This window comes from Anolis sagrei, chromosome 1 (genome assembly GCF_037176765.1).
Source record: "Anolis sagrei isolate rAnoSag1 chromosome 1, rAnoSag1.mat, whole genome shotgun sequence".
Lineage (NCBI taxonomy): Eukaryota > Metazoa > Chordata > Lepidosauria > Squamata > Dactyloidae > Anolis > Anolis sagrei.
The window spans coordinates 284,510,479-284,619,371 of NC_090021.1; the positions used below are offsets into that span (position 1 = coordinate 284,510,479).

The 108,893-nt window shown below is 43.2% G+C and overlaps 1 protein-coding gene across 1 annotated transcript; it reads left to right on the forward strand.

The window, feature by feature from the left end:
• Window positions 1–2,513: 2,513 nt before the first annotated feature.
• TTC9 (tetratricopeptide repeat domain 9) lies at window positions 2,514–74,455 on the forward strand. Its single transcript, XM_060761717.2, has 3 exons — window positions 2,514–4,334; window positions 49,302–49,484; window positions 73,394–74,455. Exons 1-3 carry the CDS (start codon window positions 3,857–3,859, stop codon window positions 73,471–73,473), a joined length of 741 nt encoding a protein of 246 aa, XP_060617700.2. The 5' UTR covers window positions 2,514–3,856; the 3' UTR covers window positions 73,474–74,455.
• The last annotated feature ends 34,438 nt before the right edge of the window (window positions 74,456–108,893 follow it).

The following is a 108,893-nucleotide window of genomic DNA, read 5'->3' on the forward strand; positions in this document are numbered from 1 at the left end:
GAGGGCGACTTTACCAAGCCACAGGAGATGTGGTACAGACAGACAGACAAACAAACAAATATACATACTTGGACTAGAGAGACAGACAGACAGACAGACAGACAGAGAGATAGAGATAGAGATAGAGATAGAGATGATACTCTTAGCCAACTGGAGTGCTCTGGGGGGTAAGGTGTTATTTATCAGAGGAGCATAGCACATGTACACAGACTTCATCATTTCTTGTTTTTCTTTCCCACAACTCCAATAATGCACATGTTCAAATTGCTTTCAAGATTTTTTAATGATCTTTTATCACCTCTTCTTTTTATTTTGTCTCCTCGATTGTATCTGTCCAGCTTTCTCCATGCTAGTAAATCCTGCCATGTTTGACAAGTGTATTATGTGCTGCCTTCTCCCCCTCAAGCTGTGGATGAATTACCTGCCTTGTGTGTTGTAGGGACACTGTCTGATGGGCATGATCACTTATCACAAGGAAGGGCCTCCTTTGTGCTGACTCCACAAGGTATATCTACCATGCACCCTTGCGGCCACCCTCTTGCCCCTGCCTTTGTATTACAACCTGGTCCTGAATGTTTTCATCACAACCATACCAAGAGTGCATCTATACCAGGTATGGGCAAACTTCGGCCCTCTGGGTGTTTTGGATTTCAACTCCCATCATTCCTGGGAGTGTGATCGAGTGTAAGAATACTGGAGAATGATTGAAGGAGAAATCAGTAGAATATTAAATTTACAAATAGTAATAGTAAATAGAAATGTACGACATGCACAGATAACAGGAGTTAAGAATATACAAAAAGAAAAATTAGTTGAAAAATTAATAGTGTGTGCACAAATTGTTTTAATGAGGGGTTGGAAAGATAAAACAAAATGGACATTGACTAATTGGCATAAGTATATATTTAATGTGTTAAATGTAGAAATAACAAATTGCAAATGGAATAAAATAGATAAAATTGAAAATGTTACAATAACTAAGAGGATGTGGGAATCAGTTAGGAATTATTTAGAGAATGTGCTAAGATGTGGAGTAGAAGACTGAGATTGATATTTCAAATGTAACTTCTGTAGTTTGTTGTATAAAATGCATGTACAAGGAGGAGAGGGTGGGAGTGGGATAAAACAATTAAAAATCAATTATTATTATTATTTTTAAAAACTCCCACCAATCCTAACAGCCTCAGGCCCCTCAGGAAAGGACCTGAGCCGTTAGGAATGGTGGAAGTTGAAGTCCAAAATACCTAGAGAGAGGGCTGAAGTTTGCCCATGCCTGATCTATACTGTAGTATGAATGCAGTTTGACACCTCTTTAACTGACAAGGTTCAACACTCTGGTGTCATTGGATTGTGAAGCCCCAGCCCTCTTTGGCAGAGAAAGGCAAAGACTTTGCAAAACTTTGTTGTTGTCCATTCATTCAGTTGCTTCCGGCTTTTCGTGACCTCATGGACCAGCCCATGCGAGAGCTCCCTGTTGGCCGTCACCACTCCCAGCTCCTTCAAGGTCAATCCAGTGACTTCAAGGATGCCATCCATCCATCTTGTCCTTGGTCGGCCCCTCTTCCTTTTTCCTTCCATTTTCCCCAGCATCATTGTCTTCTCTAAGCTTTCTTGTCTTCTCATCTTTGCCTCTACTATCCTTCCCTCCAATGAGCACTCAGGCTTTATTTCCTGAACTATAGACCAGTTGGATCTTCTTGTGGTCCAAGGCACTCTCAGAACTTTCCTCCAGCACCACAGTTCAAAAGCATCTATCTTCCTTCACTCAGCCTTCCCTATGGTCCAGCTCTCACATCCGTAGGTGACTATGGGGAATACCATTGCTTTAACTATGCAGATCTTGGTTGCCAGTGTGATGTCTCTACTCTTCACTATTTTATCGAGATTGGTCATTGCTCTCCTCCCAAGAAGTAAACTCTTCTGATTTCCTGGCTGCAGTCTGCATCTGCAGTAATTTTTGCACCTAGAAATACAATGTCTGTCACTGCCTCCACGTTTTCTCCCTCGATTTGCCAGTTATCAATCAGTCCAGTTGCCAGAATCTTGGGGGTTTTTTATGTTTAACTGCAACCCAGCTTTTGCGCTTTCTTCTTTCACCTTGATTAGAAGGTTCCTCAGCTCCTCCTCGCTTTTGGCTATCAAAGTGTTATCATCTGCATATCTAAGGTTGTTAATGTTTCTTCCAGCAATTTTTCCCCAGCCTTGCATTTGTCAAGCCCCGCACATCTCATGATGTGTTCTTCCTACAAGTTGTATAGGTTGGGTGAGAGTAGACAACCATGTCATACGCCTTTCCCAATCTTGAACCAGTCTGTTGTTCCATGGTCAGTTCTTAGCCATGGCAGTTAAAGAGGTGTCATACTGCATCTGTTCTGCTTTGTAGGTGCACCCCAAAAGAGCCCTCCCTGGTCTTTCTCCAAAAAGGCCGCCTGCGCCTTTAAGAGCCCTCACACCTTGCTGTAAACAAGGTGGGCTGGGATTTGGTGGGTCCTGGGTTGGGTCTGATTGGCTCCCGCCCGCTCTCGCTCTCTCGCTTGGCCTGCGTCACCTCAGATTTCCCCCGATCCACCACATCTCCCCCTGGGCAAAGGGAAGGCATCGAGACACCCCCTCCTTTCTTCCTCCCCAAAATATCCACTCGTGTGTCGGGACGAGAGAGGGGGGATCGGAGGGGTCTCCTCCTTGGCTGGAGGGTGGGAGCCAAACAAGGCTGGGGTGGAGACCCCGAGAGGAGGAGGAGGAGGAGGGGGAAGAGGAGGCTGTAGGGCCTTGGAGAGGAGGCTGTGCTGCTTTTGGACTCCCCTCTCCCTTCCTCAGGTGAAAGGAGGAGGGAGAGGAAAGCTGTGCCGCCTTTGGATCTCTCTCTGTCCCTTCGCAGGGCAAGAGGAGGAGGAGGAGGAGGAGGAGGAAGAGGCTGTGCTGTTTTTGGACCCTCTTCTCCCTTCTCAGGTGAAAGGAGGGCGAAGAGGAAGCAGTATTGCCTTTGGATCTCCCTCTGTCCCTTCGCAAGGCTGTGCCACCTTTGAGAGAAGGCTGTGCTGCTTGGATCTCCTTCTCCCTTCTGAGGGTGACAGGAGGAGGAAGAGGAGTCTGTGGTGCCTTGGAGAGGAGGAGAGGGGAGGCTGTGTTGCTTTTGAACCCCCCTTCTCCCTTCCTTAGGCGAAAGGAGGAGGAAGAGGAGGCTGTGCCACCTTGGAGAGGAGGCCCTGCTGCTTCTTGGATCTCCTTCACCCTTCTGAGGGTGTCAGGAGGAGGAGAGAGGAGGCTGTGTTGCTTTTGGACTCTCCTCTCCCTTCCTCAGGCGAAAGGAGGAGGAAGAGGACCCCCTTTTCCCTTCCTCAGGAAGAAGAGGAGGCTGTGCCGCCTTTGGATCTCTCTCTCTTTCTCTCTGTCCCTTCTTAAGGCTGTGCTGCTTCTTGGATCTTCTTCTTCCTTCTGAGTGTGACAGGAGGAGGAGAGAGAAGGCTGTGCTGCTTTTGAACCCACCCCCACCCCCCTTTCCCTTCCTCAGGAGAAGGGAGGAGGAGGTTGTATTGCCTTTGGATCTCTCTCTGTGTGTGTCCCTTCGCAAGGCTGTGCTGCTTCTTGGATCCCGCTCTCCCTTTTGAGGGTGACAGGAGGAGGAAGAGGAGGCTGTGCGGCTTGGATCTCTCTCTCTATCTCCCTCCCTCCCTCCCCTGGGCGGGAGGAGAAGGAGGGGAGGAGGCGGCGGCTTCTCCTCCTCCTCCTCCTCCTCCTCCTCCTCCTCCTCCTCCTCCTCCTCCTCCTCCTCCTCCTCCTCCTCTCCGTCTTCCAGTGGCTCCCAGCCTCGCGTCGCCTCCTCCTCCTCCTCCGCCGCACTGTCAGCCGAGGCGGGATGGAGCGGAGGAGCCCTTCGGGGAGGCTGAAGCCCGGCAGCGGGAGCTTGGGGAGCCGGGCGGCTCCGGAGGGGCGCAGCAGCAGCAGCAGCAGCAGTAGTAGCGGGGCCCCTTTGGTCTCTGCTTCGGGCTCCTTGCTCCAGCGGGTGGGCAGCTGCCCGGCTCCCTCGCCCTCGGCGTCCCCGGTGGAGCCCTCGGAGCTGATCCGCCGCGCCGTGGACTTCAAGAGCCAAGGGGCGCAGTGCTACAAGGACAAGAAATTCCGCGAAGCCATCGGCAAGTACCACCGGGCGCTGCTGGAGCTGAAGGGGCTCCCGCTCTCGGCCCGGGAAGAAGAGCAGGAGGAAGAGAAGGGAGGGAAGGGGGTCCCTCCGCGCCCCGCCACCGCCGCCGCCTCCTCCGCCGCTTGCACGCTCACGGAGGAGCAGAGGCAGCTCCTGGAGAGCATCGAAATTGACTGTTACAACAGCCTGGCAGGTCAGCGGGAGCCCTGGGGAGGGGAGGGGAGGGTTGGGCTTCTTGGGGGACCCCCACCGACCTTTCCCCTGCCTTTGGGGGGAGCGAGGAAAGCTTTGGACCCGGCCCGGGGCTCAGTCTTCCGCCCCAGAATAAACTTCGCCTCCAAAGAGAGCCCAGGCGATGCCGGATGGAGCCAATGGGCAGGCTTGATGGACAGGGGAAAGGGGGACCCCCGAGGGCAGCTAGTCCCGCCCGTTTTGCCAGGGTGGGAAATGCCCTTTGAGAGCATCCTCGACGCCAGGGGAGCTTTCCAACCTCTGGAAAACCGCTCAAGGATTCCCCCAGGCAGGAAGCAGCCGGGCTTTGACGCTGCAAGGCTATCACTTGGGGAGAAAGGTGCGAGATGTAAATAAAGTTTATTGTTCAATGTATTGTCGAAGGCTTTCATGGCCGGAATCACTGGGTTGTTGTAGGTTTTTCCGGGCTATATGGCCATGTTCTGGAGGCAATTTTTCTCCTGACGTTTCGCCTGCATCTATGGCAAGTATCCTCAGGATTTGCAAGTATACTCCGATTTGCTACCGGACCCAATTCAAGGTGCTGGTTTTGGCCTACAAAGCCCTAAACGGTTCCGGTCCAAAATACCTTTCGGACCGCATCTTGGCCTACGAGCCCACGAGGACCTTGAGATCGTCTGGGGAGGCCCTTCTCTCGATCCCGCCTGCCTCACAGGCACGTCTGGCGGGGACGAGGGAGAGGGCCTTCTCGGTGGTGGCCCCCCGGCTGTGGAACACTCTCCCTGCAGACATCAGACAGGCGCCCTCCCTCATGTCCTTTCGAAAAAGCCTTAAGACATGGCTGTTCGAGAGGGCATTTAATTAAGTGCTAAAACAATACGGTAAAGAGGACTGGAATGGAACAAGGAATATGAGACTGGTTATGATTCCACTATGAGACGAAGCGGATTTTTAGTGTAGTCTGTAATTGTTGTAGTTTATATGTTGCTGTAATTGGCTTCTTTGTAATTGTCTTTTATGTGTACTGTACACCGCCATGAGTCGCCCTTATGGGCTGAGAATGGCGGTTAATAAGTGCATCAAATAAATAATAAATAAATAAATAGATGCAGGCGAAACGTCAGGAGAAAAATTGCCTCCAGAACATGGCCATATAGCCCGGAAAAACCTACAACAACCCAAAGTTTATTGTTGTTATTATTATTTGATACATAACAAGATTAGTACACAGCAAACAAGATCACTATGCTGTTTGTATTTAATTGTCTCCTGTGCTGTGCTAATAGCATATTATATTATATTAATAGCCGGGCTTTGATTCTGCAAGGTTATCACTTGGGGAGACAGGTGTGGGATATAAATAAAGTTTATTATTATTATTATTATTATTATTGTTATTATTATTTGAAACACAACAAGATGAGTCCACAGCAGACACTCTGCTCACTGTTGTAGTGGATCACAAGTCGGACACTACCCAAGTGTCTAGGACTGTGTGATGTATCAGTGAATAATGCGTGCAGATCCCAGTAAGGGATCTTCTGCAGCTGGCAGATGGTAATCTTGTCAGCGCTGATTGTGTTTAAGTGCAGGCCAAGGTCTTTAGGCACTGCACCCAGTGTGCTGATCACCACTGGGAACACCTTTACTGGTTTGTGTCATAGTCTTTGCAGTTCGATCTTTAAATCCTTAAAAATTAATAATAATTTTAAAATTATTATGATTACTTTACTGACACAAAAGCACAGTATGTCACAGTAAATGGGATCTATATGCTGGATTTCGTATAAAAAAATCACAAGTCGAACACTTCCCAAACATCTAGGACTGTGTGATGTATTTTTGATGATGTGCACAGATCCAAGTAAGGTGGCCTTACTACTACTACTACTACTATTATTATTATTATTATTATTTTATACATGACAAGATTAGTACACAGCAAACAAGATCACTATGCTGTTTGTATTTATTTGTCTCCTGTGCTGTGCTAATAGTATAATATAATATACTGTATATACATATAATATTGATAATATTATAATGTTATACAATATACTACTACTATTAATAATATGATATTATAATTATATATTTTATATTACATGTAATATTAATAATAATATGACAGTATAATAGTATACTATAGTATAGTGATATTGTGCTATGCTAATAATATAATATATTGCCTTTGCATATTACTTGTAAGCTGCTCTGAGTCCCCTTCTGAGTGAGAAGGATGGCATATAAAGGTCATAAATAAAAAATAAATAAATATCCATTGCTAATCAAGCTGGTCAGTTGAAACATTCACACCTAGCTCCAACAGACAAGAGTTCTTTCTCCCATCCTGGACATTCCTACTTTCCTAATTTCCAATAGACCTCACAACCTCTGAGGATGCCTACCATAGATGCAGGTGAAATGTCAGGAGAGAATGCTTCTGGAACATGGCCATATAGCCCGGAAAACTCACAACAACCCAGTGATTCCAGCCATGAAAGCCTTCGACAATATATTAAACCTCTCAAGATTTCCTATATCAATCTTTCATATGGTTTGCCTTGAGTTTTCAGGGCTCCAGAAACATTCTCTCCTGATGTTTCGCCCACATCTATGGCAGGCATCCTCAGAGGTTGAGAGGTCTGCTGGAAACTTGGCAAGTGGGGTTTATATATCTGTGGAATGTCCAGGGTGGGAGAAAGAACTCTTGTCTGCTTGAGGCAAGTATGAATGTTGCAATTGGCCAGTTTGATTAGCACTGAATAGTCTGGTAATGTCAAAGCCTGGCTGCTTCCTGCCTGGGAGACTCCTTTATTGGGAGGTGTTGGATGGCCCTGATTGTTTCCTGTCTGGAATTCCCTTATTTTTTGAGTGTTGTTCTTTGTTTAATGTCCTGATTTTGGAGTGTTTTTCAATATTGGTAGCCAAATTTTGTTCATTTTCTTGATTTCCTCCTTTCTGTTGAAATTGTCCACATGCTGGTGTATTTGAATGGCTTTCTAATAAGAGACAATATTTTACTACACAGTTGAATATAATGGGACTTGACCATCTGTGGGTTTAGTTATCCATGGAGGTTCCTGCAGCCGAACCCCAACAAAGGCCAAAGTAGGGTGGTCTTTTGCTGCTGGCAGATGGTAATTTTGTTAGCCTGATTGTTTTTAAGTGCAGGCTAAGATCTTTAGGCACTGCACCCAGTGTGCCAGTCACCAGTGGGACCACCTTTACTGGTTTGTGCCAGAGTCTTTGCAGTTCTATCTTTAAATCCTCATACAGTGTAAGCTTTTCCAGTTTCATCTCATCAATTCTGCTGTCGCCTGGGATTGCAACACTGACAATTCATACTTGTTTTTTTTCCCACAATCGTAAGGTCAGGAGTATTATTATTACTATTATTATTATATAGTTTTATTTGTTACCCCCCTTTCACTACGTCTTGAGGTGCAATACAGTCAAAAGACATCTAAATAAAACACATGCAACAAAATACGAAATAAATAAATAAATAAATAAATAAATAAATAAATAAATCAAAATACATGTTGCAAAACACACCTCTATACAATGCATACACCTAAATAATCCATGGCTTAGAATTAGAAATATTACTCTCCCCCACCCAAAAAAAATCCTAAAAGCCAACCTGGATTTTGCCATGTTTTAAAAGTTACATCATCGCACAATTCTATGCCTAATGGGATTTGAGCACCCACCCACCCCAAAATTACTATAAGCAAATCTTGATTTTGCCCTTTCTAATGAGAGACACTGTTTTACTACACTGTTGTATATAATGGGGCTTGAGCATCTGCAGGTGTTGTTATCCATGGAGGTACCTGGAATCCAACCAACAAAGACCAAGGTCTCACTAATTCAGGCATGGGTGAACTTTGGCCCTCCAGGTGTTTTGGACTTCAACTCCCACAATTCCTTTTCCCCAGGAAGGGGCCAGAGGCCAGGAATTGTGGGAGTTGAAGTTCAAAATACCTGGAGGGCCAAAGTTTGCCCACGCCTGCACTAATTTGTCTCACTTTCCAACACAGTACTTGGTAAGTGTTTCCTAATGATTCTTACAATGGCTGTGATGCCATAATTTTCACCCAAACCTCTCCGAATGGGACTGGGATCCTCACTAGTTTTATGAACTGTGAGATTTGAGAGCTCCTTTAATGGGGCAAGTGGGCTGGTAGAAACATTACAAGATCTTTTCTGTAGGCTTCTCCCAGGCAGACAACTGGACTTTGTTTACTTACTGCCTCTGTGGCTGGAAGTTCCCAGAGATCTCCCCTGAATGTTGCCTCTTTGTCTTCTTGTAGTGTTATCAGAATCTTTTGCAATGGCACTATTTCATACCTCAGACATACTTTTGTTGAAATGACAGTAAATAGATTAACTAATGATGGACAAGGAACCCCTGGTGATGCAGCAGGTTAAACCACTGAGCTGCTAAACTTGCTGACTGAAAGGTTGGTAGTTCGAATTTGGGGAGCAGGGTGAGCTCCCGCAGTTAGGCCCAGCTTCTGCCAACCCAGAAGTTCGAAAACATGCAAATGTGAGTAGATCAATAGGTACCAGTCCGGTGGGAAGGTAACGGCACTCCATGCAATCATGCTGGCCACATGACCTTGGAGGTGTCTATGGACAACGCCGGCTCTTTGGCTTAGAAATGGAGATGAGCACCACCCCCTAGAGTCAGACATGGCTAGACTTAATGTCAGGGGAAAACCTTTACCTTTACCTAATGATGGACATGGGTGTCAAGTTTATCTCCCATACTTTACTTACTTAGGCGGTCCCTCGTTGTTCGAGTAGGATAATCCTCCAGGATGGGTCCATAGGTAACTATGGAGCCCTATTCTTGATCTACATCGTCTCCCGCAGTGAGGGGTTCCTTGTCCATCATTAGTTAATCTATTTACTGTCATTTCAACAAAAGTATGTCTGAGGTATGAAATAGTTTCCAGGTGGAAGGCGGTCCCAGTTGGGGTTGGCTTGATGCTCCTTCCTCTTGGCACGTTTTTCTCTTTTGCCCTTGTTGTGTATAAAATAATAATAATATCTCCCATAGAGCTTTCCTTCTAAATAAAATCCAGCAGAGGAAATTTCAGTGGGCCAGGAAGATATGTGAATATATACATAAACATATGTGGCACCACCGAGTCTGACAGATTTCCAAAACATCACCTGCTTGGATGAGAGCCCAACTTACCCAATTCATAAAGTTGTGTCTTTAGTCAGCAGGTGTATAGTCAGATATAAACTGACAATGTCACTTTATGCATTGGGTGAAATAGACTGCTGTCCACAAAAGTGTGATGTGTTGAAACTGCTGGGAGATTATATTGTTTTCACCACAGGAGATTTAGACTCGCCCCAGGGTTTGTCACTAGTGGAAAATATGCAGGCATGCAGTGCCGCAGCACCACAAACACCCAGTACTTTCCTACATGGGGCCTTGGAATTACTTTCCTTCAAGTAACCCAAGGGTTCAGCAATAAGGACACCAACAGAGGGTGCAATTTGTGGGGGCTCATTTGCTTCCTTATGGTGCAGTTCCACATGTATATGCCTTCATGTTAGCTGCCAACTTATGGTGACCCCATGATTTTGATAGGGTTTTCTTGGGCAAGGAATACTCAAAGGCGGTTTTGTCAGCTCCTTCATCTGAAATATACCCTACAGCACCTGGGATTCCTTGTTGCTCCTCTATCCAAAAACTAATGAGGTCTTTTCCTGCATAGATTTCATTTCTGTAGAGAGCATGGAGGACATATGGGTTATGAAAGGGGCTTCTTGGAGATGGACAGAAATGGGGAAGAAGCCCTGCTATGTAGATGTGGGGATAAATATCCCCATAATTATATTGAGGGAGAAAAGGAAAAGAAAGAAGGGATCCCGTGTTCCTCATATCTGCGTTGTTGCATATCTGCCTTGTTTCAAGAGTGCATCTATACCAGGTATGGGCAAACTTCGGCCCTCTGGGTGTCTTGGACTTCAACTTCCACCATTCCTAACAGCCTCAGCCCCCTGGTATAGATCCACAAGTCCAGTAATTCCATCTTACAGTTTTCATGTTTTCTTACTTACTTACTTACTTACTTACTTACTTGGTTGCTTGCTTAGGCAATCCCTCGTAGCTTGAGGATGATGGTCGTCCAGATGTAGTGTCTTGGCGGTGGATCTGTAGGTGGATGTGGAGCCCTATTCTTGATCCACATGTTCTCTTGCAGTGAGGACATCTGTTTCCAGATGGAAGGTGGTCCCAATCAGAGTTGGCTTGACATGCCTTTCTCTTAGCATGTTTCTCCCTTTCACCCTCCATTTGTGCCTCTTCAAATTCTGCAGCACTGCCGGTCACAGCTGACCTCCAGTTAGAGTGCTCAAGGGCCTGGGCTTCCCAGTTCTCGGTGTCTGTGCGACAGTTTTTGATGTTGGCTTAAACCCATATTTAAAACTCTTTTCCTGTCCACCAACATTACGTTTCCCTTACTTGAGTTCGGAGTAGAGTAACTGCTTTGGGAGATGGTGATTGGACATTCAGACAACATGGCCAGTCCAGCGGAGTTTATGGCGGAGGGGCATCACTTCAATGCTGGTGGTCTTTGCTTCTTCCAGCATGCTGACATTTGTCCGCCTGTCTTTCCAAGAGATTTGCAGGATTTTTCGGAGGCATGTGTAGGCCCCTTAGGCCAAATAAGAACAGGGAAAATAGTGCACTAGAATAGACAAAATATATGGGTTGTTGGTGTCTTTCAAGAGGAATGCAAATAGGAAGCTAATTTAATGATGGTAATGTTAAAGTGGTTGGTTGTTTTTCCAAAGACTACGGTTCACACACTGTTTTCCAAGATCATTCTGCTCTGCACTCACACCTGCCCACGCTCTGAATCCTCTAGGCTTGTGCGGCGGCCTGTTTCCTCTGCCTGCTTCCTGCAATTGTTTTACCACAAGTTCGATTCTGTGGCTTGTCATTAGAGGTGTTATAAGAACGAGTTGTCTGTCCTAGAATCAGTGGTTGCCAAAAGCTTCTCGTATCAATTGAATGTTATCTTCTTCTTTTTTTTTTGTATTGAACATATATATGTAAGATCAACAGTGGATATCAGTGGGAAGAGGCAGCCAAGTCCAGATGTGTGAGCAGAACAACCAAGTAAATGTTAATGTTCTGAGCAAGCACCAATGTAACAACTGGTGTATTGTGAAATTTAGAAACTTTCTATACTTTTCACAAGCAAAAAAGCATCTCCCAAGAGAAGCCATCGAAATCCACAAGCATGTGGACAATTTCAACAGAAAGAAACCATGAAAATGAACAAAATCTGGCTACCAGTACTAAAAGAACCGCTAAAATTATAACAGTAAATACAGAACAAAACTCAAACACAGGAGAACTCCAGAGAAGAAACAATTAGGAACAACTAATCACCCTCAACAAAGAATTCCCCCAGGCAGTAACAAAGCACACCTAAAAACTGTCAGGCCATCAAATGCTAATCAAGGTGGCCAATTGAAACATTCACACCTAGCTCCAACAGACAAGAGTTCTTTCTCCCACCCTGGACTTTCCACAGATATATAAACCCAATTTTCCTAGTTTCCAACATACCTCACAACCTCTTCGGATGCCTTCCATAGATGCAGGCAAAACATCAGGAGAGAATGCTTCTATAACATGGCCATACAGCCCAAAAAGCCTACAACAATCCAGTGATTCCGGCCATGAAAACCTTCGACAATACATTGAGCATCTCCCCATTTTCCTGGCCATGACAGTCAGTAAACTGCTACTAGGACAAAATAGTCATTAGTCATTATTAGTCATCAGGGAGCTCTGAGTGAGTCTCTTTCAGTCCCACTCCCTCTCTGTACTTCTCTGTGTGATTTGTGAAATACTACCTTGTTGTTGTGTGCCTTCAAGTCATTTCTGACTCATAGCAACTATAAGGCTAGCCTATCATGGGATTTTCTTGACAAGATTTCTTCAGAGGCGAATTTGCCTTTGCTTTCCCCTGAAGCTGAGAGTGTGTGACTTGACTAAATGTCACCCAGTGTGTTTCTGTATCTGAGGAAGGGTTCAAATCCTGGTCTTCAGAGCTGTGGTCCAACACTCAAACCATTGCTACCTTACAGAGTTACTGTTTGGACTACTGAGTGAATGCAGGCAAAATATTCTGAAGGCTAATAAAACTGCTATAGCAAAGAGATCAACCCTCCCTGGTTGATGCCTTTAAGATGCTTTGAATCATAACTCCCATCAACCCCAGCCACTGTAGCCAGTTGTCAGGGGTGGTGAGAATTACAGCCTAAAATACCTAGAGGCTAGAACAGATGCTCTTAGATCCTTTCTCCATTGTTTCTGCACATTTGACGTCATCTATTTCAGCGCATTTATCATGGGAAGACAAAATGGTAGAGAGGGGCATATACTGAGTGAGGGCACTTTACATTTCTGTTGCTTCAGTCTTTGCATGAAATGTACATCAGAGATAGTGCATCAGTTAACTTTGTTCTCTCTCTCTCTCTCTCTCTCTCTCTCTCTCTCTGGGAGATGCTACAGTGGGGAAAGAATTACTTAAGCAATAGCACATGCACGTTTCTCTTCCGTGTCCAGCCTCTTCCTCAAGCTTTTAATTACTTGTTTAATTAGGCATAATCTATGAATATACAAGAATCGTAAATGACTTGAGTATACAAAAGACAAAAAAACACAACAATCTTGCATAGTAATAACTATTGCCGTGAGCTTAGTCCATCCACAGAATAAGTCCATTGAAATCAACAGAACCAGGACTGGTTTAAATACCATTGATCATGTTGCTCTCATCATGCCCACATCTGGACCCAAGCTTATCTATTTCAACATTTTACTTTCTGTTCAAACCTCTCCTTTCATATGATCTTGCTTTCCTCATATGCTTCTTAACTAAATACTGAAAAACAGCAGAGTAATATGGAATATTTTCTATGTATGTGTACAGAAGTGTGTGTGTGTGTGTGTGTGTGTGAGAGAGAGAGAGAGAGAGAGAGAGGTTTTTTTTAAAAAGTTGCAAACACCACCACTCCTGACCTATGCACTACAGGTATATAACTCCTAACCACTTTCCCCTAAAGCAGTGGTTCTCAACCTATGGGTCCCCAGATGTTTTGGCCTTCAGCTCCCAGAAATCCTAACAGCTGGTAAACTGGCTGGGTTTTCTGGGAGCTGTAGGCCAAAATACTTGGGGACCCATAGGGAGTATGATCTTTGATGGGGAGAGAGAGGTTCCCCAATGCTAACATAAGGCATAAATGTATAGTGAACAATGGCATGGCATCTTATACTGCCTGATGTGAGGGACTAGCAGTTCCTTCCCCACACTGATGTGTCAACTATTGATAACATATTTATGTTCATTGGCTACAAATGGTTTCTTTCTTTCCTGGACACTTGCAATGGATTGACAGCCTGTAGCATTTCTATAGACCACCGCTTTAAGTAACACTGAAGTATGGGACCACAAAGTCCCATACTAACACATTTCACTTTTGAGTAGTGCTAATGCCAGCATTATGTTCCACTCCTTTGGGACGTGAGACCTAAGAAAGTCTATCAGGTAGAAAGAGTCCTATTGGAGAGAAAAAGGCAATCCAACACTTTTTGATCCACCTCCCCGTGCGGCAACATGGTTTGCATTGCTTGTACATATTCTTCATTTTCAAATTCTGTGTGACACAAAGGCCAAAGCACATTCCCTAACACAGGTGGTGGGGGAGCAGGACTTACCTTCCCCTGAGGGTCCCACCTTCATCCAGATGAACTTCAAAAGAAAGCAGAATTTCTCAGAAAAAGAGCTCTCCATTTCTCTAAAGCCACAGAATTGTGCTTTTCTGTAAAAGGGAGGAGATGTGAGAATGTTAAAAAGCTGGCATGTCTTTTTGCTGTTTGCAAGGGCATGCCATCAAATCTGGTCCATCTATGTATGTTTCACACACATATATACATTATTTGGTGCTCCATATCTCGTTGTTGATCCCATTAGCAATCTCTTTCTGGAACACGTTCTCTTCCAATGTTGTCGTTTGATGTGAGGACTCAGGCGATAGTATTTTTTTAAAAAATCAGCATTGGTTCTTTCATGTGCCAAAGTGATTCTCTGATCCTGCAGTCAATCAGTGATAAGCATGAAACTCTTCATACAAGAATCTAAACGTTTTGTGCTGTTTCAATCAAAGGTCATCCAAAACTAACATTTAGCTTCTTAAACACACAATTTTATTTCCCAAATATAGATCCCCTTTCAGCTGAACATTTGTAGAGAACATTTCAAACCACATGGGTTATTTTTCCGGCAGCTTCTCATTCTGTGTATATCTATGTGTTCCAGCACCAAGCTCCTTATAAAGGTGCAATTTTGTTTCTTTCAGGGGTAAAAAAAAGAGCCAAACTCTACTCTTGCAGATGTGTTTCCATTTCATATTGCACTTCATGCTTGCAAGGTACCTTATAGATCATCAGGACTATAGCATTAATAATTCAGTCAGGGCTGAAGTGCTGCCTAGTTTTGAAAAATAGATACTGCTAACTGGAAATATTTGCACTGTCTTCAATCTTGAGATGCCAGTTAAGTGAAGCCGGGAGGGAAATTAGGTTTGAAAGACTCGGTGAGCTGTCTGGTTGCCGCATGAAGCTTTCTGAATGGCAGCCATGGCCTCTGCCCAGTGTGTTTGGGACTGTTTTGCATCACAATACTAGCTCTTATTGGATATTGTGCTATTTTAGATTCCTTTTATAATTCTTTGTCATTCCATTTCTGGATTTTCCTACCGCAAGGGCAAAATGCACTTGTGTTTTTCCCTGATGTGCTTTGCACCTTGGGGTAGATGTGCTGATGCTCAATGTGCATTACAAGCTTTTGTGTTCAAGCCAAGCAGAACACATTTTGTGTGTTTTTTGGTAACACAAATCACATTATGGTCCTTACTGCTGTGGATCCAATATGTAGGTTTGTGCAGACGAACATGGTTTTCTGAAGGTCAGAGTCATTTTAGAATTGTGGAAAGCCCTGACCTGTCCTTTGCCCTAACTTGTTCTGGTCTTCCTCCCCTGCTCCCCCATTTGAATGCTTTTTACTGCTTTGTATACCTGCCAGTCATGGCTCTTCTGAGTGCAGTGGCACCAAGCTGCCCTTCTGCTTAGTTCAACGTCTCACGTCACCTTCCAATGTCAGTGCAACACAATGAATCATAACAACAAGCTGGCGCTGTACTGCCCTCTGTGTATACGACATACATGCTGGTAATCTGAATGTTAGAATGAGCCTGTTAGAGGACAGCATAATTAACCTTAGCTGGAAGGACAGCCTGGTCTACAAATCAGTGGGATGTTGATGACATATAGTAATGCTAATGGGACTACATTAGCATCCATCAAAGCAATCTGACACACACACACACACACACACATATGCAGGGCAAGCCAACAGTACAGTATGCTTTGCTATCCACAGGGGATGTGTTTCCAGACTTGGATACATGAAACCATTGATAATAGCAAATCCTATTATTTTCAGTGGGACAAACAAGGTTCTGGGAAGAGGGCCTGCAGGAGGCCAGAAACTGGTTATATTTGGATTATATTATATTTTTTGTGACTCTGGGCTCGCTAGGTTTGAAAGTGAACCGCCAGCTTCTTTTAATACTAGTGTGTCCATATCTATGCAGAATATACAGTTTTTATTGGCTTAGATGAGATTGTATGGACTGCATTTTTTGGACTGACTTGGAGCACGTTTTAAACTTGGTGAACTGTTTTTAAATGTATATTTATTATCATTTTATGTAATTGTGTATTTTATTGGTGTTTTTATATTGTTGGAAACCACCCTGAGTCACTTTTCAGAGGTCGAGAATAGGAAGGGATGCAAATGTTCTTAATAAATAAATATGGGTTACAAGGTTTATTATTACCAGCAACCTTGGAGTCTGTCACTAGGCAGAAGAGTTGGACAGAAACATCTGTGAAGTGAATAAAGCGAGTGCTGCAGTGTTCTGAATGTTGGATTGCAACTCTAGAGATCAGGGTTTGAATCTTCACTGGGCTATGGACACCAAGGGGACATATCACATTCTTTCCACCTCAGAGGAAGGCAAAAACAAATCTTGCTAAGAGGACCCCATGATAGGTTTGCCTTAAAGTCTCCATCAGAAATTACTCATAGGAACAGAATTACAACAATGTAAGATTTTACAGCTCTCTTGCGACCTCATCAGAAGGGGTGAAATCAGCATCCTAGGATGCTTTCACCCTATCTGGAGGAAAGAGGCCCACACCGGACATCACATGATGTTGTGTGACTTCTGGCATAGGCCCTGTCCACAACCGGGGTGAAAGCATTAGGGGATGCTTTCACCTCAACACGGGAGGCTTTCCTTGTTGTGCTGGCTCCAGTGGAGCCAGCAAGGGGGCTCCCTGTGAGGGTAAAGTTTTCCCCATATGATGGGGAAAGTGTCGCAAAGAGGGAGCTGCACATGTGCCAACACATGGGCCCCACTGCTCTATCCTTGTGGAAGCAAGACAAAGTAGGATGCTTCGCTTGGGCTTTCTGATAATGTCTTTTAAGAAAAGGCAGCATGTATTGGAAATTTGGGATGCTTCCACCCAGGTTGGGGACGGGGCCCTCACCGGAAGACATAGGACGTTGTGTTATGGCCAGTGTGGGGCTCCATCCCCAAAACAGGCTAGAAGCATCCTAGGACACTGAATTTGGTGAGTGTGATGAGGAAGGGAAAGAGCAAAAGTGGAAGGCACCGGGGTGTAATGCCAACTGGTATTCTTTCTTTGTCTTCCATACACTACAGTTCTGTTTATCCCCCTACAACTTCCAACAGAAACTTTAAATATATAAATGTGTGTGTGTGTGCACGCACAAAACAACAATGCACACTCCCTGCTGTTGTGTGCCTTCACAGCATTTCACCCTTAAAGGCAAACCTACCATGTTTGGAATACTGGAATGTGTCCAGAGGAGGGTGACTAAAATGATCAAGGGTCTAGAGAACAAGCCCTATGAGGAGCGGCTTAGGGAACTGGGCATGTTTAGCCTGAAGAAGAGAAGGCTGAGAGAAGATATGATAGCCATGTACAAATATGTGAGAGGAAGCCACAGGGAGGAGGGAGCAAGCTTGTTTTCTGCTTCCTTGGAGACTAGGACGCGGAACAATGGCTTCAAACTACAAGAGAGGAGATTCCATCCGAACATTAGGAAGAACTTCCTGACTGTGAGAGCCGTTCAGCAGTGGAACTCTCTGCCCCGGAGTGTGGTGGAGGCTCCTTCATTGGAAGCTTTTAAGCAGAGGCTGGATGGCCATTTGTCAGGGGCGATTTGAATGCAATATTCCTGCTTCTTGGCAGGGGGTTGGACTGGATGGCCCATGAGGTCTCTTCCAACTCTTTGATTCTATGATTCTATGATTCTATGTCATAATTTTTTGAGGGTGGGATGCTGTTGCCTTTCTCTGGGTCTGAAGGAGTGTGACTTGCCCAGGGTCACCCAATAGATTTCCTTCACCAAAAAAAGGTTTGAACCCTGGTCTCTAGGATTTTAAGCCTGGGCTCTAACTACTGTGCCATACTGTCTTTGCTCTTTGCTCTGGCTTTTCATTTTTAGTGTATCAATGCTGAGCAGTTCTTACAGATTTGGGCAGAGCTTGTAAGTACATATTATTACAGCTGTAACAACTCCACAGTGGACATTCTGGCTGGAGAATTAGAAGTAACAAAAAGTCATTCCCTTCCAGCTCTAAATTTTTGTGGTTGGTCAAGATTAAGGGAGGTCAGCATAATTTAGAACTCTGAGGGGTTTCCTCAGAATCCTGCTCATCTGTGGAAACCTACCTGGTCATCTTCTGCCTGCAAAGAAAACTGTGGCAAGCCCCCATGTGGACAAATTTTGCCAAAAAAAACCTCATACATCAGAAGAAAAAAATGAAGACAAGAAGCAACAACAGTTCTCTGAATTTATGGCATACAGCTTGGGCAAGATGACATCAGAACTTCTTCCATGAATAGTCGTGTCTTCTTGCCTCCACCTATCTACTATTGCCATAGAGAAAGATTTTCTAAGAATATGCCCTTTTAATTATATAGGTTTGAATCCTATTTATAGTCTCAATTACAGCAGAATGATTAGATCAATAGGTCTACAGAACTCACCATTTAGGTATGATGGGTCTGCTTTGGTTAGCTCTGATAATTTAGAATGATATATTCTAAACATGTTGACACAAAGGCATTTGACATATTGAGAGAGACTACAAAGAATTGAGAGTGATCTGGAATCAGATCCCAAGTAAGTTATGGATTTTAATTCTGGAACTGGGCATGTCAGTTTCTCTTAACCTCGTTTTCCTATGTTTAAAATGAGAAAATCTGTGGCACTACTCCTACCCCTAGCCACATGATTATTTGAGAGTGAATTTGATAAGGAAGCCATTTTACATATCATGAGCAATAAGGAGTAGGATGTGTACTGATCAAAAGATTGCTTTATTTCCATTTTGGCAATCCGAAAAACAATCTGGTACAGTGTAAGTCTGTTGTAGATACAATAGATACATATTAAAGATATATAATTGAATACCATAGTCAAGTTCATCCATTTTCACTTTTTATGTATGGAAGTAAAAGAGTGTTTAGACAGTGCAGAAAGCTGGCAAAAGAAAACATTTAATTATAGTGCTGGAGGAAAGATCTACAGATACCATAAATCACCAAAAACACAGAGAAATTGGTCTGGAAGCAAATGAACCTTGAACTGTCCCTAGAAGCCAACATAATGAAATTGAGGCTATCATAATTTGAATCTCTTAGCCAGCGTCCTGTTACTATGTCCACTATATGCCTGCAAATGTGTTTATTTTTCGTCATTGTGGAGATTGATAGCCTCCTCCACCTTCTACATTGATCAAACTCCATCACTCAAATATTTTTGCTTTGATTCCCCCCCCCCCCCCCCAGTGGATTTCAGCAAAAGGTGATATTGATACCCAGTTTTGATGAGATGCAGCACTCCAAATGTAATTTAATGAGTGGCATTTTTTTCATGCAAAAGAACAATTGTAAGTTTTCAGAGGTTATTTGTTTGCCCTGTTTTGAAAGTAAGAGGATTTGTATCAAAATGGCACAAATCACAGAGGAATCCTTAGGAAGGAAATGCTGACTTATTGTGACCATTCCATAGAGTTTCTTTGGCAATATTTCTGCAGAGGAGATTTATTATTGCATTTCTCTTAGGCTGGGAGAATGTGATTCCCTTAAGGTCATTCATTTGGTTTCTGTGCCTGCCAGAGATTCAAATTCTGTTCCCAGTGAGTCCTAATAAGAGACTGATAACACCAGACCATACTGTGATAGTTGCATTTAAAGTTGGTTTTGATGGGAAACAAAAAAAAAGAGGAGATTTGATGTCCACCCCTCGTATGTTTGTGTGCCGTTTCTATTATTTCATTGTGTGAATAGCACGGCTTCAAGCAGGCCCCCTGTTACTCTGAGTCTTGTGGTAACTGCCAGCCAATGTGCCTCTCTTATTGGGAAAGGAGGCTGCAAGATCAAGGAGATAAGAGAGAGCACAGGGGCACAGGTCGAAGGGGCAGGAGACATGTTATCCATCGTGTAAATGCTCTTCAATAAGTGGCTTGTAGAATTTCAGACTATAGGTGCAAGAGCTACACCATTTTGGTCCACTAAATTATTTCTGATCTTGGAAACTAGGCAGGGTCTGTTTACAGACCATCAATGAATAATAGGACCTGTAGGCTATATTTCAAAGGAAAGAGCTGTTAAAGCCACTTCTGACTATGCCTTGCCTATGAAAACCCTAAGGTACACACACACGAATACAGTCTGAACCACTTCATATTTATGTAATAATACGTCTTGTCCATACTATAAACAAAATAGTTTGTGTGTTTATGTGTGCATCTAGGTGTGCAAGATACCCACATAGATACCCAGAGAAAATGTGCAGTCCATATGTTCAACCATGTGCACGCAATCATACATAAGCAACAGAGCACAGAATCAGACACCATTTTTTCGTGACAAGAGCAGCTTGAGAAACTACAAGTTACTTCCGGCATGAGAGAACTGGCCATCTGCAAGGACGCTGCCCAGGGGACGGCCCGATGTTTTACCATCTTGTAGGAGGTTTCTCTTGTGTCTCCACATGAGAAGCTGGGAGATGGGAGCTCACCCCGCTTTTCTGCATTGGAACTGCCCTTACGGTCAGCAGTCCTGCCGCACAAGGGTTTAACCCATTGCACCACCAGGGACTCAATCAGACACCATGTAAAACTCAGATACATACTTCTCAACAGAAAACATTAAAATTAGTGATAGAAGTATGGGTGGAGGTGGGGGGAAATAGCCTTACTTTTATATAAAACTGCTGAAACACAGCAATTAGCACTCAATAGAGACTCAGCGAACAATAACAACCAAAAATTGAATATTATGAGACTTGAATTGTAGGAAAGGATAAAGATTTCACAGGATTGAAAAAGAAAGGATTAGTTGGAAGAAGGAAGGCAGCTGATGTAGAAATAGATTTGACACATATTTGTGAGAAACACAAGCTAAACAAACACTAGCCATGACCATAGTTCTTTCCTGGTGTCCTTTTACTTTACATAATTTTAGCACCACGATTTCACTTTAGCTTATGGGTTCTATCCTATGGAATCCTTGGATATGCAGCTCAGGGGGGAATATTTAGGATTTTCAGCCAGAAAGCTCTTGCGGCTCTCCAAACTACAAACCCCAGGATTCTGTAAGATGAAGCTAAGACAATTGAACTGGAATCGTAGAACTACATTTTGAAACACCCTGTATAATTGAGTAGTGTGAGAATAGTTGAGAACCAGCACAAAATGTGAAACAGGTTCGAAAGAAATCCAAAGATTTGATGGTCTTGATAAAAGAATTTTGTATGGGTGGATGCTAAGCCTGTATGCCATCAAATGTCTCCCTCTACCTCTTTTCATTTCTCCCCATTCTGGCATTCTTCTTAAGTGAAATGTGGGGTGAAATACTTCTATTTTTATAGACAGGTTGCTTGCCTGTTCATTTCCCTCTGACTCTTCGCCATTCAAACATGTTAGGAGGGACCCGAATTCACTTTGTGTGATCCAGGAGAGTCTGTCTTTGTCCTGCATGAATCCTGAAAGCTTCCAAGTGCATATGATTTAGTTTGGGATTTAAACGGGAAATGTCATCATTTAAACACAAGTCTCTTATTTTTAGCTGCTAATGGGCCCTTTCACACTACACAATTATAGAGCCACATTGTGTGTATGTTCCTTCAAGTCATATATTGACTTAAGGTGACTCCATTCATTTCATAGGGTTTTCTTAGCAAGGAATATTCAGAGGTGGGTTTGCCAGTTCTTTCCTCTGAAATATAGTCCATAGCACTTCCTATTCCTTGGTGGTCTCCCACCCAAACACTAACAAGGCTGATGATGCTTTGCTTCTAATATTAGATTTGATCTAGTACCTTTATGGCAGTGGTTCTCAATCTGTGGGTCCCCAGGTGTTTTGGCCTACATTTCCCAGAAATCCCAGCCAGTTTACCAGCTGTTGGGATTTCTGGAAGTTGAAGGCCAAAACATCTGGGGACCTACAGGTTGAGAACCACTGCCTTAAGGGCATTTAGGTCTGTTGCACTAAAGTGGCCGTGGCTGCATCCTCTGGAAATCCTGAGCATTGTAAACCAGAAGACCGCTCTGGCTGAGAATTCAAAATGCTCCACCCTAAACTGCAAAACCCAGGATTCGATGAGATTCAATCACAGTAATGAAAGTCTACTGTGGTAAAACTGTAGTGTGGGAAGACCCTGTATGGTTATTCAACTGCATTGAAGAATGTCATAGAAAAATGTAATCCCATCATTTCAGCATATGATTAGAAGGCTGGCAGAGCTTGAGTAATGATTTGGGGATGACTCATCACCCATCTGTGACTTTGAGCAAGCAAAGAACTGGACCTCCTTTTGCTTCATTCAGAGTGAAATTGTGAAATCAGGGAAAGGGGATGGGAACCACAATGGGATCCTGATGTTGCCATCAGACAGCACTTTCCCGAATCAGTAGGTTAGAATCTCAATGCCTCATCTGATCATGTTGTTTCAACAGAATCAAGTAATGGACCATTTTCCACAATTTTAACACACTGGATTTATTATTATTATTAATTTTTTCATAGTATATATTTTTCAATTTTTATTCAATAATTTTTTCTGGACTTCATATAAAGAGAGAATAGGGGAAACACGCAGATAATTATCCAAACCACCAGAAGATCAAAACCAACCACAGATAATTAAACAAATATGTAGGAAGAAAGATCAAGTATCATATGTCAGTACTCCATACACCTATATGAGTAGTTGGAGAATCAAATGTCCTGTTTGTATTGACATAAGAAATAAATGGAAGCTATGGTGGTGCAGCAGGTCAAAGCTGTTGAACTTGCTGAACAAAAGGTTGGTAGTTTGAATATGGGAAGCGGGCCCAGTTTCTGCCAACCTAGCAGTTTGTAAACATGCAAATGTGAGTAGATCAATAGGTACCGCTCCAGTGGGAAGGTAATGGCACTCCATGCAGTCATGCTGGCAACATGACCTTGGAGGCGTCTATGGAGAACACCGACTCTTCGGCTTAGAAATAGAGACGAGTCAGACACAACTAGACTTAATGTCAGGAGAAATCTTTACCTTTTTTATGTTTCTATTAAAAAAGCTTCATGGTCCTAACACTTGTTACTTGGTTAGTTTTTCCATTCATGCCAAAAATCCAATACTTTCTATTTCTGCTCCACCACTGAAAATCTCATTGCACTCTTATCTTTAGCAAAATTACCTCCTGAGGCGATAAACTCATGGGGAAAAAAAATCAAGACTTTACGAGATAAGGTTGAGTATTAGCATCCAACAGTGAAAGCATGCCAAGTTCTGGAGAAAAGTCAATATCTTGAGTTGTGCATTTCCCCATCTCTTTATACAGTTCTTTCCAGAAAGACATTACTACTGGGCACAACTGGAACAATCAGTTTCTGTTCTTGAACCATTTGTAATCTGATGTGCCTATGCAATGTATATGTAATTTATTGCATTTACTGTATTTACTTGAATCTAATGCTCACCCTTTTTGGGCTAAATTACCTTCCCAAAATTATGTACATTAGATTAGTGTAATATGGTAATCTTCAGAGGTGGCCCTAGGTAATTTTCAATGGTAAGCAAACAGTATTTTGCCCCCCCCCCCCAACCAATCATTGTTTGTCGTGGGAGTTCTGTGTGCCATATTTGGTTCAATTCCATCATTGGTGGAGTTCAGAATGCTCTTTGATTGTAGGTGAACTATACATCCCAGTAACTACACTTGCCGCATTTGCTCCCTTGCCTGGCCCGCTTTGGGTCCGGAGGCGTGCCTGAAGACCCCAGCATGTGCACCAAAAGTCACCTCTTCTCCTGACTTTCTCTTCAGCCATTGGGACCGAGAGAGAGAGAAAAGTGGAGATGCCCACCTTTCCTGAAGGTAAGCGCAAAAACAAAGGAGGGAGCGGAGGTGGGAGATACCTCCAGCCAGAGGGGCTCTCTCTCTCTCTCTCTCTCTCTCTCTCGGTCCCAATGGCTGAAGAGAAAGTCAGGAGAAGAGGCGACTTTTGGTGCGCACGCTGGGGTCTTCAGACGCGCCTCTGGACCCAAAGCGGGCCAGGCGTGGTGGCTCCACTCCTTGGCCCACCCACGGATTGGGGAGAGGAGAAGAGGTGAATGGAGCACAGGGGGATTGGGAAAGGGAGCCGGTCATGGGGAAGGGATCGAACGCGGAGAACGATTGCTCGCGCACCCGGTGGCTGGGTGGAGCAGGAACAAGAGGGGCTAGGTGGGGCTCAAGGGCCCGGCCCCTTTGGTAAGAGGATCGCCCGGCAGCGAGGCAAGAAAGCCGAGGCTCCCCCCAGACTGCTAGGGCTGTTGTGAGCTGAGGGGCACTCCTCAAGTGGCTGTCAAGGGGCATTTACAGAGGAGCCTCTGTGCCCCTGGCAAAAAAAAAGTGTTCTGCGACTGCTTACTTCGCGTAATGGACGAGCCGCCCCTGGTAATCTTAGTACTGAGCCAAAGCAATAGGGGAAGCTGCTTCAGGAGCTCCTCTTTGAGGGATGTTGTCTCTAATTTAATTGTGATGGCTTAATGCTATATTTTTAAAATGTTTTATGATGTTTTGGGGTATCAAATTGTTGCCTCTGTAAACTGCCCTGAGTCACCTGATGGCTGAGAAGGGCGGTATACAAATATAGTAAATAAATAAACAAATAATTTAATTGTGATGACTTAATGCTATGCAATGCTGGGATTTGTAGTTTGGTGAGGCATCAGCATTCTTTGGCAGCCCCCATGATCCCAAACTACAGCCCCCATGATTCCATAGCATTGAGCTGGGACAGTAAAAGGGATTCATTCTACATCATAGATGTACCCCAAGGTTTTCCTTTCCATTGCTGAAAGCTTTGATGTTCCAACACTTTTGTTTTTAAAGAAGGAATTCTAAGCAGACAGCCACTGTAATGCACACCTTTTTTGGTCAAAGGGTGCATTTTTTGCCACTGCACATTACATTCGGCAGCAAATTCTTTTTTTAGTTTCATGATTTTGAAAATTAAGGTGTGCATTAGATTCAATGCTGCATTGCATATTAGAAGGTGTGTTTGGACAAGCTCCTGAGCCTGTTGAAAGTATGCATCATGGGATTGTGAGACAAGTAGGGTAGCATTGCCCACCAGCCGCTTCTTCTGCCAGCCACATATGGAATATGACATGTGTTTCAGTCCATATCGGAGTGCTGTAGCCAACATAGTGCAACTGTTTTAAGTGTTGGATGGTGATTCTGAGAAACCCGAGTACTAATCCCCCAATAGCCATGAAAACCCATTGGCTGATCATGGGAAAGTCGCATTTTCACAGTTTTAAAGGAAGGTAATGGCAAGCCCACTCTAAACTAATCTTGGCAAGAAGCCCTGTGGGGTTGTTATAAGTCTGAAATGTTTGAAAACACACAACAAACAATTTTTCAATATTCCTACATACTGTAGAAGCTGATAGCAGATTTTTATGTAATTAATAAAATAATTATAATTATTATTTAGGATAAAATGCCTCTAGAACATGGCCATATAGCCCAAAAAACCTACAACAACCCAGTGATTCCGGCCATGAAAGCCTTCGACAATATAATAATAATAATAATAATAATAATAATAATAATAATAATAATCTTTATTTATATACCACTCTGTTTCCCCTAGGGGACTCAGAGCGGTTTCCACATAAACAAAATATACAGGCACATACAGAATAAGCAAAACACAGGCATAAAAATTTATAAACACACACATATATATTAAAACAAATCCCTCACAATTCCCAAATGTGTGTTGGTACTCTACAACCCAATTGTGCTTTTTAGGTTTGAAAAGAAAGAATATAAGGCTCTGATCCCATTGCTGAACTAGAGTAGGCCCAGTGAATCAATTGGATTTATTGTATGTTGACTCACCATTTAATAATTATTTCAGTGTTGAGACTAATCAACAGGATTCTGATCAGTTATTTTTCTTATCGTTTCTCTTATTATTATTTGTGATATAGCTCATTAAGAAATACATAGTATTTGGGAATATTTGGAGTCTCTATCTATCTATCCAATTTTTAGGGTTGCATCATAAGGCTTTCCCTTTGTTCTACAGAGCAACCTATCAGCCAGTTGTTTGTTGATGTTCCTAAGTGCAGAGAAATGGAAGAGGGAGAAAAGAACAAGAATGTTTATTGTGTGGATTAAGTACAGAGCAGTGAATTTGGGTCTTTCTGCCTAACCCTGCTACAAATAATGCTTTGTGATCTTGAGCTGGGACCATCAAAAGCTGATAATGAAGCTTTCCTTCTCACTGGGGGGTTGTGAAACTTAATGAATTAATTACATCAGTTTCGTTTTTTATCTTAATTAACAGAACAGATCTTTCTATCCTAAACTAAAAGGTTTTGAAGAGGGCCATTAGGTATCACAGCTGGAAGGTACTGCAGAGGTTTTACAGAGTGGAATGCAACAATAGGAACGTCAACATGTGCATCTTGATTCTTGAAATATATGCTACAGGTATTTTATGGTGGGTGAATAGGTCAGCTCATTGGGGCTTGTACAGTGGAGGGTGGAAGCAAATACTGAGTTTGTGTGTGTGCCTTCATGTCACCTGTCAACTTCTGTGTGTGCCTTCATGTCACCTGTCAACACTGTTACCCTCTCACCGGAGTGGTACCTATTGATGTAGTCACATTTGCATGTTTTCGAACTGCAAGGTTGGCAGAAGCTGGGGCTAACAGCGGGAGCTCACCCCGCTCTCCGAATTCAAACGGTCAACCTTTAAGTCAGCAAGTTTAGCAACTCAGCAGCATTTTCATCTATTGGTTTAATAGTGTGTGTGTGTGTGTGTGTGTTTGTCTGTACACACACACACACACATTATTAAAACTAGTATAGATGGTTGAACTCATGGATTCAGAATCTGTGGATGCAGAGGACCAACTGTATTGCAAAGAAGACAAAATGTTATGAAACATAGTTGGGTCTCAGGTCTCAGACTTCTGGAAGTCATTTGGACTGGCTCATTGCTGTCTTTTTGGCCCTGAATATTTGTTTACAGAAAACTTTTCATTTGCAAGCCCACTCTCTTTACTTGTACATAGCACTGAACTGGCATGACTCATGAGGTACATTTTCCAGGTCTCCTAGATAAGCCTAAGTAGTGGGTGAAATCCAGACACAGTGAAACAGCTTTAAATCAGACATATGTAGGTAGTCACTTGCTTGCTTGCTTATGGGAAATAAATACTGCATTTTAGGAAACAAAAGAGAATAGGCCGAGTGCTTGTTAATGGGTTTGCAAAGCACTGTCTTATGGTGGTGCATATACGTTCTGATGGGAAGCGAAATAATCTCATTCCTAGATTCCATATCTCAGATCATTATTTATATCAGATCTACTGGCCTTTTAGAAAGAAGAAAGAAAAGATTAGATAAATTAATAGAAGTTAGATTGGTCTGTCAACCAAAGCAGAAACCAGCCTTCCATGTTCATAGCAGGCATTATGCCACTGAATTCCAGTGGGGAATTTCAACTGGGGATATACAATTTGGGACAGCAATTTCTTGAATACTTACTGTAAGATTCCTAGAAGCATCTAGACCATTATTGATCAAATCTGGCAGAGTTTCCTTTATGTTTGTACGCAGAGCAACATAATGGAGACAGGGCATTAGGCTTAATGTTTGTGTGCCCCAATAGAATCAGATTCCTTTCAGCATTGCTGCCAATTAAGGTGGGATCTTGATTAATGTGCCATGCTGAGCACTGTGTTTTGGAAGGAGGTAGAGTGCTAACGGTGTTAAGGAAATGCACTACAAGAGTACTAATCCTAGCTTGCAGAAGCTCAAGGAACATAGGACAAGGAAAACATCAGGTGTGCAATGTAGTGCAGTATCAGTCGATCAGGGAGGAAATTATCTGAGTATGTTGTGTAAGGAACCATTCTATGAATTTGCCATATGCAAAGGTTTCTGAGAAGTTGTTGGGATGGAATTAATGCTATATGTAGCTTGACCTAATGCCTGAGAGCTTACATCACTTCAATGCAGACAAATATCTATTGGCGTCGTTACATTACTCGGCTCTTACCCTGAATACCAATGTAGTGCAAAATATGCTCAATGTACACGGCTGACAACCCACTAGAGTGCTCAGTTGGCAAAGGCAATGCATAGAGTACTTTAATATTCTACCACATGTGTAACATTCCCATGTGTACAATTCTGCTTTCCTTCTGTTAGCTGGATAAGACTGCTATGCCTTATCCTCAGAAAATCTCAATATGAGCAGCACAGTGTATCCCAACCTATGTATGTTCACTCATAAATGAAATTCCTCATTGTGGGTGGAAGCTGGTGACAGGGAACAACATTTTTCTTCCTTCCTAAAGTATTGGGAGTCCCTGTGCTGTTTCATCCCTATTTTGATTCAGATACTCAAAAGACACTAGATCCCATCAGATCTTGGAAACTAAGCAGGGTCATCTCTGATTAGTACTTAAAATGGAGGCTGCCAAGGAATATCAGATGTCATGGACTATGTTCCAGAGGAAGTAACTACCTCTGAGTATTTCTTGCCCAAGAAAACTCTATGGATTCATGGGGTTGTCATAACTCGACAAGTGACCTAGAGACAGACAGGCATGCAATGCCTTTTTACCATCCTTACTTCTAACCACAGTGAAAGATCCTGTATTTTTCCCAAGGCTTCTTTGTAAGTTTCTGGATGAAGTGGAGGTTTCCCAATGTTTGTCCCTGCAACAGTAGAATTAAGGCCTTATTGTTCTTTCAGATTCATCATCACAATGCACAAAAGGACCCATTCTTCTGAACATGTCCTTTGGCACACATCTTTCTCCTTCTGTATTCCAGATTTCTAGCAGCTATCATAATGTGCAGCTCCCCCCCCCCCCAATTTAATTTAGTGCATCTGTGTGCATATGTATGCATGTGTACACAAACAACACATCCCATTTGGGATGTCAGCAATCCTAGCTGTCCAGAACTTGGATAGCAGATCACCATCCTCAGATGCATCTCCTCTAACATTAAAGAGATTTCAACCTACTTGGTGCGAGTGAAACCATTCTGTTCCTAAGATTAGTCATCTTCAATTTAACAGATCTCATGAATATGTTATGCTGGCAGCTGCTATGCCATCCCTTACACTAGTGTATTTGTTGTATGTCAAGAGCAAAAGGAGGCCATTTGAAAGCAAATCTAATCTTGTGGCATCAACAACTTCCACAGTATTCTTAGAAATTCTGCCTGTCACAAAATGTGATGGTGTTTGTTCATGATGCCCTACATGACATGTAATATACAATAGCTGGAGTAATCATGGTGACCATTAGGCTTGTGCAATTTGGCCAAAAGACATGCCATTCCGGGGTCCATTTTCAGCTAACTCCTCATTCTGTTTACCAGGAAGTTACTCGACTCGGGAGGAGTGTTGCCATTTTCATTTGGCAAAAATTCAGCCCACTGGCTACAATGGAAAACTGTAAAGGCTCAATTCTCAGTCATTTTAAGGAATATCTGCATGAAACCTACCTCAGTTTTAGACCCCATTTACCAACTGCAAACTTGCAAAGATTCAAAATAATTCACCAATAACATTTTTAAACCATAACATTTTGTAAAATAATACAAACTGCAAGAGAGCGTTCTAGGAATTGTAGTCGCCAGTTGTGTCCATTTGCAGCCAATCCAAGCATGGACACAACCAGGTCTTTTATTGGCTAAGAAACAGAAAGAAAGAAAAGAATTTCAACTCCCATCATGCTCCAAGAGGAATTCAGAGACCTTTCAATGCCTGCCCCATGCAAGTGCTGCTGGGAAAGTGAGTTCCCAGCACGGCCCTCTCCGGAGGAGGAGCCTAGGGAACCTTTCTGCTGCTAGAGACAGAGTAAAAACACTTCAGGATCTTCTCTAGGGACCTCACGGACCCCTGCCTCAAGTATAATGCAGAGTGAACTCCATCCTCTCCAGTAGAAGATAAATCCGGCTCTCTTGATCCGTGTGGCCAAGCTTTTCAGTTCCCTCCTCCCTGTTCTGTTTTTTGGGGAATTACCCAAAATGGACCACCGAATATTACAAGTCACTTTTGGTCAAACCGATCTGGGCCCAAGCCTAGTGAACATAAGAAAATTCTAATGTCCATACTGTCATAATATTTTATTAGGTCAATTGGTTGTTATTATATTATTATTATTGTTGTTGTTGTTATTATTATTATTATTATTATTATTATTATTATTATTATTATTATTTATACCCCACTTTATCTCCCTCGAAGGACACTCAAAGAGGCTTATCATAAAAGCATCAGCATAGCCAAAGGTAATGTTATTGAGAGTCAGTGTGGAGTATTGCTTTGAGTATTGGACTAGGATTCTGGGAAAAGAGTTCAAATCCCCTTTCTGCTGTGAGAACTCACTGGATAAACCTTAGCAAATCACACTCTCCCAGCTTCAGAGAAAGGTATTGGTAAATCTCCTCTAAGAAAGCTATGAGTGTCAGATAGAAGTCGCATAACAACATCAACCAAATAAGGGCCTTGCCATAAGGCGGGCTTTGGAATTTATCTTATTGCCAGCATGGCTACTCCTGCATTTGCGTGACTTGAGGAATACCAGATATAGCCACTTAGCAGTGGGATCCTACATTAGAGAAAGAGGTAATCATGCCATCTTGAACTGGATCTTTATTTTTGAAGGTTTGGGCTCTTCATCCAAATTGACCTCTGCCAACTTGTTCTTCCTGGCCCAACACCTAAATTCATCTACAGCCCTGACAATAGGAACTCACTGTGCTCTTCCTACAAGGGGACTGTGAGTTTGGCGCAAAATAAAGTCAGATATGAAGCTTCAATAGAGTCCCCTGTATTCTGACATGAAGAACCAAATATTGCCCTTCTGTTATGTCCTTTGTTATTCTTAGCAGGCCCAGGGCCATTATTAGTGGTCCAAAATGACTACTCTCATTTAATCGTCTGCAAACATTTCCTCTCATACAATCTGAAGTCAACATGCAAACAAAATGAGGCATCCCTTCTCCTTCTGCATGCTTTTTAAAAGCATTTGTCTAAAGATGAAACATATTGTTTTGAAAGCTCGCTCAGGGGCAGTTTTGTGCACTTTTTGGACTGACCTCAAAGTTATTGCCACTATAATTAGTTATGGAAGGCATAATATGGCACGGCATGATGACGTCATGAAATTCAGTCCACTCCCTTCTCACATACTTACATAAGCAAAGAGTCCACAGCTGCTCCTTTAAGACTTGACTTTATAGCCCAAAGACAAGGAGGTTTGCAAGTAGAGCTCTCCAGTTAACTATTCCCTCTGAGTATGAGCTGAATGTCTTGGCTGTGGCCATGCAAATGAGAGAATATTCGAGTGTTCATCCAACAATACTAAGATGCTAATCACAGTGCATGGCGTTCTATGCAAGTCAGATGTTTGTAACTTGGGAACTGCCTGTACTTATCCTTGTTTTGTTTGGAGCTGGGGGAAGGGGAATCCTGTGAAACCTGTTATATGAGAAGGTTTTTTAAAAAGAGCTTGGTTTCCCTCTAATCTGAGTGGGAGTGTTGTGCATATTTTAGTACGGCACACATATTGTACACTGTGGTGCTTGTTGCAATGTGGTAGGCACAATGCTATACACGTCTATATAGCATTATGATATATATGCATTATTCTATGGGCAGGAGCAAGGTCTGTGTAGGCATATTCTTCCAAGGCCCAAAACATATTTCTACTTTGCACCACCCCATTGGAACAGGGATTACACCAACAGTAATGCAATTAGTGCAAATGCTACCATTACCCTTGCATGGATTCACTGCACAGGCACCTCATACTACTCTGGCGATTCAAGGATATTTAGTAGTAATTCTATACCACCTATACACATTTTGTGCATAGGCATAATTTGAGGAGAGGTTTACCCTGCCAAAGTATTAAAAGGGAATCAATTGACCAAAAGTGAGAGAAATACATTTAAAGTAATTTAACCTATAAAGATCTTTTAATGAGGACAGGTATTGTTAGATTAGAAATGCTTAACTAATATGTGGATATCCTCTTTTTATAAAAAGAAAGACAAAACCAATGCCTACTGAAATGAATGGAAGCTGTACAATAGATCAGCTGTGTTAACCAGACAGAGGTTCCATCTGTCAGAGCAGCAAAACAATCAGTTTACTGTCACCATGAACTGGAATCCCCATATAAAAGGGTGCAACCTTCCAGGTGTTGTTGGGTTGTAACTCTCAATGCTTCTCACCATTTGCTAGTGTAGCTAATGTTGCTGGAAGTTGTAACTCAGTAACATTTGCAGGGCACTAGGGCAACATGATTTGCACAGCTGCCTGAAAAGGTGAATGATGACCTGTGAATAATAAGTTTCATATTTGTCACACCTCCAGTCAACCAGCCCTTGGAAGCTGCTCCAAAATAAGGCAGTGAAGACATATTCATTAGGCTTGAACATAGATTGGGATTGGTCAGTTCCCTTCAGCCAGTCCAGCTAGTTTGGCTTGTTCAGATGTCCGTAATGGTAAAGGCTCAGCTGCCATTATTTTTTCACCCGAAATGGTCCATGTGGCTACCACGCGCGTCTTCTTCCCTTCTAGTTGGAAACATGTTGCACGTGCTTCCTTAATCCCATTCTTCAAACCCAGACTCCTTTGAAAGGAAAGGGTTCCAGGAAGGGTGCTTCCTTAATCCCGTTGCTCAAACCCAGACTCCATTGAAAGGAAGATAGGAAAGGATCCCAGGAGAGGTGCTTCCTATACCCTGTTGCTCAAACCCAGGCTCCCTTGAAAGGAACGAAGAAAATGAGCCCAGGAAGAATGCTTCCTTAACACCATTCCTCAAACCCAGGCCCACTTGAAGAAAGGAAAGGATCCCAGGAATGGAAAGGGGAGCCTCGTAAGTTCCCAATTCCTGTTAATGGGCCGGATCTTCCTGGATATTTTGGCTGCCTAACCAAAAACAGATTTTTCCATTAGCTGATCTTCGGGAGACTCCCGAAAACGGATTTGAGTACTCAGAGAAATTCGGATACCAAAAAACAGATCGCCATCCAGCCAAATTGCACAAGGCTAATATTCATGTTATATCTCTAATCCTACCACATGATGAGGATGGTGGCTCACCATCAGAATTTGTCTTGAACACATCTGATGACGATAATCTCATTTACAGTGTTGTCTCTGTCATTCAATCCTGTTTACAGCAGAGTAATACTAAATGGCCAGATTTCACAAAGTAACTTGATTGCCCAGATGCTCTTTTTGAAACATCCAATGGAATATACAAAAGAAGCCAGAGACATGTTTGAAAAGGCTTAAAAATGGTTGTTTATTGGTAGAAAGCTGGATGCATTTCCGCTTATGAAAACCATTGATCCAATAAATAATTTGAGGGTTCCGGGTTCGGAAATTTCTGCAGTTTGATCTTAAGTAGGTATGTACAGGCTATAGGCAAGCAGGAATGATTATACATCAAATGATATCACATTATGGCATTATGTATTCATATGGTATCTTTTCACAAATTTATATAAGGCCTGAAGACTATAAGAGACTATAAGAGTCCACATAGAATGAAATTAATTTGTCTTTGTAGTAAGCAATTATCTTTTTGAACCTTATGAGAAACACCTCTTGTTTCTTCTGTGGGAGCTGTTCTTGCCATCTTTCTGCTGTGTTGGATGGGGTTTTCTCCCATGGGCTGGCAGAATTTTTAGAAGACAATGCCTTGGAAGAAAAGAAAATATTGCCATCTTGTTTGAAAATCTGTTTAATTATTGACATGAATGGAAATTGACAGTATCACCACCACTTGAAACACTATTCCCAAGGCATACGTTGTGTTGTTCCCCAGTGTAACGATCAAAGAACACACCAAGCTGTTCTTGCCAAGTATCCACTCCCAGTATCCAAGACAAACTGTTTTGAAACTACAGGAATGTCCTATTAGAGGCATCTTTGCTAAATTTCCAGCAAACCCTTCTGCACCCTATACGGGTGGCTCACCAAAAAAGTTTGGATGTTAATTTATTCTGTGTGAAGTTCACATGTGCTAGTTTTGTACCAACATTATTCACACTGGAAAAATAATTTTCCATGCAGAAAATAATATTTCTATATGTATATATATATTTAGACAGAAAATAATGCATTTGGGGAATTCCATTTGGTGTTTGTATGTGGTTGTGCAGAAAACAGCATTGTCTGCACAGAGAATACTGTTTCCTGTTAATAAGTTGCAAAATGGCCATGTGTGAATTGTGCACAAAATAAGACCCAAATTGTGAATAAGCTTTGAAAAATGCAGTTTAGGGGAAGAATGGCAAGGAAAAAATTGAAATTGCTTCATTCTTTGAGAAGAAAATTAATGATGAATTACATCTGTACTTTAAACAGAGGTGTTATGGGCATCTTTAAAGGAAGCATCCGCACTGTAGAAATAATGTAGTTTCACACAATTTTACTGTCATGGAATCCTGGGAGTTGTAGTTTGGGGAGATAGCAGCGCTATTTGGCAGAGAAGTCCAAAGACCTTGTAAACTGCAATGATTCTAGAGCATTGAGCCATGACCGTTAAAGTGGTGTCAAACTGCATTAATTCTACAGCATAAATACGGTCGAGGAGTGCTTCAGCTATGTATTCCTGTATGACAGGGTTGGACAATTTGATCCTTGGAGTCTCTTCCAGCTCTATGGTTCTGCATAAAAAATAAAATTTCTCAGGAGGGGCAATTCTCCACTCTCTCCTCTCCATTCTCCTCTACTGTGTAAATTCAGTGCATCCTGCTTTTGCACTTTGAACTCAGTTTGCAGTGATAGAAGTGGACTTAGGACATAGGGAATGAGAAACATCAGTATTTTAAAAGCAGCTGAAAAGTAGGATGGAAGAGGATTAATTGAATCTGCCCACTTTGTCAGATGTATGATTTTATTATTTTCTTCATGTGCATCTTGCCTTTCTTGCAGTAATGTGATTCAATGACATGTTTAAAGCAATACCAGCTAAAAACAATGCATAGGCATTCATATGAATATACAATTTTAAAACAATTCAACCATTTATTGTTAAAATATTAAACAGTCACATTCATGAAAATGTATACAGTGTTCCCTCACTTATCACGGGGGTTCCATTTCAGGATCACCCGCGATAAGTTAAAATCTGCGAATTAGGGATGTCATATTAATTTTAATACTTATACATTATTTTATATATATTATATATATTTTCTTTCACACACTTCCTTACCCGCCTCCCGGCCCATCCCAAGGGTGCCTGCTTGCCTGCCTCCCTGGCCTCCACAGACATCGGCAGAGCTTTCGGAGCCGTGCAGGCAGCGGTAGGCCTTCCCCTCTGTGCCTCAGGCCGCTGCACTTCTGAAGTCCCTGGCCTCCACTGGACGTAAATATATATATATTTATTCATATTTTCAAAAACCCATAAAACAGCGAGTCCGCTAAAAGCGAACCACGAAGTAGCGAGGGAACAAGGATACAAATATTTACAACAGTACTGTTCAGCATTAAACTCCCAACTGTTGTCATTTTGAAAGAATGTTTTGACCTGCAGGATGGAAGAAGAGTTAAGAAAGAGCCATTGTAGCCTCTCTAGCAAGGGAATTCCAAAATCTGGGCACAGACACCAAAGAAAGCCTTGTTCCTACCAAACAATGCTGGAAAAGTGAGAAAGAGAAAGTCTTCTCCAGAAGATCTAGGTTCCTGAAGGGAAATATGGTCCTTCAAATAACATGTACTCAAATTGTACAAACAATTGGTAATAAAGTAGACAACTTGTAATAAAAGAGCAATTACTTTATTGTATATTGGTCATATCACAGGATTCCAATAACATTTTTCTCAGTCTTACAACACAGTTTGTAAGGATGGGATCTTTTCACATTTAGAAGCATTCTTTAATATGCCTGTTGTTTTGTATGACTCTTCTTTTTTAAAAGAAGGATGTGGTTTAAGTGTTGGGTTAAGATTAATTCTAACGTTGAGTTAGGAGACCAGGGTTTGAATCCCTGGTTATCCATGGAAACTAATAAGAAAATGGCAATCACAAACTTTCTCTGAATAAATCTCACCAAGAAAACCCTGCGATAAGGTTACCATAAGTTGAGGTTGACTTGAAGGCACTGACCATAACCCCACAGCCACTGTTGTTTAGTCATTTGTCTTTAAATGTGTTACACTGAAATGTATTAAAAACATGGAGTTTAAAAGTTAGGGTATGGCACTGGGAGGGCAAAAAAACAGGTTTCCAATATAAGATTTGCGAATGACTGGACATGCTTCCTGAAATCAGAGGTGTCTGACTCAGCCTTGTTCCTACCAAAAACAAACTTCACCTCATGTAATAGAAATTCTTCTTCTTGGCCTCCCATTGTGAAGCATCACCAAATGGTCTCCCAAACATCCTGGGCAGAGTTTGGGAACTTATCTACTGGGGGAACTTGTTTCCCCAGCAGCTTTAATTCTGATGGCAGATGGATACCTTTGGATATGAACCCAACCAAAGCTCAGAGGGAAGATCAGAAGGAAAGGAATGAATGCAAAGATCCTTGCAGAGAAAGAGAAACATGGTAGGAAAGGAAATGGGTGGTTTGCTAAGAAAAGAAAATTGTAAGGCTTGCAAGAGGGGAAAATGTAAATTGGCAAGGAAAAGGAAGAACTTCAGCAGGTTCAGCAAGATGAATATTGATTTTGAAAGATAAAAGCTGGGTCAGAGATTATTGGGGTAATTTAAAAAAGCAGACAGAGAGAAGCTGGAATTCTCCAGGGCATTTAACTTGCTTGATCAACAACAAGAACATTAAATGAAGAGAAACAGAATAAAATAACATTCATCACAACATGGAGGAGCTTGAATGGGTAGATGAGATGGGGCATATTTATCAAAGCAGCAGGAACTGATTAATACAGAAAATTGGGTCTCCCCAATGAACCGATCTCACTCTCTCATGTTTTAACCATGAGGCCAATACCCAAAGAAAGTAGGAGCAAAGATATAATTGCTGTACTGTACACTCTGGAGAAGTTTTGCATATGAAAATTTTCAGAGAAATGTTAGTATTTGTCTGTTTTAGTATAAAACAAGGAGGAGACTGGGCTGCATTCCATGAAGTCTTAAAATAATAGATTACTCTTAAAGGTGTTGCCAGACTGCTTTCCATTTTTTTAGCACTGAAGCTTTGTTTAGTCCCACATTTTTCATTATGTTCCAAAACATCTTCCCTTATCTGTAATCCTGAATTGACAGGACTGACCTTTTAAGGAGATCATAATACAAATCACCTTAATTTCTCAACGGTGCCTCTGTTTGTTGATGACCATTGAAACAGACCCATTCAATGGTGGCTTCCATGTCACAAAGTCTATAAACAAATGTGAATTTGTATACGGTCATGAGCTCTTTCATTACACTACTATCATTCCAGTTTAACTGCCCTGATCTTATGGGATCCTGGTATTTGCATTTTAGGGAGGGCTATTTTGAATCTTCATCCAAGGAGCTCCAGTTCCTCACCATAGTATGTTGCCAGAGCATGTCATGGTGTGAAAAGTCTCATGTTTTCTTTTTACTGGGAATCTAGGTGGTTGATACACTATCTCTACCAAACAATGTCTCTCCCATCATTTTTCACCACTGGCTACTCTGGCTAGAGCAGATGAATTGGCATTAGAAAGGCTGCAATTTCACCACTCTTTCTCTCATTGAATTCTTATTGTGTCTCCCAGGCCAAACCAGATCTAGACTTAGGATAAATACCCCTGGGTGAAAAGGTATCTTTCTTCCCCACTTATAACTTCTTCTAAAACCCAGAATAGTGTGCTTAAACTTTGCACAGTCTTTATTATTCTTATCATGCTTAAATATCACCTTAAAGTAAATCTCCATGCTGTTCGGTTTTAATATCTAGCATGAAATGAGTGACACTGAAATGGAAATTGGAAAACTGAATATACTTCACACTTCAATAGGAGTTTATTTTTGGCATAAGAACCGACCAATAAAACTTTGTGAAAGATGAAAGACACTGTTTTTGTTTTTGACCTATCTCAGTGCAGACACGCTCAGCCAATGCCAAGATATTAAACTCAACCTGGGACCCATGGTGAGGTCACCCACCCAAATGCTATCTTGGGATCCAGCACTAGGAACAGTCAGTACAAATTTCCCCAAACAATACCCGCTCATGGGGACAAAGTCCCTAGAGATCACTGCAACAACATTGACAATATCATTAACTCTCTACTTTCCTTGTGATGCTGTTACTGTGCTAGAGACATTTGGAACAAAGTTGGTTTCTTCTGCCTCGCATGGAGGGGAATTAGTAAAGATCACACATTTGTGGTTCTTTTCATACAGTGCCAGTTGGGGTGAGGAGGCTGACCTGGCTTTTGCATAGCAATAGTTTACTTTCAGAAGAAAACATTTTTTTCTGCCTAGAATTCCCCAGAAGTAGGAGGAATTCAGAATTAAGGATAGTTGCCGGGGTTCTAGCACTGTTCCTCTTCATTGCTTCCGAAAGCCAGATTTTCTTTTGGCCCTGTACTTACTCAGGTGTCGTTTCTTTCTCCTTCAGAATCAATTTTACCAGTTAAGATGAGAAAAACAGTTGAGATGCCTCTGCTAGTGGTGGTTGTGGTAGAGAAAGGAATGAGATGTTGACAATGAGGATGATGGCAGTGGTGGCAACTTCAAAATGCAGTTTACCAATATGTCCCAGAACTTTGGAGGATCAATATTTTACCAGTTAAGTGTTGGGATGCTGATACAGAACACCATAATAGGGCTATATTACTGCTGCTGCTGGTCGTGGTGGTGGTGATGGTGATGGTACTGGAGAGAGGAAGGAGAAGGGGAGGAAGAGGGATGGTGATGATGATGATGATGATGATGATGACTTCAAAATGGTTCGGTCTGATAGTATATCCCAGAACCTTGGAGGATCAATATTTCCTGGTTTAGCTTGGATTGATTTAGGCTTTAATGTAAAGGTAGGCATTCTCTTGCACTTAGTGGCACATTGCATCAACTGGCAAGCAAATCTAACATAATTTTAATGAGCAGATAGAAAACTCAATAAATCAGTTGCTAACTGGGAAGTGGCACTTATTTTTTAATTTCTCCATCCATCACAGGGAGACTGCCAAGCCGCCATAGAGTAAACTGATCTAATTAATGCTAAACACGATCAAGGAGGCTATAAGTAGCATGTCATCTGCCAGACAGTAGAAAAATCCTTGTTTGCAGGCATTTTGAAATGGGAAATGTCTTCAAGAGTTTCTGGAGTCCCTTCAGCTCTTTGTTAATGTTTGCATAAGAATACTTACAAAAAGAATATGTTTCGTTGTCATTGTTATAGCTGTTGTTATATTTATACTTATTTGTTACCCACTTTTTCTCATGATTAAGATTCAAAGCAGCTCATAATTTTAAAGACAGTGCAATTAAAAACATGCAAAATATAAATATTAAAATAGAATTAAACATGGGTTGTTGTAGGTTTTTTCGGGCTATATGGCCCTTTGTCCCACCCTGGTCATTCCACAGATATATAAACCCTTTTTCCTAGATCCAACAGACCTCACTACCTCTGAGGATGCTTGCCATAGATGCAGGTGAAATGTCAGGAGAGAATGCCTCTAGACCATGGCCATATAGCCCGAAAAAACCTACAACAACCCAGTGATTCTGGCCATGAAAGCCTTCGACAATACATAGAATTAAACATGTTATAAATAATAGCACAATTCAGTTAAAATAGCATTAAAATAAATACATAAAATGCTATTAAAAACAACCAACTAACACCATACAACAGATCTACACAATCTGTGGCCCTCCAGGTGTTTTGTTTTCCAACTCCCAGAAGCTCTAGCCGGCTGCTCCAGTGATTGGGAATTCTGGGAGCTGAAGTCCAAAACACCTGGAAGGCCACAGGTTGTACATGCCTGCCATAGATCACCCCCTAGCCTTTTCTCTTAAAACCATCCTGTCTTGAAAACCTGCCTGAATAAAAAGATTTTCCCCTGCAGCCAGAAGTACATCAGAAAGGGGGCATTTTGGCCTCCTTAGGAAGGGAGTTCCAGAGTCAAGGCACAGCCACTCTTGCTGAGGATCCATGTTTTTATTGTTTTTTTATTGATTGTGTAGTTTTTATATTTAAACTAAATGTTTTAATTGTGATTTATGTTGTTGGGGGCATTGAATTGTGCCGCTGTGTAAACCGTCTTGAGGGCTGAGAAAGGCGGTATATAAATATGGGAAATAAATAAATAAAAATTGTGTTCTCCCCAATGAACCAACTGTGCTTGCAATGGTGGGTGGTGTAATGCTGCGAATAATGGATAATTTTTGCAAAAAAAGAAAAAGGTACCCATAGATTAATAAATAAATTAAAACCTGCTTTCTTTCATATGACTACATCAATTTCTGATATTCTAAGGTCAGGATACAGAGACATACACCCAATACTGTCCAGTTTCATTGACTGCATTTCACCAAGTCCTTGGCCAGAATTCACAGATCTCCCTGCCCCTAGAAAACTGGCTTGTTTAAGAAATAAATGTTAAACCTCTTACAGTCAAAAGTGTACGTGACTTAGGGGCAGGTGGCTTTGGATCAAAAAGAGGGAACCATTTCTTCACCTGCAATCCAAGTTGGAAATTTGCATATTTTTCACAGGGGGTGTGGGGGAGGGTCTGTCACTGTCTACTGGCTCTTTCACTCTACAACAGTGTTTCCCAACCTGTGGTCCATGGACCACTAGTGGTCCGCAAGAACTAAAATATGATCCGTGGCCTCACTGTTATTACACTATTGCAACAAAAGCGACTGGTCTCACGAAATCCTCTTATAGTGCCGAGACTTATTAAATATGGTTTTCTATGGATGAGTAGATGGCGACTACTGGATGGCATATATTCTGTATCAGAAACTAGAGATGATGTGGTCTATCCAATGTAATCTTCTGAATCAGTATAACCAAACTGAATCTAAAGTTGACCAAAAACTGTTTTGTAACCTTTTTGGTACTAATATTGGAGAGTGGTCCTTGGTCAATAAAAGATTGGGAACCACTGCTCTACACAGCTATATCGCTATATTTCCATTTTAACTAACAAGACTGCATCCTATGGAATACTGGAATTTGTAATGTACTGGGACACTGCAGCTCTCTGACCATGGCATTAAAAGTGGAATCAGCATGATAACCATGCAATGTAAAAGGGCCCTTGAATGGTTGCTGGGATCAAACAGTGTGATCAGAATAATACAATGATCTAGACGAGAACAACTATAACTCAGTGGTAGAGCACATGGTTTGCATGCAGAAGATCCTAATATCAGTACTTTAGTATCTTGACATAAATGGAGTGGGGAGCCTTGTATTGAAAACCAGAGCTGATGCCAGAAAATATAGAGCCAATACTACTGGTGTAATTTGTATAAAACAGCTTCCTGTGAGCTGGAAAGTGTTTAGAGGAGGCTGACCAAAATGATAAAGGTCTCAAAGTCTATGAGAAGTTGCTTTAAGAGCTAGATATGTTTAGCCTAGAGAAGAGAAGGTTAAGAGAGGACATGATAGTCATGTATAAATATTTGAAAAGCTACTCCACAGATAATGTCACGGAGTGACAAATTTAAACTGCAGGATAAGGGGTCCACCTAACCTTAGTGACAACTTCCTTGTGGTAAGAGCTGAATTTTTGAATTTTGAATTCAGCAAATTCAAGTGAATTTTTGAACAGAGGCTGGACAGAATGCTTAGACTGTGTGTTCTTGCATGTCAAAGGGTCGGCCTGGAGGGCCTTTGGGGTCTCTTCTAGCTCTATAATTCTGTGAGCAAATTATTGCTCACTGGAACTTTTTCCTGACTTCTCTATTGATATTTTTTCTGACATTACCTTGATGTAGCACTCTGAACCCATTCCTGTGTAGAGGGACTGATTCCAAACTCAGTTGAGCAAATTTCATAGGCAAACGGCAGCTGCTGCTTCTGCTGTACCTGTTATTGGACACATAAATATAGGACACCGGTCTCAGGAAGCTGTCAAGGGCCCTAGCATGCAAATCACACATTCAGCAAAGATAATGTATAGAGATGCAGGAGAGAGATGGGAGGAAAAAGGAAAAGGAAAAACCTCAGTATATCAATTTTAATCCCCATTATACCAGGAAAGCAAGTGGCACAGTGGGTTAAACCCATGTGCCAGCAGGACTGAAGACCGACAGGTCACAGGTTCAAATCCGGGGAGACCACGGATGAACTCCCTCTGTCAGCTCCAGCTCCCCATGCAGGGACATGAGAGAAGCCTCCTACAAGGATGGTAAAACATCAAAACATCTGGGTGTCCCCTGGGCAACGTCCTTGAAGACAGCCAATTCTTTCACACCAGAAGCGACTTGCAAATTATTATTTATTTATTTCCATTATTTCTATCCCACCCTCCTCAACCCCCGAGGGGGAACTCAGGGCAGCTTACAAATTGGCTAGAATTCAAAGCCTCCATATAATACAAATATAAATATAAATAACAACAGTTTAACCTTCTTCCTAAAAGAAAGGAGGGAAGAACCTGACCTGATCTTGCTGGGGAGCGAGTTCCACAGGCATGGGGCCACCGCTAAGAAGGCCCTGTCCAGTGTCCCCGCCAAAGCACACTTGCGAGGCTGGTAGGACCGAGAGCAGGGCCTCCTGGACGATCTTAAGCTACAAGGCAGGATGTAGAGGGAGATATGTTCGGACAGGGAAGCTGGGTCGAAATCGTATAGGGCTTTATAGGCCAAGACCACACTTTGAATTGTGCTCGGAAGTGGACTGGCAGCCGTGGAGCTGGCACAATGGGAGTGGTTTGCTCCCTCAAGTTGCTCCTGACACAAAAATAAAAACAAAAACAGGAAAGCAGTATTTGATAAACAGGAAAAAATGTGGCAGAAATAAAAAAAATGCTTTTTATAAATCTTTTTAAACAGTGCCAGTGAAGTATCTACTGGTAAATTGAAACCCATTGTGCATGTTCTCCTCTGGTAGCATCAACTGTTATCATAGGTCTATATCCTTCCTCCCCCTCTCCTCTCCTCTCCCCATGATGCAGCTATTCATAAAGCTCATTTCTCTGAGATTTAACTAGTCCAGACAGCAGCTTCCCGCCTTACTAGCTCCATGACTGGCTGCTCTAAACTGGAAGTGAAGGACGCAATACGAGCAAAAAAAGAGATTTGCAGCTACAAGGGGTGTTTGCAGAACAATTTTTTGGCACGTTTTCACTTGGACTATGTCGTCCTGCTGGCTCCACCTCTGCCTTGTTCTGTTATTTTGAACGAGTGGGGATCAGAGCTCAGAGTCTGGCACACAGCTCTAAACATTAAGTTTGATGCATCTTTGCACTGCAAATGCCTTTAAAAATACACATACTAATTACTGGGTGTGGGATTTATATATATAAAACAAGAGTGCAGTATGTGGCGATGGTGGGGGCGGGGGGTGGTGGTGATGGTGGTGGTGGTGGTATTTAACCCTTGCCACCCCTGTTGTGGTGCTGATGAAGACATTGAGAGCAAATGCTATCTCTGTGTTTTCTGTAACAAGTCATAATGTCACATAAATAGTGGTGAACACATGCAGTGCTAAGTCAAGACATGTTGCTTAAAGTTTGTGCATGCCAGGTTAAGGCGCATCACTCTGTACATATAAGATCTTGTATGATATCTGAACCTAAGCAGGGTCAGTGGATAGGAGACCACTGGGAAAAACGAGACATACAAAACCAGGAAAGTATTCTGCTTAAAATGCTGTAGAACCATCATAATTAGAGTTAGAAGCACCTGGTGGTGCAATGGGTTCAACCCTTGTGCCAACAGGACTGCTGACCGAAAGGGAGTGGAGTGAGCTCCCTTCTGTCAGCTCCAGCTTCTTATGCGAGGACATGAGAGAAGCTTCCCACAAGATGGGCATCCCCTGGGCAAAGTCCTTGTAGACGGCCAATTCTCTCACGCCGGAAATGACTTGTGGTTTCTCAAGTTGCTCCTGAGACACACACACACAAAGAGTTGGCAGGGCTGGTTTAGATGGACCAGTGGACTGACTTGGCATAAGTCTGCTTCCAGAACCTGCCAAGCACCATCTCTAATTCCTTCCATTCATGGTACCATCTGAAGCAGGTAAGTCACATTCCCCTGAAGCTTCTTTCAGGCATGACTAAATCGCCCATTTAATGGAATGTACAGATGCTGACAAAACACAATTGCAGATGTGATCCCAAGTGGTAGAACCGGTAGGTCAGAGGCAGTTAGTCATGACTAAATCCAGTTGAAAGCTATACGGCTTTAATTTGTTGTGATTAATATTTATAGTTGGTTTGGATAAGACTTAGTCATAACTTAGTCAATGGCTTCTATTCATTTGGGCTATACACTAAATCCCAGATTAGAGGCAAAATGACTCTGAATGCCAGTTGCTAGGGAAACAACTGTGGGAGGGGGCAGTTGCATCCATGCCCTGCACATGAGCTCCAAGATGGCTTTTAAGTGCATACACTGGAAAGCACACCCTCTTGGATTAGATAGGTCGTAAAGCTCATCTTAATTATTTTTAGGTTGACAGGAGCCATACGGATTCATCGCATTTGTTTTGATATTTCTAAAGGTAATGTAAGAAAATTGCCCTAGTCAAACATTCTCACCAGCTCTGTACTGAGACATTTAGGGCCCTTCCACATATCCATATATTCCAGAATATCAAGGCAGATAATACACTATCTGCTTTGAACAGGGTTATCTGAGTCCACACTGCCAAGGACCAGGCTGCATAGCCAGCTACATTCAATCACTACTGACCGAGAAGTCATGAGTTTGAAGCCAGCCCGGGTCAGAGTGAGCTTCCGGACATTAGTCTAGCTTGCTGTTGACCTATGCAGCCCGAAAGACAGTTGCATCTGTCAAGTAGGAAATTTAGGTACCACTTTATGCGGGGAGGCCAATTAAACTAATTTACGACACCATAAAACCTTCCAGCAGCATGCAGAAGAATGAGGAAGTACTCCATCAAAGGACTTGGTGTCACAAAGGGATGGGGAAGTGGTAGCTCCCCCTGTGGCCAGAATGGAGTTGGAATCGAGCATACCCTCATGAAGCTGGAAAAAGCTGGAATGTTAAATTGCCCCATATGTTATATGTCTAATTGGCATTGAATGTTTGCCATGTATATGTGCATTGTAATCTGCCCTGAGTCCCCTGCTGGGTGAGAAGGGCAGAATATAAATACTGTAAATAATATAATATAATATAATCCAATTTAATGTGGATTTTATACTGCTTTGTGGAAGGGGCCTTATCGTGCCCAAGTAGAGGGAGGCTAATGTGTCCTACTGGTTTTTAAAGATATGTTAATACTGCACTCAAGTAGATTTGGCCATTTGAGCAGAATTCACTAAGGACCCTTCCACACAGCCCTATATCCCAGAATATCAAGGCAGAAAATCCCACAATATCTGCTTTGAACTGGGTTATCTGAGTCCACACTCAGGTAATGTGGGATTTCCTGCCTTGATATTCTGGGATATAGGGCTGTGTGGAAGGGCCCTTTATCACACCACCCTGTTGTCTCACATCAGTCGTGTTGTTTAACTACATGGAAACATACCAGTATAAAAACAGTTCCAGTGTAGAATAGCACTGTGGTGCTTTAGTGGTGATGCATGTTCCCACAATCAGGCTTCTGTACTGCCTCACTTGACTTTGCCTTCTTATCCATGTCTGTTTAGTTTCTTCTTGTTGCATTGTAATAGCCCATTTGTGCAGTTTCAACACTTTTCACAAATGGTGCGTGCAGCTGTAATTGTATAATTGGATAACCCTCCCATGGCTGTACAATGGCTCAATTATGGCCAAACAAAAACTTTTAAAACCCCAGGAAACAGAGTAAAACAACATGAGTTCACCCTGCTTAGGGGTTGGGAATGAGCGGAGAGAAGAGGCATACCCACCAACAGCACTTGACTGCTGAGGAACAAAATGACTGAATGAGAAGCAATAACTGGAACAGCGGCAATATTGCAGCCATTCACTAGTTTTTCCTGCTAATGAAAAGATGAGACCCAATAATGATGGAAATGCAATGCAACAAAAAGAGAGTAATGGTGTCACGATCTTCTGGGAACACCCTGTTGTCGGTCCCACCTGCTTTGCAAGTGCGGTTAGTGGAGACGAGAGAGAGTGGTGCCTCCCATTTGTAGAACTCCTTCTCTAATGAAATAAGGTTAGCCCCCTCCTTGCTGTCCTTTGAAAGAGAGCAAAGACACGGTTATGGGACCAAACTCTTTTTATAGTAAAGTAACGCAATACAAGAAGTAAATATTGAATGTGTGCAATCGTCATTTGGAATGGCCCGGTCTACGAGTTTGGGTCATGTGATTTAAATGTTTTTATGAGGTGGTTTTAATTTTTATGTTTTCATGTCTAAATGTTGTTTTATCTTAGAGTTTATTGTCTTATTGAATTTGTGCATATGTTTTGTTTAGATTTATGATTTGGTTTTTTAATGTATGTGAGGCATTGAATTTTGCCATCAGGGTGAGAAAAGTGGTATATAAATACGGCAAATAAATAAAAATAAAAAAATTGTGTGATAAGGAAAGATTAAACACAAAACTAACCCCAACTGTAATCATACAACAATTCCATTGTGTGTTAAAACCCAGGATCTCTCCTCCTGTAAATTGTTAAGGAGTTGTATTGACGAAGGCTTTCATGGCTGGAATAACTGGGTTGTTGTAAGTTTTTCGGACTGTATGGCCATGTTCTCGAACATGGCCATACAGCCCGAAAAACTTACAACAACCCACTGTTAAGGAGTTGACAGATGTTCCCATCCTGCCTTTTGCGAGCAATCTCAGATGCAAGGGAAAATTGTGAACCCTGCTTATGGCTGTTGTACTGAAAACCATCCATGAGAAGGTATGAGAACATCAGACAGCTGCTTCCCAATCAGCAGTGGCTGCTATCCCATAGATAAGGATTGAGAGAGATCCAACTAGGAGACACTACTTCACTATGTAACTGAAGTACCTACATAGCTAAATAGATGATACAGATGATTCATGTATTCTTGGAAATAGTGGCCAACATGACGTAGTGCTTTGAGCTTTTGACTCAAACTCTGGTGACCAGAACCCAAATCACCACTCAGCCATGGAAACCCATTGGAAAAGCTTGGGCAAGTTGCACATTCTTGGCCTCAGAGGAGGGCAAAGGCAAACCCCCTCTGAACAAATCTTTCCAGGAATACTGCGTAAATAGCAGATTTTCCACTTCAGCAGTTCTTAAGTAAGTTGCTTAGTGACTAAGAGACTAAACTAGGAGTATCAGTACAGTACAAATCTTGTCTATCTCAGGAGCTTAGTAGATAACCTTCAGCAATTCATTCTCAGCCCAGCTCAATTTCAACAGAGAATTATAGTATCACTCATCTGACAAGATAGGTATAAAGAGTGCTAAGAGATAGTCTGAAAAATACTAGTTTAGAGGAGAAGACAGTTCAAGCTTCTACCTTACTGTTGTTTTAACTAAAATGCTGAGGTTCCCCAACTACTGTATATACTCGAATATAAGCTGACTTCTTGGGAGGAGAGCAATGTCCAGTCTTGATAAAATAGTGAAGAGTAGAGACATCAGACTGGCAACAAAGATCCGCCTAGTCAAAGCCATGGTATTCCCTGTAGTAACCTACGGATGTGAGAGCTGGACCTTAGGGAAGGCTGAGCGAAGGAAGATAGATGCTTTTGAACTGTGGTGTTGGAGAAAAGTTCTGAGAGTGCCTTGGACTGCGAGAAGATCCAACCAGTCCATCCTCCAGGAAATAAAGCCCGACTGCTCACTGGAGGGAAAGATACTAGAGACAAAGTTGAAGTACTTTGGCCACATCATGAGGAGACAGCAAAGCCTAGAGAAGACAATTATGCTGGGGAAAGTGGAAGGCAAAAGGAAGAGGGGCCGACCAAGGGCAAGATGGATGGATGGCATCCTTGAAGTGACTGGACTGACCTTGAGGAAGCTGGGGGTGGTAACGGCCGACAGGGAGCTCTGGCGTGGGCTGGTCCATGAGGTCACGAAGAGTCGGAGACGACTGAACGAATGAACAACATAAGCTGACCCAAAGGCACCTAATTTTACCATTAAAAACTCGGAAAACATATTGACTCGAGTATAAGCCGAGGGTGGGAAATTCAGCAGCTACTGGTAAATTTCAAAATAAAAATGGTAAAATTACATTAATTGAGGCACCAGTAGGTTAAATGTTTTTGAATATTTACATCAAACTCTAATTTAAAATAAGACTGTCCAACTCTGATTAAACCATTATTCTAACCTTCTTTAATGCAAATGTGCTTGACAAAATCACGATCTGTCAACTGCAAAAGGCCACCTTTCTTGGATCTGCACACATCATTCGAATATATATATATATATATATATATATATATATATATATATATATTCTTAGCTATGTCTGTAATGTAGGCTCTTGACTGTTAGTATAAAAGGAAAATACAAAAAGTAATTTGAGAATACAAGTTTGAATGCCCACAAGTTTGACTTTCAGTAAGCAACAATATGGAGTAAGTTTGAATTCCGCCTTTCTGTATCGATTGTAGAAAATATAGTTACATTCTGACAGAATAAAGTAGAGTTAGTTGTGTGAGTCTGAAGAAGAAAACTAATGGTGTATGTAGGCGGTGATTTTTAAACAAAGAATGTTAAAAGGTTACCATCAAAAGAGGAATCACAGCAGCAAGATGAAGCAAAATGCCCGCCTTTCCATCCAGCTACTCCATATTATTTCAGTTTTTCAAGGCCTCACTTTATTTTGACGTTCTTTGGAACTGCCAGTCATAATTCAGCTTTCTGTTTGTGTTCCCTTTTCCTTTGTTACTTCAAAGCCATTTGCCTCCTTTTGTGATTTTTGTTACCTGTTCCACAGAGGATTCGTGGCTCTTCTACAAGAAAAACAACACCTACCAATGTACCTAAACTCAAATGTCTAATTATAGATCTTTTCAACTGAGATTAGGGACTGCAAAAACTGGATTTGACGCTCAGTCTACATGACGGCCGGCTTCCTGAGCCACAATCACCTCACCTGGCTTTGCATCCTTTGGGGTGGGCGGGCGGGCGGGCAGGGGATTTGAAGAAAGAGAAGAGTGCTTTACTAAATGGTCTTATACTGCTGTTTTCCTTTGTAGCTTGCCTACTTCAAGCTGAGCTGGTGAATTATGAGCGAGTCAAAGAATACTGCCTGAAAGTACTGAAGAAGGAAGGGGAGAACTTCAAGGCACTCTATCGGTCAGGTGTGGCGTTCTACCACCTGGGAGATTACAACAAGGCACTTTACTACTTGAATGAAGCACGGTCTCGACAACCAACAGGTACTGGTAGGAAGGAGTGGCCCCTGTCCACCTGTATCTTCAGCAATGCTTTCTTTCAACCCCTCAAAATGTTTCTAAAATGCATGTTGTTGTTCATTCATTCAGTCATTTCCAACTCTTTGTGACCTCATGGACCAGCCCACGCCAGAGCTCCGTGTTGGCCGTCACCTCCCCCAGCTCCTTCAGAGTCAAGCCAGTCACTTCAAGGATGCCATCCATCCATCTTGCCCTTGGTCGGCCCCTCTTCCTTTTTCCTTCCATTTTCCCCAGCATAATTACCTTCTCTAAGCTTTCCTGTCTCCTCATGATGTGGCCAAAGTACTTCAACTTTGTCTCAAATATCCTTCCCTCCAATCCATATGTTCTGCTCATTTCATCTCAGGAGGGTCTTCTGATACTCTCTTCGCTTTTGTCATCCACATAGAGTACTCATAAAGGATAGGATGAGTTGTTGAACTTGATCTGGGGCTAGATCTACATTTCCCTATATCCCAGGATTTAATCCCAGATTATCTGCTTTGAACTGGATTATATGAGTCTTCACTGCCACATAATCTGGGATAAGTAGATAATCTGAGATCAGATCCTGGGATATAGGGCAGTGTAGATCTAACCTGGGACTGCTAGCTGGAGTAACAAACATGCGAAGCATTTTTTCACATTTCTGCTCAACGTTGAGATCAGGCATTGGCAAAGTACAGTCCCTGGGCCCCATTTTTGTGGCCCTTGAAGTCCCTACCAGTCCCCTAAATCTTTCATTGCTCATCTTTTTTTCTCAAAAGCCATGTAGAAATCCCCTCAAGTGCATGAAAACACATGTAAATACTAGGCCTGTTTGATCAAGAAAAAATTTGTTTCTAAATTCGATTCTTAATTGGGGTGTTTTTTTGTTTCGATATTTAAAATATTTACAAAACTTTCAAAAAAAATGTTTTGTTATTTACGAATTTTCGTAAATATTTACAAAACATTTTAGAAACAATTTTTTTCTTGATCAAACAGGCCTATGTAGGGCAAATAGACATAATGTTTGTGTGCTGGGGAGGGACTGGGCTGGCATGGCTGCAAATCCTGTTTCTTGCCATGGGAAAGGCAAATTGCTTCTGCTGCAGTGGCCCATCCAAGGCCCAGAGAAGAGGCCTGCCTTCCTGGCTCTCTCCCTGTGAGGCCCGGCCAGCCTTGCTTCCCCTCCCATTTGCGCCAAGCCCTTCCCTGCTGGGTAGAGGGGCCCCTCCTCACCTTCTCCTTCTTCAGCTTGTAGGGCATCCCGGACCGTGAAGGGCTGCCTGTGGCCCCGCGCTCGGCCTCTCTCGCCCGCTTCTCCTCCTCCTCCTCGCCGCCGCCTCCCTCCTCCTCCTCCTTCCTCCCAGCTCCCAGCTGTGTTGCAGGAAGTGCCGGCACTTCCTGCAACACAGGAAGAGGAGGAGGAGGAGGAGGAGGAGGGCGCAGCAGCCGGAGCGGATCGGATCGCGCGCGCGCTCCTGCGCCCTCTTCCTCCTCCTCCTCCTCCTCCTCCTCCCACCTGTGTTGCAGGAAGTGCGGGGGGGAGGAGGAGGAAGAGGAAGAGGGCGCAGGAGCGCGCGCGCGATCCGATCCGCTCCGGCTGCTGCGCCCTCCTCCTCCTCCTCCTCCTCCCCCCCGCACTTCCTGCAACACCGGTGGGAGGAGGAGGAGGAGGAGGAGGAGGAGGAGGGCGCAGCAGCCGGAGCGGATCGGATCGCGCGCGCGCTCCTGCGCCCTCCTCCTCCTCGCGCCGCCCCTTCGCCCCGCCCGCCCCATTTACTGCTGGGGTGCTTGGGAGCGCCGGATTGGCTCCCAGGCACCAGCACTGCAGCACAGCAGCCTCCATCCCATTAACGAGCGGAGCTTCAGCTCGTAAAAAAAATGGGGCTGCTGCTTCGATATTTTCAAACCCTTCCGGGTTTGAAAATATGTTTTGATATCGCTTCGGATATGCAAAAAATAACGATTTAAATACGAAATAACGAATTAACGAAACGAAACTGACAGGCCTAGTAAATACCCCCAACCTCCTCAAGCACCCCAGAATGCTGACCCCATGCTATCCCAGATACCGCCATTTCTCTCTGCAGTGTCTCTCAAATTGGCAAAAATAATGGCTGCAATCCTGTGTGGCTCAGAATAGTACCGTTGTTCTACACGTGAATCTACATTTTTCTGAACCACATACCACCATCATCACCTAGATTTACTTTAAAGCTCCTGTGGCCCCTATACTCTGAATGCAATGCTATGCTCTTTGAATAACAGGCAGGATTGAAGATGTATGTATCTGTCTATATCCCCATAATGAGCCTTGAAATCATCACAGCAATGCTGAGAGCCACTGCAGTTCCCAGAGGCTGTTGTGCTGCTGTAAGAAGTATTTCACACCTGTCTATGAAGACATAACCAGTTGCTTCTTCAATCCTGCCCACTCCCAGCAGTGTACAGGTTCACTGTAAGGGACTGTAAGATGACACTCAGGTAAGGGTGAGGAGTCTTTGAGCTCTGTGGATAGACAAAGGGAATGTGAAGATCTGCAGACCCAAAAAGAGAGCATAGGTGTGTTTATGGAGAACTTACATGTTCTTATGCCATAATCATCACCATTTTGAGGGGGACTGTGGAGGAAGAGGGAGATATTTGAGCTTGCTGTTGGGAAAAGTGATGGTTAAATGTCCTTTGGGTAGTAATGACAGTTCAAATATTAATCCATGTTTTGAAGGGCTTCTGCAAGCTGAGGAACCCTATTCCTAAACAAGTTCAGCACTTTAGATAACACCTTCAAAACTAACCAGAACTTGGAATGGATTCACTGCCCTTTGTGTTGATGTTCCTCTCCAATCAGATTATGTTAAATGCTTAGGGATCCATGTCACTGTGAAAGAGCCAATCAGAAATATCACCTCACCACCACCACTGTTGTATCTACTGGGGTGTTGTACATCTGGAGAGGTGGGGAGGGAGGAGAAATCATTTTGGTGGGGCATCTCTATTCATTTCTCAAACATGGATCATTGGTTCTGTATGAAGTGTTACAATGTGATGTAATGACAGTATGGCTCTAACTGGATTTTTAATCATCTAAAGAGAAGTAAGAGAAAAGAGATGCAAATTCCCACACCCATTCCCATCAGAAAACACCAACAAACCCATTTGTTTTGCTGATGTACACATATATTATTATTTGTTGTATCCTTTGGGGCCATACTAATCACCTCTTGAATTGAGGAGCTGAATTTAAATTATTCTTAACAGCCTCATCCTATCTCTCCAGGACTCAACAGGTTACCAAGGCTATCACAATTGATACAGAAAAGTATCTCATGGTTGAATAAGTGGGAAGCCATCTGCTCATAGGAAGTATGGATCAAGACTAGCCTAGTTGAGTTGAGGTCAAGGTACATTTCAGTGAAAGACATACACAAGAACATACTCTTCTGTCTCTTTCCCTCCCCTCTCCCCTTCATACAGGACATTCAATAAATTTAGGCTTATGTTGCCCTCTTAATATCCCACAAGGCATTCTGTTTCCATCTGTCATGTTTGGGCAGAATGCTGCCTGAAGCAGTTTCCATTTGACTCAAACAGCTGCATACTCTGCATTAGCTCTGCCAGTGTATTTATGCATCCTTTCAGTCAGCCAGTAGAGATGAGAAGCTGCCATCCCTGCTTTGTATCTCAGTGAACCAGAGAAAATGCCTAGCCTCATCTAAACACAAACTACATAATTAGAGGGGAGTGCAAAATGATCTCTTTTTCACCTCTGAGGTCCAGGTTGGGTTCAGGTACTGTCCAGCTTTTCCAGCCATTACCTACTAATTATAACTATGACTTTTATCCCATGGATCAAGCTCCCTTTTATTCATTTCTAAAATCAACAGTGAGCTACATTCTTAAAATAAACACATTGTCTCCAACCATGTTTTTCAGCAAAAGGAGTTATGGACTTGAGTATTGCTTTATGCAGGGAAAGAAAGACTTGATCTGAAGCTGCCAAGCAACCAGATGTCTGGAGGTGGGGGAGAGTCCACTAGTTTTGTTGTTTTCAAATCTGTTGCCTATTTTCTGTGTTTCAGTAAATACCCTAAAGCCATGGTTCCCAACCTGTGGTTCGTGGTCCACAAGAACAAAAATATGGTCCATGGCCTCATAATTACTACACTGCTGCCTCAAAACCATGCAGCAACAAGAGCGACTGGTCACGCAAAACCCTCTTAGAGTGCCGAGACATTGGGGATGTCAGAAGGGGAGAGGCTGACTACCCACGAAAGATGATTAGAATCATGGAATAATAAGAGTTGGAAGAGACTCATGGGCCATCCAGACCAACCCCCTGCCAAGAAGCAGGAAAATCACATTCAAAGCACTCCTGACAGACGGCCTCCCAGCCTCTGCTTAAAAATCTCTAAAGAAGGAGCCTCCACTACACTCCAGGGCAGAGAGTTCCACTGCTGAACAGCTCTCACAGTCAGGAAGTTCTTCCTAATGTTTAGGTGGAATCTCCTTTCCTGTAGTCTGAAGCCATTGTTCAATTGCGTCCTAGTCTCCAGAGCAGCAGAAAATAAGCTTTCTCTCTTTTCCCTATGACTTCCCCTCACATGTTCATACATGGCTATCATGTCTCCTTTCAGCCTTCTCTTCTACAGGCTAAACATGGACAGCTCTTTAAGCTGGCCCTCATAGGGCTTGATCATTTTAGTCGCTCTCCTCTGGACACATTCCAGCTTGTCAACATTTCCCTTCAATTTCAATGCCCATAATTGGACACAGTATTCCAGGTGTGGTCTGACCAAGGCAGTACAGAGGGTTAGCAGTGCTGGGCTGCTGGGCTGCTGGCTACTCACAAGGAGTCCTGGGAGCAGTCTGCTGTGCTGTGCTTGCTGTGAAGGGGCAATAAAGATCTCCAGCCTGCTCCCAGGACTCCTTGTGAGTAGCCAGCAGCCCAGGCCTCCTCCAGTGGGGTGTGACTCAGCAATCTGCAAGGGGCCTCTACATCTATAAAGCTGAGTCCACAGGCCTGCCAGGGACTGAGTCTGCTGTGCTGTGCTTGCTGTGAAGGGGCAATAAAGATCTCCAGCCTGCTCCCAGGACTCCTTGTGAGTAGCCAGCAGCCCAGGCCTCCTCCAGTGGGGTGTGACTCAGCAATCTGCAAGGAGGCCTCTACATCTATAAAGCTCTACATCTGCGGCCGCCATCTTGCGTCTCACTTTTCCATTGCCGCCGCCGTCCCTTCACCGCTGCCGCTGCGACCGGACCACCGCTGGGGCCAGGGCCGAGCCAGGGCGTCCCGCTTCTCCATCGCCGCCGCCGTCCCCTCACCGCCGCCGGTACGACCGGACCACTGCTGGGCCACGGAGAGCGTCATGGCCGCTGAGGCCGCCATCTTGGCGCCCCGCCTTCACCATCGCTGCCGCTGCTGCGACCGGTCCACCGCTGGGGCCGTTGGGCCAAGCCAGGGCACGGAGAACGCCACGGCTGTTGCGACCGCCATCTTGGCACCTCGCCTCACCATCGCCGCCTTTCCATCGCTACCGCTGCAGCTGCTGGGCCGCCGCTGGGCCATCGCTGCCGCCTTCCATCGCGGCCACCACCATTTGGCCCGCCGCCGTGTCATTGCTGCTAGATTTCACCTTTGCCACCACTGCTGGATCTTCTAGAGTTTCATCTTTTCAGCGTTGACTAATATTGTGTAGAACCTTTGTATGTGCCTTAATATTGTGTAGACCTCTTGTGCTGGCCTCAGTAGTGTGTAGACCTTTGGTGCTAGCCTTAATAGACCTTTAAGCCAGCCCCTATATTGATACATACTGAATGAGAGTTTGATTGACCATCTGTGCTGCCCACCGCTGAGTTGTCACCTCCGGAAGCCCCATCCGCTTGTATACCAACCGTCTAAAGATTCCACCGGGGATCATATCAATAGTTAACTAATTTGCCATCACTTTCATCCCCATTGGAGGGTAATATATACTACCAACTTAGTATATTCCTGGTTGTCATTTGTACCAATATGGTGAGAACATAATAGAGCACTTTAGGCGCCTGCCGCCTGCTGCTAGATTGCACCAGCACTTTCGCCCCTTCCCCATCCCTCCGTGCCGCACTTTAATTATTGTCGAATAGAGCACTATTATTGTCGAATAGAGCACTTTAGACCTAGCACTTTATGATTGTGCCCGAGAGCACGTAGTGTCTGCTGTTGATTAAATACTACTATAGACAGGGCTGCATTTAAAAACTTGCACTTTAAGATCTAGCCCATTGGTGTGGCTGGAACACCACCACCATCTGTATTGCTGCTATCCATGTGGTTCCCCATCCCCATTTATGTACTGTCCCTGTTACTTCTGTGTAGCGGAGGGGGCAAAAAAGGAGGTGGGTTGGAGCCTGCGAACGAAAATGGGATAGGGAGGGAGGGGGAGGGGGAGAGAGGATGTTGGCAAGAACCAAAAAATCTAACAACGAGCAAAGTAGAAAGCAATTTCTTGACTATGGATGGCGGCATGGAGGGGGGGAGGTCTTCCACTAGCCGAGGGGCCCCCATAGAGGTCGTGGTGGGAAGGAGGAGATGCGGAAAAAGGAGACCTCAAATTCGGCCTAATTCGGAACGCTTATCCATATTAACAACCCCCAATCGGTCTCCTAAGGTAAATTGGTGTAACCAGGTGAGCGGACCCTCCGGCTTGAAGGTGGTGTTGTTGAACGCCAGATCTGTCAACGGAAAAACGACCTGGATCCAGGATTTAATCCTGGAGGAGCGGGCAGATCTGGCGTGCATCACGGAGACCTGGTTGGATGAAGCTGGGGGCGTAAATCTCTCCCAGCTTTGCCCTCCAGGTTTCTCCGTGCAACACCAACCAAGAGCCGGAGGACGGGGAGGCGGGGTCGCAGTGGTCTATAGAGATTCCATCCATCTGACCAGGAGCCCCATCCCGCAGACCACAAATTTTGAATGCGTCCACCTGAGGGTGGGTGACCGGGACAGAATAGGGATTCTGCTAGTGTACCGTCCACCTCGCTGCACTACAGTCTCCCTACCTGAGCTAGCGGGGGTGGTCTCGAGCCTGGCGGTGGAGTCCCAACAGCTCCTTGTGCTGGGGGACTTCAACATCCATGCCGAGGCAACCCTCACAGGAGCGGCTCAGGACTTCATGTCCGCCATGGCAACCATGGGGCTGTCCCAACGGATAACTGGCCCCACCCACTGTGCTGGACACACATTGGACTTGGTCTTCTGCCAGGGATGGGAGCAGGGTGGCGGTGTGGAGGAGCTGTCTATCTCTCCGTTGCCATGGACCGACCACTTCTTGATCAGATTTAGGCTCACTGCGCCCCCTAACCTCTGCAGAGGTGGAGGACCCATTAAGAAGGTCCGCCCCAGGAGGCTTATGGATCCGAATGGATTCCTGACGGCTCTTGGGGATTTTCCCGCCACCTCGGTAGGTGACCATGTCGAGGCCTTGGTCGCTCTCTGGAATGGGGAGATGACCAGGGCAATTGACAGGATCGCTCCGGAACGTCCCCTCTCGAGTAACCGAGCTAAACCAGCCCCTTGGTTCACTGAGGAGCTGGCAGCGATGAAGCGAAGGAAGAGGGTACTAGAGAGCGTGTGGCGCTCGGACCCAAGCGAGCCAAATCGAACACGGTTTGTGTCCTTTCTAAGGGCATATGCCGCGGCAATAAAAGCCGCAAAGAAAACTTTCTTTGCGGCTACTATTGCGTCTGCAAAGAACCGTCCGGCGGAGCTGTTTCGGATTGTCAGAGGTCTTTTAACTCCCCCTACCTCAGGTGGGAGCCCTGACAATTCGGTCACGCGCTGTGAAGCATTTGCTCGGTTCTTTGCAGACAAAGTCGCTTTGATCCGCTCTGAGCTGGACGCCACATTAAGTGCAGTCTCTGTGGATGTGACACAAGCACCTGCTTGTCCTATTTTGTTGGATTCTTTTCAGTTTGTGAAGCCCGAGGATGTGGACAAGATACTTGGAGGAATGAGGCCCACCACGTCCATCCTAGACCCCTGCCCATCCTGGCTTCTGAAGAAGGCCAGAGGGGGATTGGCCGAGTGGGTAACGGTGGTGGTGAATGCCTCCCTTCGGGAAGGCAAGATTCCAGCGAGCCTAAAACAGGCTATTATAAAGCCGCTGTTGAAGAAGCCATCACTGGACCCCACCAAATTCGAAAACTTTCGGCCTGTTTCCAATCTTCCCTACTTGGGCAAAGTCATGGAAAGCGTGGTGGCCTCACAACTCCAGGTATTCTTGAGAGACACGGATTATCTGGATCCGGCACAGTCTGGTTTCAGACCGGGACATGGTACCGAGACGGTCTTGGTCGCCTTAGTCGATGATCTGCGCCGGGAGCTAGACAGGGGGAGTGTGTCCCTGTTGGTGCTCCTGGACCTCTCAGCGGCCTTCGATACCGTCGACCACGGTATTCTTCTGGGGCGCCTTGCAGAGATGGGTCTCGGGGGCACTGCTTTGCAGTGGCTCCGGTCATTTCTGGAGGGCCGTACCCAGAAGGTGTTATTGGGGGACTCCTGTTCAACACCACAGCCTTTGACCTGTGGGGTTCCTCAGGGCTCCATCCTGTCCCCCATGCTGTTTAACATCTACATGAAGCCGCTGGGTGAGATCATCCGGAGTTTCGGGGTGCGGTGTCATCTGTACGCAGATGATGTCCAACTCTGTCACTCCTTCCCACCTGCTACTAAGGAGGCCGTCGAAGTCCTGAACCGGTGCCTGGCCGCTGTAATGGTCTGGATGAGGGCGAACAAACTGAAATTAAATCCAGACAAGACAGAGGTACTCCTGGTCAGTCGCAAGGCCGAACAGGGTATAGGGTTACAGCCTGTGCTGGACGGGGTCGCACTCCCCTTGAAGGCTCAGGTTCGCAGCTTGGGTGTGACCCTGGACTCGTCGCTGAGCCTGGATCCCCAGGTTTCAGCGGTGACCAGGGGAGCATTTGCACAGCTCAGGCTCGTGCGCCAGCTGCGCCCGTATCTTGGGAAGTCTGACTTGGCCACGGTGGTACACGCTTTGGTCACATCCCGCCTCGACTACTGCAACGCGCTCTACGTGGGGCTGCCCTTGAAAACGGCCCGGAAGCTCCAGCTAGTCCAGCGCGCGGCAGCCATGTTGTTAACAGGAGCAGGGCGTAGGGAGCACACAACGCCCCTGCTGTCCCAGCTCCACTGGCTGCCGATTTGCTACCGGGCCCAATTTAAGGTGCTGGTACTATCCTACAAAGCCCTAAACGGTTCCGGCCCAAAATACCTTGCAGACCGCATCTTGGCCTACGAGCCCACGAGGACCTTGAGATCATCCGGGGAGGCCCTTCTCTCGATCCCGTCTGCCTCACAGGCACGCCTGGCGGGGACGAGAGAGCGGGCCTTCTCGGTGGTGGCCCCCCGGCTGTGGAACGCCCTCCCTGCTGAAGTTAGACAGGCGCCCTCCCTTATGGCCTTTCGTAAGAGCCTGAAAACATGGCTCTTCGAGTTGGCCTTTAACTGAGTGCTATATCTTGGCAATGATGACCGGAATGGACCACGACTATGAGACTGACTATGACTCATGATATGACGAAGCGGATTTTTAGTATAAGTATATGTCAAGTAGTAGTAGCATGTTATGTATTGTTCTGATTACTGTAAATTGTCTTTTCTATGTTGTTGTTCACCGCCACGAGTCGCCCCCTGGGCTGAGAGTGGCGGTAAATAAGTGCAAGTAATAAATAAATAAATAAATAAATTAGCACGACTTCCCTGGATCTAGACCCTATATTCCTGTTTATGCAGGCCAAAATCCCATTGGCTTTAGCCGTTGCATGACATTATTGACTCATTTTTAACTTGTCCACAAGAATTCCAAGATATTTTTCACATGTACTGCTATTACGCCAGGCATCCCCCATTCTATATCTTTGCATTTCACTTTTTTCTGCCTAAGTTGAGTATCTTGCATTTGTCACTGTTGAACTTCATTTTGTTAGTTTTGGCCCATCCAACATCAACTTTAGATTATTAAATATAGTTTTCTGTGGGCGAGCAGATGGCGACTACTGGATGGCTTATGTTCTGTATCAATAACTACAGCTGATGTGGTCTGTCCAATGCAATTTTGTTCATCAGCACCCCAAATAATCAAACCAAATCTAAAGTTGACCAAAAACCAATTCGTAACCCATTTGGTACTAATGTTGGAGAGTGATCACTGGTCAAGTGATCCCTGGTAAAAAAAAAAAAAGGTTGGGAACCACCTAAAGGCACCACATCCTGTCTGATCTTAGGTGCTAGGTAGGGTCAACCCTGGTTAGTATTGGGATGGGAGATGTCAATTAATACCAGTTATTGAAGGCTATATTTCATAGGAAAGAACTTTCTAAGAAAACCTTTGCCTAAGAAACGCTTGTGAAATGTATGAGGTCACCATAAGTTGACAGGCACGTAAAAACCAGGGATTGGGACAGGCTCCTACCTTTCAAAAAACATCACATGTCAGCAGTATTTCTTTTTCATGTTTGAAGTTTGTAGGCCATGTATGTAGGCATCGTGTTATAAACTTAAACCAGGCTTTCACAACCTGGAATCTTTCATAAGTGTTGGATTACAGTTCCCATTTCCTGAACTTGTGTGGCTGAGTTACTAGAAAATGAAGAGAGTCCTTGTCCATCACATGCAGGAGAGAGTAAATTAGAGACAGCTGAGCTAAAGGCAGGTGAGTCTTCTAAACCCATTCTCCATGGGCTCTGTAGAAGTGAAAGATGCATTTTAGGACACGTCAGGAAAAAAAAAATAAAGATGTGGTCGTGGAAGAGTAATGTGTCAATGTGACTCCAGTGGCTCTGGCAATGTTTTCTATAACCCTTTCTCTGCTCAGCCACTCCATCCCACAGTAAAGCTGAACAGAAGAATCAGCCCTGGACAACATAATCAATGGTTAAAGGTTCTGGGAGTTGCAGTTCACCAACCCCAACATGGAGGAACAGAATGTGAGATTCTGCCATGTAAACCTTTCTCCTGGATCTTGAGTCATCCTCAGAATGATATATAATGCAGTTGACCACACTGAATTGCATTATATGAGCCTACACTGACCATATAATGCAGTAAACTGCATTATATGACAATGTTGATGGGGCCTAGGTTGCTGCCTATTTTACTTATCGTTCTCTTGGAGTTATAGACAGAGTCATGGGCACTCGGTGAAGTTTGATCTTTGTTGCTAGACCCCATTATTTTGAGTAGCCTGTATACTACATTTTTGGGGATTTTAAGGGGATTTTAAGCGTTACTCTAAGAATTACAATATCTGCAATGGCGTGCACAGCTTTTTTCCAGCTCTTCCTCTTTCCAAACTGAAATATGCCCCTTTCTCAATATTTCCGCATTCATTCACCTCAAACCAATATTTATTTATTTATTTATTTCATAGGTGTTGTATTTACACAGGTGGCTATCTCTAGTGCTGGCAAAAGGTAGCTATCGAAACCTAGATCCCTTCTTGAGTATCCACTGGAGTTTGGAAAAGTTCATTTCTTAAAGGAACGTGACTCCTCAAATCCTCCGGTTTGGAGGATTGTGGGAGGAATAATCCAGAAACAACTAGGATTTTCAAGTGTTGAGCTCTAGAGTTCAATGCTTAAATTCTAACACTGACAGTTGTTCAATTGCGACATGCAGCCAATATCGTAGGCCATTGTTTCTGAATGCCATTGTATATGGTTTATTTTAAAAAAGAAAGACTATTGTAGTTTTTTTCTTAATTTAAAAAGAGAGAAAAATTTGTATTTCAGTACTGAGGTGATCTATGTACTCTGAAAGGTATTATATAAATGCCTCCTATTGTATTACTGGCCTAACCTTCCTTGCCCCAGTTTTTCTGTCTGTGAAATGGAGGTATTTATGCTTTTTGGCTTTGCGTGAGCCTTCACGCTTGAAATATCATGAGTTTGCAAAGTTTTGTGTGCCCATTGAAATAAAGAAAGATGCATTAGGGCAAGTTAGTGGAAAATTACTTTTCTGAACAAAAGAATTTCTTAAATGGCCAGCAGGAATTTACTTCACAGAAGGCTCTTCTGTTCTGAAAGCCTGCTGCTGTTGAACTAAATCTCTTAAAGCTATTTATTTTTCTGCCAAGGTCTTACAGAGCTGAAAACTAACCTGCCCGAATTGCTTTCCATCACTCTGCCCTCTAACCTCAACCACAAAACAAGTAGAGAGGTATCTGAAGTAATTGCGTGGTCCCCTCATTAAAGGAGACATCTTGGATAAGGACAGGAGGCCATTAAAAATATGGCAACTTTTAATGATAAACCAAACTGAAAACATACTGACTGGACACTCAGGGCTTCCAAAAGTAGGCTTATGCCCTGGAATTTTGCTCTTTCTCTCAATATCCTTTAAGTCTTTGTGGGAATGAGGCGAAACACACACAAATGTCACTTAAGGGCTAAGAGTTACAAAATATTGTGCAAAAAATACAGCAGAAGCTTTCTCTCTGTTGCCCTGCTTCCCAATCCACATGGTCAAGTCAACTTTGATTTATATCAGCGTTTCTCAACCTGGGAGTCAGGACCCCTGGAGGGGTCACCAAAGACCATAAGAAAAACCAGTATTTTCTGTTGATCATGGGGTTCTGTGTGGGAAGTTTGGCCCAGTTCTATCGTTGATGAGGTTCAGAATGCTCTTTGATTGAAGGTGAACTATAAATCCCAGCAACTACAACTCCCAAATGTCAAGGTCTATTTTTTTTTCAAACTCCTCCAATGTTCACATTTGGACATACTGAGTATCTCCAAAGTTTGCTCCAGATTCATCATTGTTTGAGTCCACAGCACTCTCTGAATGTAGGTGGAATAGAACTCCAAAACTCAAGGTGAATGCTCACCGAATGTTCCAGTATTTTCTGTTGGTCATGGGAGTTCTGTGTCAAGTTTGGTTCAGTTTCATTGCTGGTGGAGTTCAGAATGCTTTTTTATTGTAGACGAACTATAAATCCCAGCAACTACTACTCCCAAATGTCAAGGTCCATTTCCCCCGAAATCTGCCAGCGTTCACATTTGGGCATATTGAATATTTGTGCCAAGTTTGGTCCAGATCCATCATTGTTTAAGTCCACAGTGCTCCCTGGATGTAGAGCACTCAAGGCCAATGCTTTGAGCTTTGAGTTCTGTGTCAAGTTTGGTTCAATTCCATTGTTGGTGGAGTTCAGAATGCTCTTTGATTGTAGGTGAACTATAAATCCTAGCAACTACAACTCCCAAATGACAAAATAACCCCCCTCCCCCAAATGCCACCAGCATTCAAATGTGGGCATATTGGGTATTTGGTCCAGTGAATGAAAACACATCCTGCATATCGGATATTTACATTACTATTGATAACAGTAGCAAAATTACAGTTATGAAGTAGCAACAAAATTATTTTATGGTTGTGGGGTCAGCACAACATGAAGAACTGTATTAAGGGGTTGTGGCATTAGGAAGGTTGAGAAACACTGATTTATAGTGATCTCATGAATAAGACTGAATCTACACTGCCATATAATCTAGTTTTAAAATGCAGATCAACTGCTTTAAATAGGATATGAGTATACGCTGCCATATAATGTAGTTCAATGTAGTTAATCTGCATTCATAAAGTGGATTATATAGCAGTGTAGATGAGACCAGAGAGACCTCCAAGGATCCTTGTTATCAGTAATCTTGTTCTGCTCTTGCAAGCTCAGGGCTGTGATTTCCTTTACTCTGTAATGTGCTGTTCCTTTTCCCCTACTCCCTTCTACTATCCACTATTATCTTTTCGAATGTGTCATGCTTTCTCATGGTATGTCCAAAGTTCAGCAATTTCAGTTTAGTCATCTAAGCTTCTAGAAATAGTTCAGACTTGATTTGCTCTAAGACCCACTCATTTCCCTTTTTAGTAGTTCATAGTATATGTAGAACTCTCCTCTGTCACTACATTTCACATGAGTTGATTCCATTCCTTTCAGCTTTCTTCATTATCCGGCTTTCACAACTGTAGATAGAAATCAGAATTTTTATGGCATTGACAATCCGGATGCTGGTACTCAATAATATATCCATGATGTTTTTTAAGGTTTTAAATTGTATATTGTATTGTTTTTAGTATTGTTAGCCACTTTGGATCTCTTTTGGGACCTGTTTTTGGAGAGGGTGAATGGGATTGTCATCATCATAAATCCATAAACACTCTTGTGCTGCCAAACGTACATACAAATGACAATGGTTTCCTGCTTGGGGGGGGGGGAACCATCAGAGGGGTATAGTGTCTAGATCCAGGGAAATCATACTATCCCTCTACTCTTCCTTGATCAGACCACACCTGGAATACTATGTCCAATTCTGGGCACCGAAATGTAAGGGAGATGTTGACAGGCTGGAATGTGTCCAGGGGAGGGCAACTAATATGATCAAGGGTCTGGAGAACAAGCCCTATGAGGAACAGCTTAAAGAGCTGGGCATCTTTAGCCTGCAGAAGAGACGGCTGATAGAAGACATGATGGACATGTATAAATATGTGAGGGGAAGTCATAGGGAGGAGGAAGCAAGCTTGTTTTCTGCAGTCCTGGAGACTAGGACATGGAACAGCGGCTTCAAACTACAGGAAAGGAGAGTCCACCTGAACATCAGGAAGAACTTCCTAACTGTGAGAGCTGTTCATCAGTGGAACTCTCTGCCCGGAGTGTGGTGGAGGCTCCTTCTTTGGAGGCTTTAAGCAGAGGCCGGATGGCCATCTGTTGGGGGTGCCTTGAATGCCATTTCCTGCTTTTTGGCAGGAGGTTGAACTGGATGTCCCATGAGGTCTCTTCCAGTTCTATGATTCTATGATAAAACCCATTTTGGAGAAGTCTGAAGCAGTGGGAAAGCAATGATGGATAGAATCATTATAGTTTCCAACTTTCTAATTGAACATTAACATTTTATGAAGGAATAAGAAAAGGAACACATTGGCAACAGAAATTGTGACATCCCATTTAGTGGAAGCATTTGAAAAAACAGACTAGAAAAATAGGTGTCAGAAAATGTTTCAGTGAAGAAATTCTTGGCATGAGATGAGATGGAGGGTGGAATAGATCGACCTGGCTGTATCTTTCAATCTTTTTCTTTTGTGATTACAGTTTTCTTAATAAAGCCAGAGTCTGCATTAAGCCTTGCCTGAGAGATTTTGAGCTAGCAAGCATTGAGAGTATCTCGTGGCACAAACTTGACCCAATCTTTTTTTGCCCTCCAGCTCTTGAGGAAGATAACACATTTGAGAAATTATCCATGCGGATGAATTTGTGCTGGAGGTCATTGGCTCCCTTTCTCACTGTGCTGTTGGGAAGCATAGCTCCTAATTGGCATATTATGTGCTGAAGTTTCTCCCTCCATGTTAGGTATCTGATAGATACAAGCTTGAGAATGTGCAAATCCCTTGCTTTGCTAGCTAATTATCACTCACCATATTCATTGAACATACATTCAAAAGTGTAAACTGCATGGCAGGAGATGCTCACAGCAAATATTTTACATACATGATTTTGGGTGAATGAAAATCATGCGTAGTTCACGTCTTTACCAAGCCACACACTGCCTTGCTAGAGAAAAGATATGCCACGCAGATGTTCAGTAAAGAATAAGGTGTTTAGTCTTTGCTATGCAGATCAACATATATACAGTCATGTGAACAGTTGCATTGACTCACACAATATCATTTGAGAGAGATAATGGTCCTTGGGTGTCCATGTGAAAGATCTCCTTCCAGCAGCCCAGAAGCAGAAAGTATACTAATTTGTCTTGGCATGCTCCTGCACAGAAAACCTAAACATGTAACTGTTGCCCAAACTCCCAGGCTCAGCTAGCATCCTGGGCATAACCCAACCAATCAGCTTCATGCTTTGCCTTTTTTAGTTAACAAACTCACCAACTGATTTCTACATGCTCCAGCAATGATTTGTGTATATTTACTAAAACAAAGAGGTCAAGGTGTATGTATTGCCCTGTTTCCAATGAGGGGTTAAGACCTTATTTATTAAAATATCTGACTTACCATGTGAAAGAGAGCTTCATATAGTAGAAATCTTCAGCAAAGATTCAAACCCAGCTTTGTTTGCTTAAAGCAAGCAGAGCAAAAGTGAAGGGAGCAGATTAGCCACAGAGCTATTAAAATTATGTGCTAGTTGTCATAATTGCTTTCCAGATTATTTCATTTATTTTATGGCTCTTTGCTGGTTTGGCACATTTCAATCCTAGGATTATCAACAAAAATGATAGAAAATTTAATTCATACACCACAAAGTGAGAGCAACTCAAGATTGCATCTCTGGAGGCTATGGTACTACCCATTGCAATATACTAAACTTTACTAGAAGCAAAATCTGGTCCCTTATTGAAAACCACTCCATTATTGAAAAACTCTCAGCCAATCCCACATGGCCATTTTTGTGTTTTGTAGTGAACAGGCAGGATTGGAGATGCATCTGGCTACATCTTTGTAGCCAGATGTGAAATGTTGATATCAGCACTGATCTCTGCCAGTGTCTTCTGTGGGTCCCAGCTTTGTTCTAATTCAGAGGGGTCAAACCTGTGGCCCTCCAGGTATTTTGGACTTCAGCTTCCAAAATTCCTGGCCATTGGACAAGATGGTGAGAGCTTCTGGGAGTTGGAATCCAGAACGCCTGAAGGGTCACAAGTTTGACACCTCTGCTTTTTGTGTGCTTAGCTCATAGCTGGACTCTCTCTGGTTCTGCCTGCTCACTGCAAAGCAATATAGTTTAGGTCTGCATGGAAATGTTTACACTACATAGATGGAATGTGGGGTTGAGACCTGAAAGTGTCTGTGACAACAGCTCTATCAGTGTTTCTCAACCTTCTGAATGCCACAACCCCTTAATACAGTTCCTCATGTTGTGGTGACCTCCAACCATAACATTATTTTTGTTGCTACTTCATAACTGTCATTTTGCTACTGTTATGAATCATAATGTAAATATCTGATATGCAGGATGTATTTTCATTCTCTGGATGAAATTTGGCACAAATACCCAGTATTTTGTCATGTAAGAGTTGTAGTTTCTGAGATTTATAGTTAACCTAAAATCAAAGAGCATTCTGCAATGATGGAATTAAACCAAACTTGGAACACAGAACTCCCATGGCCAACAGAAAATACTGGAAGGGTGTGGTGGGCATTGAGCTTGAGTTTCAGAGTTGTAGTTCACCTACATCCAGAGAGCACTTTGGACCCAAACAATGATGGATCTCGACCAAACTTGGCACAAATATTCAATATGCCCAAATGTCAAAATAGACTTGACATTTGGGGGGTTGTAGTTGCTGGGGTTTATGGTTCACTTACAATTAAAGATCATTCTGAACCCCACCAACTGGTCCAAATTTTCTACACAGAACTTCCATGACCAACAAAAAAATACTGTGTTTTCTGATGGTCTTTGGTGACCCCTCCGACACCCCCTCATGACCCCTCCAGGGTCCCAACCCCCAGGTTGAGAAATGCTGATTTAATCAAAGTTGACTTGAGCATGTGGATTGGGAAGCAGGGCAACAGAGAGAAAGCTTCTGCTATAATTTTTGCAAAATATTTTGTTACTCTTAGCCCTTAAGTGACATTTGTGTGTGTTTCGCCTCATTACCACAAAAACTTAAAAGATATAGAGAGGGAATGCTTCCAGAACATGGCCATACAGCCCAAAAAACCTACAACAACCCAGTGATTCTAGCCATGAAAGCCTTTGACAATACATTGCCACATCCTTTTGTTCCCCTCCTGTAGTGGTGACATTCTGTCTTATTAGCAAATTCCTGCCTCCCCCTGTACACTACATTTTGGACACCTCTCCTGGCCCTATGTGAGCAATTATTATTATTGGAGCCCCCGGTGGCACAATGGGTTAAATCCTTGCGCCAGCTGAAGTGCTGACCGAAAGGTCGGCGGTTCGAATCCAGGGAGCCAGTTGAGCTGCTATCTGTCAGCTCTAACTTCCCATGTGGGGACATGAGAGAAGCCTCCCACAGGATGGTGAAAACATCAAACATCCGGGCATCTCCTGGGCAATGTCCTTGCAGACGGCCAGTTCTCTCACATCAGACCTGCAGTTTTATCAAGTCAGTGCTGACCCAGGAAAAAATTATTATCTCCTCTTTTTCTCCAATAATATAGCTTAATAGATCTTTGCTGTAGAAATTCTTTGAGCCACTCCGATTTAGGGGGATAGAAGGAAAGAAAAGATTTTGAACCATGAAAATGGAAAAGCCGTTGCTTTCTTTAATTCTCAAGGAGGATATATTTGGAATGGCCAGGCTCTTTGTTTTGTTTTTCTATTTGGTGCTGAAATCCATGAAGAAGTCTCTTCTCAGCTTTTCCCTTTCTGTGATCTACTTATGAATGAGAGAAGGACACAAAAGGGACACTTCTAAATGCAAGGAGAGAGTCGGTTCCATCAAAGTCAATAGACAAGATTGTGCCTTATAAAGCATTCAAAAATGAAATGGAAGAAATATAAGACATTTGAAGAATAAAGCATTAATTTTTGCATTTTCCCATTACAGAGTGACTGAACTTTTCTTTCCTACCTCCAGCCCTGCCAATATTAAGACAGAAATTGCAATTCTATATGCATTTACCTGGGAATAAATCCCATTGAAGTTGGCTTGCACAGTATAGATCATAGAATCATATAGTTGGAAGAGGCCTCATGGGCCATCCACTCCACCCTCCTGCCAAGAAGCAGGAAAACTGCATTCAAAGCACCCCTGACAGATGGCCATCTGGCCTCTGTTTAAAGGCTTCCAAAGAGGGAGCCCCCATCACACCCCAGAGCAGAGAGTTCCACTGCTGAACAGCTCTCACAGTTGGGAAGTTCTTCCACATGTTCAGGTGGAATCTCCTTTGCTGTCGTTTGAAGCCATTGTTCCATGTTCTAGTCTCCAGGGCAGCAGTTAATAGGATTGCTCTCTCCTCCCTATCACATTTTTATACATGGCCATCATATCTCCTCTCAACCTACTCTTCCATAGGCTAAACATGCCCAGCTCTTTAAGCCGCTCCTCAAAGAGGTGGATTGTATTATACAAAGTTTAGGAGTCATTGAAAATAAGGATAGACATGTGAAAGAAAGTAAAGAGCATTTTTATTCTAAACAAGAAAGAATAGCATCAGGCCAATATGCCATCACACAGCTTGGTCGTCATGGTTTGGGAAGGGGAAAGAGGGAAAGCTAGCAATATCAGCCAAGGCACACCTGCAGGGTTATCATACAGGATGATTCATACTCCTAATTACTTCCACTTTGAGAGAACTCAAGGGATTGAATGAGCATGTGTAATGTACTTTTTAAAAATCTGCAATATCTAACAAAGGGGCTGTTTTTCTGCTTCTAGATTCACGCATAGAATGATAACAGAGCTTATGCTGTACCACTCGCACATGAGATTGTGCCTTTCTGAATGAAAGTGCTATCACAGCCAGTGCTGTGTCTTATTTTGCACTATGTTCCTACATTCATCAATTGTTGTTATTGGTTATTTCACACTCACCAAATTTGCAGCATCAAAGTTCACAGGTCTCACCTCTACACTGTAGAATTAATGCATTTTGACATCACTTTAACTTTAACTACCAAGGCTCAGTGTTATTACTTACTTTACTTACTTACTTAGGCGATCCCTTGTAGCCCAAAGATGATGGTCCTCCAAGTGTAGTGTCTTGGCGGTGAGTCCGTAGGTGGCTGTGGATACCTAGTCTTGATCTGCATGTTCTCCCGCAGTGAGGACTTCAGTTTCCAGGGGGAAGGCGGTCCTGTTCAGGTTGGCTTGACATGCCTTCCTCTTGGCACATTTCTCCCTTTTGCCCTCCATTCATGCCTCTTCAAATTCTGCAGCACTGCTGGTCACAGCTAACCTCCAGTTAGAGTGCCCAAGGGCCAGGGCTTCCCAGTTCTCAGTCTCTATGCCACAGTTTTTAAGGTTGGCTTTATGGCCATCTTTAAATCTCTTTTCCTGTCCACCAACATTACATTTCCCGTTCTTGAGTTGGGAGTATAGTAACTGCTTTGGGAGATGGCGATCAGGTATTCAGACAACGTGGACAGTCCAGCGGAGTTGATGGTGTAGGAGTATCACTTCAATTATGGGAGCCACCGTTTTACCAGGATTTTAGCTTTCTCAGCCCAGTAGTTCTGGTGCCTCATCAAACTACCAATCCCAGGATTCCATAGTATCGAGTCTCAACAGTTAAAGTGATGTTAAACTGCATTATGACTACAGTATAGATTCACCCTCTGAGATACTTGTATCTCATCGCACTTACAAGTTAAGATCCTAGCACTGGTAATTTCAAAATTATGATATGCCTTCTCTCAAAATAGTAGATTTCTTACTAAAAAGCAAACAAAGCAGTTAGTAATTCATCAGGGAGTTCATTTTTTTCTATTAGTAAATGTCTCTTCCCCCCAAAAGGGCCCTAGTACGCCTAAATCAGTTTCAAAATAGTGTGGAAGACTTTAGCCAACTATCATGGTTATTAAGAGATTAAGAGGAACACCTCGGAGGAAATAGGATGATCATATTGTAAATATAGTCTTTTGTTTATGCATTAATTTTTACTAGGCATCTCTTGCCTTTACTTCAAGGATCTGAAGCAATTTTACATTTATTTCTAATAATTTAGTAGTACCATACAGAATTATACTGAAAATGCACTTTAAAATAGAGAATGAATGACTGCATTCTGGAAAAATGACAGCGCACTGGCTAGAAATATGTGGTTAGGAAGGTAGGAACAGAGAGATGAGAAACAGGTCGAAGCAATTGAAGTCTGCTGGAGATGGGAGGGGACCTGTCAAAGCAAAAGCTAGGTTGCCTGCTGACTTCAGATCGGATAAGAAGTATTTGCAGCCACAGGTGGTGTATTTCATGTTGGTCTTAAGTGTTTTTCACACCATAATCAAAAGGTAAAATGATGCCCCTGGAGCTCCCAAGTTCCTTTTCTTCATGCCATCCAGTGGAGGAGACACAGGCAAAGAATTCATTCACTTGAGTCACTTTGAGTCTCTTTGTGGAGAGAAAGAGCAGCGTATAAATAAGCATACTAATACTAATAATCTCTCTCTTTCTCTCTCACACACACTCCTATCAGAGTTCGTTCCCAAAAAAAACACAGTTGTCCTGAGGGCATCTGGCAAAATAGTTTTGCAGTTGACAACCGATCTCACATACGAAGTGGGTTAAAAGACAGTCCTGCTTCTACTGCTATTTCATTTTATTTTATTGCAAGCTGAGTGAGTATCCCTTGTCCAGAATGCGTGGAAGCACAGATTTTATGGATTTATTTTAGTTTTTTAAAAAATTGGAATTCCATTATTTGCATATGTATGCAGAGTTAAATATCTTGATGACAGGATCCAAGTTTGAACATGAAATTCATATATGCTTCATACATATCTTATACATATAACCTGAAGGTAATTTTAGCACAGTATTTTAAAGAATTTGGTGCATGCAACAGAGCTTGTGTATACTGAACTATAAGAAAGCAAAGGTGTTGGTATCTTAGCCACCAATGTGGACAGTTTTGAATTTTGGAATATTTTGAATTTTGGAATTTTGGATTAAGGATGCTCAATTCGTATTTTCAAGATTTACAAGATTAATTGTAATGAGAAACCGTGACAATGACTGTAAATGCTTAATAGGGCATTGTGATCTCAGATATGATATGAAGTGCTGCTTGTTAATGTACAGGCAGTCCCCAAGTTACGAATAAGATAGGTTCTGTAGATTTTTTCTTAACTTGAATTTGTATGTAAGTTGGAACAGGTACATTTTCATGGGATGTAACATTCATTACCATTAATGAGACATGCCACATTATCACGGGGTGCCTGCGCCCTACACCACTGGAGAAATTACACTGTTTAGCTGGTATTGCACCACCTGACATCCGCTGGGAAGTAGCAGCCAATAGTGAAAGGACCAAGGCAGTGACATCTCCAGCTCATCCCTTGTTTGGGTATCAGCCAGCACGTCAATGACTTAAATAAAGAAATAGTTTTCTAAGATCTACAGAGACACTCGCTGGAACACCCCAGCAAGCGAGAGTCCAAAAGTGGCAGGCTCAAACCCAGTACCTCAATCAGTGGCTGATACCAAATGAGAGACTCCCCCCTGGGCACACAGAAAACTGGGCGACTTGGAAGGCGCTGAACAGACTGCGCACTGACACCACGAGATGCAGAGCCAACTTCAAGAAATGGGGCTACAAAGTGGAATCCATGACATGCGAGTGCGGAGAAGAGCAAACCACTGACCACCTGCTGCAATGGAACCTGAGCCCCGTCTCATGCACAGTGGAGGACCTCCTTGCGGCAACACCAGAGGCACTCCAAGTGGCCACATACTGGTCAAAGGACATTTAATCAACTACCAAGTTTGCAAACGTTGTGTTTTTTAAAAATCTGTTTGTTTGTTTGTTTTGTTCTGTTAGAAATGTAATACAATGGTCTGGTTGCCCTGACACGATAAATAAATAACCATAGAAACAAAAAAAGAACACAAAGCCAAAGACTTATCAGCAGCCCCTCGTATACACATACAGAGAGAGAGAGGGGGTGCTTTGGATAGCATAGGAAGGGTTAATACCCCCATTTTGCTGTCTGTGTCCCTCTTCAGAAGATTTCACCTCACTTTCTGTCCCTGTAATAATTGAATTTTGACAAATGTGCCTTGTTGTGGAAACAAGGATTGGCGATAACACTTCAGTGGAGACCCCTTTTCCCCATGAAAACTCTTTCAGGAGTAAATTTCCATTCCTAGGGGTAAATCGGTCCCTTCAGGGAGATAGGGTGGAATACAAATAAAGCATTTTTGTTGTTGTTTTTGTTGTTGTTAGAGTTCTCTCACTTTCTTTTGTCCCACCCCCATTTTTAACTATGAGTCATTTGTAAGTCAGATGTTTGTAACTTGGAGACTGCCTATACTATGCACATCCCACTCCTATTAAAATGGTGGCAGAATTATCAGAACAAGGAGTATCAGAATTGTAGCAGCCAAAACAAGGAGGAAAAAGCGACTCTTGTTTCTCCTACTGTAGTTCTGACCAAAAACAATTACTCCTTTGAAGTTGCTCTTTGCACTGGAAGGAAATCTATCATTAATAAAGGTTACATGTTCCCCAAGAGCCAGTGTGGTGTAGTGGTTTGAGTGCTGAACTTAAATCTCTGACAGACTTATGTTCAAATCCTCATTAAACCATGTAAACTTACAAGTGACATTGAACAAATCCCATGCTTTCAATCTCGGGGTGTTTTTGTTGTTGTTATAATTGTATGTGGCTTGTTGCATGTTATATGTGCACCCTGGAGTGCCTTGTAAGCCACCCCGCATCCCTTTGGGGAGATGGTGGTGGGATATAAATAGGACACATGGCTGTGCAGGGTTCTCCTAAGAGCTGGCACAGCCATGTGTCAGACCTCCTCTTTGCTGGCCACCGTGACCTCCTGTGAAGAGGAGCATCCTGCAGGATACATGGCTGCATGGAGTTCTCCCAAGAGCCCCCCTTATCCATGTGAGAAACCCTCTCTCCCCGCATGCCAACCACCCCCTGGCCTCCCCCTGTGCCAACTGCCTCTGACCTCCCTACCAGCCTGCCCAGGCCTATCCCAGCATGTGGCCCTCTTTCAAAAAAGTTTGCCCATGCCTGCACTAATCTACAAGTAGTAATCACTCTGCTTGGAAGATGCACTACTAACTCTTAAATTTAAAATTCCAGTGATGGTGTCTCTGCTATAAATACAATGCAAATAATGAACAAACATTTGTGGTCATGTTGCTTGTACATTTTAAGGAAGAAGCTGTACTAAATAGGTGTATTTTCATCTCTTTTACAGATACCAACGTTGTAAGGTACATCCAGCTCACAGAAATGAAGCTTAGCAGGTGTTCCCAGAGAGAAAAGGAAGCTTTGTGAGAAGAAATCCAGTTCTGAATGGACACTTCCTCCCCGACAATACCCATGTGGTGGTTCCTCCACCCATATGGCTCAACCTACATTGACAATTTTTCTTGCCCGCTCCCCTCTTTACTTTTAAATTGAGCTCAGATGGGGTTTTTTGAACAAGAGAGTTAAACTTTGGGTCTGGCTTTGGCAATCTGGTGGCAGAACAACAACATTCCAGCCCTCCTAGCACAATTGCTACTGTCAACCAAGTTTTGGAAGTTTGACTGGAGGATTGAAGGGTACAAGGGAGGGAAATCTACTTTGCCTTGTCTTGCTTATTGCTTGCTGTTGCTGCAACCAACCAAGCAATTGCTCACCCTTTTTTTCAAATGATGAAGTGACAGCAAATAGAGAAAAATCTTCAGCCAGCTAGAGGGACATACATACTTTGGCGGCTTCCTTGCACTTGTAGATTTTCATGATCCAGAGAGAAGCCATCTGCTCAAAATCCCATGCCAATGAGGCCCATTTGCAATATGCTGTTTTTAAAACATGGGTGAGGGGATGAAATGTAGCTTAAGCAATGAGCCTTAAAGACTGGGAAGGCTTTGGAGACATGGGCAAAGCTGAAGGAGAATGTGAAAGGACACTGTGTTGTTTGGGGAATAAAACTGGAATGATTAATATTGAATATACATTGTTTAACAGGCAGCAATCCTATATACATACATACATATATATTTTTAGAAGGCACGCCTGGGCCTAAAGGAGTACATAAAGAAACAGCATGACTTTGTAACTAGTTTCAGCTCAGACTGTGGAAACTGGAGCACTGAATTATGGTTGTATCACCATCTTGATATGCACCTGTGGGCAAGTCACTTACTTTTTCCGTGCCTCAGTTTCTCCATCTGTATAGTGGGGATACTAATGCCCTACCTCACAGGGGGTGTTGTGAGGGTTTGTTAGTCAATGTTTGTACAGTGCTAAATATTATTATTGGTACACTGGACTGGGTTTGGAATCCTTACATCTTGTTCTTGTTGTCCATATTTAGAATATGAATGCCAAACTTCTCCCCCAGGTCTATGCTGGTCTGTGAAACATGATAGATTTTTTTACAGAAGCAAAAGTTGAATGGTTAACCTGTTCTACAGATAGCTACTATGCTACATCTACAACAAAATGGTAATAATAATAACTTTATTTTTATATCCCGCCAACCATCTCCCCAAGGGGACTCGGGGCGGCTTACAAAGAGACAAGCCCAAAAAATTACAAATAAAGAGACACAATTAAAATCAATGAATAAAATAATAAAACAAACACAGTCATAACAGCATAATTAAAAACAATATGGCTGAGATAAAGGAAACATAGCTGAGTTCAGGCTCAATTATTGCAGTAATTCCTAATAGGAGCCCATGGAAGGTGCTGAAGTCAAATGAATAGGGCTGGAGAATGCTATTGTCTAAAATGTCGAGGTAGCCTAAAAAAGGGTCAAAGTAAAGTGCAGAGCTTAAGGTGGGGACAGGACAATTTCTGGTGAACTGCCTAATCAAAGGCACAATGCAACATCCAGGTTTTTAATTCCCTCCAAAAGGAGGACAAAGTGGGAGCCTGTCTGATCTCTTAGGGAGGGAGTTCCAGAGCCGGGGACACCACCGAGAAGGCTCCCTCCCTCGTCCCCACCAGCCGCACCTGAGACGACAGCGGAAGAGAGAGCAAAGCCAAAAATACTCAGAGTTAGCCTGCTCTGGAGCTGCCCGTGATGCAGTAAGAGAAGTCCACACCATGGAAGCATTCTGGAGTCCCTTTGTAGTCTAGCTAGATGGTTGGGATGACAGCACCAATGCCATGTCCTCCCATTAGCCACCACCACTATCACTATTTTGCTGGTCAGCAGATAGATGTTCCAAGTAGCTCCCAAGCAGAGCCTTTTGTCAACTTCACATCTAGTGAGATCACAACAGGGTGTCAAGCAATGTGATCACCAAAAGCAACACTGCCAGCAAGGCTCCGCTAGGGAGCTGCTTGGAGCTACTTCTGGCCTGCAGTACAGTGATAGGTCTTTTTGATACATAGACACTGCATAGTCCTGCATCCAGCTGAATTCAGCTGCCCACACTTCAAAAAAACCAGGGTAACCACTGAGTATTCTAGAAGTTCTGCAATAATTTGAGGTTCTCCTTGTGCTGAATTAAAGGCTGGAAGAAGCATTTCTGCTGCAGAACCAGCTGTATCTCGCGTGGAGTGCTCACAGTGGTTGCAAGGTGAGTTCATTTTATTTGGCCTGAGTAAGATCTGAAGCATGGGTTTTCTGGTCTGCTACTTAGGATTTTTAATGAGAAATACTTGCAATCAAACATGGGAAAGAACACACTCTTCAAAAAATAGATAATTATGGGTGAAAAAAACAAGTCTTCTAATTTATATAGATTTTCTTCTGTCATTAACGTGGGAGTCTATTTACTCTACACAATTATAGGACTTTTATTTATTTGTTTGTTTATTTATTTATTTATTGCCCGCCTTTCACAACCCCATAGGGGACTCAAAGTGGCTTACATATATAGGCAATGATTTGATGCCATGTAAACATACATACATAATAAAATAAGCATATAAAAGCAATAATTAAAAACATATCAAACCTTAAAACATTTATTAAAATCACATTAACCAAAATCATAATCCATGGCCATTCCTAATTGTCATTGCACTATTCCATAAATCTTTAGTGGGTTACTAACAGAACACTTGGCCCCACATCCACGTTTTTAGGCTGATCTGATTTCATTAGGGAGGGAGTTCCATTACCGAGGACCCACCACTGAGAAGACTCTGTCACTCATCACTATCAGCCGCACCTGCAAAAGAGGTGGGACTGAGAGCAGGGCCTTCCTGGACAATCATAACCTAGCTGGCTCATTGAGGGAGATATGTTCAGACAGGTAAACTAGGCCAGCACTTTGAATTGTACTGGGTATCAGAGAGGCAGCCAGTGATGCTGACGTAACAGAGGAGTTGTATGTTCCCTCTATCCTGCTCCGGTGAGAAATTAGGCTGCCTTCCATTGGGCTGTTTGAAGCTTCCAAACAGTCTTCAAAGACACCCCCATGGAGTGCATGTTTTAGTAGTCTATTCTTGATGTAATCAGAGTGTGGACCACCGTGGCCAAGTCAGACTTCCCAAGGTACAGGCACAGCTGGAGCACAAGTTTTAATTGTGCGAAGGTTCCCCTGGCCACCGCCAAAACCTGAGGTTCCAGGCTCAGCGATGAGTCCAGGATCACTCCCAAGCTGCAAACCTGTGCCTTCAGGGGGAATATAACCCCATACAGCACAGGCTGTAACCCTATACCCTGTTCAGTCAGGAATCTTGTCTGGATTCAATTAGTTTGCCCTCATCTAGACCGTTACAGCTGCCAAGGACCTGAACAGCTTCCTTAGCAGCAGGTGGAAAGGAGTAATAGAGTTGAAGTCATCTGCATATAGATGACATCGAACTTCAAAATTCTGGATGATTTCTCCAGTTGTTTCATATAGATGTTAAACAACATGGGGGGGGCAGTATTGAGCCCTGTGGGACCCCACAAGACAATGGCTGTGGGGCTGAGCAGGTGTCCTCCAGCAACACCTTCTGAAAGCAGTCCTCAAGGAAGGACCGGTGCTACTGTAAAACAGTGCCCCCAAGCCCCATATCAGTGAGGCATCTCAGAAGGAAACCATGGTCAACGGTATCAAAGGCCATTGAGAGGTCCAAGAGGACCAACAGGTACACACTCCCCCTGTCAAGTTCCCAGCACAGATCATCCACTAAGGTGACCAAGGCTGTTTCAGTTCCATGTTGTGGCCTAAAGCCAGAATGCGCTGGATCCAGATAATCAGTTTCTCCAAGAACACCTGGAGTTGCGAGGCCACCACACGTTCCATGACTTTGCCCCAAAAGGAGAGATTGGAAACTGGCTGAAAGTTGTTCAATTGAGTGGGGTCCACTTAACTGCTATGAAAGCAGACTAGGGTTCTCTAACTGTTACAAAATGAATTAAAATGGAAATGTTTCGAAATGGTTTCTTTTAACTGTTCTACCTTTCCTGCTTTACTTCCTTCTCTCAGGAGGCTGTCTAGGTGAACAAAGACACACTGTTTTAAAAGTGCTTAAGAGAACCAAAGAAAGCATCCTACTTCAAACACAGGCAATTACTACATAGCATGGCGCTTTTTCTATTAATATTTGCTGTAGGTGGGAATGAAAGAACACCTGCAGATATAATAATATCAATCCTGTTTGCAATTGGGAAGGCGTGCCCTTCTATCAAGAGACATGTAGATGTGTAGGTGGTTGCTTGCACATGCATGCATGTACGTGCTGAAAGAGAGAGCTTTTCAAACTGAAAAAGCTGGAGCAGAATGGGTATCTTCTGACCAAAAAGGATGCCAAAATAGTGGGAGGTGTTAGGGACACTTGAGAGCTTCATTTTTCAATGATCTGTTTTTTTCTCCCTGCTAGAGTTACCAACAAAGATGAGAATGAGTCATCACGGTGTTTTGGGGGAGATGACCTTGGTTCAATATAGTTCAGACTCATATGTTGACAATTTTCCACACTGCACTATCCTTCCTACATAAACCCACACATTTCTCCAGATGTTGGCATTAAGCATGTAGTTGAAATATATTGACATTTCTAACAAAACTTGTTTCTGGGAGGAAACCCACAGAGCAATCTTCCTCCTGAATTTGCTTAGCAAAGACAGTTGGGGGGGGGGGGATTTTAAGTTAAAGGTGGGTGCTGAGCACAAAGGTTTCCTCCTTAGGTCCCCACCCCTTCCAAGCAGCAGTAGTTTACAAGGGTAACTGATTTGTCAGACATCTCTTCTCCCCTTCCCCCTCCAATCTCTAATTTTTGACAACCTGAGACAGACAGCTCAGAACAAAATCAGGGAGAGTTAGCTTACCAGGGAAATTGTAAGAGTCAGCTTGTTCGGGGAACCTTGCAGAATAATATATAGCAGTATTTCAGCATTTTGAGTACAGCTTGCTGTGCAACATTATGAAAATAACCTTTTATCCCTTCAATCCTATCACCCAGAATCCAGAGACTGTTTTGAAGAGAGATGCTTTTGTAAATAGATTTGCATCCATCAGCAAGAACCACTATTGTGTTTGGAGTCAAACACCTGCTAAAGGCATATGACTGCCAAAAATTATGTCAAAAATAGGATTTTATTTGGGACATTTTCCCCAATACATCAACAAAGTAAGAGCTTTGATAATTTTACAAATAAAGCCTGAGCATCCTTTATCTGAAATTCCAAAATACCCCAAAATTGGCCACATGGGGAGCTGAAATAATGGCACCTTTGCTTTCTAGAAGTTCTATGTGCACAAACTTTGATTAATTCACAAAACAATTAAAATATATACCAGTACCTTTAGGCAATGTTTTAAAGAGCATGTGAGGATATGCTTACATGCACCTCTAATGTCTGTCGCTCTACTTTCCCTGCCAAAGAGCTTTGTTCGTAAACTTCCTTAACACCCGCATTTTTCTGGCATTTCCTTATGGGTGCCTTAAATACTGCCCTGCTTAAGTGATACCTATTTATCTACTCACATTGCTGTTTCTCAAACTGCTAGGTAGGCAGAAGTTGGGCTAAAGGCCAGGAGCTCACCCTGACCTGGGCTTCAAACTGTCAATCTTTTGGTTGGCAAGATGTACTGCAGCTGGCGGTTAACCTGCTGTGCCCAAGCCTGGCACAGGTCACCCCCTTCCTATGGGCACCAGGAGAAAATTCCACATTGCATTTGGGCCTCAGGATTATTGCTTCTCCCAGATAAAATAAAACCCACTGCATTAGTGGGTTATCAGGAATGTCTTCTATCTGGACAACACAAAACTTAGATTTTAATATAGTATAAGATTATCATGCCTCTTATATCATAAACTCGTGATTTTTTTAATTGCATAACATTACCCTACATTCCTTATGACATTCAAGAAAACTAACAATTCAAAAATGAAAATGGCAGAAGCTATAGTGGGTGTTAAATACAATGTTATTCAAAATTGTAGAAGGCAGTTCTGATATATACGCAATTAACGTAGACATGAAAGGAAAATTGCAGGCAAAGGGGATGACAACAGGTAGGCCTTTTTCTGGTTTTTAAAGTTAATTTAAATGTTATTCTTTATGAGCCAACAGACCATAATGGTTAGAGGATTTAGGGAGATCAAGATTCAAATCCTCACTTAGCCATGGAAATCCACCAAGTGTCCTTGAGTAAGTCACACTCTCTCAGCCTGAGAGGAAGGCAAGGGCAAATCTTCTCAGAAAAAATATTGACAAGAAAACTCTATTATAAGGTTGCAATAAATCAACATTTACTTTAAAGCACAGAACAACAAAAGAAACCCTGGGATAACTTACAGAAAAACACAGTAAAATATAGTAAAACAAACTGTAGACTTGAACAAACAAATGTGCTTTCAGGTTTGAAAGGGACAAATGGATCTCCACTGGTTGGGACTGCCCTTCAAGAGGTTGTTGGAGGTTTTTTCAGGCTGCATGGTCATGTTCTAGAAGTATTCTCTCCTGACATTTCACCTGCATTTATGGCAGGCATTCTCAGAGGTTGTCAGACCTCACAACCTCTGAGGATGCCTGCCATAGATGTAGGCAAAATGTCAGGAGAGAATGCTTTTAGAACATGGTCATGCAGCCCGAAAAACCTACAACAACCCAGTGAGTCCTGCCATGAAAACCTTCGACAATACATTGTCCTTCACGGGTTTTCCCCTTCTAGATTGAGATTGTCCTTCTACAAAACTTCAGTTTCTCTAAGTCTACTGGTCTCTGCTCTTCTTTATGACTGTTGCTAGTCGATTGCGTGATCAGGTCTTTGAGAGTTTTCTATTAGCATATAGAACGCCATTCTATAACAACTGACCTTTATCTAGATTGTTCAGAAGGAAAGTCAAAACCTGGCTCTGGGACCAGGCTTTCGGAAACTAGTGTAGTGCAATATATATCGGATTATGTGAAATTGACTATGGAATCGGCCTTGAACCATGATTTTCAGATCGTGTGATTTTAATACTGAATGTAATTTTAAAATGCTTAACTTGTATCAATTTTAACTCAACTGTTTTTAAGTTTTTAATGTCTGTATATGTTGCAAAGCGTTGAATAATTGCCATATGTAAACCGCCTTGAGTCCTCTTCGGAGTAGAGAAAGGCGGGATATAAATGGGGTAAATAAACAATAAATAAATTTATAATTACAGAAGCAGAGTAATTTTGCCAAATTCTCATATTTGATTAATTTAAAATAAGAAGCACAATTAATACCCAGCAACCATAGCATTCAGGTGTTCTTACCACATAGTTTGGATCAGATCGAGTTACCCCCTCCCCCCCCCCCCTTGAACTTTCATTGGGTAATGTCTCCATCAAAGTCATAAAATCACAGCCTTAAGTAACTCAGCAGTTACACCACTGAAGATGGTTGATGCAATTTCTCCTTTTCCTCTCAGCAGGCAATTGACAATCTGGATAAGCAGGAATGGCACAAGGAATGTCAGTTGCAGCATCGTATTTTCCTGCTAACATCAGCAGATAGATACAATATCATTCTCGGAGAAGGGAAATACTGCTATTTTACCCCCCTTCCTAAGAATATAATTAGAAGGCATTCCTTAATTGGACTGTGAAGATGAGCAGTGTTTTCTTGCTTGCTCAGCTCATTGTATGGTTCAACAAACCATTCATTTTAAGAAGGGGATGCAGGATTTTGGGGAGAAGTATAACTCCATTCTGTTCCTCTACTTTTTCTCAATCCAGATATGAATGAAATAACGCAAGGCTGAGGAACTCTCCCTTCCCTCTATTCAGAAGAAAGGGATTTCTCCCCAGAGGGGCATATAATACTGTAGTATCCCAAGCAGAATTTATCTAGTTGTCAACAGGATTGACAACTGGATTACCCTTCTTTGGGATCTGGGATACTATTGAATGCCAAGATGTGCTTTTGATTTTTCTATCTCTTTGGTTCCCAACCTTTGGCCTGCCAGATGTTTCTGATGCTCTCCCCCCCCCCCCCAATTCCTGACCATTGGCCAAACTAACTACAACTTCTGGGAGTTGAAGCCAAAGCATCTGGAGGCTGAGAACCACTGCTTTATCTATTGCTATTCTTAGCTCTTCTAAGCATGTTCCCCTTTCCATGGAAAATCCAGAAGGAAGTCAGACACATGCAAGCCGTCCCCCATAAGACCCTGAAAAATGTTTTTAAGTGTGACCTTGAGCAAATGGTTATGTTGCACCTTTGTCTAAAACAGTAATTTCTCAACCCAGTAAAATCTAATTCTTTATGGCCCCCAACAAATTACTCTCTTTTCAGGTATATTACAGCTTGTCTCTGTGATTTCATTATATTATCTCAAACAGCGTTTCTCAACCTGGGAGTCGAGACCCCTGGGGGGTTGCCAGGGGGTGTCAGAGGCGTCACCAAAGACCATCAGAAAACACAGTATTTTCTGTTGGTCATGGGGGTTCTGTGTGGGAAGTTTGGCCCAATTCTATCCTTGGTTGGGCTCGGAATGCTCTTTGATTGTAGGTGAACTATACATCCCAGTAACTACAACTCCCAAATGTCCATTCTATTTTCCACAAACTCCACCAGTGTTCACATTTGGGCATATTGAGTATTCGTGTCAAATTTGGCCCAGATCCACCATTGTTTGAGTCCACAGTGCTCTCTGGATGTAGGTGAACTACAACTTCAAAACTCAAGGTCGATGCACACCAAACCCTTCCAGTATTTTCTGTTGGCCATGGGAGTTCTGTGTTCTGTGTACCAAGTTTTGTTGGTTGGGTTCAGAATGCTCTTTGATTGTAGGTGAACTATAAATCCCAGCAACTACAACTCCCACATGACAAAATCAACCCCCCTCAACCCCACCAGTATTCAAATCTGGACATATAGGGTATTTGTGTCGAATTTGGTCCAGTGAATGAAAATACATCCTGCATATAAGATATTTACATTACCATTGATAACAGTAACAAAATGACAGTTATGAAGTAGCAACAAAAATAATTTAATGGTTGGGGGTCACCACAACATGAGGAACTGTATTAAGGGGTTGTGGCATTAGGAAGGTTGAGAACCACTGCTCTAAAATGTCCCTAAATGTTTATAACCAGTGATTTTTGGGGGATGACAAAGAGAAGAATGGGATGGAACAACAGTCAAGAACTCCAAGACTACAGGGAAAAATCATTATGACAAATGTGAGAGGCTTTAAACAGCCTTCCTTACAGTTTTAGGAGTGGTGAGGAAATCTATCAGGATATTATTCAAATCGTCTTGTGGCATTGTAGGCCATTTCTGCTTTATCCTCCCTGCCTTGGAAGCGAGGTTGCCGAAACCAGCCCTGAGGGGAAGCCTTTATCTTTAAGAGCTAAACAGAACTGAGAGCTTTACAAAGGGCAACTTTTCCCACAAAGGAGCAATGATTAGTGGAATCTTCCTTTCTGTGCACCTAGTGAACAAGAGTTTCTTTTTTTGGACTCCATTTAACTGATCACTGGCTGGAATTTTCTGCAGTCCTATGTTGCTTGGATGGCATTAGCTGTACTTCCACGGTACTTCAGATTGTTTCATGTAAGAAAGCAAACGGCCTACTGTTGAACATGTCAAATTAACATTGCTAATTAATACCTTTGACCTACATCACAACAGGAGAAATTGTTGTCCTAGCACACTGCCAGGACCCTTCCTTCTCAGAGCCCGCCGAACACCATCACACGATGTATGGCAACTTCCAGCAGGGCTCCGTGGAGAAAGCATCCTGAAGGCATGATAAGGAACAACGGGGTAGCATGGGGGGAAGCCACACAGTGACACTTCCCCACATGTGATGGGGAAGCATCGCTGCAGGCAAGGCAGTGTGCCAGACACCAAGACTGCCCTGTCGATCTGTGGGTTTGCCACAGAAGCTGGCAAATCACCCTGCTGTCCCTCATCAATGTGATGAGGTCCCTCATTTTCCAGTGCCCATCCAAGGGCAAGAGCAAAGGAGGAGACAATGGTTTTACATTGAAATATATTCTCTGCACTTTTCACACATGTGCCTTAAGCTGGTTTCTTAAGGAAGACATTACAGATGGGTTGCAGGCATCCTGGGACAGTTGTGTTTAAAACATTACAGCCTCTTGGCCTAATCTAAGCCGAATACTGTGACCAGAGACTCTATCAAAAGCTTGTCCATAGTCCATTTCCATAGCAAATTGTCATCATTACCATTGTCATTATCAGCATGTTACCCAAAGGCCTGGTCCCACAACCGCATTTTAACTTCTTTCTGAAGGAAAGGAGGGATGTGGATAACCTAATTTTGCTGGGGAGCAAATTCCACAGGTGGGGGGCCACCACTGAGAAGGCCCTGTCCCTCGTCCCTGCCAAGCGCGTTTGTGACAGAGGCGGTGCTGAGAGCAGGGCCTCCCCAGAAGATCTTAAACTCCAAGGTGGGACATAGAGGGTGATATGTTCAGACAGGTACACTGGGCCGGAACTGTATAGAGCTTTATAAGTCAAAACCAGCACTTTGAATTGTGCTCAGAACTGGACTGGCAGCCAGTGGAGCTGACATAATAGGGGGTGGTATGCTCCATGTATGACGCTCCTGGACTCATCGCTGAGCCTGGAACCTCAGGTCTCGGCAGTGGTCAGGAGAACATTTGCACAATTAAAACTTGTGCACCAGCTCCACTCCTACCTTGGGAAGTCTGACTTGGCCATGGTAGCCCACGCTCTGGTTACATCCCAAATGACTACTGCAACGAGCTCTATGTGGTGTTGCCTTGGATGACTGTTTGGAGGCTTCAAATGATTCAACAGGTGGCAGCCAGATTGCTCACCAGAGTGACATTCAGGGAGCATACAATCCCTCTGTTACGCCAACTCCACTGGCTGCCAGTTTGCTACCAGGTACAATTCAATGTGCTGACTTTAGCCTATAAAGCTCAAAATGGTTCCGGCTCAGCTTACCTGTCCGAACTATCTCTCCCTATGAACCTCGTAAGAGTTTAAGATCATCCGGGGAGGCCCTGTTCTCAGTCCCACCTTCTTCACAGGCGCAACTGGTGGTGATGAGAGACAGGGCCCTCTTAGTGATGGCCTCTGTTGTGGAACAGAGCGCCCTCTTGACCTTCTGGAAAAAAAGCGAAAGCGTGGCTATTTGAACAAGCCTTCAGTCAAACACGGTATTAGATGAAAGTGAACATTGGAACGGCTCAGATGACAATTTACGGACAATGAGTATAACAATGAAAGCACTGGTTTTATATTTTTTATTGAATGTATTTCTAATTCTGTTCATTGTATATTGTTAGGCATCAAATTGCTGCCTAGTTGTAAGCCACCTTGAGTCACCTTCGAATTCGAGAAAGGTGGGATAGAAATAGCGTAAATAAATAAATACTTTCCTTCCTAAACCCAAGGCCAGCCAAGTGAATGCTCTTGTTTACATGTAAGAAAAATGCACCAGCACATGGCATAAGTAGGAAGAAAAGAAAAGTTTATCCAAGATGTTGATGGCAGAACACACATACCCTTCAAAACTACACCATATTCCTCTGGCCCGTAACAGTGCTAGAAATGCGTGCAGCTCTTACTTCCTTAGAACACTTCCTCAAAGGTCATAGAAATATCCATGGGACCAGTATTGAGTCCCCATGAGGAGATAGGGCGGGATAGCAATAAAGTTTTACTTACTATTTGCAGTTTCATTTATTCACATTTGACAAAGTATGTCCTCTCTAGGCATTTTCGAGCTCCACTAACATGATTCTATGGTGTTCTTGAGCTAGATGTCCTTCATTTCAATAGGGTTTGCTGTTATCTGCAGTTTCACAAATCCATGCAAAGTCCAGGAATGTATCCCCATGTAAATGTAAATGTCCTTATGTAAATGAAATAAATAAGATGAAATTGCAATGTGAAATATGCAACGGGGATGAATAAAAACACAGTGAATGGCTTTCTGTCACATGTTTTGAAGACACACTGGAAGGAGCTGTAGAAATTCAAGCTGTGATTGTTGCTCAAGGCGCGCAAGCCTCTGGTGCTGAATAATTCATAGGAAGTCAGGAACAACCAATGAGTCAATGAACAAAAACAGTGCACAATGCAACATAATTGTGAAGTGGCGGCAGCAAGTGGGACGCAGATGGAGCTTTCAGAGACTCTGATTATGATGACATCACACAGCAGCCCATCAAGCCAGGCAAACACCCCAGTCTGTTTTCATCTTTCCTAATGGTGCTTGGCCCCTGTCGGAAGAAACTCTTGAAGCCACTTTGCAGCCCTGGATGACATTTCACACCGTCACTAATAAAATACTTAGACAGCCTTCCATTTGATAGGAGGGGTGGGAAAATTATGTTTTAATACTTCCCATGTTATTGTAGAAGTCTCTGCCACACAGTGGGTGATTCTGCTTCTGAAAAACTATGATTAGGGAGGGGGACAACAATGCTTAGTTCTACTTCTGGTAAGAACATGAAATCTGACCTTGAACATCTGTGCTACTCAGAAGATCTGTACCACAATGACCCATTATACCTTTCTGTAGGGGTAGTAGGCTAGGGGAACATGTTGAGCCACTGGTGGTGCAGCGGGTTAAACCGCTGAGCTGCAGAACTTGCTGGCTGAAAGGTCGGTGGTTTGAATCTGAGGAGCGGGGTGAGCTCCCACTCTTAGCCCCAGCATCTGACAAACTAGCATTTTGAAATTTTATTTATTTATTTATTTATTTGAGACACTTGTGCCCTGCCCTTCTCAACCCCCTGGGGGGTATGAGGGGACGGGAGTCAGGGCAGCTTCCAATTGGCAACATGCAACTGCGAGTAGATCAATAGGTACCACTTGGTGGGAAGGTAACAGAACTCCATGCAGTCATACTGGCCACATGACCTTGAAGGCGTCTATGAATAATGCCAGGCCTTCAGCTTTGAAATGGAGCTGAGCACCCCCCCCCCCCCAGAGTCAAACATGACTAGGCTTAATGTCAAGGGGAGACCTTTACACCTTTTAGGAGGCATGGGGAATATCTTAGTCCTTCCAGGTACAACTCAAAGATCCTTGATCCATTTCCTTACATGCTTTCAAAACATGCTTTTGACTTGCTTTGTTAAACTTTTGGCTCCAGGTCAAGTCCTGCTCTATGTATAGTGGTACGTATGGAGACTGCTCTCTGCCTCCAGAAGGATCAGCAAGCAAACTCACTTGCGAGAAATAGGAGAACAAGAAAAGTGATGCTGGGAGTCTTCTCTCCCACCTGCATGCCTCCCCTAAGTTGTAAAGCTTTGTATCATCAATGTTGTCCAAATATAGTTGAGGATAAGAAGTCTGCTACAAAGATACATGTCAGTAAGGCAAACCAGCCTACAAATAGCTGCAACTCTTATTTTTTTCTACTAGCACATGAAAGTTAATAGTTTTCTCTTAGGGAATTCCGTTTAGGACTAGATGCTCCAATGAGTAGGAGAAATGTAGGTCAAAATGTTTACCAGCATGTCTTTCCAATCCCTTTACAAGTGAACCAAAGGGTGAAAAGGGCAGAATTCGAGAATACTTTCTCCCTCTTCTCCAGTCAAGTTAAAGCACAAGTGGCATTATTTAGTGTACAGCATTCGAAATAAACAAAAGCTCAGATAGTATATATAGAGCACAGCCCAAATATTAAAGAGACTGCTTTAATGCATTTAGTAATGGTATTGACCGTCTGTCATTTAAAAGGAAACTGCATGTTTAATCAGACTTACGGAAGCCTCTCCCATTATTTACTTTGCAAACTGATTAAACACTGAGAATTAAGTGAACTCCATGGGGCACAACTAGCACTGCAAAGCAGAGCCACATCCTTTCGTGAGAGATGAAACTTTCCAATAACAGCTTGGAAATCCTCAACTCATACATTAAAAAGCCTGGATTTAAATCTGGATATTATTAATTGTACTGAAATCCTAAACATTCTTACCCAAAAGTAAGTCTAGTTATATATCCTTCAATACTTCACAGATTTATTTATTTTGTATCAAAATCATTGCAAAAATTAATATAAAACTGATAAAAAGAGAAGGAGCGCAGGCAGCTAAATATCTTTTGACCAAAAACGGGCAACAGCAACAGCATTGTCTGTAGCCTCCAACAATTCTTCCTCTGAACATGAGGCAAGGCATAGTGGACAAGCATCCAGATGCAGAGTTGTCTGTTCTGCTCCACAGTCACACAAGGTGAGGGTCACACATCGCTAGGCCGGCCAGACCTTCGCAAGGCCGCCGCTGGACCGCTGCCACCAGGCCACGGCCGCCGCTGGGCCGCCGCCGCGGCTGCCGCGGCCGCCATTACTAACAGGCCGTGGCCGATACCAACGCTGGGCCGCTGCCGCCACCGCCCGGACGAAACCACCCTCTACAGGGGCTGAGCCACCGCCGGGCCGCCGGGCCGCCGCCGCCGCCTTCATTGGGCCGCGGCCGCCGCGGCCCCATTACCATCAGGCCGCTGTTGAGCGGCGGCCGCCTTTGCCGCTAGGCCTCATCGCCGCCGCCCGGACGAGACCACCACCACTTTGTGGTAGAGGCCGAACAACCGCCGGACCGCCGCCGCCGCCACGACCGGGGGCTGTCGCTGCCTTCTTCATCAGGCGACAGCCGGCACCAGACCGTGGCAGTCACCAGGCTGCCGTTGCCGCATCCGGCCGCCTCTTCCATCAGGCCGCTGCTGAGTCACGGCCTCCATTGCCGCCCATCCTCCATCAGGGCGAAGCGATGAGTCCGCGGAGGGTCTGACTGAGTTTGTGTAGACCTTTTGTGCTGGCCTTCCTTGTGTGGACCTCTATGAGATATTGTGTGCTGACCTTCTTGTGTAGACCTCTGTGCAGTCCTTGTGCTGGCCTTTACGTAGACTTCTGTGTAGACCTTTAAGCTAGCCTTCCTTACGTTGATACATATTGAGTAAGAGTGTAATTGACCATTTGTGCTGCCCCACTGCTGAGCTGTCATCTCCGGAAGCCCCATCTGCTTGTATACCAACCGTCTAGAGATTTCACCGGGGATCATATCAGCATTTAGCTAATTTGCCATCATCTTCACCCCCATAGGATGGTGATTACATATTACCAACTTAGTATAGTCCTGGTTGTCATCTGTACTAATGTGATGAGAACGTAATAGAGCACTTTAGGCGCCTGCCGTCTGCTGCTAGATTGCACCAGCACTTACGCCCCTTCCCTGTCCCTCTGTGCCGCACTTTAATTATCGTTGAACAGAGCACTTTAGAACCAGCACTTTATGAATGTGCCCGATAGCACGTAGTGTTTGCTGCTGATTGAATATTATCATAGACGGGGTTGCACTGAAAACTTGCACTTTAAGAACTATCCCATTGGTGTGGCCGGAACACCTACTACCACCTGTATTGCTGCTATCCATGTGGGTCCCCATCCCCCTTTATGTACTGTCCCTGTTACTTCTGTGTAGCGGAGGGGGCAGAAGAGGAGGTGGGTTGGAGCCTGCGAATGAAAATGGGGTGGGGGGGGAGGGGGAGAGAGGATGTTGGCAAGAACCAAAAAATCTAACAACGAGCAAAGTAGAAAGCAATTTCTTGGCTCTGGATTGCGGCATGGAGGGGGGGAGGTGTTCCACTAGCCGAGGGGCCCCCATAGAGGTCGTGGTGGGAAGGAGGAGATGCGGAAAAAGGAGACCTCAAATTTGGCCTAATTCGGACCGCTTATCCATATTGACAACCCCCAACCGGTCTCCTAAGGTAAATTGGTGTAACCAGGTGAGCGGACCCTCCGGTTTGAAGGTGGTGTTGTTGAACGCCAGATCTGTCAACGGAAAAACGACCTGGATCCAGGACTTAATCCTGGAGGAGCGGGCAGATCTGGCGTGCATCACGGAGACCTGGTTGGATGAAGCTGGGGGCGTAAACCTCTCCCAGCTTTGTCCTCCAGGTTTCTCCGTGCAACACCAACCAAGAGCCGGAGGACGGGGAGGCGGGGTCGCAGTGGTCTATAGAGATTCCATCCATCTGACCAGGAGCCCCATCCCGCAGACCACAAATTTTGAATGCGTCCACCTGAGGGTGGGTGACCGGGACAGAATAGGGATTCTGTTAGTGTGCCGTCCATCTCGCTGCACTACAGTCTCCCTACCTGAGCTAGCGGGGGTGGTCTCGAGCCTGGCGGTGGAGTCCCAACGGCTTCTTGTGCTGGGGGACTTCAACATCCATGCCGAGGCAACCCTCACAGGAGCGGCTCAGGACTTCATGTCCGCCATGGCAACCATGGGGCTGTCCCAACGAATAACTGGCCCCACCCACTGCGCTGGACACACATTGGACTTGGTCTTCTGCCAGGGATGGGAGCAGGGTGGCGGTGTGGAGGAGTTGTCTATCTCTCCGTTGCCATGGACCGACCACCTCCTGATCAGATTTAGGCTCACTGCGCCCCCTAACCTCCGCAAGGGTGGAGGACCCATTAAGATGGTCCGCCCCAGGAGGCTTATGGATCCGAATGGATTCCTGACGGCTCTTGGGGACTTTCCCGCCACCTCGGTAGGTGACCATGTCGAGGCCTCGGTCGCTCTCTGGAATGGGGAGATGACCAGGGCAGTTGACAGGATCGCTCCGGAACGTCCCCTCTCAAGTAACCGAGCTAAACCAGCTCCTTGGTTTACTGAGGAGCTGGCAGCGATGAAGCGAAGGAAGAGGGTACTAGAGAGCGTGTGGCGCTCGGACCCAAGCGAGCCAAATCGAACACGGTTTGTGTCCTTTTTAAGGGCATATGCCGCGGCAATAAAAGCCGCAAAGAAAACTTTCTTTGCGGCTACTATTGCGTCTGCAAAAAACCGTCCGGCGGAGCTGTTTCGGATTGTCAGAGGTCTTTTAACTCCCCCTACCTCAGGTGGGAGCCCTGACAATTCGGCCACGCGCTGTGAAGCATTTGCTCGGTTCTTTGCAGACAAAGTCGCTTTGATCCGCTCTGGGCTGGACGCCACATTAAATGCAGTCTCCGTGGATGTGACACAAGCACCTGCTTGTCCTATTTTGTTGGATTCTTTTCAGTTTGTGAAGCCCGAGGATGTGGACAAGATACTTGGAGGAATGAGGCCCACCACGTCCATCCTAGACCCCTGCCCATCCTGGCTTCTGAAGGAGGCCAGAGGGGGATTGGCCGAGTGGGTAACGGTGGTGGTGAATGCCTCCCTCCGGGAAGGCAAGATTCCAGCGAGCCTAAAACAGGCTATTATAAAGCCGCTGTTGAAGAAACCATCATTGGACCCCACCAAATTCGACAACTTTCGGCCTGTTTCCAATCTTCCCTTCTTGGGCAAAGTCATGGAAAGCGTGGTGGCCTCACAACTCCAGGTATTCTTGAGAGACACGGATTATCTGGATCCGGCACAGTCTGGTTTCAGACCGGGACATGGTACCGAGACGGTCTTGGTCGCCTTAGTCGATGATCTGCGCCAGGAGCTAGACAGGGGGAGTGTGTCCCTGTTGGTGCTCCTGGACCTCTCAGCGGCCTTCGATACCGTCGACCACGGTATTCTTCTGGGGCGCCTTGCAGAGATGGGTCTTGGGGGCACTGCTTTGCAGTGGCTCCGGTCATTTCTGGAGGGCCGCACCCAGAAGGTGTTATTGGGGGACTCCTGTTCAACACCACAGCCTTTGACCTGTGGGGTTCCTCAGGGCTCCATCCTGTCCCCCATGCTGTTTAACATCTACATGAAGCCGCTGGGTGAGATCATCCGGAGTTTCGGGGTGCGGTGTCATCTGTACGCAGATGATGTCCAACTCTGTCACTCCTTCCCACCTGCTACTAAGGAGGCCGTCGAAGTCCTGAACCGGTGCCTGGCCGCTGTAATGGTCTGGATGAGGGCGAACAAACTGAAATTAAATCCAGACAAGACAGAGGTACTCCTGGTCAGTCGCAAGGCCGAGCAGGGTATAGGGTTACAGCCTGTGCTGGACGGGGTCGCACTCCCCTTGAAGGCGCAGGTTCGCAGCTTGGGTGTGACCCTGGACTCGTCGCTGAGCCTGGATCCCCAGGTTTCAGCGGTGACCAGGGGAGCATTTGCACAGCTTAGGCTTGTGCGCCAGCTGCGCCCGTATCTTGGGAAGTCTGACTTGGCCACGGTGGTACACGCTTTGGTCACATCCCGCCGCGACTACTGCAACGCTCTCTACGTGGGGCTGCCCTTGAAGACGGCCCGGAAGCTCCAGCTAGTCCAGCGCGCGGCAGCCATGTTGTTAACAGGAGCAGGGCGTAGGGAGCATACAACGCCCCTGCTGTCCCAGCTCCACTGGCTGCCGATTCGCTACCGGGCCCAATTTAAGGTGCTGGTGTTATCCTACAAAGCCCTAAACGGTTCCGGCCCAAAATACCTTGCAGACCGCATCTCGGCCTACGAGCCCACGAGGACCTTGAGATCATCTGGGGAGGCCCTTCTCTTGGTCCCGCCTGCCTCACAGGCACGTCTGGTGGGGACGAGGGAGCGGGCCTTCTCGGTGGTGGCCCCCCGGCTGTGGAACGCCCTCCCTGCTGAAGTTAGACAGGCGCCTTCCCTTATGGCCTTTCGTAAGAGCCTGAAAACATGGCTTTTTGAGTTGGCCTTCAACTGAGTGCTATATCATTGGAAATGATGACCGGAATGGACTACGACTATGAGACTGATTATGACCCCATGATATGACGAAGCGGATTTTTAGTATAAGTATATGTGAAGTAGTAGTAGAATGTTGTGTACTGTCCTGATTATTGTAAACTGTCTTTTCCATGTTGTTGTTCACCGCCACGAGTCGCCCTAGGGCTGAGAGCGGCGGTCAATAAGTGCAAGTAATAAATAAATAAATAAATAAATAAATAATTCTTTTAGGTAGTGCCATTTTGCCAGGTTGTCTTTTAGTCTGACCACTCCATTTCTGAGTCTGTTCAAGGACTTCCAGGTTGCCCATTCTTGGTTTGCCCCTGGAAGAAGACCCTCGCTGGGGGGAGGGGGAGGGGGTGGCATCCAGTTAGGATTTCCTGGTTTAGGGATACTCTTGCTGTTGCTGGGGGGACGCCAAGTGGAGTGGTAGTTCTCATAACGCTTTTCCTTGATTTGAGTCTACTGGGAGGAAGCTGGTAGCCATGAAGTGGATGGCTTTCACAGTGTTCAACCTTACTTCACAGATGAAAACAGAGACATGTGGCTAAGTAACATCAGAATCAAGATGACAAGTTCACAAGAAAGAACATAATCTTCACAAGAGTCAAAGTAGCAACAGTTGTTCACAAGAAAGAACACATGAGCTAAGAGAGGTTGGAGGAGTTTGCTTTTACCTGAGCTTGGTAGAAAGGGTAAGATTTAACTTTGTCCTCTCCTCCTTTACTTCACTGTCCAGTTGATACCATGGCTAATACCAAATGAGAGATTCCCTCAGAAGACTGGGTGACTTGGAAGGTGCTGAACAGACTGTGTTCTGGCACCACAAGATGCAGAGCCAACCTTAAGAAATGGGGCCACAAAGTGGAGTCCGTGACATGCAAGTATGGAGCAGAGCAAACCACAGACCACCTATTACAATGCAGTCTGAGCCCTGCCACATGCACAATGGAGGACCTTCTTATTTTATTTATTTTTATTTTATTTCTGTTACTTATACCCCGCCCTTCTCACCCCCGAGGGGGGACTCAGGGCGGCTTACACAGACGGCACAATTCGATGCCCTTATACAAATACATACAAATATAAAAATATAAAAAACAGTAATTAATAATTAACAGATTAAAAACATTAATATATAGCACCATAGCACAACAATAAGCAATCTCATGGTCAGTGTTCGCGTTCCATAGGTCCAATGGTTAAAATAGGTTCCTACAATATTTGCCTTTCATTATGGTCCTTCTTTTTAGCTGCCAGAGTTTCCGAAAGCCTGGTCCCATATCCAAGTTTTCAGCTGTTTCCTGAATGAGAGGAGGGAGGGCGCTGTTCTAATCTCCCCGGGGAGTGAGTTCCACAGGCGAGGGGCCACCACTGAGAAGGCCCTGCTCCTCGTCCCCGCCAGTCTCACCTGCGATAAAGGCGGGGTCGAGAGCAGGGCCCCCCCAGAGGATCTTAAACTCCGAGGTGGTGTGTAGAGGGAGATCCGTTCGGACAAGTACTCTGGGCCGGAGCCGTATAGGATTTTATAGGTCAAAACCAGCACCTTGAATTGTGCTCGGAATTGGATCGGCAGCCAGTGGAGCTGGCATAACAGGGGGGTGGTGTGCTCCCTGTATGCCGCTCCGGTGAGCAATCTGGCTGCCTCCCGTTGGACTAGTTGAAGTTTCCGAGCAGTCTTCAAGGGCAACCCCACGTAGAGTGCGTTGCAGTAATCCAGCCGGGATGTGACAAGAGCGTGGACCACCGTGGCCAGATCCGACTTCCCAAGGTACGGGCGCAGCTGGCGCACAAGTTTTAATTGTGCGAAAGCTCTCCCGGCCACCGCTGAGACCTGGGGTTCCAGGCTCAGCGGTGAATCCAGGATCACTCCCAAGCTGCGAACCTGCGTCTTCAGGGGGAGTGTAACCCCGTCTAACACAGGCTGTAACCCTATACCCTGTTCGGCCTTACGACTGACCAGTAGGACCTCTGTCTTGTCTGGATTCAACTTCAATTTGTTAGCTCTCATCCAGTCCGACACAGCAGCCAAGCACCGATTCAAAGTCTGGACAGCCTCCTTAGTGACAGGTGGAAAGGAGTGACAGATTTGGACATCATCTGCGTAGAGATAACATCTCATTCCGAAACTCCGAATGATCTCCCCCAGCGGCTTCATGTAGATGTTGAATAACATCGGGGACAGAATTGAACCCTGTGGGACTCCACACAACAACGGTTGTGGGGCCGAACAGGTGTCACCCAACGACACCTTCTGAGACCGACCCTCAAGGAAGGATCGGAGCCACCGCAGAGCAGTGCCCCCGAGCCCCATATCCATGAGGCGTCCCAGAAGGATACCGTGATCGACGGTATCGAAGGCCGCTGAGAGGTCCAGCAGAACTAACAGGGACACACTCCCCCTGTCTAGTTCCCTGCGCAGATCATCTACCAAGGCGACCAAGGCTGTCTCAGTACCATGTCCCGGCCTAAAGCCAGACTGTGCCGGATCTAGATAATCAGTGTCTACCAGAAACCCCTGGAGTTGTGTCGCCACCACACGTTCCATGACTTTGCCCAAGTAGGGGAGATTGGAAACTGGCCGATAGTTGTCGAATTGGGTGGGGTCCAGTGATGGTTTCTTCAACAGCGGTTTTATAATAGCTTGCTTTAAGCTCGCTGGAAACTCTCCTTTCTGTAAGGAGGTATTAACCATCACCAGAGGCACTTCAAGTGGCCAGCTACTGGTCAAAGGACATTTAGTATAATGCCAAGTTTTTTTTAACTTTGTGGGTCTTTTTAAATACGTTACAACTGTACTCTTGTTTTGGTTCTGATATAATAAATAAATACTGTCCAGCTTTCACAACCATACATAGAAATTGGAAATACGATGACATTGACAACCCCAACTTTAGAATTCAATTATATATCTTGACATTTCATGAGTTTGTCTAGTTCCTTTACAACTGCTAATCTCCTTTTCAGCTCTTGACTCCATTCTGATTTATGACTGAGGCAAGGCATGAAAAATCTTGAACTGCTTCAGTACATTCATCATATGTTTTACAGTTAAGTAAAGCATCTGTGGTCACCTTTGGTTTTTAAGTTTCAGCTGTAAACCTGCCTTTGCACTTTCTTCCTTGACTTTCTTCTGTCATTGTTCCAAGCCTTTGCTGTTTTCTGCTGCAAGTTGACATTACAAAAATTGAAACACACAGCTTCCTACATGATCTTCCTCTAAGGGAAATGTGTTTCTTCTTGTCAAGAGAGAAAAGTATCCCTTGTTAAGAATGTAAGATGAACCATGCTGGAAAAAGTAAAAGCCCATCTTTTACAGACGCCTATAAAAACATATTTCTGCAAGTTTACAAAAGATATTAAAAATGATGAAACTCAAGCATACAGGACAATATTCCGTATTCAAAGAATGCAGTTTTGACATGGGTGACACCAGACTGAGTGTATATTCAGGATGGAGTGCAAGTTGATTTTGACTCTAATACATGTAAACACTGAGAGAAACATGCCTTGAAGAGATTTCATATCCAACAGCTCCAGAGTTTTCTGTATGAGATAATTTATCCAAGTCAATTTCAATTTGATTTCATGCTTGATTGTGTTGGCCACCTTGGTTGACTGGCTACACCAGATGTTGTATCAGGCAGGAAGTGTCCTGTTGATTCTGGCAGACTTTTCAGCAGCCTCCATACTATCAAGAATGAGTTCTTTTTGCGATGACTTTTTGGGAATAGGTCTAGGGCCAGGCTTTAGCATAGGAGATTAAACCACCAGCTTCAGAAATTCTTGCTGATCAAAAGGTTGACAGTTCAAGCTCGGGCTAGGGTGAGCTCCCAACCATCAGTCCAGCTTCTGCTCACCTAGCAGTTTGAAAACAGTAATGTGAGTAGAAAAAATTGTAGATAAATAGGTACTGCTTTGGCTGGAGGTAGTTAAAGGCACCTATGCAGACATCCTGGCAATTTGATGGGGAGAGCATCTAAAGACAACAAAGCTTTAGATGCTCCAGATACCGGAAAAGGAAAAAATGGGAAGCCTTTACCTCGCTTTATGTACTGTCTGTCTTTGATAATTGTACAATAGCATTGAATGTTTGCCATATATGTGTACTGTAATCCACCCTGAGTCCTATCAGGGAGATAGGATGGAATATAAATAAAGTATATTATTAGTAGTGGGTACTGTTCTACAGTAGTTTAATTCCATCCTGGACAGGCGAACCCAGAAGGTGGTGCTGCAGGACTCCTGTTTGATCCTGTGTCCATTAGCCTGAGGTTCCTCAGGTTTTGTTTTTTGTTCCATATGCAATTTAGTATATGAAGCAAACTGCAGAGCAAGGTTGTCAAGAGTTTTGGGATTCATGGAAATCAGTATGTGGATGATATCCAGGTCCTTTACTTCTTTCTGTATTTGAATTTGTGTATTCTCTGGAATGTTTTAAAATGATTAGTGTTTTGATTATGTATTTTATGTATTGTAACCCACCTCGCGCCATGAGGAGAGGTGGGTAAGAAATAATAATAATCATCATCATCATCATCATCATCATTTCCATGTCAATCCAAGAAAGCTATCTTGGTTGTAAATGGGTGCCTGCCATCAGTAACTGACTTGATGATGGTGAACAATTTTTTTAAATCTGTACATGACAAGACCTGCTCCTGATCAGTGGAAAGATAAACCAGGGAACAGGAATTCCACCTGTCCTGGATAAGATTACATTGCTCCTGAAGATGCGTATTCTCAGCTTGGATGTATTATAAAGTCCTAAACAGGCCTGCGTGTGTTCTTTGCTATACTTCAGTTGTTCTCAACCTGTGAGTCCTCAGATATTTTGGCCTTCAGCTCCCAGAAACCCTAACAGATTGTCAACTGGCTGGGATTTCTAGGACTTGACAACCTGGGGACCCACAGGTTGAGAACTACTGCTATACTTTCTAATTCAACAGGCCCTTGATGGTTGATTGCTCGAAAGGAAATGATTGCTTAGGAGGTCCTTTCAGAATGTGTCATGCTTTTCATGTGATATTGTTTTCCGTAATGCTATTGCTATTGTGAAATTATTTATATTTTTAATTTCTATATTATACAAGTGTTCAAGCCATTTCTGTTTTTATCAGGGGGGAAGCAAAAGGAGAAGGGAAGTGGGAGAGTTGTCATGTGGAGAAAATTTCCTGTACAAGGTCAACAGACATATATCCCTGTGTATATTTTCACATCTGTGGCTGCTTTGTCTGATTAGATACATTTGGAAGGAACGTTTGTTAGATCAACAGTTTCAGGTTTTTCAAAACTGGGTTGTGTAGGCTACAATCCTACTGTTCTGGGAACATGTTCCAGGGTTCATAGAAAGCTGTTCTCTTTGAAACTCCAGCTTTGAAGGGGAAATGCCATGTTAAACGCCTCCTCCTGGCTTCCTCTAAAGAGGACAAAAAGGGGAGAAAATTGGATTCTTCATATAGATGTAAAGTTACAGGAATGAGCATATGAAATGATTTAGAAAACAAATACAAGATTAAATAAAATCAAAAGGTACAGTTGATGTTTTCAACTTCTGGTGACTCTAAGGCAAACTTTTATTGGCAACATTTGTTCATAGATGCCATTGTTTTCCTCTGAAAATGGGAGAATGTCACCATGTGGATTTTCATGGCTAAACATGGATTTGAACCCTGGTTGCCTAGAGCCCTAATCCAACACTCAAACCATTACACTATGCTGGCTAATAGACAAGAACACTGATAAGCTTAAAGTGTGTATTTCAGCAGTGAACATAACACAGAAAGAAAATGGTTGCAATTCAAGAATGCAGTTATGAATGCGTAAACTAGAGTTACGCACTGGGGACTGATCTGTATTCATGATCCTAAAGTATTCAATAGTAACTGTGTTAAGGGTCAAATGAATTTGAGTTGTCAATTCCTCGGTTTGTGCATATTTATTTATTATTTATTTACAGCATTTCTACCCTGCTCTTCTCACCCCTGCAGGGGGACTCAGAGCGGCTAATAATGGATACTGCGCAAGACTCTCAAATATGCATTGTTGCAGTTCACTAGAAGAGTTGTGTACCATGACAGGGCCATAGTTGGACCATTATAATGTTATGTGCCATAGTCTCTGCTGCAGGAACTCAGAGAATGACATTTGTAACAGCACAGTTATAGTTCTATGGATTTTTCATTTTTCTCCTTTTCATGCATAAGTAATAGCTCAGCTTTTAAAGGAGAAACTTGAACAGTTATAACACGAAGATGGTATTAAATACATATATAATAGACAGTATATATGTTGTGTAGAAAGAGCAAGCTAGAAATCTGGGAGAAGTGTATCATTTTGCAGAGATGCTCCAGGCTGAGCTAGAAGGTCACAGCTGCCACCTGCTAGCTGCAGAAGAATGGGATAAGACGCTGTGTCATCTGTCCCCTTGAGCTGATCTTCTCCTTATTCCAGAGGAGACCAACTAACTGGTCAGTAAGCTTTCCTGAAACATTATGCCTTGGGATTGTTTGAAACATCCCACAACCTGGAGGAAGGACATCAGTCAGTGAAATACAAGCACACTCCAGGGTGGTTTGTGAAGATACAGCTGTCAACAAGAGACAATTGCCTTTGGTGTTTTTGTTTGTTTTGTTTTTTAATTTGGCATGATGGCAATGTGGACCGCCTTTGCTCTTTATTTTCTTTCTGTGTGCATATAAACCTATGGTGCACAGATACATTGGATATGGAGGAGCAACATTGGATACTGTTGTTTTCATTGGTTATGCTGTTTCTGGATGGGCTCCCATATGAATCCAGTGCAACCCCCATTTCCAGCACACTTTGAAAATGGAGTTAAGTTAAAAATGTATATATAAACAAGCTTGTATTTGTTGAGTGGGTTGTATATATGTATGTATGCAATATATATGACTAGCAAATACACTGAGGAATGGAATTGTTTGGGTGCGCTCTCTCTCTCTCTCTCTCTCTCTCTCTCTATATATATATATATATAAACACACACACACAAACCAAATCTAGGCGAACGATAACACCAGCAAGCAATTAAAACCTGGCTTTTCAAAGAAATGAAATTTTCACATGGATTCTCATGACTAGGATGCAGAAGTCTGCTGATCACATAAGCAATATATAGGTTTTCCTATGCTTCTAACACATTTGCTTCTTTTAACAACACAGCTGAAGAAGTGAGTTACTGGGGTATATCTAGTGAAAAGTCTAATACAGCAGGGATGCAGAATCAAGTGGATATTATCTCTTGGGGATTTATTGCTTATTCCAGCATCCCACCTTTCAAGCTGCCTGAACAGCCTGTGGATAAGTTTTGTGAAATGCCAAAATCTCGTCTGTTTATCACATTCCATCATCATGTAGCAGCATCAGTTTCCTTTCTGTTGATGAGCATGCAAGAGAATCATATAAATCCTGGCCATGCTACTATTGGAAATGCTTTTGTGAAAATTATGTGGGTTTTCAGTGCATTTAACAAAACTGTTGTATTACCTTTTCAAAATTGATTTTATTAGATAGCATATAAAAATGGCTTGCCATTTCACATAATTCCAGTTTATATTAATCCATTTATCCTCAGTGCATTAAATATTTATCTTTACCCTATCCATAGATTTAACTGTTAAAGGCCAGGGATGAAACTAAAAACTAAAAATAACAACTTTGACAACACATCCAAAAGGAGCAGTAATATGACAAATATTTGCAAACTCCCTGAAAACAGGTAATTGCAACAGATTGAAATTTTAAGCATTTCTGTGGGAAATCTTAGCATCACTGCCTTAAATGTTAAAACTGTATCAGGAGCGAACCAATGTATTTGAGAAAACACATAGTTTAAAAAACTTTTCACTGTATTAAATGTCCTTTGACTAGTAGCTGGCCACTTGGAGTGTCTCTGGTGTTGCTATAAAAAGGTCCTCCATTGTGCATGTGGCAGGGCTCAGGTTGCATTGTAAAGTAGGTCTGTGGTTTGCTCTGCTCCACACTCACATGCCGTGGACTCCACTTTGTAGCCCCATTTCTTAAGGTTGGCTTTGCATCTCGTGGTGCCAGAGCGCAGTCTGTTCAGCAGCCTCCAGGTCGCCCAGCTTTCTGTGTGCCCAGGAGGGAGTCTCTCATTTGGTATCAGCCAAGGATTGAGGTTCTGGGTTTTAGCTTGCCACTTTTGGGCTCTAGCTTGCTGAGGTGTTCCTGTGAGTATCTCTGTAGATCTTAGACAACTGTTTCTTGATTTAAGGTGTTGGCGTGCTGGCTGATATCCGAACAGGGGATGGGCCGGAGATGTCACTGCCTTGGTCCTTTCATTATTGGCGGCTACTTCCTGGCGGATGTCCGTGTAATTTCTCCAGTGGTGTAGGGCGCAGGCAGCCTGTGATAATGCAGCATGTCTCACTAAGACCCACATCCACTGTTTTAGTGTGGTGATAAATTATTATGAGCCACCTTCTTTTGATTTAAAGTCACATAGGAGCTTTCTTGGTACTAGAAGCACTTCAAAGGAAAACTAGGAGAACTAAAAATTGCAACTACAATTGCTTTGGTGTGCCTTGCCAAATTCTTCTGCAAAACAAACTGGTACTTGATTGAATAAGTGTTCATCTTCCGAAATCAAGACTAGACAGAGGCTATTCCTGCTGCAAGTCTTGAATAGGTCTCTGAACATCTGAATTCAACAATTTCTGCCAAACTTTATTTATTTATTTATTTATTTATTTATTTATTGTGCTACAATAAAAATAATTAGCATAGTCATAGGATTCAGTGTCCTGTCTGCATCAAATATTAACATTGACAATTAAATAATTTAAATTCCAACAAAATGTGGGAAAAATAAAGTAGAGTAAATACTTTTGCAAGGCACTGTATAAGCAGTTAAAACTAACTGCTTAGGGTGATTAGAATTTCAGGTTTTTCCCCCCTGATTTTGGAATACATGCATACACATATTTTGGAGATATGGCCCAAGTCCAAACATGAAATTTATCTATGTTTAAAGGAGACCTGGGATCTTAAAGAAATGCAACTCCTAGCATTTCTTACCATAGGCTAGGATGGTAGGATTTGGAGTCCCAGCAAGATCAGGATTGCTATATGATTCCTTCTCCTCTAAAGTTAATGTAACCAGGAAAAAGCTCAGGAATTAGGCCCAGTTGTTTTTTTTTTTGGGGGGGGGGGTGTTTTTTGGCCGCCCTTGTGTGTGAAATGGTGCCTGGAGGCCATCTTAGGTTAGTCATTTCCTAGTGGAGGCAGAGCTTAGAAGCAGCCTGGGGGGAAATGTGGAGAACCCCTTTGATTGGCTGGGAGAATGTGGGCGGAGCATGGTTGAAGTGCAGAAAAAAAATGAGTCTTGAAGAGTGCTTTTTGAAATCTGACAGTTAGGTTTTGGGGTTTGAAGAAAACAGATAGGAGAAGGAGAGTAGAAGTTAGTGAAGCCAAAGAAATTAGTTAGAGAGTTCAGAGAGCTATTAGGGAAGAATAGCTGGTATAGTGGGTATAAACAGATCCCAGGAAAAGGACTGTTTAAAATAAAAAGATTCTAGTCAGGAGGAAATCTGTTAGTTTCCTGAGGGAGTTAAGAGTTGTTATTGGAAACCAAGTACTGAACTGTTTTAAAGTAACCAAATAAGCTTCATCTCATTCTTGCAAGCCGTTATGCTTAAGTGCCTGTGTTTTTGAAAACCACACAAACATCTTTGTTCCTTGTTAACAAACATTTGCCTCAGTGTGCCTCTGTGTGAAGAAGTATTCATAACAAGTTAAGGAAACACAATTTCCAGACTGGTGGCAGCAATTACTTAGAAGAATCTCTCTAATATCCACCTCAGTGTTCTGCACCCTGAGTTCGAATTCAGCACCATCCAGCTAACTTTCAATCCTCTGGACAAACAAAAACTGAACACCCCTTTTGACTCTTGCTGGTAGCCCGAATCCATAGCAAAACTCCTCAGAATATTGTATATTGGTGGAAGAGTCTCTGCAGTCTCCAAATAAATAATTAATTAAACAATGAAACAACTAGTTGTCATTATACACCCATTCTCTTTCACCACAGTGCTTTCAAAATTAGTTTGCAAAACTGTTTTTCAATAAAATGTTATTTTTTTTCATCTAGGTGTTAGAATCTAGTTAACCGTGCTTACTTCTTCTGTCTTCCACTGTGAGGGTTTGAAAAAATAATCTAAATTTAACATGAGAAATATTTCCGATCTCCTTCACAAGCCAACTTCACACAATCTAAAATGGCATCTGCTCCCCTACAGCAGTTCCCAGTTCATCAATCCTCAAGAGTCCACCTCTCAGTGAAGGAGATACTGATTGGATTTGACATTCATGCTTTAAGCTGCTCCTGGACAAAGAAAAAAGTATACGATTTGTATACTTTAATGCAGCAAATGTTTACATGATTAATATAAAAACTCAATGCTAATGAAGCACAGTTAGCAGCCATATTAATCTCATCCACACAAACATACACACCTCAGTCCTGTAACATCTTAAAGAAAGCCAACATTCAACTGTTTGCTAGAAAGGGATTCATTGACAGGCCCATTGAACTAACATATTTGTTGATTTGCTTGCTTGAAGCATTTCTGTATTGAAATGTATCTACCAGCCAGGAAGTGTTTTTCAGACAATGAACAAAATAAAAACTAATTAAATCACAAAAGATAAAAACATGAATAATTGTGGCTAGATCTGCCTCCTGGCCACTGCAGCAACCTGGCTTTTCAAGAGCAGTCTAGAGCACCCTCAAGCTATGAGCCTGACCTTTCAGAGGGAGAGCAATCCCATCCAGAACAGACAGTGATCCCAATCTCAGGTTGATTTTCCTACTTGCCAGCAGCATTTCTATCTTGTCTGGATTAAGCTTCATTCTGATCACCCGCATCCAGTCCTTTAGAGCATCCAGACAATTCAGTGCTACCACAGCCTCCTTGGCTCATTTGTGAAGGAGAAACAACCAACCCCAAAAGCTCTGGATGACCTCTCCCAGCAGCTTCAGGTAGATGCTGAAAAGCCACAGGCTAATGGCCCCGGTTCCATTCTCTGGAATGTTCAGTCAAGAAGCACCAGAACCACAATAAAGCAATGTCTCCAAGTCCCATATGCTTTTCTGTTCATATATCTCTTTCTATGTACAATTGTCTGTCTTGTCAGTGTATTAAAAAACGACATTGAATGTTGGCCGCATATGTATGTTCTGTGATCTGCCCTGAGTCCCCTTCGGGGCAAGAAGGGCAGAATATAAATATTGTTTATTATTATTATTATTATTATTATTATTAGTAGTAGTAGTAGTAGTAGTAGTAGATTAATCTATAATTTACAGGCAGACAGAACACTTCAAATACAGGCAGTCCCCAAGTTACAAACAAGATAGCTCCTGTAGGTTTGTTCTTTAAGTCGAATTTGTTTGTAAATCAGAACAGGTACATTTTTAAGTACAACTCCAGCCATATGTATATGTGTGTGCATGTGCACTGACACACACACACATGCATGCATGCATGCATGAGTACTTTGGCTAGCATGGGGAAGGGTGCTTGTTTTGCTGTCTATGTCCTTCTTCAGAAGATATCCCCTCACTGTCTGTCCCTAATAATTGGATTTTGAATTGTATTTTGAAAAAATTGTCTTGTGGAAAAAAGAACTGGTGATAAAGCTTCAGTGACTCCTTCCCCCTGGCAACTCTTTCAGGAGTGAATTTCCTTTCCTAGAGGTAGATTTCTCTCACTTCCTGTTGTCTCACCCCCATTCTTTTGTAAGTTGGATGTTTGCAACTCTGAGACAGCCTGTATACAATTCCAGTGGCGCTCCCTGTCTTACATTTGACAGTGCCCTATAGCTCAACACTTTCAACAGGAAAATGGAGAACCTACCAGTGTGTTTAGTAAGATATTCGTCCAACTTATTAAAGAGTAAACAAAAGGTCTTCCAGTGAATATATAATTTGTAAATGTTGTTATATTCATAATTAATGTACAGTAACCGATTACAGTAATATTCATGAATACTTTGTGTGTGTGTGTGCGTGCACGCGCGCGTGTGTGTGCATGCATTCAAGTTATTTCCCATTTATGGTGACCCTAAAGCATTCTCTTGGCAAGATTTGGTCAGAGGGGCTTTGCCTTTGCCTTCCTCTGTGGCTGAATGTGATTTGCTTAAGACTACTAAGTTGGTTTCCGTGGCTGAGCAGGGAGTCAAACCCTGGTCTCCAGAATTGTTGACCATGCCCAAACCATAGCACACTGGCTCTCCATTAAAAGAGCTTCCAAACCTGTAACTGTCATACACCTGCTCAGAGGGTATGTCTACACAAAAACATTACCCTGCTAGAATCAAATCTCTTTCCCTTTTTTTCTTCTCTAAACAGGCTTAAACCTGTCAAATTTTCAGTAGAAAATACTCTTATTAGAATCAGTGCTCTTATTAGCATTATCTGGGCTGGATGGAGAAGTATGAGCTTCCCTGCTTAATCGGATTATACGAGGAGAGCTACCAGTGTGTGTGTGTGTGTGTGTGTGTGTGTGTGTGTGTGTGTATATATATATATATAAAAGAAGAGATCTGTTTAGTTTAGTTTACACTGGGAAATTAAGACGGTTTCTATATTCTACTGAGCACCATCTGCTGGCCATTGTGAATTTTGAACAGATCTAAAGATTTAAGATTGTAAGAACATCTTACATATATTTGAAAGTGGCCTTTCACATCAGACAGAATGAGAAGCAATAGAGAAGTAGGAGTGGTAAAAGAGGTAGAAAAGAAAAAGTAACACACACACACACAGACTTTAAAATTACCAAATGAAACAACATGCTGCTAAAAAAGACAAAAAACTGGGTACTAGAACAAATCACAGGATCACCAGTATCTGTAGTTGTGTCAGATTTGGCCACAGTTGTCTACCCTCGTTACATTGAGAATAGATTACTGCAACGTGCTCTATGTGGGGTTGCCTTTGAAGACTGTTCAGGAACTTTAAATGGGCGTCTGCCAGGTTGCTCACCAGTGTGGCGTACAGGGAGCATACAAATCCCCTGTTGCATCAGCTCCACTGATTGACAGTCTGCTACCGAACACTATTCAAAGTACTGGCTTTAGCCTACAAAGTCCTGAACTGTTCCAGCCCAGTTTACCTGTCCAAACATATCTCCTTCTATGATCCACCTTGGAGGCTAAGATCGTCGGGGGAGGCTCTGCTCTCAGCCCCCCCCCCTCACAAGGATAATTGGTAGGGACGAGAGACAGGGCCTTCTTAGTAGTGGCCCTCAGCTATGGAACTTCCTCCCCAGTGAAATTGGATTGCCCCCCCCCCTTCCTGGTCTTCAGGGGGGGAAAACTAAAAACATGGCTCTGGGATCAGGCCTTTGGTCAGTAATGGGAGCAGTGCAATAAGATTATAAATTAACATTGATGACTTGGACTGGCCCTGGATTATGTGATTTAAAATTTTTGTTTTAAATGTGGTATTTTAACTGGTTGGTTGGTTTTAATGTTTTGGTGTATTTATCGATGATATGTATACACGCGGCATCAAATTGTTACCTTTGTAAGGCCGCCCTGGGTCCCCTTCGGGGTCAAGAAGGGCAGGATATAAGTACAGTAAATAAATAAATAAATAAATAAATAAATAAAATCACAGACTTGGGAGAGACCACAAGGGCCATCAAGTCCAATCCCATTCTGCCATGGAGATACACATAATCAAAGCAATGTGAAGATCCAGGTGCAAATAACTTATATTTTAAAATAGAAGCAGATTTTAAGTAACACTAAGAATTATTAGAAAAACAATTATAGTGAAGCATTTTAAAACAACCTAGTTTAAAAGAAAATTTGCCTGAGAGAAGGTCATCATAGGGGCCATTCTACTTCCTACCAGGATCATTCATTTGGTTCCAGTGTTATGATATCCAATGATACTCTGCAATATTATTACTTCTTAGAACTATAATGTGCATGAGTTAAATTCCCCATAGCTGTTTTCTTTCCAGTTGTGAGAAGGAAATTTGCCCAGCAACATCTTTCTTATGGGAAGTTTTGGACATTTGTAATATGACTATATACTATGATGGTTTATGAGGAAGTAAACCTCCATTGGGGTCAACTGGACTCATTGTCCAATAAGCATGTATATACTAGCATACAGACACAAGACCAATTAAAATAATTCAGGATATATCTGCATTTCATTAAATAGGAATCTAATTCATAGCTTTAGACTTGATGAAAGTCAGCCCACCATGTGAGGATCAAGGCTGAGAATGAGGTGCATTCACCTTATCAAATCTTTGTCAGAGATTATCTAAATTGGGAAAAATAGATATGATATAATCATAAAGTTACAATTTTTGCAAAGAGACAAAACCGAGATATTCATTCTTTATAACAGTTTTATTCAAGTTTGTGTGCTCTAGTGTTGAGACAAGGCCTAGAATAGCATTACACTGTAATACAATAATAATTTTAGCTGTTGAACCAAGCCTGCTTGGCATCCTTGGTTTACATTTTTTCTCCAATACATCCAGAAAAAACAAAAAGAAAGCAAAAGGATCTCCTATCAACCTCAATTACATCTGTGTATTTAAATATTGTTCTCTAACATAAATTAAAAATGTACCAAAGATATACAGATAGCATACTATTAATGAACAGACAGCAGGTTATACAAAAGTGTAACCTGTGGACGTGAAACAAACCAGTGAAACAAACCAGCCACTGATATAAATTTAAATTATTTTAAGCCTCAAATGGCTTAAAGAGGCAACAAGATATTATTAAATAAAGCTTTTTCAGGAAAAAAAAACCATCTTGTAGCCCACCACTGTTGACTTGCTGCTGAGCAGAAGCTGAAAGGCAGATTTCAATATCCACTTACCTACTGTCACAGAACAAAGAACACAGTACCTCACAGGCAAAAACTGTAACATATATTTGGGATCAAAAATGATCTTTTCAGTGCTACAGCCCCCTAACAATATTTTTTTATGTGTGAAAACAGGAATTTTTAAAAAAGTCCCAAGTGGTTTCTGCCAATATTAAGAATCAAAATCATTCTCTAAGGTGCTTCACAAAACATTTGTTATGCTGCACCTAAGCAAACATCTATCAGAAATGAAAACAGTCTACACCTGAGCATGCAAGACCACATGGGCTAACCTGTGAGAAACATTACTCGTGTGGAATTATTCCACACGAATACAATCTTTCACCAACAGAAAACAGACTCAACAAAGAGGAGGTGATGGTGGTGGTTCCAGGGGAACCAGTTAAGCAAGTAGCAGAGATTCGTCCTATTACTACTACTACTACTACTACTACTACTACTACAAGTGTTGGCAACCCTGGATTCAAGGAAGGTGATTTAGCAAGTCTCAAAACTTAGTTGTAACTACTTACAGTGGACATGCATTACTACCCCCTTACAAAAGGCAGTAATAGGAAAGCAAATTATTTACCTGTCATCACTACAGAGTCACACCTATGGTGCTGCAGCTATCCCTAGCAATCTTGTGAACTTTCCAAATCTTTGGTTAGCACAGGGGTGGTAACTCTGCAGCCTTATAAATACTGTTGAATGACAACTTTTTGGAATTTCTCACTGCAGGCTAGACCGGTTAAGCATACTGGCAATTGCAGTTCAACATCTGGAGGGACACACATTTCTGAGCTGCCAACCTGGCACTCCTGCTCCCTCTGTTGAAATAGACTTCTCCTCTTTAGCGTGGCTTGAGGAGGGATTTTTAGAAAGCACCTGAAGCAGGAAAAATGGGTGGTTGTGTGACCGTGAAGATGACCAACCAAGAGAAAATTGGTCACAAGTATGGAGCAGCTATAAGACAACATCCTATCTGTTACTGAAAAAAGAGAAGAAAAACAAGAATGCACACAAACTAAATTACAGAAGTCAACTAGATCAAGGTTCTACTTCAGAAGAAAAACATTACATAAAGCAAAAGGAGGTTAACACTAGCTAGAAGTAATAAAAAGTACAGAATGAAAGGAATCAGAGTATTTGGGTACAAACATCCACAACCTTCATCCTATGTGTTTCTATACACCATGCAGACATTTAAACCGAAGGATACCTCAAACATTACGTGATACAATTTTGAACAGATACTAATTTAAAATGATTAATATTTAAATAGAGAAGAGAGTCATTCTTCTCAATTCACAAGGAACAGGATATTCCATTAGTTTCCATTGTCTTGAAAAAGACAATTAGAGAATGCTGTAGGGGTTTTATGTTGTATGCAAAATGCAAACTCTCATGTGGCAAAAGAAACTTTTGATCTTCCCTCCATGTGATATAAAAAGGACGTTGATTCTCAGAAATGTATTAGTCTCACTATCTGGGACATGGATTCCATTCTGGGATGGGAACCATAATCATAGCCATGCACTGGTTAAAATTAGAGTTTACTCTTAAACATTCAACATCCTCCTAAGACTTACATATACTATAGTACCTTTATGGTTAGCGTCAAGATCACTATTAGTTCTATTTAGAAAATAAATCAAATGAGGGCCAGCTACATGTGAGGAAGCTGTTAGCTTCAAACAATCAATAGGAATTTTGAAATAGTTGACCAAGATGAGGGATGTGGAAATCTCTTGGTCACTTTCACCCAATTTTTCTGAATTTTCTTAACTTTTTTCATATCAGATTGTGTAACAATGGTTTTAATTCTCATTTTGAAAT

Excerpts from the sequence above, each read along its gene's own strand:
- TTC9 (XM_060761717.2), top strand. The coding sequence starts at position 3,857 with ATGGAGCGGAGGAGCCCTTCGGGGAGGCTGAAGCCCGGCAGCGGGAGC. Across the intron at positions 4,335-49,301 it reads CTGTTACAACAGCCTGGCAG|CTTGCCTACTTCAAGCTGAG; the intron begins GTCAGCGGGAGC and ends TTTCCTTTGTAG. Across the intron at positions 49,485-73,393 it reads ACGGTCTCGACAACCAACAG|ATACCAACGTTGTAAGGTAC; the intron begins GTACTGGTAGGA and ends TCTCTTTTACAG.